The 144,179-nt window shown below is 42.3% G+C and overlaps 2 protein-coding genes across 10 annotated transcripts; one reads left to right on the top strand and one right to left on the bottom strand.

Moving 5' to 3' along the window:
- Positions 1-61,999: 61,999 nt before the first annotated feature.
- Positions 62,000-85,112, bottom strand: LOC121275850 (chromobox protein homolog 3-like). 5 transcript variants are annotated; one of them, XM_041183566.1, is made up of 6 exons: positions 85,055-85,112; positions 83,410-83,491; positions 77,739-77,880; positions 76,273-76,438; positions 68,634-68,731; positions 62,000-63,183 (listed from the first exon to the last, which is right to left on the bottom strand). In XM_041183566.1, exons 2-6 carry the CDS (start codon positions 83,459-83,461, stop codon positions 63,054-63,056), a joined length of 588 nt encoding a protein of 195 aa, XP_041039500.1. In that variant the 5' UTR covers positions 83,462-83,491; positions 85,055-85,112; the 3' UTR covers positions 62,000-63,053. The 5 variants fall into 5 exon arrangements, with proteins under 5 accessions (XP_041039500.1, XP_041039499.1, XP_041039501.1 ...); XM_041183565.1 differs by lacking the exon at positions 85,055-85,112 and adding an exon at positions 84,862-84,974; XM_041183567.1 differs by lacking the exon at positions 85,055-85,112 and adding an exon at positions 84,534-84,552.
- A 414-nt stretch (positions 85,113-85,526) lies between these two features.
- On the top strand, positions 85,527-120,080 carry LOC121275848 (heterogeneous nuclear ribonucleoproteins A2/B1-like). 5 transcript variants are annotated; one of them, XR_005942578.1, is made up of 13 exons: positions 85,540-85,712; positions 90,025-90,138; positions 90,526-90,672; positions 91,858-92,068; positions 93,106-93,207; positions 93,476-93,553; positions 93,638-93,700; positions 96,277-96,375; positions 99,591-99,710; positions 102,277-102,352; positions 103,934-104,142; positions 109,489-109,583; positions 119,756-120,080. XR_005942578.1 is itself a non-coding variant. In XM_041183563.1 (11 exons), the coding sequence occupies exons 1-10, from the start codon at positions 85,707-85,709 to the stop codon at positions 102,327-102,329; spliced, it is 993 nt and encodes a 330-aa protein (XP_041039497.1). In that variant the 5' UTR covers positions 85,540-85,706; the 3' UTR covers positions 102,330-102,352; positions 102,740-103,235. The 5 variants fall into 5 exon arrangements, 2 of the variants coding, with proteins under 2 accessions (XP_041039497.1, XP_041039498.1); XR_005942577.1 differs by lacking the exon at positions 119,756-120,080 and having other exon boundaries at positions 85,527-85,712; positions 109,489-111,136; XR_005942579.1 differs by lacking the exons at positions 99,591-99,710; positions 119,756-120,080 and having other exon boundaries at positions 109,489-110,462.
- The last annotated feature ends 24,099 nt before the right edge of the window (positions 120,081-144,179 follow it).

Here is a 144,179-nt window from a genome sequence, read left to right as displayed (position 1 = left end):
TGATGTAGGTAAAGGTTCACAGTTTATATCAGAAGAGTTTGAAATATTCCTGAATAAGAATGGAGTCAAACACACCCTAATACCATCACCTCACCCAGCATTGAGTGGTGCTACAGAGAGAAGTGTACAGTTTGTGAAGAAGTCTTTGCAGAAGTATTTGCTAAGTGACAAGCTAAGCAGTCTTCTTCTTTCATATGGCTGGGTATAGAGCAACAACTATAGTTTTACATTAAGGTGGTCAAGCCAGGATATTACATCAGGAGTGCTGGAGTGTATTGCTCTAATACCTCCCTTGTATTTATGAGTCAGGCATTTTTTAAAATCCATTCACGGGATGTGGCCTTCACTGGCTTGGCCAGCATTTATTGTCCATCCCTAGTTGCCCTTGAGAAGGTGGTGGTGAACTGCCTTCTTGAACCGCTGCAGTCTATGTGGTGTAGGTACACACACAGCGCTGTTAGGAAGGGAGTTCCAGCATTTTGACCAGCGACAGTGAAGGAACGGCAATATATTTCCAACTCAGAATGGTGAGTGACTTGGAGGGGAAATTCCAGGTGGTGGTGTTCCCATCTATCTGCTGCCCTTGTCCTTCTAGGTGGTGGTGGCCGTGGGTTTGGAAGGTGCTGTTGAAGTAGCCTTGGTGAATTCCTGCAGTGCATCTAGTAGATTTTACACACTGCTCATACGGTGCACTGGTGGTGGAGGGAGTAAATGTTTGTGGATGTGGTGCCAGTCAAGTGGGCTGCTTTGTCCTGGGTGGTGTCAAGCTTCTTGAATGTTATGGGAGCTGCACTCATTCAGGCAAGTGGGGAGTATCCTATCACACTCCTGAAATATGCCTTGTAGATGGTAGACAGGTTTGGGGAGTCACGAGGTGAGTTATTTGTCGCATGATTCCTAGCCTCTGACCTGCTATCGAAGCCACAATATTTATATGGCTAGACTAGTTCAGTTTCTGGTCAACGGTAACCCCAAGGATTTTGATAGTGGGGGATTCAGTGATGGTAATGCCATTCAACATCAAGGGGTGATGGTTGGATTCTCTCTTGTTGAAGATGCCTGACACGTGTTTGGTACGAATGCTACTTGCCACTTGTCAGCCCAAATCTAGGTACTGTCCAGTTCTTGCTGCATTTGGACATGGACTGCTTCAGTACCTGAGGAGTTGTGAATGGTGCTGAACATTGTGCAATCATCTGCGAATATCCCCACTTCTGGCCTTATGATGGAAGGAAGGTCATTGATGAAGCAGCTGAAGATGGTTGGGCCGAGGATACTACCCTGAGGAACCCCTGCAGTGATGTCCTGGAGCTGAGATGATTGACCTCCAACAACACAACCATTTTCCTTTGTGCTAGGTATGACTTCAACCAACGGAGAGTTTTCCCCCTGATTCCCATTGACTCCAGTTTCGCTAGGGCTGCTTGATGCCACACTCGGTCAAATGCTGCCTTGATGTCAAGGGCAGTCACTCTCACCTCACCTCGGGAGTTCAGCCCTTTTATCTATGTTTGAACCAAGGTTGTAATGAGGTCAGGAACTGAGTGGCCCTGGCCGAATGCAAACTGGGCGTCATTGAGCAGATTATTACTAAGCAAGTGATGCTTGATAGCACTGTTGAAGACCCTTTCCATTCATTTCCTGAGGATCGAGAGTAGACTGATGGGTCGGTAATTGGCCGGGTTTGATTTGTCCTGTTTTTTGTGTACTGCAAATGCCTGGACAATTTTCCACCTTTCCGGGTAGATGCCAGTATTGTAGCTGTACTAGAACAGCTTGGCTAGGGGCGCAGCTCTTTCTGCAGCACAAGTCTTCAGTACTATTGCCGGAATATTGTCAGGTCCCACTGCCTTTGCAGTATCCAGTGCCTACAGCCGTTTCTTAATATCACATGGAGTGAATCAAATTGGCTGAAGACTGGCATCTGTGATTCTGGGGATGACTGAAGGTGGCCGAGATGGATCATGCACTCGGCACTTCTGGCTGAAGATTGTAGCAAATGCTTCAGCCTTATCTTTTGCACTGATGTGCTGGGCTCCTCCATCATTGAGGATGGGGATATTTGTGGAGCCTCCTCCTCCAGTGAGTTGTTTAATTTTCCACCACCATTCATGACTGGGTGTGGCAGGACTGCCGAGCTTAGATCTGATCCATTGGTGTGGGATCGTTTAGCTTTGCCTATCACTTGCTGCTAATGCTGTTTGGCATGAAAGTAATCATGTGTTACAGCTTCACCTGGTTGACACCTTATTTTTAGGTATGCCTGGTGCTGCTCCTGGCATATCCTCCTGCGCTCTTCATTGAACCAGGGTTGATCCCCTGGCTTGATGGTAATGGAATAGTTGGGGATATGCTGAGCCGTGAGGTTACAGATTGTGTTTGAGTACAATTCTGCTGCTGATGGCCCACAGCGCCTCATGGATGCCTAGAATTGAGTTACTAGATCAGTTCAAAATCTAAACCATTTAGCACGGTGGTAGTGCCACACAACACAATGGAGGGTATCCTCAATGTGAAGGTAGGACTTCGCCTCCACAACGACTGTGCAGTGGTCATTCCTACCGATACTGTCATGGACAGATGCATCTGCAGAGGCAGACTGGTGAGAATGAGGTCAAGTATGTTTTTCTCTCTTGTTTGTTCCCTCACCACCTGCTGCAGACCCAGTCTAGCAGCTATGTCCTTTAGGACTCGGCCAGCTTGGTCAGTAATGGTGCTACCAAGCTACTCTTGGTGATGGACATTGAAGTCTCCCACCCAGTGTACATTCTGCACCCTTGCCACCCTCAGTGCTTCCTCCAAATGATGTTCAACATGGAGGAGCAGTGATTCAACAGCTGAGGGAGGGCAGTACGTGGTAATCATCAGGAGGTTTCCTTGTCCATGTTTGACCTGATGCCATGAGACTTCATGGGGTCTGGAGTCAATATTGAGGACTCCCAGAGCAATTCCCTCCCCACTGTATACCACTGTGCCACCAACTCTGCTGGCCTCTCCTGCCGGTGGGTCAGGACATACCCAGGGATGGTGATAGTGGTTGTCTGGGACATGATCTGTAAGGTATGATTTTTTGAGGATGACTATGTCAGGCTGTTGCTTGACTAGTCTGTGAGACAGCACTCACAATTTTGGCATCAACCCGCAGGTGTTAGTAAGGAGGACTTTGCAGGGTCAACAGGGCTGAGATTGCCGTTGTCATTTCTGGTGCCTAGGTCAATGCCGGGTGGTCCATCTAGTTTCATTCCTTTTAGTTTGATCTGTTCTAGGTGACCGCTATCGCAGACAGGAGAGTTTTAGTTTTCCATTTATGCATCAGGTATCCACATCTGCCATGGTTTCTACGGATACAGTTTAGAAATGCCCATGAGCTTCGTGAGAAGTCGAAACCAGGAACCTTCTATGTTGGATCTTTCACAAAGTATTTGTTCGTAATTTCTTGTGAAGACCGTTCATTTTTCCAAGCTTCTTCGGGGCTGAAATTGCATTGCCTAATGTTGTGTGCATGGATCCAAAAGGGCTTACGTGACTTCAAGCGGAGGTGAAGGATATTGATAAGGTCCTGATGGATAGGGAGGCATTTGTTTTCCTCAATTTGCTGAGCATCATGTAATGTTGGTGGGTGGGGGGTAGTGATGGGGGATGTGTGTCATCATAGATAGCAAGGGTGTTGGGGTCGACTTGAGGCTTCTAGTGATGCATCTCATTGAAGTGTTTATAGCAGTGCATAGTATTCAGCTACGGAGTACTTGAGAACCATTGCTGAAGTTCGTAATACTGGTGCTGAGGATCCCCAACTGGTGTTTGCCAGTTTCTGGATCAAGTTGACTCTTGACTTCATCTTGGTGGCTACCTTATTCAAGTGGTCATGGAAGATTAGTGTGCGGTCCAGCTTCACTCCGAGGTAAATCAGAGAAGGGTCATGTTGTACGAGGTTGCCGCAGAAGGTCACACTCAGGGTACGTTTAGCGTTCTTGTTATCAAGATGGGATGTGATGACTTGTTTTGTGGGGATTTGGTTTGAGCCTCCATTTCTGGAAGTACTCAGACATATTGTTGAGGTCCCTGTTCAAAGTGGACTTGATGTCGTCAAAGGTGACTGTATGTGTTGCCAGGGCATGTTCGTCTGTATATGCAAATTTGCATGACTTTGCTGGCAGCATGTCGCTCATGTAGATGTTGAAAAGCATTGGTGCCAGAATTGATCCTTGTGGCAGTCTGTTGTTGAGGGATCGAGGTGAGCTGACTTTGTCGCCAAGTTGGACATTTTACTGTCAATTGCTCAGCATTGTCCAAAGCAGGCATGGTGTTTTGGAGCAGGGGATGATCCTTGTGACTTTTGGCATCAGGCCTTTAATCCAGGCCATGTCATAGGCCGATGACAAGTCTACGAGGGCTGCACCAGTCTTGAGTTTCCTCAGGAAACCGGCCTCAATGTGCATTGTGAGGGCAAGAGCATGGTTGCAACAACTATGTTTAGGCCGGAAGCTCGCTTGTTCTTCAGGGATCACGGACTTGACAAGAGAGCTAATTCTTCGTAGAATGGTACAGGCTAGGAGCCTGTAAGTCATTCACAGAATCAATATCAGCCTATAGCTGGCTGGGTCGCCAATTGCTTTGTCAGGTTTTAGGGATGCATCCAAATTTCATGGCTTTGCTGTACAGTTTCGCAAGCACTGGAGTCCCTTTGTGCTTAGAAATTCCAGTGGGATGTCATCTCTGCCAGCTGCTTTCCCTTTCTTCACTATAGTTAGCCCTTTCTTCACCTCATCTATGCTGATGGGGGTGGGGCTTGTGGAGGGATCAAGGTCATTGTCCAGCGTAGTTGATGATTTACTTCTCTCTTGGTGCTCTTGCTGAGAGGCCCTGTTGTACTCTCCTCTAGTTTAGAGGGTAGAGAATTGGGCTGGACCTTTGGGACCCAATATTCCATAGGAATAGAGTTCCGAGATGACGTAGGAGGGCTCAGGCACGGCGACTAGAATGCGGGAAGTCCAGGTCTTCAGCGCACTCAATCCATCACTGGCTGAATCTAGGGACTCAGGCAGGGCTTTTGCAACCCGTGGACTGCCAGATGGCTAGGCCATAATTTCCACGTTTCACTTTGGCACAGACTAGACAATTTTCTGTTTTCTTACAGAATAACCCCACAATCTGCATCAGGTTGTTCACCTTACGAGTTGGTGTTTAAACATGCTCCTAGGACAAGGTTTAGTTTGCTTAAGCCTGGTGTCATTAGCAAAGTGAGAGAAAAGTAAGGCAAAATGAAAATGACTCATGATACATTAGGCATAAAACTTAGTGGCCAGAATTTTTGGCTTGGTGAATGGGGGCAGGGCCCGCTCACCAAGACATAAAATGACAAGGGGTGACATTGGGCATGCGTCCCAAAGTCACCGTGCATGATTTAGATTTTCAGTTTGCCGACCACACAGCCAAACTGTCAAAGCCCTATTGGCCTTAAGGCCATTTAAAAACTAATTAAAGTGATAAACATAGCTGCCCGTCCAACCTTAAGGTTGGCGGGCAGGCAAAGAGCCCAGGCGGCCTTCGCATTTTTCATGGAACCTCATCCACGGTTGGGACGCGGTTTCATGAAGTGTTTAAAAACTAAATAAAAATATTTGCAAAAAATTCATTGACATGTCCCAGGTCATGTGACATTATCACATGAGGGGACATGTCTTAAAAATTTTTATTTTCTTTATTTACATTTTTAAACCTTAAACTAAACTCCCTGAGGCACCTCTGTACTCAGCGCTGGGTGGGCCTTAACTAGCACAATCCCCCTGACGGGAGGAAAATTCTCCCCAGTGTTACAGACAGGAAAGTGACAGGAAAACTGTACTTACCAACTCTCCATAAGCAGAAGGTGTTTTGAATTATTTTTCAGGAATACTGTGGCATGTTTTCCAAAGACCTTGTTATGTGAGATCCAATTTACTAATAACCCACAGCAAACTCACTTTATGATGAACTCAGGAGGTTAGTTTATTCCACATTCACACACACAGTAAGTGGGTTGGGGTGGTGGGGTGGGTGGATAGAAAAGAGAGTAATAGTACAACAACCACAGAAATGAATCTTAGTTCATGTGATTTGCAGAGTCCAGGGTCAGAATCCAATGAGGAATTCTTTCACGTAGGAGCTCGTGTTCAGGAGGCTGAAGACAGCCTAACGGTGCATGAACACTTATCTAACAGCAATCATAATACAATCACATTCAATGCTGTGTTTTAAAGAGACAAATGTGAAACGGCTACTGAGAGATTAGATTTAGAAGAGGCTGACTTGAATGGGATAAGACTCTTCACAGTAAACTAAGGGCAGGATTTTCTCCTCGTCAGGCGGGCCTGGGACCGGGTGCGAAACGATCCGCCACCCGCAATCAGGCCCTGACCACGAGTTCACGCTAGCTGGCCAATAAATAGCACTGAAATTTGCACATGCACGAGGATGCGCTCATTGAAAGCTTCCTGGAGGCACAGAGCTGCCTCAGGGAGCTGAAGGATTTAAAAGTTAAAAATAAAGATTTAAATAAGAAGGGAAACATGTCCCAACATGTGAATCTGTCACATGAACAGAGACATGTTAAAAACTAGGTTAAAAAACTTTTAAAACAAAAACAGAATTACCTGGAATAACTCAGCAGGTCTGGCAGCATTGGCGGAGAAGAAAAGAGTTGACGTTTCGAATCCTCATGACCCTTCAACAGAACTGAGTGAATCCAAGGAAGGGGTGAAATATAAGCTGATTTAAGGTGTGAGTTGGGGGGGGTGGGGGTTGGGGGGGGCGGGGGGCTGGGGGGGGGTTTGGGTTGGGGAAAGAAGTGGAGGGGGTTGGTGTGGTTGTAGGAACAAACAAGCAGTGACAGAAGCAGATCATCAAAAGATGTCACAGACAGCAGAACAAAAGAACACATAGGTGATAAAGTTGGTGATATTATCTAAACGAATGTGCTAATTAAGAATGGATGGTAGGGCACTCAAGGTATCTCAGAATGTGACGGGAACAGCAGTCCGAGAAACGTTTTATGTCCCGGAGATACCTGTAATCCTGGGTGGGTTCGAAACATGAGGGGTGGAATTTCAGTTGAAATCCACGTGGGGTAAGTCGGAGACCGAGACAGTCACTGAGAAAGGAGATATGGCTGTGAAAGCAGGTTTTAGTAAACACCTTGTCATACACCAGGAGAGAAATGGAAAGCAATGAAGGTGAGCAAGGCAAAAGAGAGATACGGAAATCTTGTCACAGAGACGAACAAAACTTCTTCAAGGTAGGCATTTCTTGAAGAGCAGTGGCAGTCAATTAAACACAGAGATAAAAACAAAAAAACTGCGGATGCTGGAAATCCAAAACAAAAACAGAATTACCTGGAAAAACTCAGCAGGTCTGGCAGCATCGGCGGAGAAGAAAAGAGTTGACGTTTCGAGTCCTCATGACCCTTCAATCGAACTGAGTGAATCCAAGGAAGGGGTGAAATATAAGCTGCTTTAAGGTGTGTTGGGGGGGGGCGGTGTTTGGGTGGGGGGAGAGAAGTGGAAGGGGTTGGTGTGGTTGTAGGGACAAACAAACAGTGATAGAAGCAGATCATCAAAAGATGTCACAGACAGCAAAACAAAAGAACACATAGGTGTTAAAGTTGGTGATATTATCTAAACGAATGTGCTAATTAAGAATGGATGGTAGGGCACTCAAGGTATCTCAGAATGTGACGGGAACAGCAGTCCGAGAAACGTCTTATGTCCTGGAGATACCTGTTATCCTGGGTGGGTTCGAAACATGAGGGGTGGAATTTCAGTTGAAATCCACGTGGGGTAAGTCGGAGACCGAGACAGTCACTGAGAAAGGAGATATGGCTGTGAAAGCGGGTTTTAGTAAACACCTTGTCAAACACCAGGAGAGAAATGGAAAGCAATGAAGGTGAGCAAGGCAAAAGAGAGATACGGAAATCTTGTCGCAGAGATGAACAAAACTTCTTCAAGGTAGGCATTCTCTCCCCCCACCCAAACACCCCCCCACACACACCTTAAACCAGCTTATATTTCACCCCTTCCTTGGATTCACTCAGTTCTGCTGAAGGGTCGTGAGGACTCGAAACGTCAACTCTTTTCTTCTCCGCCGATGCTGCCAGACCTGCTGAGTTTTTCCAGGTAATTTTGTTCTTTTGTTCTGCTGTCTGTGACATCTTTTGATGATCTGCTTCTATCACTGCTCGTTTGTCCCTACAACCACACCAACCCCTTCCACTTCTCTCCCCCCACCCAAAGGCCCCCCCCCCCCCCCCCACCACCATACACCTTAAAGCAGCTTATATTTCACCCCTTCCTTGGATTCACTCAGTTCTGTTGAAGGGCATGAGGACGCGAAACGTCAACTCTTTTCTTCTCCGCCGATGCTGCCAGACCTGCTGAGTTTTTCCAAGTAATTCTGTTTTTGTTTTGGATTTCCAGCATCCGCAATTTTTTTTTTTTATCTCTGTGTCTAATTGACTGCCAGCGCTCTTCAAGAAATGCCTACCTTGAAGAAGTTTTGTTCGTCTCTGTGACAAGATTTCCGTATCTCTCTTTTGCCTTGCTCACCTTCATTGCTTTCCATTTCTCTCCTGGTGTTTGACAAGGTGTTTACTAAAACCCACTTTCACAGCCATATCTGCTTTCTCAGTGACTGTCTCCGTCTCCGACTTACCCCATGTGGATTTCAACTGAAATTCCACCCCTCATGTTTCGAACCCACCCAGGATTACAGGTATCTCCGGGACATAAAACGTTTCTCGGACTGCTGTTCCCGTCACATTCTGAGATACCTTGAGTGCCCTACCATCCATTCTTAATTAGCACATTTGTTTAGATAATATCACCAACTTTAATACCTATGTGTTCTTTTGTTCTGCTGTCTGTGACATCTTTTGATGATCTGCTTCTATCACTGTTTGTTTGTCCCTACAACCACACCAACCCCCTCCACTTCTCTCCCCCCACCCAAACACCGCCACTCCCCCCCACCACCCCCCCCCCACCTTAAACCAGCTTACATTTCACCCCTTCCTTGGATTCACTCAGTTCTGTTGAAGGGTCATGAGGACTCGAAACGTCAACTCTTTTCTTCTCCGCCGATGCTGCCAGACCTGCTGAGTTATTCCAGGTAATTCTGTTTTTGTTTTGGATTTCCAGCATCTGCAGTTTTTTTGTTTTTATTTTTAAAAAACTTTTACCCTTCTTTATTCATTGTTGGAAACTTCACCTCGCCCGTGGATGAGGTTTCGCAAAAATTGCAAAGGCCGCATGGCCTATTCCCCTGCCCCCCAACCGTAAGGTTGGACAGGCAGCGAAAAATTCAACTTAATTACCAGTTTTTAAAGGTTGTGACAGGCCTCATAATTGTCAGTGGGCATGCTGCCAACTCTCGCTTGCGCCCGCCAACTGAATATAGCGCAAGTGCGAGATGACGTCGGAACACTCGCCTGATGTCATCGCACGCTATCTCATGCTCAGGCATGTCAACTGCATGCCAAACTGAAAATCCTGCCCTACGAAAATATGTTAATGGGAAAAATAACAGAATATCAGTGACAGGTGTTCAGTTCTGGCCACCACAGCTTAGGAATTATATAGTGGCCTTGGAGAGAGTGCAGCGTTGAGTTCAGATATACAAACACATGAACATACAAATTTGTAGTAGGAGTAGGCCACTCGGCCCCTCCAGCCTTCCCTGCCATTCAAAAGATCATGGCAGACCTGATTGCAACCTCAATTCCACATTCCCGCCTATCTCCAATAACCTTTCACCCCCTTGCTTATCAAGAAACTATCTACCTCTACCTTAAAAATATTCAAAGATTCTGCTTCCACCACCTTTTGAGGAAGAGAGCTCCAGAGACTCACTGAGAGAAAAAAATTTCTCCTTACCTCTGTGTTAAATGGGCATCCCCTTATTTTTAAACAGTAACTGCTAGTTCTAGATTCTCCCACAAGAGGAAACATCCTATCCACATCCACCCTGTCAAGATCTTGCAGGATCTTATAGGGTCATAGAGGTCTATAGCACAGAAAAGGGCTCTTTGGCCCATCAGGTCTGCGCCGGTCAAACAAATACCTAACTATTCTAATCCCATTTTCCAGCACTAGGCCCATAGGCTTGTATGCCATGGTATTGCACATGCACGTCCAAATACTTCTTAAATGTTATGAGAGTTTCTGCCTCTACCACCCTTTCAGGCAGTGAGTTCCAGATTCCCACCACCCTCTGGGTGAAAAAATTCTTCCTCACATCCCCTCTAAACCCCCTGCCCTTTATCTTAAATCTATGCCCCCTGGTTATTGATCCCTCCACCAAGGGGAAAAGTTCCTTCCTGTCTACCGTATCTATGCCCCTCATAATTTTATACACCTCAATCATGTCCCCCCTCAATCTCCTCTGTTCCAGGGAAAGTAACCTCAGTCTATCCAATCTCTCCTCATAACTAAAACTCTCCAGCCCATGCAACATCCTGATAAATCTCTTCTGCACTCTCTCTAGTGCAATCACATCCTTCCTATAATGCGGATTCCAGAACTGCACGCAATACTCTAGCTGTGGCTTAACCAGTGTTTTATACAGTTCCAGCATAACCTCCCTGCTCTTATATTCTATGCCTCAGCTGATTAAGACAAGTATCCCATACGCCTTCTTAACCACCTTATCTACCTGTCCCGCTATCTTAAGGGACTGGTGGACATGCACACCAAGATCCCTCTGATCCTCAGTACTTCCCAAGGTCCTACCATTCATCATGTATTCCCGTGCCTCGTTTGTCCTGCCCAAGCGCATCACCTCACACTTACCCGGATTAAATTCCATTTGCCACTGATCAGCCCATCTGACCAGCTTGTATATATCCTCCTGTAATCTAAGGCTATCCTCCTCACTATTTACACCCCACCAATTTTTGTGTCATCTGCGAACTTACTGATCAACCCTCCTCCATTCAAGTCTAAATCGTTTATATATACCACAAACAGCAAGGGACCCAACACCAATTCCTGTGGAACCCCACTGGACACAGGAATCCAGTCACAAAAACACCCCTCAATCATCACCCTCTGCTTCCTGCCACTCAGCCAATCTTGGATCCAATTTGCCAAATTGCCTTGGATCCCATGGGGTCTTACCTTCATTATCAGTCTTCCATGTGGGACCTTATCAAAAGCCTTGCAGAAGTCCAAGTGGACTACGTCAAATGCATTGCCCTCATCCACACACCCGGTCAACTCTTTGAAAAATTCAATCAAATTGGTCAGACATGATCTCCCCTTAAGAAAACCATGCTGACTGTACTTGATTAATCCCTGCCTCTCCAAGAGTCGATTAATTCTGTCCCTCAGAATTGCTTCCAAAAGTTTCCCCACCACTGAGGTTAGACTGACTGGCCTGTAAGTTCCCTTGTTTATTCCTTCCTTCCTTCTTGAATAACGGTGCCACATTGGCTGTCCTCCAGTCCTCTGGCACCTCTCCTGTGGCCAGAGAGGTATTGAAAATTATTGCCAGTGCCTCTGTTATCTCCTCCCTTGCCTCACTCAACAACCTGGGCTACATTTCATCCAGGCCTGGAGATTTATCTACTTTTAAGCCTGCTAGACCACTTAGAACCTCCTCCCTTTCTATGCTAATTTCTTTAATTACATCACAGTCCTTCTGCCTGATTTCCATACCCATGTCATCCCTCTCACTTGTGAACACTGACACAAAGTATTCATTTAGAACCCTACCTACGTCTTCCAGCTCCTCACACATATTACCTCTATGGTCCTTAATGGGCCCTACTCTTTCCCTAGTTATCCTCTTACTCTTAATGTACTTGTAAAATAACTTCGGATTTTCCTTTATTTTACCTGCCAATGTTTTTCATGCCCCCTTTTTGCTCTCCTAATTACCTTTTTAAGTTCCCCCCTACACATTCTATACCCCTCTAGGGCTTCTGCTGTTTTGAGCCCTCGGTATCTGCCATAAGCCTCCCTTTTTCTCTTTACCAATCCTGTCTATTCCTCAACATCCAAGGCTCCCTGGATTGTTGGTCCTACCCTTTGTCTTTATTGGAATATGTTGGCCATGTACTCTCCCGATTTCCTTCTTAAATGAGTCCCACTGCTCTGACGCAGATTTACCTAAATGTAGCTGCTCCAAGTCCACTCTGGCAAAATCATATCTGATCTTATTAAAATTGGCCTTCCCCCAATTTAGAACTCTGATTTCTGGCCCATCCTTGTCCTTTTCCATAACAACCTTGAATCTAACGGAGTTTTGAGAACTATCTGCAAAATGCTTCTACACTGATACCTCTACCACTTGCCTGGCTTCATCCCCTAAAATTAAGTCCAGGACCGCCCCCTCTCTTGTAGGACCTTATATGCACTTGCTTAAAAAGCTCTCCTGGATGCATTTTAAGAATTCCGCTTCCTCTAAACCTATCACACAATGACTAACCCAGTTAATGTTGGGGAAGTTGAAATCCCCCACTATTACTACCCTATTATTTTTACACTTCTCTGAGATTTGCCTCCATATCTGCTCTCCTATTTCTCTCTGGCTGTTTGGGGGCCTATAGTACACTCCCAACAATGTGACTGTTCCTTTTTTGTTTTTTAGTTCTACCCATATGGCTTCATTTGAGGACCCTTCCAAGATGTCATCCCTCCTTACTGCTGTAATTGATTCCTTGATCAATATTGCGATATCCCCTCCTTGTTCACTTCCTTCCCTGTCTTGCCTGAAGACCCTATATCCTGGAATATTATGCTGCCAATTCTGCCCCTCCTCTCAACCATGTCTCTGTGGCAGCAATGACATCATTCTTCCATGTGTTAATTTGTGCCCTCAATTCATCTGCCTTATTCGTCAGACTCCTTGCATTAAATTAAATACTAGCCAACCTTGCCAAACTGCCATGTGCCTTAACTGGCCTATAATTTCTATGCCTTCCAGACTCACTTGCTCTCTCTTCTAATTTTGGCTGTGCATCTCCCCCTGCTGAACCTCCTCTCAGGATTCCATCCCCCTGCCAAGTTAATTTAAACCCTCCCCAGCAACACTAGCAAATCTCCCCGCAAGGATGTTGGTCCCATTCTGGTTCAGGTGCAACGCATCCATGTTGTACAGGTTCCACCACCTCCAGAAATGGTCCCAATGTACCAGAAATCTAAAGCTCTCCCTCCTACACCATTTCTCCAGCCACACATTCATCTGGACTCACCTCCTATTTCTATACTCACTAGTGCATGGCACCGGAAGTAATCCAGAGATTACTACCTTTGAGGTCCTGTTTTTAAATCTGTTTCCTAGCTCCCTAAATTCTGCTTGCAGGACCTCAGCCCTCTTTCTACCTATGTTGTTGGTACCAATATGTACCATGATCTCTGTCTGTTTGCCCTCCCCCTGTTTCAATCAAGTTGTCTTTTACACTTCTAAACTCCAGCAGATACAATCCTAACCTGTCAACTCTTTTCTCATAAGACAACCCGCCCATTCCAGACATTAGTCTAGCAAACCTTCTCTGAACTGCTTCCAAAGCATTTACATCCTTCCTTAAATAAGGAGGCCAATGCTGTGCACAGTATTCCAGATTTGGTCTCATCAATGCCATGAATAACTATAGCATAAACTCCCTACTTTTGAATTTAATTCCCCTCATAATAAACAATAACATTCTATTAGCTTTCCTAATTACTTGCCGTAACTGCATTCTAACCTTTTGCCATTTGTGCACTAGGACACCCAGATCTCTCTGCATCTCAAAGCTCTGCAATGTTTCACCATTTAGATAATGTGCTTCTTTTTTATTCTTCCTGCCAAAATGGACAATTTCACATTTTCCCACATCATATACCACTTGTCAGATCTTTGCCCACTTGCTTAACCTATCTATATACCTTTTTAGCCTCTTCACAAGCTACCTTCCTACCTAACTTTGTGTCATCAGCAAATTTAGCAACCATATCTGCGGTCCCTTCATCCAAGTCATTTAAATAAATTGTAAAAAAGTTGAGACCCCAGCACTGATCCCTGTGGCATACCATTCAGTTACATCTTGCCAACCAGAAAATGACCCATTTATGCCAACTCTCTGTTTCCTGTTAGCTAGCCAATCTTCTATCCATGCAATACATTACCCCCTATACCATGAGCTTTTATTTTCCACAATAACTTTTGATATGGCACCTTAACAAATGCCTTCTGGAAATCTAAGTACTGTACATCCACCAGTTCCCCTTTGTCCACAGCACTTTACTTTTTCAAATAATTCCAATAAATTGGTTAAACATAATTTCCCTCTCACAAAACCATGTTGACTCTGCCTGATTAACTTGAATTTATCGAAGTGCCCTGCTATAACATCTTTAATAATAGCTGCTAACATTTTCCCTATGACAGATGTTAAGCTAACTAGCCTGTAATTCCTTGCTTTCTGTCTCCCTTTTTAAATAAAGAAGTTACATTCACTATTTTCCAATCTAAAGGAACCTTCCCTGAATCTAGGGAATTTTGGGAAATTAAAACCAACGCATCAACTATCTCACTTTTTTTAAGACCCTAGGATGAAGTCTATCAGAATCCAGGGACTTGTTACAACAATTTGCTCAATATTTTCCCTGGTGATTGAAATTTTCTTGCGTTCCTCCCTCCCTTCCATTTCCTGATTTATAACTGTTTCTGGAATGTTACTTGTATCCTGTATATTGAAGAATGATGGAAAATACTTGTTCAATTCATCTGCCATCTCCTTGTTTCCTATTGTTAATTGCGCTGATTCAATTTCTATAGGACCAACATTCACTTTGTTAACTTTTCTTTTTTAAATACCTATAGAAACTCTTATCATCTGTCTTTATATTTCTAGCTAGCTTTCTCTTGTACTCTATTTTTGCCTCCTTATTAATCTTTAAATCATTCTTTGCTGCATTTTATATTCAGCCCCAGCTTCTGATTTGCTTTCCATCTTTGCATAATTATATGCTTCTTCTTTAAGTTTGATACTATCTTTAACTAATTTTTCTTTCTCATTGGAATGTATCTATTCTGAATATTCTGAAATATCCCCTTAAATGTTTAAATGTCTACCACTGCATCTCTATTGACTTATCCCTTCACCTAATTTGCCAGCTAGCTCTGCTTTCTTACCCTCATAATTGCCCTTATTTAAGGTTAAAATACTATTCTTAGAACCACTCTTCTCTCCCTCAAACTGATTGTAGAATTCAATAATATTATGATCGTTGCTGCCAAGGGGTGCCTTCACTTTGAGGTCAGTAATTAATCCTATCTTGTTGCACAATACAAGGTCTAATATGGCTTGTTCTCTGGTTGGCTCCAGATGTGTTGTTCTAAGAAACCATCCCAAAAACATTCTATGAATTCCTCGTCTAGGCCACCTTTGCCCATCTGATTTTTCCAGCCTATATGTAGATTAAAATCCTCCATTCACTGTACCTTTCTGACATGCTCCCCTTATTTCTTCCTTTATACCCCATCCTACCATGTGGTTACTGTTAGGGTGCCTGTGCACCACTCCCACAAGTGACTTCTTGCCTTTCTCATTTCTCATCTCTACCCAAACTGCTTCTACATCCTGGTTTTCTGAGCTTAGGTCATCCCTTTCTTTGTGCCAATATCATCATTAATTAACAGAGCCACCCCTCCACCTTTTCCTAACTTCCTGCCCTTACAAAATGTCATGAACACTTCAATATTCATGTCCCAATTTATGTCATCCTGCAGCCATGTCTCTGTAATGACCGTCAGATTGGACTTATTTATTTCTATTTGCGCTATCAGTTCATCAGTTTTGTTTTGAATGCGATATACATTCAGATGCAGAGCCTTTAGTTTTGTCCTTTTATTATTTTTTTAATAACCTCGAGCCTTATCTGCTGATTTACTCTTAGATTTATACTCTCTGCCCCTTCCTATCAGGGTCTATTTATCATTTCCTACATTAGTACCTTTCTCTCTTACCTTTTCACTACTCTTTGATTTACCACATCTTCCCAAATTTGATCCCTTTCCCCCACTATTTAGTTTAAAACCCTCTCTACTTCCCTAGTTATGCGGCTTACTAAAACACTGCTCCCAGCACAGTTCAGATGTAGACTATCCCAATGGTACAGCCCCCACTTTCCCCAGTGCTGGTGCCAGTGCCCCATTAACTGGAACCCACTTCTCTCACACCAGTCTTTGAGCCACGCATTCATCTCTCTAATTTTATTTACTCTATGCCAATTTGTACCTTGCCCAAGTAATTAATATTATACTAGCAAATCAAAAGTTTAATTTACAAAGAGAGAGTAAACAAAGGTTTAATTCCCTGGACTTTAAAAGATCAATGGGTAATTTGACCAAATTTTTCCAGTTATTAAGGGGAACTGACAGGATAAAATGTAGAACTATATTACATAGGATATATGGCACAGAAACAGGCTCAACCAGTCCATACCAGTGTTTATGCTGCACTTGAGGCTCCTTCCATATTTCAGTATCTAAATCTACCATTGTAACTATTTATTCCTTCTCCCTCATATACTTGTTTAGGTTCCCATTAAATTCATCTATACTATTCGTTTCAACCACTCCCTGTGATAGCGAGTTCCACATTCTTACCACTCTGTAGGTGAAGAAATTGCTTCTGGATTCCCAATTGGGTTTCTTGGCGACTAACTTAATTTGATAGTCTGTAGTTATGCTCTTCCCCCACAGAGGAAACATTATCTCTCTATCCACTTTATCAAAACCTTTCTTCATTTTCAAGACTTCTATGAAGTCACCCCTTAGCCTTCATTTTTCAGGAGAGAAGCAGCTTGTCAATCTTTTTTTTTAAAAAATATACTTTATTCATAAAATATCTGGAAGAACATTCCAAAACATTTCAAAATCACAATCACAAAAGTACAATCAGATTCAACTTTCACACATGGATTACAAGGTGCATCAATACAATCAATGAATATTACAATCATTTCAATCTGGTCAATGCAGACAATCAGACAATGGTATTGGAGTTATCAACATTCATCATGTTGCACTCTGAGGTGCTTCAGTACAATTATAATACAATTAGTGTTCAATGCAGACATTCATATTGAGCTGTACAGCCCGAGGGGCTCTCAACAGTATCCAGCCCCTCGGTACAATGTGCCAGAAAGGTCTTAGACAGCGACCTTTCCCCATTGCGCCTTTGCGGCGGCTGCCCCAAGCTTTATTGCGTCCCTCAGCACGTAGTCCTGGACCTTAGAATGTGCCAGTCTGCAACACTCGGTCGGGGACAACTTTTTGCGCTGGAAGACCAACAAGGCAGACCAAACAGCGTCTTTCACCGAGTTGATGATCCTCCAGCTGCAGTTGATGTTTTTCTCGGTGTGTGTCCCTGGGAACAGCCCGTAGAGCACAGAGTCCTGTGTCACAGAACTGCTCAGGATGAAACTCGACAGAAACCACTGCATCTCTCTCCAGACCTTCTTTGCAAAGGCACAATCCACAAGGAGGTGAACAACAGTCTCGTCCCCACCACAGCCACCTCGAGGGCAACGTGCAGAGGGGGTGAGACTCCTGGCTTGTTGGAAGGGTCTGACAGGGAGGGCCTTTCTCACCACCAGCCAAGCTACGTCTTAGTGCTTGTTAGAAAGTTCTGGCGATGAAATTCTGCCAAATGACCTTAACAGTCTGCTCGGGGAACCATCCCACAGGATCCACCCTCTCCTGTTCCCTCAGGGCTCTAAGACGTTACGTGCCGACCACTGCCTGATGGAATTGTGGTTAAAGGTGTTTCTCTGCATAAATCTTTCCACGAGGGGCAGGTGGTGCAGCACAGTCCAACTACTGGGAGTGTTCCGTGGCAGCGTGGCCAGACCCATCCTTCACAACACCGGGGACAGGTAGAACCTCAGCACGTAGTGACACTTGGTGTTTGCGTACCGAGGGTCTACGCACAGCTTGATGCAGCCGCACACAAAGGTGGCCATCAGCATGAGGGCGATGTTGGGCACGTTTTTCCCCCCTTTATCTAGAGGCTTGTACATTGCGTCCCTGTGGACATGATCCATTTCCGACCTCCAGACAAAGCAAAAGATGGCTCGGGTGATCACCATCGCGCAGGAGTCTGGAATGGGCCAGGCCTGCGCCACGTACAACAACAGCGAGAGTGCCTCACACCTAATGACCAGGTTCTTACCCGCAATGGAGAGGGAGCGTCGCTCCCACATGCCCAGTTTTCTTTTCACCATGGACACTCGCTCCTTCCAGTTTCTAACGCATGCCCTGGTCCCTCCGAACCATATCCCCAGCACCTTCAGGCCATCAGCCCTGACAGTGAAGGGGACAAAGGATCGGTCAGCCCAGTTCCCAAAGAACATGGCCTCGCTCTTCCCATGATTTACCTTGGCTCCCGAGGCCAGTTTGAACTGGTCGCAAATGTGGATCAGTCTGCGCACCGACAGCGGATCCGAGTAGAAGACGGCGACATTGTCCATGTACAGGGAAGCTTTGACCTGAGTGCCTCCACTGCCTGGGATCGTCACTCCTCTTATGCCCGGATCTTTCCTGATGGACTCAGAAAAGGGTTATATGCAACACACGAAAAGAACAGGCGAGAGAGGACAGCCCTGCCTGACTCCAGATTTAATAGGAAAGCTATCTGATTCCCACCCATTGATTGAGACTGCACTACTGATGTTAGTGTAGAGCAGTTGGATCCAATTGTGAATTCCCTCCCCAAACCCCATTTTGGAGAGCACATCCACCATGTAGGTGTGCGATATTCTGTCAAAGGCCTTCTCCTAATCCAGGCAGATGAGGCAGATGTCCACACCCCTGTCCTGCACATAGGCAATCGTATCCCTGAGCAGTGCGAGGCTGTCAGAGATCTTCCTGCCCGACACAGCACAGGTCTGGTCAGGGTGGATCACCAATTCCAGAGAGGACTTGACCCAATTGGTGATGACCTTGGACAGAATCGTATAGTCCACATTCAACAGTGAAATGGGTCGCCAATTTCTAATTTCCTCCCTTTCCCCCTTGAACCTGTAGATGGGGGTGATGATGCCTTTCCTCATGGATTCTGACATGCTGCCGGCCAGAAGTATACTCTCTTACACTTCTAGCAGGTCTGGCCTGTCAATCCTTACTTGATATGTATATCTATGCATTTCTGGTATGATCCTTGTAAATCTTTTCAGCCTCTTCAGTGCCTCTACATCCTTTTTTAAAATATGATGACCAGAACTGCATGCATACTTACAGTGTTGTCTAACCAAGGTTCAACAGGTTTCACATAAGTTCCCTAATTTTCAACTCTATCCCTCCAGAAATAAAACCACATACTTAGTTTGCTACTTTTTATGGCCTTACTAACCTGTGCTGCAACTCTTCGTGATTGATGTATTGTACTCTGAGATTCCTTTGTTCCTCCGCCCAAACTAATCTTGCACCTAACTACCAAAATGTACTATCTCACGTTTATCTATGTTGAACTTCGTTTGCAAATTATTTTCCCATTCCGCCAGTTTATTATTGTCCTCTTGTAATTTGTTGCAGTCCTCCTCAGTATTGACCAACCTCCCTGCCCTGCAAAATTGTGTCATTTGCAAATCTTTTTATATTTGTTCATGGGATTCAGGCTTCGCTCACTAGACCAACATTTATTGAATTTATTTAGAAATTATATTTTTGATTCAAGTCCAAATCGTAAATGTGTGAATTGTGAACAGCAGTGGTCCTTGTGGAACACCACTTTCCATCTTCTGCCGCTATGCATAACTACTCTTTATTCCACTCTCTGCTTTCTGTCCTGAAGCCCAATAGCAATCCATTCAGCCACTTGTTCCGTGAGTCCACATTCTCTGACCTTAGTAATTAGTTAATTATCGGACACCTTAACAATGGCATTTTGAAAATCCAGATAAACCACATCCATTGCACTACCACTGTATATTCCCCCTGTTACCTTCTCAAAAAAATTCAATAAAGTTAGTCAAGCAAGATTTTCCCTTTTGGAATCCATGCTGGCTATTCATTATTATGTTTCTTATTTCTAGATGTTCTTCTATTCTCTCCTTTAGTAAGGATTCCATTATTTTTCCTACCACTAATGTTAAACTGACTGGTTTATAATTCCTTGGATATGTTTTGATCCCCTTCTTAAAAAATAAGTTACACTAGCTATCCACCAGTCTTCTGGAACTACACTTTTTTCTAACGAATTATTAAATATGAATGATAATGCCTCTGCAATCTCTTCCCTGGGTCCTTTTAAAATTTATGGATGAAATCCATCTGGACCAGGGGGTTTTGTTTATTTTATTCAATGCATCCCCTTTTTTATTTTAAATGCACTTGTCCAATTTCTCATCTCATCATTCAATGTCACATCTGCCTGTTCTATCTCCCTGGAAAATACCGAAGCAAAATAATTATTTAATATTTTTGCTATCCCTCTATCATTACCTGTGGTATTATCCTGTTTACCCCTTAATGGTCCTATTTCCATCACAGCCTTCCTTTTTCTATTGATGTACCTGGGAAACATTTTACTATTTTGTTTTATGTTCCTTGATAACTTAAATTTATAGTTCCTCTTTGCCTGCCTAATTAATTTTTGACTTCTCTCCTAATCTCTTTCAAGTACAAAGACGTTTCCAGCTGTTCCTATTCAGATGAAGTTACATTGTTTCATAGTTTGCCATTGTGAGATTTGAACTCCTGATACTCTTTTGAGTAAACCTGTTTCCATCTGTTTCAGATGAAGTTACATTGTTTCATAGTTTGCTATTGTGAGATTTGAACTCTTGATCTTGGGGTTACAAACCCAGTACCATAACCACTTGGCTATTTAGGCCAAGCTCTTAATCTCTTTGTATTCTCCCTTACCATTCCTCTGTTGCTTATGAGCTTAATTGGCAGCCTTTTACAGGTGGTGGGGTGTTGTTGAAAAAGTCACTGTAAAACTTGCTGCACTCTGATGGACTGCTCCTCAGCCATTTAACACTCTGAGGAGTATTAATTGGCTTGAAGTGGGCCTTCTGCCTCTTTCCGAACCTTCAATCTAAGGGAACAGCCTTTTGTTTTTATTGATCCATGAGTCCCACTAGTTTTAAGTTGTTCTTTCCTGTAAGTGTAATCTATTTTCCCAGAACTCTGTTGAATGCTGTTTTAAGTGATGTTCTACATTATTGTTAGATAATATTATTGCCATTTTATTTTCCCAAGTTCTAATCTCAGCCCCTCAAAATACAGCTTTTCTCCTATCCATTGACCAGGTTTTCATCATGCCTTACTTTCTATCATCATCTCAAAGAGTGTTATATTATGGTCACTGTTGCTTAGACTTTGCCAATTGTTACCTCTTTTATCTGCTCTAGTTATTCCCCATTACTAGATCCGATAAAGAATCTTCCCTTGTTGGCTTAGCCTAAAAATTTTAGCCAGGACATTCAGGATTGAAGTCAGGAAACACTTCAACAACAACTGCTTATATTTATATCAGGCCATTAACAAAACAAAACATCCTGAGGTGCTTCACAGGAGCATTGTAAAGTGTGATGCCAAGTCACATCCAGAGTGTCTTCAAGGAGAAAAGTGAGGTAGAGAGGTGAAGAGGTGTAGGGAAGGGATTCCAGATACCTTGGGATCTAGGCAACTGAAGGCACTGCTGCCAATAGCAGAGTGATTAAAATTGGGGATGCTTAAGAGGCCAGAATAAGTGTACAGATACCTCAGAGAGTTATGGGAATGGAGGAGATTACAGAGATAGGGAGGTTGTAAAAAATGGAGGAATTTGAAAGCAAAGATGAGAATTTTAAAATCAAGACGTTGCCTGACCAGGAGTCACTGTAGATCATTGAGCACAGGGGCAATGGGTGAACGGGACTTGGTGTGACTTAGAACATGAGCAGCAGAGCTTTGCATGATGTCAAATTTATGCAGGGTAGAATGTGGGAGACCAGCCTGGAGTGCATTTGAATAGTCGAGTCGAAAAGTAACAAAGGAATGAATGAGGGTTTCAGTAGCTGATGAGTTGAGGCAGGGGTAAAGCTGGGTGTTGTTACAGAGCTGGAAATAGGTGGTCTTAGTGATGGTGAGATGTGATTAGAAGCTCATCTCAGGGTCAAATATGACACCAATGTTGCAGTCAATCTGGTTTACTCTCAGGCAGTAGCCAAGGTGGGGTAGAGCTGGATGTCATCAGCTTACATGTGTAACCTAACACTGTGCTTTCAGATAATGTCCTTGAGGGGCAGAATGTGGTTGAGAAATACCAATCAAGTACTTTTTGAATTGTGGTCACAAGTTGAGAGAAATGTGGTTGCCAATTTGCACACAGAGAAATCCCATGAACCGCAGTGAGGTAAATGGTTTATTTAAGTTGGCTAAGGGATAATATTAAATGATAATTAAATGATAATATTAAATGTTGCCAGACAAAATTGAGCACTGAGCCATGATCTAATTGAATGTTGGAGAAGGTTCAGGAGGCTGAATGATCAACCCCTGCTCCTGATTCTTATGTCAAATAGGAGGGGGCAAGGATAGATCCTTGGGGGACACAAGGGTAATGGGGCAGGAGCAGGAAGATAAGCCATTGTAAGTGAATCTCTGGCTATGATTAGATAGATAAGATAAACAGTGAGAAGTGACAATGGACCCCCACTCAACAGCAATGAGCTCAGTAAATTTGTGAACTACCTGGGCTTCGCTCTTTGAAAAATCACACCCCATTAGCTAAGAGCTAATGGAGGGGTCAAGGAATTAATGCATAATTTGAAAAAAGTGGCAAGTACAGCTACAGTTGAGAGCAAGTCATGGAAGCAAAAGGTGTATTGCTTTCTTCGCAATTACAGTGCGATTCCTCACTTGACTACTAGATTACTCTAGCTACATTCAACTTTGCATACCCTATATGCTCACATCTTCCTGTGCTACTCTGTGGAGCTAATGATCAATAGGCACGTGAACACAATTGAGAACAGAGGGATCAAATGCAGAGTGAAAGTAGAAATTTAAAGCTACAGCACTAAAGCTGTGAGGTAAAGTGCTTTTGAAATGTGATGGTCATGTTGGAAAGCAAACAACCCCTATGAAATCCAGCCTTTTGGTGTGACCAACATAAAAGGATCAATGATCACTACTGAGCACAGTTTGCAAATCAAAACACAAAACATATCATTCTTCAAAGCACTGAAAACACTATTTGGATCCAATTCCAAAATCAACATCTCAGATGAAGAGCTGAGTTAAATGAGATGATACTTGTTGTCACCATAATTAAGTGACTATGTTACAAAGGCCAGGAGTTACCAGTTGCCAGGAGAGGAATGAAGAGGTGGGGTGGGTGTGGACGCCTAGAGGGGACAAGGGAGGTTGGGGGTGGGTGAGATATGCTGTGGGGGTCGTGGAAAGGGTGAAGTGGTATGGAGGGGGAGGGTGGGAAGGGCCATGGTGGAGTGTGGGCCGGGGGAGATATGCAGATGTGAAAGCGCATGGTGGGAGGAGGGGAAAGGGGTTCAGCGGGAGATCTGTGGTGTCAAATGATGAGTCCTGTGGGACATTCTGAGGGAATTGTTGACAGGAAGGAATGGTGAGGGTTAAAGGGGACAGTGAGAGCCACTAGGGCAGGAGGGTGAGGGTCCTGCGCTGACTGATGAAGGGATACTGAGGGTTGTTGGAGGGGACATGGAAGTAAAACTGGATTCTGGGAGTCGGCAGTTGAGGGGGACTGTCAATAGTCATGGGGGTGGGCTCCTCAGGAAAGTAGGGGGCATGGACATTCACCTGCATGGGGTGGAGGGTGATGGGGGAGGGTTGTAGAATGACTGTGTGAAGGTCTAAGGTCACACCAGGAGGGTCACTGGTTATGGAAGGGAAGGAGTGGGTCATGGGTGGAGATTGGAAGGTGTTGGACTGAAGCTGAAAAGTCACACACACCATGGTCACTTGCAACTATCCAGAGCCTCGAGGTGGAGATCTTGAGATGCTGAATGTGAGATAGGTCATCGGGGGTGGGTGGAGTAACTGGATAACTGAAGGATGTATCACAATGATACATGCATGTAGTACTTACAATGCTAGGGCGTTGGAACAGATGAGTGGTGTGGGAGACTTCTTGCACATGGCTCACAAGGGCCCTGGCAAATACCATTGCCTCTCTGCACATGCCTGATTTCGGGGGACATAGACTCAGGCTGGGGTGTCCCTCAGAAATGACGGGGTGGGGAGTGCACAGGCTTAAGGACTACATCGCTGTTAAACCACATCAGACCTCATTAAAGTGCAAGCGTACTCTATTTACAAAAGTCTAGGAACATTAGCAATCATAGTTCATCTGTGCAACCACATGTGAAATCAGACCTTCTTCTAGGTGCTGCCCCCACATCCGCAGCAGGATGGAGGCAGCCTGCTGACCAGTTTGCCCTGTTGTCTTGGATGACCTTGGCAGCCGTCCTCTGGAGACCCGAGGTCTGGAGGGCCCCAGCTTACTTTGGCTGTCCTGCTGTGGGGCAGCTGCTCCCTCTGCGGTCACAGGGGATGAAGCTCAAGGTCCCACAAGCAAGGGGGATTCCAAAGGGCCAGACATCCTCAAAGAGTCCTGAGTGGAGGTCCCAGGGGCCTCCAATGGCCGCTCCTCCTCCCTTTGGGTGCTGAAGGTCCCCTGCCTGACCACTTGAGGGGAAGGGGTAGCTGGAGGGAGGTCGAGGTGCCCTGACACACTCTTATATAGCCACTGCAAAAGCTTAGCAATGGCTACAGTGACGGAGTGCAGGTCAGAGTGCATCTCCAACAGAAACTGCTGTTCTCCTTGTATCCGCCAACCTCACCATAGAGACCTCCATGCGTGCACAAGTGAGAACCACTTCATCAGAGAGCAGACAGATTGACTCCTCCATCTCATGTGTTACTCTGTTGAGGGCCTCCATCACCTCTGTCTGATGTTCCACCTCCTTTCAAAGCATCTTCAGTGTCTCGTACAAGGCCGATCCCAGAGTTATCCAACTTGGACGTCACAGGTGTCACTTCCCCAGCAGTCCTCTGAGTGTCATGAGCTTAGCTGACCCTGCCTCTTCCTGCTGCGGACACGTGTCCGTCTGGTGACCACCAGTATGTAAGACCCTGCCTGAACTAGATATAGTACCCACTGAGGTGTGCGCCTCTGCGCTGGTGGAGGGTGCAGGTGACTGTTGTGATGCCTCTACAGTTGCACTTCCTTCCTCCTCCCCAATGTCCTGGGTCGTCTGTGGGCTGGAGGTACTGCTGGACAGGGCTTCCTCTTCAGGCCTTCCCCTCTCCTCACTGGCACCTGTAAGAGAGAGAGGAGAGAGCAAGTGACTGCATGAGCTGCCTCCAACATGGATGAACGTGTGACCCTTAGGTTTCTATGTGACTACATTATGCATGGATCCTTACTGGGTGGAGGCCGCCCGCTGACCTCTCCATCCACACAGGCTCAGTCCGGTTCCTCCCCAGCCAGCTCGGCTGCTCGATCCTCGACTCAATGAGGTTTTTGAGGTCAGGGTGGCCCCTCCCATCTCCTCTCTCTCTCTCACTCTCCTGTTGTGCTTTAACTTTTCCTGCACAAAGAGAGAAGAAGATGGAGTTGAGAGCAATTGGGTTTCATGTATCTTTCTCATGCTTCCATTCTTACAAATAACCCACTGGATTGTGTGCCATGTGATTGATGCACTGCAGGTTGTCCACAAAGTTTCTGGGGCAGCGCCCTCCAGAGCGGTGAGTCCATGCAGATAGAAGGATAAGGCTCACAGAGGCATGTCATTAGTGGTGTTTGCTGGTGCCCTCAATGCCTAACCCCTTCCCTCCCCTACCTGCCTCCCAGACAGCATCTGAGCTCCCTGTGTGGAAGGGTCAGGGACCCACAGTGGCCTCTCCACCTGCGGACCAGATGGACTGCAGTGGGACAATGAGACATCACTTTATCATGTTGAGTAGCTCTTTTATGCATGGGCCACATGGATGGTGCCTTGCCCACTCAGACCCATGTCCCCTCTACCATTCAGTGAGGTGAGTGTGAGCAGTTGAGGGTTCACTTACCCTGGCATAGAGGATGAGGTCAGTTAGGGCTGTGGTCCGGTGGAGGCCGAGGGCACTGACCACTTAGGCGACTTCCTTCCATGCAGTTATGGTCACTTGGCTCAGCCTCCTCCTTCCATACTCAGGGTACAAGACACTTCTCCTGGCCTCCACTGCATTGAGCAGCACATTGAGGGAAGTGTCGTTGAATCCGGGGGCTGGAGTTCCCTGGGATCGCCAGGCCATCTCCTCCTCCCACACTGAGTTCATGACAAAGAAGTTGATGTCCTGGCACTTTTTAAATATGGCGCCCAGTTATGACAGTAGGGCCAATGTCATCCAGCCCGACCTGCCATGCAATATGTCAGGAAACCCCCTACTGCATTATTAATTTGGCCAGCACCGTGTGATTCAGCGCAAATTTCCACCGGCCCCCATGACAGGAAACATTCCCAGTTCCTGTCCCCACCATAGGACTAGGCCTGTAATGAAAAATCCCAGCCAAAGTGAATTATTTTCTGTTGGTGAACAAGTCTTTTATCTCTTTTATCTCTAATCTTTTATCTTGTTGTATATGACTGCATATATTGTTAAATTAATACAAAAGTTAGAATACTGTGAAGTTGAATGTTCAAGTTATGTTAAGGTTTATGGTTTACACTTATGGAAATAAACCAATTAAACATGCTATGCCTTTCATTTACTAAGAAGGGGACAGATGTACTGCATTCAAAATTGCAATGTGCATTTTATCCACTTAAGGCTACCATACCTATATACCAGCAGAGTGAGTCTAGAACAGGAATAAAGGAGTCTCTCTTTTAACAGTACATGCAGTTCTGACGCTGAATGCTTCTTACTGAATCTTACCACTTCTTCCCAAGAACTTCACACAGAGGAGAGCGGCAGGTTGAACTGAGATGGAGACAACTGAAATCACCTATGATATGGAGTTAAAAACAAAAAACTGCGGATGCTGGAAATCCAAAACAAAAACAGAATTACCTGGAAAAACTCAGCAGGTCCGGCAGCATCGGTGGAGAAGAAAAAAGCTGAAGTTTCAAGTCCTCATGACCCTTCAACAGAACTGAGCAAAATTAGGAGAGGGGTGAAATATCCCTCTCTCAACGCAAATGTGAGTGCTCTCTCTCCTGCTTTTGGCTCTGCTGCCATGCACTACTTATCTCTACTTTGGTTCACAGGGAGCTCTGCCAAGCGACCAATGACCTCAGCCAGCCAAACCCTCAGCTCCATCCAGGTCCTCACCTCCAGCCAAGAGATCTCCTCCTTCAATGAATAGCTGAAAATAAGCAGCCTGGAAGACCTGTCACAGCGCTTACCCATACCCTGCACAGCGCAGAGACACACATTTCAGAGGGACATAGATCCCTCAGTCACCCATGTCCTTTCCCCCATCATGGTGGACCCCTGACATCACCTTCCACCTCCCCACCATCATCTACCAAACCAAACCCCTATCATTCCCAGATGTCCAGATGAACATGCACGTTTCCTACCTTCCTTAAAATCCCACCCCCAACCACACTGAACTCCCCAATCTCCTCTTTCCCACCCCCAGAATCTACGTCTGCCTCCGAGTCCCCACTAACCGCACTCACCACCCTTGCTACTATTACCGACACACCCTTACCTTCCCACACTACTGCCTCCCTCTGCCCCCGCTCACAGTCACCATTCCCTCCTACCACGCCCATGCTCAGTTCGCTCCTTAGGAGGCAGTCATTGAATCCACAGACCCCTCCCTTGCATATTCACCTGGGCATCCCCTCAACTTACTCCCTCCTCCACCCCTACTCCCTCCTTCACTGTTACTCCCCCCGGACGCCTTCACCTCTCCGAACTCCCTTCTCCCCCTGGCCACCTCCCCCTCTCCAAACTCACTCCCTTATACCTTCCTCCGCTCGCCTACACCTACCTACCCACTTGCAGTATTCTCCCTCATTACACCCTCCTGTCTCCGTATTCCCTCCTCCCGCCGACACTGTCACCCATTTCTCAATATTATGTGAAGTCAATCGAATTGGCTGAAGCCTGGCACCTGTGATGCTGGGGACCTCAGGAAGTGGCCAAGATGCATCACCAACTTGGCACTTCTGCCTGAAGATTGTTGCAAGTGCAACAATTCCCCTCTCAACCTCAGTGCCCTGACACCTTCGTTCCCCCCACTTCCCAACCTCACACACCCGCACCTCGCCCGGTACTACCTTCCTTTCCGACTCACACCCAGACCTCCCTCTCCGCCCCTTCGCTGATCATCTATAGCAGCCCATGGCAAAGTCCATGATGTTCTGAAGCAGACCCGAAGCATCAAGAGAGGCCTCCCACCTCCCGAGAGCTGCTTTGCGGTGGAGCTATGTGCACAAGGATCCACTCAGCATGAAATGCACCTGTTCCTCCAGGGTCCGGTATCTGTAGGGCTCCAGCGTCTTCTTCTTCTCAGATGTTTGCGAGATGAGCAAGGCCCTAAAGATAAATCCTGACTTCTGGACTTCACACTTGTCCAGATGTGCTCTAGACTGGTGTGTTTTCCCACCGGCATAACAGTCAGTTGGATGTGTGGGTCGGTTCTGGTCGGGCCTTACTTTGCATCCCTTGATGTCTGCCACCAACTGGACTGATTCTGCCCCAAGAGGGAAAAGCCTACTTGACCTCATCATCACTAATGCACCTGTCACAGATGTATCTGCCCGTGACAATATAGTTAGGAGTGACCACCGCAGAGTCCTTGTCGAGGTGAAGACATCTGGGGGGAGTAACAGTGAAGGAGGGAGTAGGGGTGGAGGAGGGAATAAGTTGAGGGGATGTCCAGGTGAATATGCCTTCACCTTGAGGATACCCTTCATCATGCTGTGTGGCACTACCACCGTGTTGACTGGGATAGACTTTGATCGGATCCAGCAGCTCAAGAATGAGCTTCCATGAGGTGCTGTGGGCCATTAGCAGCAGAAGAATTATACTCAAACACAATCTGTAACTTCATGACCCAGCATATCCCCCATTCTACCATTACCATGGGGCATCAACGCTGGTTTAATGCTACAGTGCAAGAGGGCATGCCAGGTTGAGCACCAGACATACTTAAAAGTGAGGTGTCAACCTGATGAAGCTAGGGCTACTTGCATGCCAAACAGCGAAAGCAGCATTCTATAGACAGAGCTGAGTGATTCCATAACCAACAGACCTGACCTTACCTCTGCAGTCGTGCCAAATCCAATCATGAATGGTGGTGGACAATTAAAGAACTAACTCAAGGAGGAGGATCCACAGATACCCCCATCCTCAATGATGGGAAAGCCCAGCACATCAGGGCAAAAGACAAGACTGAAGTGTTTGCAACAATCTTCACCAAAAGTGCTGAGTAGATGATCCATCTCAGCCTCCTCGGGAGGTCCCAAGCATTACAGGTGCCAGTCTTCAGCCCATTTGATTGACTCCGCGTGATATCAAGAAATGGCTGAAGACGCTGGATACTGCAAAGGCTTTGGACCCTGACAATATTCCAGCAGTAGTACTGAAGACCTATGCTCCAGAACTGGCTGTGCCCTGAGCCAAGCTGTTTAGTACGGCTATAACACTGGCATCTACCCGGCATTGTGGAAAATTGCCCAGGTATGTCCTGTCCACAAAAAGCAGGACAAATCCAACCCAACCATGTACCACCCGACAGACTACTCCTGATCATCAGCAAATTGATGGAAGCAGTCACCAACATTCCTATCAAACAGCACTTATTCAGAAAAAACCTGTTCACAAATGCACAATTTGTGTTCTGCCAGGGCGTCTCAGCTCCTGACCTCATTACAGACTTGGTTCAAACATGGACAAAAGAGCTGAATTTAAGAGGTGATGTGAGAGTGACTGCCCTTGACATCAAGTTGCCATTTGACTGAGTGTGGCATCAAGTAGCACAAGTAAAACTGGGGTCAATGGGGATCAGGGGAAAACTCTCCACTGTCATTAGGAGTCATACATAGCACAAATGAAAAATGGTTATAGTTGTTGGAGGTCAAGCATTTCAGTCCCAACCATCCCTGCAGGAGCTCCTCAGTGTTATGACCCATCCTCGGGCAAGGTCACCCAATTTGTTAACTTCCCGAATGTTATGCTGCTGGTTGAGGAGGAATGAACTGGGTCCTCTTCTTTATTCAATTCTTCGGTTGGTCACAAGAAGGTTAGTTTAAAGTTAGTCCCTTCCTCTGTGGATACGTTTTCCTATTCCAACTGTATTTATATTTTTAGGACCCAATTTAACCAGGCTTTCTTGAGTCAATTCAAAGAAAGAGTAAGTTTATTAGTTACAAAAATAATAAAAACACAGGTTAGAAATGAGAAGTTAAGAGTCCAAATAAAAGTTTAAAAAGATATACGAATCAGTCTTTGTCTTGTCTGTAAGGTGTAAATGGCATTATGTTGCGGCCGTTAAGTTGGCTGATTCCAGTAGAGCTGACTTTTGTAGTTTTGCAGTTAGTTTGGAGTCAGTTGGTTCTGCAGGGTGGCTGAAAAGCTGACCTATTTCCTTTAGATTGTGGCTTCTGCTGAGCTTTGCCTCCAGCAACAGAGAGAGTATGAGATCTTTTACCTGCAAGCTGCAAGGGGGTGACTAGCTTGTCTTTCTGCTTGCTGTCACACCCAGCACACCAGCACACACTGCTTTATAACAGATTGTTCCTTGTGTATTTTCATGAGGGGAATTAGTCATCTTGCATTCATTTGAGAACTATTTACACATTTTTAGATATAAATCAACAGGAGATGGGTTTTTGGGTGACTGCTGAGACCTGCAAATCAGTCTTTTGTCTCCGCAACCACAGGAGATTAAAGTACAGTCTTTTTCATCTTTCCTATCTCTGTTTAACTGTCTCTGCTTGAAGAAGGCCGTGATATCTTTTCAGGTGTGACATTCCATGTTCTCTCAGGACAAGTTATTCAGTATAATTCACATAGGAATTTTCCAGAAAGTGGTCACTTTTCATTATCAGCCATCTCCTATTCAGTGTCTTTTCTTGTATTTCTTTAAAAGCACACAGGTCTTACTTATAAAGTTCAGAAGTTCGTGGTTATAATCTGCTTTTCATGACACTTCCCCAACACCATGAATGAAATGAGTTTTCATTCTCATTTCATTACACACACACAAACACACACACACACATGTGCAACACACATACACACATACACACACTCTCAATCTCCTAGCTTTGATCAAAATTATCCCTTCAGTTCTTTAGGTCCAGGGCAGGGCATCTGCAATCACATTTGATTTCTTGGCAACGTGGGTGATTTTTAGGTGGTATGGTTGGAGAAACAAACTCCAGCCGTACAAAGATTAAAGTGTTGTGGTCGGTATAGACTGTGGTCTCTCTGTATCCATTTCATGACACATCTCAAAGTAATAAACCGAGTGTTTCCTTCTTCACTCTGGTGTACCATTTGAGATGCTTGTTTAGCTTTTTGGAGAAGTACCCGATTGGTCTCTCTACCCCTGATTCGTCTTCTGGAGGAGGACAGTCCCTACTCTGATGTCTGTTGCATCGATGGCTCTTTAAATGCTTGTTTAAAGTCCAGGGCTGCAAGCACAGGCTCACCTGTCAAAATGACTTTCAGCTTTTCAAAAGCTGTCTGGCATTTCTCAATCCAAATGACCTTTTCTTTTTTCTGCAGTGAGTCTGTCAGCAGGGCAGCTATTGTGCTGAAGTTTGGGACGAACTTGTGGTAGAACCCAAACATCTCCAAGAACCTCATGATTTCCCGTTTGTGTTGTGGGAATGGGGCACTGTGCTACTGCTTGTACCTTTGCAGCACCAGGCAGTATTTATCCTTGACCCACTACTTGCCCGAGATAGGTCACTTGAGACTTAGTGAACTCGCTCTTTGCTAGGTTGACCACAAGGTCAGCTGATTGTACTTTCTGGAACAGGGCTTCCAGTTGCTCTAAGTGAGTTTCCCAGGTGTCATTGTGCACTACTACGTCGTTTAGGTACATCCGCAATTGGGTAAGCCCGCCATTACCGGGATCAACAACCTTTGAAAGGTGGCTGGGGCATTTCGGTGTCCAAATGGCATGACTTGACACTGGTATAATCTCTCTGGAGTTTCGAAGGCAGCGATTTCCTTCACGTGGACAGTCAAGGGAACCTGCCAGTACTCCTTGAGTAAATCTATCTTAGGCTGCTTTACCTACCCTATCTATGCAGTCTTCCAGCTGGGGTATCGGGTAGGAGTTGGCTCTTGTCACTGCATTAACTTTTTAGTAGTCAATACAAAACCTTGTGGAGCCGTCCAGCTTGGGCACAAGCACAACTGGGGAGTTCCAGCTGCTGCTGCTAGGTTGTATTAGTCGGTGCTCCAACATGTGGTTAATCTCCTCCTGAACCTGGGCCAGATTCTCCGGCCTAGATGATGGGGTGGTGCCTTATGGGAGGGGCCTCTTCCACATCGACATCATGTAGAGTTAGTGTGGTGCAGCCTGGCTTGACTCTGCATAAGCCTTTAAATGCAGTGAGCAGCCTTGTCTAGTCTGCTCGCAGTTCTGCACTTAGGTGGGTGAATAAGGAGTGTAGGTTTGCTAGAATCTCTGTGTTGATTAGCAGGGTAGTAGGGAGTTCAATGTGAGCCTCACCCACGTCTCCCTTCAATTCATCTCCACTGCTACCCTCATCCTTTCGGTCGGTGGCAAAGGGATAGACTGTTACATGCTTGTCCCCTTCTCGGCTGTGATTTTGCTTTATCATGTTGACATGTCACAGCCTTCGCTTTTTCCCCCACTCTGGGGTCTCAATTAGATAGTTTACTTCCCTGAGCTTCTTTGATACTCTGCATGGGCCACTGAACCCGGCTTTTAAGCGTTCACCTAGTATTGGTAGGAACACTGACACATAGTCTCCTGGCTGGTAGGTTTGGGCTCTGGCATGTTTGTATGCCTGTTTCTTCATAGCTGTCTGGGAGATTTTTCTGTGATCTTGGGCCACATCACAGGCTCTCATGAGTCACTTCCAGAACACTGTTACGTAGACTAACATGGAGACTTCTTCGTTCTGTTCTAAAACCTTGGTGCCCATTAACTAACAATGGGTCCCTGGTAGCGAACAGAAGAAAACCTAGTCCTTTATCCCAGTGATGGGGATACTTGTGGCAGTATGCCCTGATCATTGTTTTTAGGCCTGGTGATACCGTTCTAGCTCCCTCTGTGACTGCAGGTGATACACTGAAGACCTCAGCAGGTCATGCCCAGGTTATCCATGACTTTCTGGAATATTTTGGACATGAAATTATAGCCTTGATCTGACAGGATCTCAGTGGGCAGACCATACCTAGTAAAGAATTGGGTTAATTCCCACACCATTGTTTTGGCAGATATGGTTCTCAGGGTGATAGCTTCCAGGAAGTGGGTAGCCACATCTGTAATGGAGACGGTATACTGTAGACCCCTTTTATTTTGGGAAATGACCCCACACAGTTCACTAACACCTTGCTGAATGGTTCCCCAAAAGCTGGCATGAGAATCATAGGGTACAAGTTTTATTGCAGGCCACGGTTTTCTCACAACCTGGCATGTGTGGCAGGTTCTGCAAAACCTTACAACATCCCTGTGGCCAGTAAAAATGCTGGCTGATGTGGGCTTGGGTCCTACTAGGGACAAAGAGGGTGTAATATGCTTAGAGGTGCAGGACAAGGCTAGAATACTTAATAGTTGTTATTAATTAAGAGGAATCTGACAAAGTATCAGTCAAAGCAGAGATAGTGGAGGCAATAGAAAGTATGAAAATTGAAAGGGAGGAGGTACTGGAAAGGCTGGCTCTGCTTATGGTAGATAGGTCATCTGGTCTAAATGGTTTCCTTCCCAGGTTACCAAAGGAAGATAATGGCAGGGCTTCCCTTAATTTTTCAAGCTTCTCTAGATATTGTGGAGGTGCCAGAGCATTGGAGAGTAGCAAATCTGGCACCCTGAAGAAAGGGTGTAAGGACAGTCCTAGCAACGACAGACCAGTTAGTCTAATATCAGTGATAGATAAAGTTTTAGAATCCTTAAACAGGGAAAAAAAATCAACAGGTACTTGGAGAGGTTTGAGTTAATTAAAGAAAGCCAGCACAGATTTGTAAAAGGCAGTTCAGGCTTGTCTAATCTAACTGATATTTTTTTTATTCATTCACCTGAGGTGGGCTTCGCTGGCTAGGTCAGCATTTATTGCCCATCCCTAGTTGCCTTTGAGAAGGTGATGGTGAGCTGCCTTCTTGAACCGCTGTAGTCCATGTGGTGTAGGTACACCCATGGTGCTGTTAGGGAGGGATTTCCAAGATTTTGACCCAGCGACAGTGAAGGAATGGTGATATATTTCCAAGTCAGGATGGTGAGTGACTTGGAGTGGAACTTCCAGGTGGTGGTGTTCCCATCTATCTGCTGCCTTTGTCCTTCTAGGTGGTAGTGGTCGTGGGTTTGGAAGGTGCTGTCGAAGTGGCCTTGGTGAATTCCTGCAGTGCATCTTGAAGATGGTACACACTGCTGATACGGTGCACTGCTGGTGGAGGGTGTGAATGTTTGTGGATGTGGTGCCAATCAATTGGGCTGCTTTGTCCTGGGTGGTGTGAAGCTTCTTGAGTGTTATGGGAGCTGCACTCATCCAGGCAAGCGGCGAGTATCCTATCATACTCCTGACTTATGCCTTGTAGATGGTGGAGAGGTCTGGGGAGTCAGGAGGTGAGTTACTCGTCGCATGATTCCTAGCCTCTTACCTGCTCTTGTAGCCACAGTATTTATATGGCTAGACCAGTTCAGTTTCTGGTCAATGGTAACCCCCAGGATGTTGATAGTGGGGGGGTTCAGTGATGGTAATGCCATTCAACATCAAGGGGCTATGTCTCTTGTTGGAGATGGTCATTTCCTGACACTTGTTTGGCACGAATGTTACTTGCCACTTGTCAGCCCAAACCTGGGTACTGTCCAGGTCTTGCTGCATTTGGACATGGACTGCTTCAGTACCTGAGGAGTTGTGAATGGTGCTGAGCATTGTGCAATCATCATTGAATTTCCCCACTTCTGACCTTATGATGGAAGGAAGGTCATTGATGAAGCAGCTGAAGATGGTTGGGCTGAGGATACTACCCTGAGAAACTCCTGCAGTGATGTCCTGGAGCTGAGTTAATTGACCTCCAACAACCACAACCATCTTCCTTTGTGCTAGGTATGACTCCAACCAATGGAGAGTTTTCCCCCTTACTCCCATTGACTCCAGTTTTTCTAGGGCTGCTTGATGCCACGCTTGATCAAATGCTGCCTTGATGTCAAGGGCAGTCACTCTCACCTCACCTCGGGAGTTCAGCCCTTTTGTCCATGTTTGAACCAAGGTTGTAATGAGGTCAGGAGCTGAGTGGCCCTGCCCGAATGCAAACTGGGCGTCATTGAGCAGATTATTACTAAGCAAGTGGCGCTTGATAGCACTGTTAAAGACCCTTTCCATTCATTTCCTGAGGATCGAGAGTAGACTGATGGATCGGTAATTGGCCGGGTTTGATTTGTCCTGTTTTTTGTGTACTGCAAATGCCTGGACAATTTTCCACCTTTCCGGGTAGATGCCAGTATTGTAGCTGTACTGGAACAGCTTGGCTAGGGTCGCAGCTTTTTCTGCAGCACAAGTCTTCAGTACTATTGCCGGAATATTGTCAGGTCCAACTGCCTTTGCAGTATCCAGTGCCTACAGCTGTTTCTTGATATCACATGGAGTGAATCAAATTGGCTGAAGACTGGCATCTGTGATTCTGGGGATGACTGAAGGTGGCCGAGATGGATCATGCACTCGGCACTTCTGGCTGAAGATTGTAGCAAATGCTTCAGCCTTATCTTTTGCACTGATGTGCTGGGCTCCTCCATCATTGAGGATGGGGATATTTGTGGAGCCTCCTCCTCCAGTGAGTTGTTTAATTTTCCACCACCATTCATAACTGGGTGTGGCAGGACTGCCGAGCTTAGATCTGATCCATTGTTGTGGGATCGCTTAGCTTTGCCTATCACTTGCTGCTAATGCTGTTTGGCATGAAAGTAAACATGTGTTGCAGCTTCACCTGGTTGACCATTTTTAGGTATGCCTGGTGCTGCTCCTGGCATGCCCTCCTGCACTCTTCATTGAACCAGGGTTGATCCCCTGGCTTCTTGGTAGTGGTAGAGTGGGGTATATGCTGAGCCAAGAGGTTACAGATTGTGTTTCAGTACAATTCGAGTGCAATTCTGCTGTTGCTGCTGATGGCCCACATCTGTTCAAAATCTATCCCCCTTAGCACGATGGTATTGCCACACAACACGATGGAGGGAATCCTCAATGTGAAGGCAGGACTTCGCCTCCTCAACGACTGTGCAGTGGTCAATCCTACCGATACTGTCATGGACAGATGCATCTGCAGAGGCAGACTGGTGAGAATGAGGTCAAGTATGTTTTTCTCTCTTGTTTGTTCCCTCACCACCTGCTGCAGACCCAGTCTAGCAGCTATGTCCTTTAGGACTCGGCCAGCTTGGTCAGTAATGGTGCTACCAAGCCACTCTTGGTGATGGACATTGAAGTCTCCCACCCAGCGTACATTCTGCACCCTTGCTACCCTCAGTGCTTCCTCCAAATGATATTCAACATGGAGGAGCAGTGATTCAACAGTTGAGGGAGGGCAGTACATGGTAATCATCAGGAGGTTTCCTTGTCCATGTTTGACCTGATGCCATGAGACTTCATGGGGTCTGGAGTCAATATTGAGGACTCCCAGAGCAATTCCCTCCCCACTGTATACCACTGTGCCACCAACTCTGCTGGCCTCTCCTGCCGGTGGGACAGGACATACCCAGGGATGGTGATAGTGGTTGTCCGGGACCATGATCTGTAAGGTATGATTTTGTGAGGATGACTATGTCAGGCTGTTGTTTGACTAGTCTGTGAGACAGCACTCACAATTTTGGCACCAGCCCCCAGGTGAATTCCTGCAGTGCGTCTTGTAGATGGTATACACTGCTGCTACTGTGCATAGGTGGTGGAGGGAGTGAATGCTTGTGAATGTGGTGCCAATCAAGTGGGCTACTTTGTCCTGGACGGTGTTAAGCGTCTTGAGTGTTGTGGCAGCTGCACTCATCCAGGCAAGTGGGGAGTATTCCATCACACTCCTGACTTGTGCCTTGTAGAAGGTGGACAGGCTTTGGGAGTCAGGAGGTGCGTTATTCGTCGCAGGATTCCCAGCCTCTGACCTACTCTTGTAGCTACAGTATTTATATGGCTAGTCCAGTTCAGTTTCAGGTCAATGGTCATCCCCAGGATGTTGATAGTGGGGGATTCAGTGCCATTGAACATAAAGGGGCTATGGTTGGATTCTCCATTGTTGGAAATGGTCATTGTATGACACTTGTGTGATGCAAATGTTATTTGCCACTTGTCAGGCCAAGCCTGGATATTGTCCAGGTCTTGCTGCATTTGGACAATGACTGCTTCAGTATCTGAGGAGTTGCGAATGGTGCTGAACATTGTGCAATCATTAGCGAATATCCCCACTTCTGATCTTATGATGGAAGGAATGTCATTGATGAAGCAGCTGAAGATGGTTGGGCCGAGGACACTACCCTGAGGAACCCCTGCAGTGATGTCCTGGAGCTGAGATGATTGACCTCCAACAACCACAACCATCTTCCTTTGTGCTAGGTATGACTCCAACCAACAGAGAATTGGCCCCTGATTCCCATCGACTCCAGTTTTGCTAGAGCTCCTTGATGTCACACTCGGTCAAATGCGGCCTTGATGTCAAGGGCAGTCACTCTCACCTCACCTTAGGAGTTCAGCTCTTTGTCTATGTTTGAACCAAGGCTGTAATGAGATCAGTGGCCTTGGCGGAGCCCAAAATGGGCATCAGTGAGCAGGTTACTGCTAAGCAAGTGCCGCTTGATAGCACTGTTGATGACCCCTTTCATTACTTTACTGATGATCAAGAGCAAACTTTTTTTTATATTCGTTTGCAGGATATGGGCGTTGCTGGCTCAGCCAGCATTTATATCCCATCCCTAGTTGCTCATGTTCAGAGGGCATTTAAGGGTCAACCACATTGCTGTGGGTCTGGAGTCCATGTGGGCCAGACCAGGTAAGGACAACAAACCTACTTCCCTAAAGGACATTAGTGAACCAGAAGGGTTTTTACGACAATCAACAATGGTTACATGGTCCTCATTAGGCTTTTAATTCCAGATTTCTATTGAATTAAAATTCCACCATCTGCTGTGGTGGGATTCAAACCCGGGTCCCAGACCATTATCCTGGGTCTCTGGAATACCAGTCCAGTGACAATGCTACTATGCCACCACCTCCCAAATTGTACCTTCTGCCGTGGTGGGATTCGAACCTTGTGACAATACCACCATGCCATCGCCTCTCCCAATTATTTGATGAAGTAACAAGGAAGGTTGATGAAGGGAATGCAGTGGATGTTGTCTATATGGACTTTAAGAAAGGCTTTGACAAATTACCTTTTGAAAGGCTGGTTAACAAAATTATGGAATAGGAGAGACAGTGTGCAATGGGATAGAAGAATTGGCTTAAGGACAGAGAGCAGCAAGTCTGGTAGATGGTTGTTTTTTGGTTGCAGGGTGGTAAAGAGTAGTCTTCCCCAAGACTTAGTTCTAAGACCACTGCTGTTTTTGCTATATATAAATGACTTGGATTTTGGATCTTGGAATACAGAGCAAAATTTCAAGATTTGCCAATGAAACCAAACTTGGAGGAGTGGCAAACAGTAAGGATGATATGAATTGCCTGTAACAGGACATAGATAGGCTAGCAGAATGAGCAGATAAGTGGCAAATGGAATTTAATGCAGTGAAGTGTGAGGTGATGCATTTTGACAGAAGGGATGGGAAAGGCAATATAGACTAATGGTGCATTTCTAAAAACTGTGCAGGCACGGAGGATCCTGTGGGTGCATATGCATCGATCTTTGAAGGTGGCAGGGCACATTGAGAGAGTGGTTAGCAAAGCATATGGGATCTTGGGCTGCATGGAAGGAGGTATTGAGTACAAAAGCAGGCAAGTTATGCTGAACCTATATAAAGCTCTGGTTAGACCCCAACTAGAGTACTGCATCCAGTTCTGGTCAGCATACTTTAGGAAAGATGTGAGGGTCCTCGAGAGAGTTCAGAGGAGATTTACCAGAATGGTTCCAGGGATTTTGAGGGGAGGTGGGGCGTGGGTGTTAGGTTGGAAACACTAGGGCTGTTCTCCTTAGAGCAAAGGACATTGAGGGGAGGTTTGTTAGAGGTATACAAGATTATGACAGCCTTAGACAAGGAAAAACTCTTCCCATTAGCTGATTAGGAAAAGAAGAGATGAAAGGTGTGAGGAAAAATGTTTTTACACAACGAGTGGTAATGACCCGGAACCCACTGTCCATGAGGGCGGTGGATGTAGAAAAAAATCAATGACTTCAGAAGGAAATTGGATGGACACTTGCTGGAAATAAACTTACAGGGCAATGTGGACTGAGCATGGGAGTGGGACTGACTGGATTGCTTCCTCACAAGTCAGCATGGACTCAATGGGCTGAATGGCCTCCTTCTGCACTGTATGTAACTCTATCTCCAGGATTTTGCAATCGACTATCCACAAGTGATCCTCCCAGGTGACCGATGCCATGATTGCCCACTTTGGCACTGATGAGTCCAGTCACTTATAGAGAGTTCTGACATTGTTGCACTGCCTGGATTCCCACAAGTACAGGGAATTATAGACTGTATGCTTGTGGTAATCAAGACACTCTCAGATTATACTGCAGTATTTATCAATCAGAAGGGATTCCACTCCATCAGTGTTAAACTGGTATGTGACCACCAGAAAGTTTTCATGCATGTCTCTGCAAGATACCCTGGAACCTGTCATGGCTCCTTCATTCTTCAACACTCACATCGGCCACAGGTCTTTACACTTCCACACAGAGTGAGCGGGTGGCTACTTAAAGACAAAGGCTATCCTCTGAGGGCCTGACTTATAACCCCAACCCTATCCCTGGTACAGTGGTGAGGTATCTCTCCTCTGGGTGATTATTGTGTAAGACATTCCAAGATGCCATTCCTGTGCCTGGACCAGTCTGGGGGCACCCTTCAGTATGCACCAGCAAGGGTCTCCAGAATGTGAGTGGTCTGCTGTGCCTTGCACAACATCGAGCTGCAGAGAGGAATGAAGCTGCAGGAAGAGGATGGTACAGACTGCTTGGCTTCCTCTGATCCAGTGGAGGAGGAAGAAGAGGAGGAATTTGATGGGGTCAGGGTGCAGCTGCACATCTGGCTGCTAGAGAAGCCGGCAAAGGGCTCATCTGGAATGGGTTCAGATAACCTGCATCTGTGAGGTCATATGGTACAAGAATGCTAAACCCTCTGTCCCAACAACCCACCGCCACCAAAAAACAAACTGTCATAAATTCATCCAGCATATTCACTCCCTTTGCTCATGCTCCACTCTGAGTATACGAATCTCATTGAGGCTAATGTTCATTTGAAATTCAGGATGCAACAATGGAGATGGCAGGACAGGGTTCAAATAAAGTGCTTGATTCATTTCCATTTCCATAGACATAACAATGTTGATATTGGTATAAACGCCCAAGTCAAGTCCCTTCTGCAACTAAAAGGACCTCATCTTCCACTCTTATTACTCCTACATGGAGCTACCCTTGTGGCTTTCACAGAACTAAAGGCAGGCTGCTTGTTCTCCTGTTCTGACAGATGAGATGCCAGTGGGGGCATCCTCTGGGTACTGGAGCTCAACAGGACCCTACCAAAGACTGCACCACCTATACTTATGCAGGGATAGGCTCAGTCACAGGGGCAGGAGTTAGCATGTGGGGCTCTGACTGACACGGGAGAGATGGTGCACGGTTAAAGGAAGAGAAGTGGAAGCACCTTGAGAAGAGTCCACACTTCTATGGGCCCCTTCTTCATCTTCCCTCTCATGGTTTACCTGCATTTCCCCACCAGCCAAGCAATGGACAGCACCTTGCTGCACTTCAGTGAGGAGCTTTCCTCCATCCTATTTAAAGTGGCAGATTGAGTGTGCAGGCCATTGATGAGGATAAGCACGCAGCTTGCCACTCTTTTCCATAGAGGTGGATATCAGAGTAAATACCTGAGACACATGGCACTCATGGTAGGGATAGACTCCTCCAATGTCTCTCTCAGGGTATGCATTGCCTCTGGCAAAGTTGACAGATCCACACACATTCCTCAGTGTTTTTCCAGAGATGTTCTTTTCATGGATAACTCCTGAGGCTCAGTATCCATGTACAGGTGAGCAGAGCTTGAAATATCGTAAGCCCAACGATGGGAGCTCTTCACTGTTATCTCTTTCTCTCTCCAGCATTTGCACCTGATCCTGTGATACGTGTCTCATCACATGGCAAATCTCTGTTAGAATCTCCACTGAGGTATGTGTTTCTACACTCATGGAGAATGTGTATGATTCCGGTGACAGTGTCCTCCTCTGAGGACTGCCATGCCTCTCCTGCTCCAGCTTCCCTCACACTCTTGAATGACCTATGGGAGATGAAAGATATGAGTTAAAAGTGACATGGGGAAAGGGTTCATTGAAAGTCTACTTTGTGTAGATCTTGGCATTTCAGTTAATGGTGATAGCAACTCAACTTGAGTAACTATTATGTGTCAAGTAGCTGGGTGACATCTAATTCTGTCGTCAGGTATGTGGTAGATTCCCCATCTCTCCATTACCTACACCAATGGACAGTGACACCCTGCGACAATCAACATCCCCTTCTCTGCAATGGTCAGGGCAACTATGACAGCAGTACCACCGGCTGGTTCTCTGCCTCTTTCTGTCGTTGCGTAGTTTCTTCTCTTGCATTGAGATAAAGCAGGGGGTGGCAATTGGTCTGTGTGGAGAATGTGGAATGACTGCAATTGTGAAGGATCACTGTGAGGGATGGGTATGAGCTGGCACCAAGATGAGTGTGAGCCTGAGTGTTTGCTGACTCAACGGGGATGTGACAAGGTGCCTTGAGTGAGGGGAATGAATGAAAGGTGTGTTGTTGAGGTATGCTGTGCAATATAATGCTGGGGAAATGGGGGAGTGGTGGTACACCTGAAAGTGGGACACCACTAAACTTTCCAGACCTTATGAGGTCAGTGAAGCTCTTGTGGCACTGAATCCAGCTGCTGGTCGCTTCCATTAAAAGTCCATCCAAGGTCTCTCGACCTTGTAGTCTAGCTTCCATGAAAACCATGCCAATTTAATTATTCACAATAAATTTGTTGGTGGCAAGGGTTTGCTCATGAACGAACAGATTAAGTGGAGGGAATGCAGAGAGGGTCAGCAATAGTTTGTCTGCTAGCAGAGTTCAAAGAGATAATACTGGATGGGCTGAGACGGATGTGATGGAAGTTAGTGAGATTAGAGTCCAACAATGTACTGGGTGGAAGGTTGACGAGTTTAGGATGGAGCATCTGGAGTTGCTACTTATGAAGAGGCAGCAACAGGTGTCTCGATGAGCCCTTTGGAGCATGCTAAGAGAGCGATGCACAAAGGGTAGCTTTGAGCTTTTGGAAGAGAATTTCAGGGCCTAGGATGGAGGCAAATCAGTAGTTTGAGTTGCAATAGCAATTCAGAAATACAAAGTACACAAGGTGGGAGAAAAAACGGTCAGAGAGAAGTGGGGTAGACAGGAAAGAACGGACAATTAGAGGGAATAAAGAGTATTACTGAACTTCAGAAGCAGCTAAAATGCACACATGAACGGATGCGGAATTTGGAGATAGCAAGGACATGTCCTGGACATAAAAACCTACTCGACTTGCTTCGTATCACATGGATCAGAGATTGTTACACTCAGTACAGTCTGTACCATAATGTCACAATATCTAATTAACCAACAGTCAACGCACAGATGTAGAATTTCACTGGATTAACAACCCCACCAAGTCCTAAAGCACCCTACAAAATAAAGCCCACAAAAACGTTTCCTTTCCTTAGTCAGTCTCCCTCTGTGGGTACAAATGCAGATTCATGGTCAGCCCTGATTCCCTAACAGTTTACTGGGTAAAGGCATCTCAGTCAATGTTCAGTTATTTGTCCAGCCCTCTTTCACTTACTTTAGCTCTCTTTTGGTCAAGTGGCTGGTTGGCTAATTAGGCTGCATTCTTGCATATCCTTCCAAAGAATGAACAGAATATGTCCCACCATTATTTTAAACAAAAGGCAAGGAAATGTATTGTCTGTACCCCCGGAGGAACATCACATCATATGGGTTACTAACCCAAAAGGGAGAAATTGCATTTATATTGCACCTTTCACAATCTCGGGACATCCCAAAGTGCTTCACAGCCAATTAAATTCTTTTGAACTGTAGTCACTGTTGTAATATAGAAAACCTGGCAGTCAGTTTGGACACAGCAAGGATCCACAAACAACAGTGAGGTAACTGATTAGATAATCTGCTTTAGTGATATTGCTTTAGGGACAAATATTAGTCTGTACAATGGGAGATCTTGCTTGATCTGTTTTGAATAATATCTGCCATTACCTGTGGTACATGAGTATACTGCTGTGATATGGTCAGGTTACTACTGTGGTGATGAGAAGCAGGAGGACAATTATGCTAGTTTCTATTGAGCAAGTGAATCTGGAAGGCTGACATTTTGTATCTAAATTTATGTCCATCAGCTCATGAATAGCAAGAAAGCAGTGGCTGAGAAGTACTGTTATGGAGCTTCTAACAAAGTAAGACATATTTAGACTTTCACCTTTTGTGAAACTGAAACTGTCACAGAAATGTGAAAGAAAGAATAGTGTGTAAATCAGCAATAACAGAATGCAAAAAGAATACGAATGGAAACAAAGGAAAAAAAACCTGCAAATGTCAAAAATCTGAAATAAAAATAGAAAACGCTGGAAATACACAACAGATCTGCCAGCACCTGAAAATAATTACATAAATATGGAAGGGTTAAAATTGCATTTTTAAAACAATGAAAACCTTTCAATTTGCACAGTGTATTATTTGTAAAATAATCTCAACCACATTGTGCACAGGACTAATTTACTCTGTTTTTACTGAATGGCTTTATGAAAATCATTTCACATGATGATGGGATTTGCCAACAAAGAAAACAGAGGTAAGTCAGGATTTATTGTCCCTGACAGCTTTACATCTAGCCTTATCAATTTGACTGAACATTTAGTGTATATTAATTACTCTATTATTTGATGCTGATAGTGTTATTGTTTTCTAGCAACAGACCTCAGCCAATTATCTTAAAATCTCCAATGAATGCTGCAAGGTTTACAAAATTATAAAAAAAATTTTTTATCATGTTACAAATATAAAATTTATAAGATTCTTATGTTTTGTGACTGTCTCTTTAATTTAGGGTAAAATGGAGGAATGAAGTGTGGTGATGTGACCTGTTCTGAATTCTGCCTGTCAACAAACTTGGGTGGCCTGGTTGTTAAAGGTTAAAGGAGGCACAGGTTGCATTGCTGGGAAGAAGGTGCAAGATGTTCACACATGTAGACAATGAGCAAGAGCATCTGTGATAGTCTATAGAGGAGGTAATTAATGAAAGTGATGGGGGTTTCACCTGCTGCCTGGAGAGCTGGCGAGAGTTCCGTGTCACCTTTTCTAGAGAAGGCCTGCCAAATTAAGTACTTCTCAGGCACTTAACTGGACAGCAGCAAGCCTTCCCCAGGATCAAGGACCACAGGGGTGGAAGTCCCACCCACAAAGAGCTGCCAGCCAATCAGAGGCCAGCAGCTTTATTGAACAGCAGCACCACCAAGGAGGCAATGGCTGTTGCTGGTACAGCACCCACCTGAGATCTAGTATCTGCATTGGATCCCAGGATACAGGTGAGTGACGGAGGGAAGGGTGTTCATGGGGTGGATGTCATGGGGCAGCAAGGACAGGAGAGTGGCTCTCAGCAGGCCCCACTTCCCAATGCTGGGTCCCTTGGTCAGGCTGAGTGCCTTTGAATGAGGGTTTCCCCTGCCCCAGGAGCCCATAATCAACCCTGCACACATTTGCTTTTTGTGCTCCCAACATGGCAAACCCCTGCCCATCACTGAGTTAATAATAGTGGCAGTGGACTGCATTCAATTTGATATCACCACCCAGCAACATTATGATAGATCCCACAAAAATGGCACTCACTTAGCATTGCATGTTCCTATAGTAAACTCCATGATCTTTCTGAATAGAATGGGTTTCCGCAATCTGAATGCGCAGATTATGCGTGACCAGAACCCATTGTCATTAGGAATTCTGCCACTCTGATCTAATGTAACAGGGTGGATAATGGGCAACAATGTTTGCCCTCTGCTACATTGATCATGATCTCTCTACGGTTTGCAGTTAAGTAATTATAAAGAGGCTCAACATCTGCAAGAACTGTAGATGAGAGCACTCTTGTGGTCTTAAACAGCTGCCTTTGCTATCTTGAGAGATTAAGAGGGACTCTAATATGCATTCAAGTGGCATTCCACAAGTGGTAGCTTATTTTGTTGAGCACAATGTTGGTCAAAAATGGCTTTGACATTTGGATTCCTGGGGAGTTGACCCAAGCTGCTTTGCTGTGCCCTGCTTCAGGGATTCTTCTCTGCCCAGGCAGCAAAATTCTTTTCCACTTCATCATCATGCTCATTATCATCATCACACGCCAGAAGAATTTTATCTCCTCGTACTTCTCCTCGTCATCTCCATCCTCCAACCTACAACCATTATTGGATCCACAGGAAAGAACACCTAAGCTACTCAAACTGTCAGCAAAGTTGGATCAAGGCTATCAGTTCAGGTTGGATTAGGAGTGATGTGACCATGATGTCTGAAATTTGTGATTACTTCTGTTCCTGCTCCATTTAAACTTGACATTTTACCCTTCTTCACACTATTACCCTAATTGGCATGACTCACAGGAAATGAATGTACTCTTTGTATTTGTCTTATACTGAGCAAAACTGCATGGTGACGATTTTAACCAAGACCTGAGTTTGTCCTTGGTTGTCATCAATGGGAATCACTCACTAACAGTCAGGAACAGGAACCACAGCCAATATTTCCTCCTTCAGGGGTATCGAGGTTAATTCAAAAGCCCTAAGATAAAAGCAAAATACTGTGGATCCTGGAAATCTGAAACAAAAACAAAAATAATGGAAATAGGTGGGAAAAAGTTTCTACCTTATCTCTACCTTATAGCCTATTTCGATCCCTTTTCCCCCACCCCACTCCCACTAGGGCTATCTGTCACTTGCTCATGCTGCTTTCTATCCTTAATGTCATCATTAGCACATTTCTTAGTTAATATCACCACCGTCAACACCCCTTTGTCCATTTGTCTGTGCCATCTTTGGCAATCTCTTCTTTGCCTCCACCTATCACTGGCCCTCTATCCAGCTCTACCTGTCCCATCCCCCTCAACCAGCTTATATTTCACCTCATTTCTTTATTTCTTAGTTCTGATGAACAGTCATACGGACTCGAAACATTAACTGTATTCCTCTCCGCGGATGCTGTCAGACCTGCTGAGTTTTTCCAGCTATTTTTGCTTTTAATTCAAAAGCCCCTCTGATTCCCTGTCTAAAATCAGTTAATTCAGCACAATGGCCTGTATTGTACTTATTCATTCAGTCATCATAAGTCCTTTACTTCCTTGTTATTCTAGACGTGGATTGCTTCAGACCAAAATTTGATATTACAAATGCAGGTGTAATGATTGTTATGATCCCTGTAATGACCGATAACTTTTAAAAAGATAGTTGAATTTCCAGTGACAGACTGGAAGAATCAAATGACAAGGTTTCATGTATAATTCTTTTACTGTCATTAACAAACTAAACACAACATTGTCTAAACCTTTTCATACTTTAAACTACAGAAAAGATTCCCCATTTAACTTTTAAACAACCAAAATCCCTCCCCACTCTGCTGCCACAGTTATATTTTACTCTGTCCCTTAACTGGACACTTCATTCTCCAGGAACCAGTCCATAGCTATTCTCAGCTCCTAATGGCTTCCTTCCTTTTTCCTTTTCCAGCTGGATAGCTCCTAATCCTTGATCTCACTTTCATGGGGAAGGTTGCCCTGGCGATTCCTTCCTCTAACTAAAGCAAGGTGAATCTTCCAGGCCTGATTAAATCCTCACAAACTTCGAACATGAGCTCCCACCTGCATTCTGTATTGTGAACAATAGAGACGGACTGCCCCTATCTCTTTGTTCTCTCTACCTCTCTCTGCTCTTCCCCATCCCTCTCTCTCTGATTCTTGCAGACTTAACTATTTCTGTCAGGTTCTGTGATATCTTAGAAAACCCTGTAAGTCGACACTACAATGGTTTGCTATGCACTCTTCCCTCTCAGAGCCCATATCCATGGTGACATGAATCACATGGGCTTTATATCCAGGTAGAAATACTGATTAGCCATCCTCTAGACCCCAACTCCATTCTATCTTGGAATTAAATGGGCATTTTAAAGAATAACCCTTGACAAAACCTGACATTCCTAACAACTCCTTATGTGACTTGGGGTGGAATTTAATGCTCTTCCCCATGACAAGGGGTGCATTTAACCAGGAGGGAAGGTGTCAGATGCAGAACCTGCCACTTTCCTGACTCTATGCTGATTAAGTCCAAGGTGGGATGCTTGTGGATGTTCCACCCCGGTGCCAACTAAAGCCCTTAAGTGTGCAATTAATTATATTACACACCCTCTGGTTGGTTGCTTGAAATTAGTGTCTGTTATAAAAGTTAAATGCCAGGATAACCATTGCTGCTACAGCCACAACTGTCTGGGCAGATAATCCTGGCTGTAGATCTTCATACTGAAGGTGATAGAGCCTTCTGTAACCTCTTTGAGCATGCACATTTTTCTCAGAAAGAGCTCCACATCTTTGGATCTTCATGGCCTGTAAACTCTTTGAGTAGGGTAATATTTTGTGATGTGTATGTATTTCAGATGCTGCTCACCCACCCTTGCCTCCATCTTCTTTTGCTGCTACATCTGCTCTAGTGAAAGAACTAACACAGGATGACCATTGAGAATCCCATATGCTCATAGTTTCACTCCAGCAGCTTCCGTGCAGAAAATTCCAAGAACCAGGAGGCAACACCCCCATGGAAAAGGGGAAACTGAAGGGTGAAAGAACCTTGATTTCACCAGTAATTCATGGCAAGAATGAAATTGCAATGTTAACTAATAGTAATACTGGTGACAGCCATTCTCCTTGCAATGAAAAGGAATACAATAACTTAGTGATGGTCTATATGTAACTGAGGTGGTAGCTCAGTGTTATTGTCACTCGACTGGTAATCAAGAGACCTAGAGTATTGCTCTGGGGACCCATGTTCAAATCTACCTCCGCAGGTGGTGGAATTTGAATTCAGTAAAAATCTGTAATTAAAAGTCTTATGATGACCATGGAATCATTGTTGATTGTCGTAAAAACCCATCTGGTTCTCTAATGCCCTTTAGGGAAGGAAATCTGTTGGCCTTATCTTGTCTGGCCTACATGTGACTCCAGATCTGCAGTAACGTGGTTGGTTCTTAAATGCCCTCTGAAATGGCCTAGCAAGCCACTCAGTTGTATCAGACCGCTAAAAAGTCTAAAAGGAATTAAACTGGACAGACCATCCGGCATCGACCTAGGCACCAGAAATGACAACAGCAAACTGAGCTGTGTTGACCCTGTAAAGTCCTCCTTACTAACATCTAGGGGCTTGTGCCAAAATTGGGAGAGCTGTCTCATAAACTAGTCAAGAAACAGCCTGACATAGTCATACTTAGAGAATTGTACTTTACAGATAATATCGGAGAAACCAGCATCATGATCCCTTGGTATGTCCTGTCCCATTGGCAGGACAGACCCAGCAGAGGTGGTGGCGCAATGGTATACACTCGGGAGGGAGTTATCCTGGGAGTACTCAACATCGACTCTGGACCCCATGAAGTCTCATGGCATCAGGTCAAACATGGGCAAGGAAACCTCCTGCTGATTACCATGTACTGCACACCCCCCTCCCCCCCTCAGCTGATGAATCAGTGCTCCTCCATGTTGAACACCATTTGGAGGAAGCACTGAGGGTGGCAAAGGTGCAGAATGTACTCTGGGTGGAGGACTTCAATGTCCAGCACCAAGAATGGCTCAGTAGCATCAACACAGGCTGAACTGGCTGAGTACAAATGACATAGCTGTTAGACTGGGTCTGCGGCAGGTGGTGAGGGAACCAACAAGAGGGAAAAACACGCTTGACCTCATCCACACCAACCTGCCTGCTGCAGATGCATCTGTCCATGACAGTATCAGTAGGAATGACCACCACACAGTCCTTGTGGAAATGGTGTCCCATCTGCACATTGAGGATACCCACCATCATGTTGTGTGGCACCATGTGTTAAATGGGATAGATTTTGAACAGATCTAGCAACTTAAGACTGGGCATCCGTAAGGTAATGTGGGCCATCTGCAGCAGAATTGTACTCAAACACAATCTGTAACCACATGGCCTGGCATATACCCCACTCTACCATTACAACCAAGCCAGGGTATCAACCGTGGTTCAATGAAGAGTGCAGGAGGGCATGCCAGGAGCAGCACCAGGCATACCTAAAATGAGGTGTCAACCTGGTGAAGCTACAGCACAGGACTACTTGTGTGCCATACAGCATAAGTAGCAAGTGATAGACAGAACTAAGCAATTCCACAATCAACGGATCAGATCTAAGCACTGCAGTCCTGCCAGAGCCAGTCGTGAATGGTGGTGGACAATTAAACAACTCATTGGAGGACGAGGCTCCACAAATATCCCCATCCTCAATGATGAGGAGTCCAGCACATCAGGGCAAAAGATAAGGCTGAAGCATTCACAACAACCTTCAGCCAGGAGTGCCGAGTGGATGATCCATCTCGGCCTCCTCTGGAGGTCCACAGCTTCACAGATGCCAGTCTTCAGCCAATTTGATTCACTCCATGTAATATCAAGGAATGGCCAAAGGAACTATATACAGCAAAGGCTATGGCCCATGACAATATTCCAGAAATAGCACTGAAGTGCTCCAGAACTTGCAGTGCCCCTATCCAAGCTATCCCAGTACAGTCTCCAACCCAGCAATGTGGAAAATTGCCAAGCTATGTCCTGTACACAAAAAAACAGGACAAATACAACCCGGCCAATTTCTGCCCCTTCAGTCAACTCTCGATCATCAGTGATGGAAGAGGTCATCAAGTGATAGCAATAACCTGCTCACTGACACTCAGTTTGGGTTTCGCCAGGGTGACTCAGCTACTGGCCTCATTATAGCCTCGGTTCAAAAATGGACGAAAGAGTTGAACTCCCGGGCTGAGGTGAAAGTGACTGCCCTGGACATCAAGGCAGCATTTGGCTTACTGTGGCATCAAAGAGCCCTAGCAAAGCTGGACTCAATGGGAATCAGGGGAAAACTCTGCTAGTTGGAGTCATACCTAGCGCAAAGGAAGATAGTTGTGGTTGTTGGAGGTTAATCATCTCAGCTCCAGGCCATCACTGTAGGAGTTTCTCAGGGTAGTGTCCTAGGCCCAACCATCTTCAGCTGCTTCATCAAAGACCTTCCTTCCATTAGAAGGTTAGAAGCGGGGATGTTCACTGATGATTGCACAATGTTCAGCACCATTCGCGACTCCTCAGATACTGAAGCAATGCATGTCCAAATGCAGCAAGACCTGGACAATATCCAGGCTTGGACCGACAAGAGGCAAGTAATATTCACACCACATGATTGCCAGGCAATTACTGCCTCCAACAAGAGATAATCTAGTCATCACCCCTTGACATTCAATGGCATTACCATTGCTAAATCCCCCACTATCAACATCTTGGGGATTACCACTGACCAGAAAAAGAACTGGACTAGCCGTATAAATACTGTGGCTACAAGACCAGATCAGAGGCTAGGCGAGTAACTCATCCCCTGACTCCCAAAAGCCTGTCCACCATCTACAAGGCACAACTCAGGAGTGTGATGGAATACTCTTCGCTTGCTTGGATGAGTGTAGCTCCAACAACACTCAAGAAGCTTGACACGGTCTAGGACAATGCACCCCTGTGGCATCCCTTCCACATGCATTCACTCCCTCCACCACCAAAGAACAGTGGCAGCAGTGTATACCATCTATAAGATGCGCTGCAAAAACTCACCAAGGCTCCTTAGGCAGCACCTTCCAAACCCATGACTGCTACCATCTAGAAGGACAAGAATTAAGATACATGGGAACACCACCATCTCCTCCAAGTCACTCACCATCCTGACTTGGAAATCCTTCACTGTTGCTGAGGCAAAATCCTGGAACTCCCTCCCTAACAGTACTGTGTGTGTACCTACACCACATGGATTGAAGCGGTTAAAGAAGGCAGCTCTCCACAACCTTCTCAAGGGCAATTAGGGACAGGCAATAAATGCTGACCTAGCCAGCAATGCCCATGAATAAATAATCCCGTATATGAATTTAAAAAAATGTAGCGCTCCAATATCCTACCAATTGTAATTCTATAAGGTGCTTGTATTCACCTAGAAACCATTGCCAAAATCTTCCTGCACTGCACAATGTGTAATCAGGCTCCCCAGTTGATTCAATTTTAACAGGCCTAAGCTCTCCCTATCTCCTTTGACTCTGGTTTGGATTCCAGTTTCATGTGAGGCTAGCAACTCTGAACTGGGAAATCTCGGCTGGAGCTGATATGTACTTAGACTTCAGATGCCAAAACAGGGTGGTACAGACTGACCTGAACCAAATGAATAGATATACACTGGACTTGGTGTCTGCAGCACTTCTTACAGGACCGTACCCACAACTCAGATCAACAGCAATGTTTCTTAACCACACTTAGGACTCAGTTTTAATAAAGATTAAGTCTCCATCTCAATAGCCACATATGGTGATGGACCCCAGTCTAATTGCCCTCAGTTCAAATGAACTTTTTCCTCCCCTCCCCCTCAGTTCTTCCAGTGGGAATCCTTGGTCTCTCCTTCCTTGTTCCCCACATGCCCATCAGTGGAAACAATCTTTTACTATTTATAGTAAGGTCCCCAGGATAGAGTCACTCCTTTACTGGATACTCTTCTCTCAGTACTTCTTGCACTCACCATGTTGCTGCTGCTCCCATATCCACAGGCAATGCTGGACCCAATGCCCGCCTCACTCCATTCTCCCCTTCCTTCCACTGACCCACTGTTTCTTTTTCTCCACAATTCCCCAGTCTTCCTTTCTCCTCCCAACCTCCCATCTTCCGATCTTTCATCCTGTGTCCTGCTCTCAAGCTCCCATTCTCTAGTTTCCCTGCCCCATGAGCTCATTCCTGTCTCCCTGTATCCCCATCTCGACCATTTCCCAAGTACCCACTCTCTCCTCCCATCCCCATTTCTCAATCACCACCCTCTTTCCTCCAAGCCCCCTTCCAGACTCCCCAGAAACTTAACCCCACCCCCAACTATCCCCCAGGCTGTTACCAACACTTCACCCATTCATGGTTTTCTGCAGTATTGCCGGGTGATTTCACCTAGCCACAGGTGTCTTGGGACAACAACAAGTGCTGTTGTGGCAAGGGCAGACTCTGCTGTGGCAGGAAATTTAATTAACTAATCTTGTGGGCTGCCTCACCTCCCCCCCATTTCCAATTTCAGGAACTCCCTCAAATATTGTGATGGCTAGGAACTCTATCCTCATGAATCTGTGATCAATGATCATTGTTTTGGCAATATTGAAGTAATTTCCAAGAAAGTGTGTGAGAAAATTTAATTTCACTGTTGAAAATTGAAAGGTAACAGGATTGAATAAAATATGTAAAGATACAGAATTCTAGATGAGATTTTAGTTTGGTTTGTGATGTGCTCTTTGTGCTGTAACATTAAGAATTTCTGCTATGTACATCATCTGCGAAGTAAATTAAGTTATTGTTTGTGATTTTCACCCTGGTAATGTGGGTATACATTTGTTCACTATCCTTAGAGACCTATATACTCAAACCTATATCTGCAATGCAGAGCAATAATATTTTTAATTATTGTTTATCCAATGCATATATGCTGGTTAAAATTCCTTCTGGAACAGTCCTGCAAAGTAAATTTTCATATCTCCAAAATTGAATGCTGTGATCCTGCATGTCTGAGAACATCAGGGTAGCCTAGCTGATGACACAGTTAACTTACTGTTGTAACTTTAAAGATTGACGAAAGCCAAATTAACAAACATTAGCTGCAAACATATCAGGAAGGACTAAATACTCAAAAGAACCTGCAGAAGTGTACCCATGAATCTTTCTCTGGGCTACCATGTTGACAATGTACTTAGTATCAAAGTGCATAACATAGATTTGATCTGATTATGTGAAAAAACTCCTATGACATCACCCCAGATGGGGAGCAAAATGAAAGGTGGAATCATAAGATGACACTCTGGGCAAACCAGCAGCAGTTGGAGTGATGTTGGTTAGAATCTGGAAATGGCTCTGTAGCAGCAGAAGACCAGCAAAGATGAAAAATTAATAAAGTACTTTGTAGAAGTAATCTTTGTCTAAAGCAGCGTGCTTATTCTCAAGTACACAAATTTAAAAGGTACCAAAACTAATCCATTGAAATGGGATGACATTTACAATTATATCAGAAGATATAAATGGCATTATCTCATTGTTGCTTTAATATAAATTTGGGGTCCTAAATACTGTGATTACTGATGCCAAAGTCATGCTGAAATCCGACTCCTGGTACAAAACTGTCTCAACCACTTTCTTGGAAATTACTTCAATATTACCAAAACAATGATCATTGATCACAGATTCATGAAGATAGAGTTCCTAGCCATCACAATATTTGAGGGAGTTCCTGAAATCGGAAATGGGGGGAGGTGAGGCAGCCCACAGGATTACTTAATTAAATTTCCTGCCACAGCAGAGTCTGCCCTTGCCACAACAGCACTTGTTGTTGTCCCAAGACACCTGTGGCTAGGTGAAATCACCCGGCAATACTGCAGAAAACCATGAATGGGTGAAGTGTTGATAACAGCCTGACACAAAATTCTCCAAAACTGATGTCTGGTAGAGTTTCTAGGGTCCCAGACAGGCATGTCACTTACAACACAGCTGGTGTTGTAGCAAAAATGACCACGAGTCTGTAAGCTTCCAGTAAGCAAAAATTTTATTAAAACATATGCTGAGGAGAGATCAGATCTATCCTGGTTGCTCTGCCAAGGATCTCTCAGTAATACAAAGTTTGTGGCACAACTTATAGTACTTGGTTCCCACATCGCAATACACTGGGCAGAATCGAACCAGATTTGCACTAAATGCAGTAGCGGGCAGGTAAAATGATGTTTTACCAGCCGGCTGCAATGGCGGGTTTTCATGCCGTATCATTCCAAGCCCGCCACATTATTTAGGCATTCCTGGGAAACACGCCGTTTCCATGGTGGGAGGGCTCTCATTCACCCGCCATCACCTCGCTGCTTCATCATGCCAGGCACCATATTTAAAGTCCAGCCATGCGCACAAATCTCAGTGCTTCCAACCCATGACTACTGCAGGGAAGATGTCCGTGAGAGGCAAAGACTCCAGCCCCCAGGTTTAATTACACTGGAATGCCATTTGGATGCCGTGGAGGCCCACTGTGATATCCTCGACCCCCGCTCTGGCTGGAGGGTGGGCAGTGGCATCACCAACCCAGCATGCCAGCAATGGTCAGTGCCAATGTTGCACAGAAGTAGTTGGCCATGCAATGCAGAGAGGATGAATGATCTCATTCGGGCAGCCAGGGTATGGCAACCATCTCATCAGTCTAACTCACACTCAAGCCCATCACACATTCACTGGCATTTCACTCACTGCCAGCTGAAGGGACATCACCGACCATTCTCAAACATATGCCCTCACATGTCCGTCTAGCCTGATCTCCCCTGGAAACTGCCCCCTCACCATCTTGAGGCCACTTGCACAGATTGACATGACTCTCCCCCCACACACCCTGGGATACTCTCCTTCCCCAGTACAGGTCTTGTCCTGCAGCCTCTTCCCTTGCCTGAGGCCACTTGTCCTCCTTCCTCAAGCAAGACCTTGCCCTGCAATCATTGAAAAGCCACCCACATATGGCTGATCTGGTAGGTAGAGACCTGCCCGTGAGCCCCCCCTAAAAATGATGTGGTGCTGTCTGTGAAGCCTGGCGCTGATGACTGAGTGCAGCCTGAAGCAAGGTAGGCAAACAAACCTTGAAGTCCCGAGCAAAGTGCAGCCCGCCAGATGCACATCGCTAACATGTGCTATTGTGAAACAGATCGGCGCGTTTTCTCGCCGATGTGGGCAGACGATCCAGTGGGGGTGGGAGCAGAGATGAGTCCAGCGGGCTGGTCTTGTAATGGTATGCTGATGTACTACAATGAAGTTTCTGATGTTCGATTTTGGGAAGAGCTGCCCGCCATCAGTATGCAGAGTGGATGATCACAAACTGGTTTCATGCCATCGTGAAGCTGATTTTTGGCCTTCTTGCCATAATGTCCGCTCATGCCACTGAGCACACTCGGCGTCGAAGGGCACGGAAAATCCCGGCCATAAGACCGTAAGACATAGGAGCAGAAATTAGGCCAATTCGCCCATCGAGTCTGCTCCGCCATTCAATCATGGCTGATAAGTTTCTCAACCCCATTCTCCAGTCTTCTCCCCGTAACCTTTGATCCCCTTACCAATCAAGAACCTATCTATCTTGGTCTTAAATACACTCAATGTCCTGGTCTCCACAGTCTTCTGTGGCATTGAATTCCATAGATTCGCCACTCTCTGGCTAAAGAAGTTTCTCATCTCTGTTCTAAAAGGTCTTCCCTTTACTCTGAGGCCGTGCCCTCAGGTCCTAGTCTCTCCTACTAATGGAAACATCTTCCCCATGTCCACTCTATCCAGGCCTTTCAGTATTCTGTAAGTTTCAATCAGACCCGCTCTTGTCCTTCTAAACTCCATCGAATATAGACCCAGAGTCCTCAAACATTCCTCATATATTAAGCCTTTCATTCCTGGGATCATTCTCGTGAACCTCCTCTGGACCCTCTCCAGGGCCAGCACATGCTTCCTAAGATACGGGACCCAAAATTGCTCACAATATTCTAAAAGTGGTCTGACCAGAGCCTTATAAAGCCTCAGCAGCACATCCCTGCTTTTATATTCTAGTCCTCTCGAAATAAATGCCAACATTGCATTTGCCTTCCTAACTACCGACTCAACCTGCAAGTTACCCTTGGGAGTCCTAGTCCAGGATTCTCTTAAGTCCCTTTGCACTCCAGATTTCTGAATTCTCTCCCCATTTAGAAAATAGTCCATGCCTTTATTCTTCCTACCAAAGTGCATGACCTCACACTTCCCCATATTGTACTCCATCTGCCACTACTTTGCCCATTCTCCTAACCTGTCCAAATCCTTCTGCAACCTCCCCACCTCAATACTACCTGTCCCTCCACCTATCTTTGTATCATCTGCAAACTTAGCCAGGATGCCCTCAGTTTCTTCATCTAGATCATTAATGTATATCTTACTGAACAGCCTCCTGTGTGGCACCTTGTCAAAGGCCTTCTGGAAGACCAAGTAGATAACATCCATTGTCTCCTTTGTCTAACCTACTTGTTGCCTCCTTAAAGAATTCTAACAGATTTGACAGGCATGACCTCCACTTGATGAAACCATGCTGACTTTGTCCGATTTTACCATGCACTTCCAAGTAGTCTGAAATCTCATCCTTAGTAATGGACTCTAAAATCGTACCAACGACAGACATCAGGCTAATCGGCCTGTAATTTCCCATCTTTTCCGTCACTCCCTTCTTAAACAGGGGGGTTACATTAGCGATTTTCCAGTCGTCTGGGACCCTCCCTGACTCCAGTGATCCCTGAAAGATCACCAGTAATGCCTCCACTATCTCCTTCAGAACTCTGGAGCGTAATCCATCTGGTCCAGGTGATTTATCCACCTTCAGACTTTTCAGTTTTCCTAGCACCTTCTCCTTGGTAATGGCCACCATACTCACCTCTGCCCCCCCGACTCTCTTGAACTTTGGGGATGTCACTCATGTCTTCCACCGTGAAGACTGACACAAAGTACCTATTCAGTTCCTCCGCCATTTCTTTGTTCCCCACTATTATTTCTCCAGTGTCATTTTCCAGCGGCCCAATGTCCACTTTTGCCTCTCTCTTACCCTTTATATATCTAAGAAAATTCTTGCAATCTTCTTTTATATTACTGGCTAGTTTACCCTCATATTTAATCTTCTCCCTCCTTATTTCTCTTTCAGTTGTCCTCTATTGGTCTTTGTAGGCTTCTCAATCCCCTGGTTTCCCACTGCTCTTCGCCGCATTGTATGCTTTCTCTTTAGTTTTTATACTGTCCCTGACTTCCCTTGTCAGCCATGGTTGCCTCGTCCTCCCTTTAGTATGTTTCTTCTTCCTAGGTTGTCTCCCAAGTTACTCCCAGAAACTCCTGCCATTGCTGTTTAACTGTCTTTCCTGCTCGGCTCATCTCCCAGTCAATTCTGGCCAGCTCCTCCCTCATGCCTCTGTAGTTGCCTTTATTCAACTGTAATACCGTTACATCTGATTCCAGCTTTTTCCTCAAATTGCAGGGTGAAATCTATCATATTATGGTCACTTCCACCTAAGGGTTCCTTCACCTTAAGCTCTCCTATCAAATCTGCCTCATTACACATCACTAAATCTAGAATTGCCTGCTCCCTAGTGGGCTCCACCACAAGTTGCTCCAAAAAGCCATCTCATAGACACTCCACAAATTCCTCTTCTTGGGATCCACTACCAGCCTGATTTTCCCAGTCTACCTGCATATTGAAATCCCCCATGATCACTGTAACCTTGCCTTTCTTACACACCTTTTCGATCTCCTGGTGTATCTTGTGTCCCACATCCTGACTACTGTTCGGAGGCCTGTACATAACTCCCATTATGTTTTTTCTTACCTTTGCAGTTCCTCAACTCTACCCACACAGATTCTACATCATTTCTTGCTATCGATTTAATTTCATTTCTTACTAACACCCCCTCTGCCAACCTGGCTATCTTTTTGATAGGATGAATATCCTTGGATATTTAGCTCCCAGTCCTGATCCCCTTGCAGCCATGTCTCTGTAATGCCCACCACATCATACCTGCCAACAATCTGCGCCACAAGCTCATTTACCTTATTTCGTATACTGCGTACATTCAGATACAATGCCTTCAGTCCTGTATTTCCCATCCCCTTTTTCATTGTCATCCCTTTATCTGATGTGCTTGAAGTTAGCTTCCTAGCCCTTTCCAAACACTCTGTCCTATTTTGTGTTCTGGAGACTAACAGCCTCTCCTGGGCTCTCCTTTCTTTTCAGTTTTTTCATAATTTTCCATGAAGTTGAATCCAACCCCCAACAAGGTAACCTGCTGCTTTGTTTCCCATTAGTCATGCTTCTTGGAGTTTTACCCTTCCCCCCAACTTTCTAGTTTAAAATCCTGTTGACCACCCGATTTACCCTTTTCCCTAGAACACTGGTCCCAGATTGGTTCAGTTGGAGACCGTCCCAACAGTACAGATCCCTCCTGTTCCAATACTGATGCCAGTGCCCCACGAAATGGAACCCCTCTTTCCCGCACCCCTCCTTTAGCCACGTGTTCACTTCCCTTATTCTCGCATCCCTATGCCAATTTGCACGTGGCTCGGGTAGTAATCCGGAGATTATAACCCTTGAGGACCTGTTCTTTAATTTAGTTCCTAGTTCCTGATAATCCCCAAACAGGTCCTCTTTCCTAGTCTTACCTATGTTATTTGTCCCGACGTGGACCACAACTGGATCCTTCCCCCTCCCTCTCCAATATCCTTAAGTCGGTCAGAGACATCCCTCAACCTGGCACCGGGCAGGCAACATACCTGCTTACAAAGCTATCAATTCCCCTAATTATAGAATCCCCTACAACTACCACTTGTCTTTTTGCTTCCCCCTCTTGAATGACCTCCTGAGCCACGGTCAGCTGGCTCAACCTCCCTACAGCCCTGTTCCTCATCGACACAGGGAGCAAGTACCTCGTACCTGTTGGACAAGGTCAAGAGCTGAGGCTCCTCTGTTCCTGAACACAGGATCCCTCTACTTGCCTCACTTGTAGTCACAACCTGCTGACCCTGACCACTGACTAGACTTGAGGTACTTAATCTACCAGGTGTGACCGCCTCCTGATACAAAGCGTCCAGGTAACTCTCCCCCTCTCGGATGTGCTGCAGCATCCGGAGCTCGGACTCCAGTTCATCAATTCCTCCAGCAACCAACAGTTGCTGCAGATGTGGTCACTGTAGCTCGCAATGGGATCTGCCAGCTCCCACATCATACAGCTACAGCACATCACCTGCCCAGCCATCTCTACTTAGATAATTAATTTATTACTTATATTTACTTTATTTACCACTGTTTTGGTACATACCAGATTGGAAAAAATCTAGGATACAAAGCAATTTCTACAAAATAGAAAACCATGTGTGGCACTTGAGTTAGATGTACATTTCTGGAACAGCTAAAGTAGGAGAATTGGATTGACCTTGTAGATAGCTGACTGCAATATTAGCTGGAGGTTTATGACGCAAATCCAAAAAGAATTTCACAATATTGTTACATTCTGAGCAAATCACATGTGGAATATAGGGAATATTTAGGACCAGAGAAGAATGCATATTATCTACTGGTCCCAATAACTAATGGCTCTTAATTGTCCACATCCATGTATTAAATTTGATGTTCAACTTTACTTTATCATTTCCATGGATCAGTGTGTTTATGTACTGCAAAGTTAAATCTAAACTATTTGCATGCCTCTCTCCTTGTCACCCAATTCTATAGATGATGGCAATTTTGAACATGGCACTGGAGTTCAAATGATCTACTTCCAAGGTTCTTGAACGATATTGTCACCAAGCTTCTTATTCTAGAGGTTGTCTATGCTTCAAATGTCTTCCATGAATAACTTTTCTCCACAATGGTTTTAACGTGGCACCAAACAAGCAAATGGATACATACCTGGAAATGTAAAATGAAGTCTCTGTCAAAAACACTGGGCAGAATTTTCACCCCAACATGAGAACACAGTGGTGGGTGTATAAATTTTGTGCTGGTGGCTGGTGTGCACATCTGCCAATGCCATCCTGTCTCCATTTTGCTGGAGCCCAGTTCAGGCAGAACAGATATTTGTCCCCAAGCAGCAAGTTGCTGAAGATAATTTAAAGGCAAGGTTAAAAGTTAATCTAAAAGATAATTATCAGAGGTCGACAGGAACTTTCCAGTTGGCCTGTAAAGTCCCCCCTGTGATACTGGGAACATGTCAATGCCTTTGAGCCCCACCCCACTGCCTCTGAGCCCACCACTCACTCCAATCTGCCTGCTGCTTAGATGTTCCCCAGCAGCTGTGGCTATTTTTATTTCAAAATTGAAGATGCTGAGAGGGTGCCTCAAGATGGAGATGCCCTCTTTCCCCCTTATCTGTAATGGCAGCATGCTGCTCGTTTCATGCTGGAGCCTCCTATTGGCACTACAGCTTTGAGAGCTGCCCATTGCCTTTAATTGGACAGCCAGTGAAAACCATTAGTCCAACTGATCAATGTTGGGGACTGTTCCCACAGTGCATGGTAGGGACCCCCATTTGACCACGATGTCTGGTCCCTGACCCAATACACAAAATCTTGTCCACTCCTTGAGATTACTTGCTTTAAAGATTATCTGCCATTTAAGACAAGAGGCTAGGCTTTTTTTTCTACCAAACTAAACTGCATGACAGTTAAGTGAGGCAAAACTATGATGAACTGACTTCCTGCCAAATTTACATTTTCTTAGCTCAGGATTTCTGGCTTTGAAGGTGGTATCAAAACTCTAGGGTCCCAGATCACAACACAAGCATCACCAATTTTTAATTACGCCAATTTAATTACGGCCAAGCTTCAAACCAGGGCCAAGACTGTTTATTTTCACTTCACACCATAATCCAAGCATCCAACAAAGTTCCTTACTTTTACTTCCAATACCTTCACCGGCTCCATCTCAACTCTTCCCCCCAAATCAGGATTCTTAACCTCAGATCTCAACTTTATGACGTGCAGAATTCAACCAGCTGACCATTTGACACATATGCTTAAAGACCATAGCAAAGTTTTTCTAACCTCTCAATTTTCAAAAGGCTTGGCCTATCTTTGCGTTTGCTTGGGGACACCTTTCTACTTGAGCATCAGCTGTAGCTCAGTTGGTAGCACACTTGCTTCTGAATCACAAGGTTCAAGGTCGAGTACAAAAATCAAAGCGCACACTCCAATTAGTACTGAGCATTGCACCATCAGGGATGATGTCTTTCAGATGAGACATTAAACAGAGGCTCCATCTGCCAGCTCAGGTGATTCTAAAAGATCCCACGACACTATTTTGAAGAGCAGCAGGGGGTTATCCCCAGTGCCCTGGCCAATATTTATCCCTCTATCAACATCACAGAACAGATTTTCTGGTCATCATCACATTGTAGTTTGCTGAGAGTATTTCACTGGCTGTAAAACAAACATCCAGTGGTCGCAGAAAGCACTATATAAATGCAAGTAGTTGTTCATGTTCTAACGTAAACCTTTCAATTTCAGAGTCCTGTGTTCTATTTGGCCAAGATTATTCAGGATCACTTTAAGCTGGTGTTCAATATAATCAAGTGGATCACCTATGAAATTTGCAGATTATCAAGTGCAACACACTGTAGGTACACAACTTTACCAATTACCTTAGTGCTAATACAAATCCAAACGCCTGCAAAGAAGGCCCAACACAAGTTAAGCTGCTCCATTAATCTACCCTGTACTAATTCTACTCTGTTTGGTCAAGATACTGGCACTATCATCTTCAACTTGAGACGCTTGAATTTGTATCATGGGATAAACAGATGAAATGTATATTCAAAAAAGACAAAAATAGTTTTATTAAACATCTTTCCTCAGCAGTTAACAAGAAATGGAAATCAACATCACGGAAGAAACTGGGCAGTACAAGTATTCAACAAAACATTGCTCATTAAGTTTAAATTTATAAATAAAAAGCTCAGCTTTTAAAACTAACTCATATCGCAAAACAGGTGACAATTCCTTAATTTGAGAACAAATTGCTGCATCAGCTCAATAGTAGAGCAGAATTTTCTTGACTGATTAGCTACTTCATGATCATCCTCGTTTATAGGCTTAAAACGGAGGGCCAACTTGGAATAGTTACAGCTGTAATATACACGAGGCCATTATTGTCAAATGGCACTTAGTAACTTAAGTACTTAAGTTTCAATTCGGCATTTGCATTACAACAACGGGCTTATTGAATCTGAAGTACTTGATCAGTTTCTTCGTTGTTAGAACCATTCGAAAAAACCTGAGTGAATTGCAAGAAAAATAATACATGGCAAATAATATTAAAACTACAAATTTTATAAACTACCAATTAAACTTTATAATAGTGACTTTAGAAATTGAATATGATTAAAATAGCCACAATTGGTTGCTGAGCCAAATATACTGCAAGTTGGAACTCGATTATCATTAGTCAAAATGCAATTTAGTTTTTAAAAAATTGACAAAGTAAGCAAACATGTTCACACAAAAGCTATTTAAAATCAGGGTGACTGTGTTCTAAACTCAGATTCTTAAGACAGCTTGTATTAGATCTATCTGCTGACGTGCACAACAACTTTTCTGGCAAACAGCTAAGGCAGCCTTATTATTGTCAATAAAAGGACCAAAAGTACATTTGATATTTATGCATTTAATCAATATATCCTAAGTAACAAATGTTCCAGTCTCAATGCATAAACTATCCAGCTGAAATTCACCTTGCAGTCAAAGGGCATTAAATAGATGGTGAACTTTATATTTCAGGCGCAGGTTTTAAACTTGACAATAACAGTACTTCTGAACATGAATACACAATTTCTCCACAACATCCTTTACTTTTACTGTATGCTGCAGTTAATTTTCCTCATCATCTGTGGAATAGGAATGCCATGTCAGTCTCTCTTCATAAAATGCAATCACAACCTGCGGACACTTAACATTGGCTTCCTTGGATGGAACCAGATCTGCATCATCAGAATCCTTCCTAGAGGGTGCAAATAGAAGGAAAAATTTGACTATGTTAAAAAAGAAACACTCTATAGACAATATTGTCGATATCACACTTGTAATGAGCCACTCATGCGGCAAAAGCAAATCTCAAACTACTGAATATCTGACACCTCTTTTGGAATCCCTGCCTCCCCACTCAGACTGAATTCATAACCGTCACTTCTTTCCTGGGTAGATGAATAACCCAGTTTGACAGAGCTCAGGTCCCAGAGTTCCAGGCATAAATTGGTAGTAGGATTGGCACAAGTTACCCAAATTATATGAGTACCTTTCTGGCCAATTCCAACCACAAAGCATTCAAAAGGTGCTCTATATATTGGAAATTAATTTGATGATCAGGAAGGGAGCAATAAACAAACACCAGCTTCATACTTCACATTTTTGGTTGTTTTACCTTAAAATCATGCGTCTGTTAAAAGTTCATTACTAAAATTATGACCTGACATTACTGGGTTATATAGATGGGACAGTTATCTTTCTTCAAATTTACTTGAAATTTGAACAGTCTCAATTTAACTCTGGGTGGGCATAGGGCCTGCAGCATAAATTGTCTATTTAATATCAAACAAGAATCAGAGTGGCCAAAGACAAAAAAATCAAAGTTTTTGTGACCAAGGAATCATGCAAGTATAGTACTGATTACTAGTGAACCCAAATGCTTCTAGGCTACTTCAAATAGGTGGATTTATTAGGCTTTAAGGTGGTAGAAACAAAGGCCCAGAACTTCTGAACTCCAGTGGGGGCTTGCCTCAGGAGGTACCTATAAAAAGTGTGCTGGGGACCTCTGCAAGAGGTCCCCACACAAGGGTTGCATGGGAATTGTATGGGAAGTTCAGCTTGCAATGGCCAATTATTCTGCACTGGGAACCATCCAATACTTCGATTTAAATTGGACACTTTGGATGGTTCTGACTCTCTTAGCAGAATTGTTAACCAGAAAAAGTTAGAAAGATTAAAGCCACTTCTAACCCTGCCAGCCAAAGACTGCCCTACTGACCTCAATGGACCACCATCCACCCCACCCCACCCCCAACCCAACCCGCCACCCACAAACCCATCCTACCTGCTCATCTTCTCCTTGGCTTCTCAAAGTGACTGGGGCCTTTAAAATTACTTGCTTTACAGCAACTAGTGCCATAAAACGGGGGTGCAGCTTCACTTCGACCAACATCGATGCCCAGCACACAAGGGATCCTGGCTAAGGTAAGCAGAGTGGAAATCTGACTGCAATTACCACTCTTCTGAAGTTCTGGCCCAGAAATTTCCCTTTGTTTACCTTCTGTTACCCTCAAGACTGTGGACCAATACATTTGTGTCAACTTACCAAAGTGACCTCAGCATTCGATGTAGTAAATATGGACTTCATCCTGTATTACATGCACTAACCAAGTTGCTGGATTATGTACATGCAAAGCAAAAAGACTATAGTAGTGCTTCACAAGCTACTTTCCAATGTGACTCCATTTAACTCACCACCACCTTCCCAAAGGCAATTAGGGATGGGCAACAAATGCTGGCCTTGCCAGTGATGCCCACATCCCATGAATGAAATGTTAAATAGAACTCTATAATTAACCCCGATGCCAGAAAAAAGACAGCTAGAGCCAGCACAGTAATTATACACAACTTTAATTATATACTGAATGTTAAAAGTACAGAACTTGAATATTGCTGAAAAGAGATATATTTTACACTCAACAGGACAAAATGTAAGAATGCCAAATTTCAAACAACCACAACAATTTAAAGGAGAAAAAAGGGCCAACTAATCAGCACCCACTTTATCAGGCCTGGAGCCAATGTCCTTGCAGGGAGGTTATTTAGTGCAGTGCTGTGGGGATGGGTTTAAATTAGACAGGAGGAGAGAGAGAGCGCACGCAAATGATCAAGATCAGGATGAAGCATTCGAGAGGAGAAACAAGTGAGAATGATAGTAACAGACTGCAGGGAGGACATCAGGCCAATGTAATGGGTTGACAACTGGCAGTCAATTTAACAAAATAGAGTGAAGTGATGCATTTTGGTAGGCTGCACAAACATTGACAATATAAATTGAAATGGTACAATTTTGAAGGTGATGGAAGAACAGAGAAACCTGGGGAGTGTGCATATAAATGTCTTTGAAGGTTGAGAAGGTTCTTTAAAAGCATATAGGACCCTTAGCTTAATAAACAGAGTACAAAAAGGAAGTGGTCACTATAACTTTAGGGGGAGGAATGTCAAGCCCTTGGATGAAGTCCAGAGGAGATTTACTGGAATGGGACTAGAGATTCAGGACTTCAGTTTTTTGTAGGGGTCAGATAAGATGTTGCTGTTGTCCTTGGAACCTTAATAAATTTAATAGAGGTGTCCAAAATCAAGGTTCTGATCAAGTAAATGAGAAACTGTTTCCAGTGCTAATCTATCAACCTTGCAGAAATTCTATCAGCTCAAAAATTTGTTTGCTGCCCCCCATTGTATTCTCCTCAGCTGATCATTTTTTTCCTTGGCAGAGTATAATTCCTCTGCACTACCTTTCAAGCGCACATTCTGTAATTGTGCTTTTGCCAATTGTTTTTGAAAGACCTCATGCTCTGTAGTGAGAATTTCTACCTTTGCTTGCCATTCCATGTTCTGGATTTTCATCTTTCAGATACCTCTTTGGAAACGTAATGTTTTTTCTAAGGTTCCTTCCAAATGTGCAACTGCTTCCTTCAGCGCTGCAGTCTCTTTGAACCCCTTGGCACACGCCCAGAATTTGTGAACATGCCCGAACCTTCTCTGAAAATGGGTTCGTCAATTCTTTCAGAGTAACCTTATAATCATTTCGTTTCACTTTGTAATGTTCCCGAAGGACAAACATGGACCTGAAGGATCCTTGTAATATGTGAAGGTCCTTCAACAGATTTTCCACTTCATTGTGAAACTCAAGTACTTCATCTTGGGTTTTCTTGTAATTTAACACAATCTGAGTTTGTTCTGCTGCTCAAGGAATCTTTACTTGGTCATGTTGCTGAAGGGTAACGGACTAGTGTTGAATCTGATCCTGAGGCTCTTTCAATGTTTATTCTTGTTCAGCTCATCTTCTAAATCTGCATATCAAAGCTTTTGCAATTGCTGGCGGCTGCGCATTCAACATCTTTGGCAACTCCCATGTTTTTCCAGGACATTATTAGTTTGTCAAAGAGTCTTTTTAAGGCGATTACATTTGAGTGCCTCTCTCGCCTGCTGTCATGCCTGGCTGTACTTCAGTTAAGTTCTTCTAACTCGGCTTTGAGAAGAACATTCTCTGGCTTTATGTGTTTTCTTGATCTGCCTGTTGCAGGGCTTTTTCCTTAACGTTCACTGCCAGTTGCTGGTACAGTTCTGGAACAAGTGTCTACGTCTTCAATAAGGAAATCATTTGGGACTTCTGCCTCAGATTCCCCATAAAGATATATCACTGAGGCTTATGGAAAGTTCTGTGCCTCTGTGTGGTTTGTTCAGGTGTTGTCTTTTGCCTTTTCATCATTTTGTTGGGGATTTTTGTGACTCTTAAGGTTCTGCACTCATCTACTTGAAGATTAAACATTCGTCAAAGGCTGTTAATATTTCATTGAAGCTGGTTGAAGACTCATCAATGCACTGCATTAAGATTACATCAGCAAGCTCAAACTAGGATAAAATGGTATTAATCTGGACCTTTGATTTCTTACTGAGGCCTGATGTCCTCCAGTAGTTTAATTTTTGTTTTTATAATCAGAGCTTTAAATGTTGTTGCCTTAAGAATGGCTGTGCAGCAACCATTTTTTAAAAAAACTTCAAAATGATTACCCATCTGCCTCTCTCTCTCTACTTCCCACACTTGTCAGTTTTGGCGGGCTCCCGTTGCTATCGTGGGCTGCTTTTAAAAAAAAAAATTGTTCTCCCAGCACGAAAATATTGTAAACAAGTTGTTTGGGCCCTCTAATTAATTTTTATAACAGACAAAAGATTCTGGGAGGGGAGTTTTGAACTCTGTCTGCCATTTTTAAAACTTTTTTCTTCTTCAGTCAAGCTTGTTGCAGTGCCCAAGATTTCAAGATGGTGCCGCTGGCCTTGGAGACAAAGTGGAGTTCCCGGTTTGCTGGGCTGTGTGAAATGGTAGTGGCGCGCTTCCGAAGAATTAACAACGGTTGTGTGGGTCAGCTGTCTGCCGACTGGCTTTATTCAGCAATGTAGTGTTGCGAGTAGTGAGGTATTTAACTTAACCACAGGCTTGCTGTTTAAGGATTCAGATGGTCATGAGGCTCCCGAGGATGAAGGTTTTCTTTTCAACTTGAAGACCACATTTGAAGCAGGGATCAGGATTGGCGATGGGCTTCGTTCAAACGGGGCTTCTGACTAAGTTAGAATCAGTAAAGGAGGTTCCTCAGGACTGGCTGCAGCTTGGAAGTTAAGAAATTTAGCTTACCCTTGCAAGCTATGGACTACGTGTGCTGAAGCTGGGCTTCGAAGGGAGATTCTATGGAGTCTTCTGCTGCAGTAAAATTTCTGCCTTTAGTTTCCAGATTCTTCTGTCTGGAGCATTTTCTGGCAAATTTTCTCTGTCTGTAGCTTCAGTTGGGAGCTTCTTTCAGTTCAGAATCCTTGCGAGATTGAGGATTTTAAAATCCTGAGATGCCACCATGCTGTAAATGGTGCTGGTTACAGAACAGGTCCATTAAAAGAAGTCTTTGTAGTCTTCTGCATGTTTACAGCAAGTCTTTAATGACTACTTGTAACCATATACATAGCTCCCTACCTGTACCCTTTACTGCATATATATCTCCATCTCTAGGCCTTAAACACATCTCTGACCAACACCACACTGACCCTAGGTCTTGGTCATGTCTTTTTATATTGTGTGGGTGGTACTCTACTCAGTCCCACATTAACCCTGTACATGCCAGACCCCTTATACAGCAGAAACCACAAATAAAACAATTTTGTCAACTTTGCTGAAATTCTAATATAAAAATAGAATGCATATAATGGCAGAGGTTGAATAAACTTAGGAATAGGGGGTAGGCTGTGTAAACCCCATGCCTGTTCCAAAGAAAAGTGAACAGCCTGGATATATCCCTCAGCCAACAAAAAAAATCTAATCATTATCACATTGCTGGGTCCACACTGTGTACTAACTGCTGGCCATGTTTCCTAGATTACAACAATGACTAAGCACCTAAAAAAGTGCTTCACTAGCTCTAAAACACTTTGGGTCAGGTAAGACGCTATATAAATGCAAATATTTTCTTTTTACTTGCCTGAACTGAGCTTGCTTTATAGGTTTTAATATTTTAGTCAGGTAGATTTCATCAAAAATGGTCTAGTGGTATGCTGCATTTATTACTATCACAAACAGAAAATTTACTACACAACTTAAAACTGGGGAACTGTATTAATCCACATCTAAGCTCCAGCATAATTTAGAATTGAAATCCTTACCATTTCATTAGAAACATCAATTCTCCGCTCGAGTCAGTAGCACCGATGATGCGTTCTGGTTCTAACCCCCTTGCAAAACCTCTTGGTTGGTTATCGTTCTTTTAAAGGAAAAGTGTTAGTTACATATTTGCATCAAGTAATTGATGTTACAGAAGCATACTACAGAAAATTATACAGTAACATACACAAGCATACAAGCATACTACAGAAAATTATACAGTAACATACAATATGTATTAAAAAAGGGTTTGAAACCAAGTGAATTTGCCAGTGCAAGAAGCTGTTTGCACAGCTGGCATGGGCCACAACAACTTTACACTAGGGAGTGATGCTCTGGATAGACTGGATATAAACAGTGAGAGTGAGCAGTAGCAGCGACTGATAAACAATTTAGTTCATGCTACAGCTGACCTGGATATGGGCTTTAGTTTTTAAAGCAATGGCTGGCTAAAGTTGATGCAGTGACCCCTCTGCAGATACCCCAGCACTTAAAATGGAAACTTTTATTTTCAAGCAATGCCTTTTCCTCCCCTTCATATTATAAAAATGTAGCAATTCTTATAATGTACCAATACTATGGTCTATGGCCAATTTCCTCACCAAAATCTCCATTAGCTTTTGTACCACATGAAACTATGGAATTAGTTGTCAATCTACTCTTTTCCAGTTAACCCCTCTCCTCAGATTTCAGAATCCTTTTATCCATGCTTAATCTTACCAGACACAAACACTCAAAATGCCCAGCCCATCAAAACTTTTCCATTCCAAAGTCTCAATCAGACCAAAGCCACAATCAGACCAAAGCCATTTTTGACCACGTGTCCCATACCACCCCCACTGTCACAATCCAACTTTGGGAGGGGGGTGGGCAACTTGGCCAGCTCATTAATGTGTTCAAATTTCTAACTTCATCTCCTCTATCCCATCCTGACACTTGAGCTGCTGTTCACCTGTTCTCCTATGCTTTTGGAGATATTCTCACCAAATTGATCATTGATTCCATAATACTTACTCCCTCTTTGCTCCCCAAGATCTGGGGGTTTCAAATTTGAACATACAACTTACCAAGTGAATGATAGTCAGATCTCCTTTCACCATCTTGAACATTAGTGCCACAATTGTCCTCTAAAATCCTTAGTACTTCAGGATCATGGAAAGAGACAGGCAGCTTTTCTTAACTGATTATTCACCCACTAAAACTTAATTTGTTGTTCACCCCACCTTCAAGTAGAAAGAGTTCATGGATTTTGCCATTGAGACCAACTGCACAGTAATTACCATCTCTCCTTCTCTCACCCACTTACTTCTAATTCCTGGTTGTACTCCCATCTCTGCTCCCTACCATGGCCAAACTTTACACTATTACCACAGCCACCATTGGCTCCTTTAATTACTTCCTATTCAGCTGCCATTCTTGCTCTTGAACACTTGAGAGAATGGATCTTTAAAAATATTTTGAGGCATATTGTTGTGTGTTATGTGTGTGTAGCTGGGCAAGAGTTTGATAGGAGTCAGGTTGCCTGGGGTTTTGGAAACATGAAAAGGGTAGAGGTGTTAAGTTGAGGCACAAGTAAATAGGTGAGATCTAACATTTGCATTTTTAGATAAGTTGAGAGATTGCATAAATTTCAAAGGGGAGTCAGAGGTATCAAGGAAAATGTTTGCATCTTGCAGGAGTCTATAGATAAATAGTAGGGACATTATCTTTTTTATTGACCCAAAAGTAAAGACAAGATGGAAACATGAAAGATCTTATATTTGGAAGTGTTTGAGTTTGAAAAGGGGTGCGAGAATAATGGGAATGAGATGAAATGGAAAAAAGATATTTTAGAGTTACTGTGGATAGCTGGATTTAGCTATTGAGAAGGATAGCTGTTGTGCTGTTAAGCTGCAGATGGCTGGAGCGAGCTGTTGAAAGTCTCGGGCTGCAGAAAGCAGTTTTATCCCCACCACAAAGGGGAAGAGGTTAAAAGGTTATATGGTACACCATTAGTGAAGCTACAGCAGTTTACCTTGTGTAATATTACTGGATTTCATAATTAAATATCTATAAGGGAGTGTTGCCTGGAAAGTGTTTACTTGTGGGTTTGACCGAGTAGTGTGTTTTGGGGGAATGTTTTTGTAAGACTAACTGTAATTGTGTAACTGTAATCTTGTGTGCTTAAGTTTTCTTTTCTTCGTTAATAAAACTTTTACTTTTAATTTTTAAAAACCCAAATGTGTTACTGGACCTCTTACTGCTGAGATCGGTACGTCGTCTTCTCCTTAACAGAATATGAAACCAAAAAGGTTGCAGCCCATAAGTCAAGTTTCTCTCTGGGTTTGGTTTGCGCAGCAATTAACACCGGCTGTGGTCATAACATTGGATATAAGGTCACATGGCACCTTTAAAACAGCAGGAGAGTATTCCTGGTTTCTTGGCCAACATTTATCACTCAACACAACAGGTTAGCTTGTCATTTACAACTCCCCCAATACACCACTAAACATAGCACATTTCTCAATCTCATTCCCCTGAACCTCTGCAGTGTTGAATGGAGTCAACCTCCTGGCATTTTCTACTGACATTCTGGGGAGAATTTTCTCCCTGTTTGGTGAGGTTGGACGGGAGCAGGCACGGGCGACACTGTCACATGAGCTGGGACATGTCAATGAATTTTGATTTAAAAATTCAATTCATAAACTTCATGAAACCTTATCCTGCCCGTGGATGAGGTTTCATAAGTGCAAAGGCCACCTGGGCTCTTCACCTGCCTGCCAACCTCAAGGTTGGACGGGCAGCTCAGTTAATTATCTTAATTGGGGTTTAAGTGGCCATAATAGGCCTTAGACAGTTTGGCAGGCACACAGCGTGCCCACCAAACCGAGAATCTGAATGGCGCATGCCCGACGTCACTGCGCGTCATTTTACATGTCGGCGAGCGCAGGTGGGCCCTGCTTGCCGAACAGAAGACTTTGGCCTATGGGTTGACAGTTTGTATTCTGTATTGTGAAGATGTTCAACTCGTCATTTTATTCACTGAACCATTTTCCTCGACTGTTAAGTCCCGTGGACTGACCTCTTTATGATGCACTTTTTATTATAGTTTCTCTTTTCACCCCAAAATCACTAAGGGTAGACTGTAAGGCTCCAGTAAATCTCCCTTTCCCCAAATGAAAATTATCCACATAAGCACATAACATTTAAAGTTAAACATCTCGAGATATTGCATTGAGACACGTGTGTTTGAGGCAAGAGGGGGAAGGATTGCAGAGGCACAGCTGAAGAGAAAATTGGCCCTCAAACCAACAAACGATCAAAATCAGTGGGTCTTAGAAGTTGGAGAAGAAACTTCAGAGTATGGGGTCCAACAAGCATTGATTAGGCAAAAGGAAGTACAAACATATGAATTAGGAGGAGTAGGCCACTCAGCCTCGAGAATGCTCTGCTATTCATTATAGCTGATCTGACTACCCTCCCACCTACCCTTGATTAAATGGGCAGCCCTTTAATTTTATTTTTTTTAAAAAACAGCGAGCCCTAGTTCTAGATTTTCCCACAAAGGGAAACATCCTCTCCACATCTATCCTGTCAAGACCGCTCAGGAATTTATATGCTTCAATCAAGCAGCCTCTTACTCTTCTAAACTCCAGCAGATACAAGTCTAGCCTGTCCAATCTTTCCTCTAAGGTAACCCATCATTCCTCATAGTAGTTTAGTGAGCCTTCTCTGAACTGCTCCGAGCGCATTTACATCCTTCCTTGAATAAAGGAGACTGATACTGTACATAGTACTCCAGGGGTGGTTTCACCAGTGTCCTGTACAACTGAAGCACAACCTCCCTACTTTTATATTCAATTCCCCTCGAAATAAACATAATACTATTAATTTTCCCAATTACTTGCTGTACATGCATACTGGCCTTTTGCGATTCATGCACAAGGACACCCAGATCCCAATGAATCTCAGAGCTCTGCAATCTCACCATTTAGATATGCTTCTTTTTTCATTCTTCCTGTCAAACGGACAACTTCACATTTGCCAACATATTACTCCATTTGCCAGATCATTGCCCGCTCGCTTAACCTATGTCCCCTTGTAACCTCACGTCCTCTTCACAACTTACTTTCCTACCTACATATCAAATTTAGCAACCATACTTCTGTTCCTTCAATCAAGTAGTTCATATAAATTGTAAAAAGGTTGCAGCCCCAGCCCTGATCCTTGTGGTACAACACTCATTGCATGCTGCCAACCAGAAAAAGGCCCATTTATGGCTACCCTCTGCTTCCTGTTGGCTAGCTAATCTATCTATGCCAATATATTACCCCATACACTATGAGCTTTTATTTTCTGCAATAACCTTTGATCTGATACTTTATCAAATGCCTTCTGGAAATCTAAGTACAGTACATCCACAGGTTCCCCTTTGTCCACAGCACATGACTCCTTCAAAGAACTCCAATAAATTGGTTAACAGGTTTTCCATTCCACAAAACCATGCTGACACAAAGATAAAAGCAAAAAACTGCAGATGCTGGAAATCCAAAACAAAAATAAAAATACCTAGAAAAACTCAGCAGGTCTGGCAGCATCTGCGAGAGGAACACAGTTAACGTTTCGAGTCCATATCGACACTGTCTGATTGCCTTGAATTTTTCTAAGTGCCCTGACATAACATCTTTAATAGTAGCTACCAACATTTTCCCCATGACAGATGTTAAGCTAATTGGCCTGTAGTTTCCTGCTGTCTCCCTCCCTTTTTGAATAAAGGAGTTGCATTTGCTATTTTCCAATCTATTGGCACCTTCCCCAAATACAGGAATTGGAAAATTAAAACCAGCGCATCAATTATCTCACTAGCCACTTCTTTCAAGACCCTAGGATGAAGTTCATCAAGAGCTGGGGATTTGTCAGCCCACAGCTCCAACAATTTGCTTAATATGGATGGTTAGATAGGTATTTAAATAGGATAGGTATTTAAACAAGAGTTAAAGAAGTGAGCTTTGGTCCTACAGAAAGTAAGTCTGCAGAATTAATAATAGACTTCCCTGATTGTGTAAGTTTCCTGAGTTCCTCCCCCCTTCCAATTCCTGCTTTACAGCTACTTCTGGGATATTACTTGTATCCTCCATAGTGAAGAACGATGCAAACTACCCATTCAATTCATTTGCTATTTATTTTACTTTCCATTATTAATTCCCCAGACTCACTTTCAACTCTATTTCTAGCTAGCTTTCTCTCATACTCTTCACTTTTTCCCTCCTTATTAATATTTTTGTCATTCTTTGTTGTTCTTTATCTTCTGTCCAATCTTCTGACCTATCATCTTTGCGCAATTATATACTTTTTCTTCAAGTTTGATACAGCCTTTAACTTATTTAGTTAACCACGGATGGTGGGTCCTCCCCTTGGAATTTCCTCTCTTGTTGTAATGTATCTATTGTATATTCTGAAATATCCCTTTAAAAAGTCTGCCACTGCATCCCTGTTAACCAATCCGTTAAAGCTCATTTGCCAGTTCACTTTAGCTAACTCTACTTTCATTCCACATAATTGCCCTTATTTAAGTTTAAAATACTCATCTTGGACCCACTCCCTCAAATGGAATGTAAAGTTCAATCAGATTATGATCATTGCGACCCAGGGGTGCCTTCACTGTGATTCAATTAATTCTATCTCGTTGCACAATAAGAAACTATCCCAAACACATTTTATGAACTCCTCACCAAGGCTACACCTTTCCCATTTGATTTTTCTAGTCTATATGTAATTAAAATTCCCCACAATTATCACCGTACCTTTCTGATAAGCTCCGGTCATCTCTTCCTTTACACTCTGTCTTTCCATGCAGTTAGTTAGGGGCCTTGTACACCACTCCCACAAGGTGACTTCCAGCCTTTATCATTTCTTATCTGAACCCACTCCACTTTAATCCTGGTTTCCTGAACTCAGGTCATCCCTCTTTAATGTGCTAATACCATCATCAGTTAGCAGAGCCATCCCTGCACCTTTTCCTAGCTTCTTAAGTCACACACCCTTCAATATTCATGTCCCAATTTATGCAGCCACATCTGTGTAATGGCTATCAGATCATAGGTACTTATTTCTATTTGTGTTATCAGTTCATTGGTTATGTTTTGAATGCTACGTGCAGATACAGGGCCTTTAGTTTTGTCCTTTTATTTTTGTAATCTCTAGCCTTGACTGCTGTTTTACTCTTCATTCTTGTCACATTCCGTTTATCATTTCCCATATTAATACCATTCGCTTGTCTCTACTCTTTGGTTTACCACACCTTCCAAAATTTGATCTCTTGCCTCCACTAATTAGTTTAGAATGCTCTCTACTTCCCTAGTTATGTGGCTCACTGGAGGTAGGTTTCACAAGAAAAAAAGGTCCTATCAACCACAGGAACAGGAATAGTTTCTAAATGTATTTCCATTTGACCAACTATACTGCTCCATCATTTCCTTCAATTCTATAATCACTTATGTCTGTCTGACATCAAGTGTGAAGTCAGTTTTCCCCCTCCCCCTTCTGAACAGAGAGTAAAGTTGTACTTTTGGCTTTCACAAACTCAAGCCCATCTTGGGTATTTGCTCAGACTGAACCAGACCTTTCAAAACACTTATGTCTTCTAGCTACAAACCAGTTATCACATCCACCATTAAGAATGTTTATTTCCACCTCTGCAACAGTAACCATCTCACTGCCACTGAAACAGTTATCCACATCAACATCTAGACCATAAAGTATTTTTTGTCACATCTACCTATAAGCTGTACCACTTGATCATTAGTATCATCAGCTATTGACAGCTGGCTCACAGCACATTGAGCGGAACGATATTTGTCCTCATCCAAGATAATTTCACAATCTTTCCCTATCCCCAACCACATCACCATTGGTGGCATAGTATTCTTTTCTTCCATAAACCCTACACCTTTCAAAACCCATTCTCAGTAGGTTTAGAACACCTCTAATTCTTTGTATCCATTCCTTTATACATCTATCACCAACTCTACTTAGTACTTTAGTTTTTTTTTATTTCAAAAAATTTCCCAATATTATATTAGAGTTTCTGTCAAACTCATGGACTAATGTGAGAAATTGAACAAAGCAAGACAATTTTAAAAAGTGTCACAGGGAGACAACTCAAAACACATTACTAAGTTCAGAATGTCAATCATATGGAATCTCAAATGCCAAATTGCTAGCAGCCCCATAACAACTTCACTCACCAAGTTGATTTCCATTTGCAAGATCTATAGGTTAAGGTGTTAGACAGGTGGCAATCTGATGTAAACTGGCAGTGAACTCATGACCTAAATTTATACCATCTGCTACATTCTTCCTAATTGATTCAGATTCCCAATGCCAGGGTGGAATGAGAATAATCAAATGCCTAAAGCCCCTAGTGCATTGATACAAGCTACTCTTAATACACCCAGCAATTAGACACAGAAGAGAACTGGTCGGGGCTAGGCAGCACAGCTCTTGCTTGTACACTTACATGAGAAATAGCACAGCATACAACAAAAATCATATTTGGCTTTGTCATCAGACGATTACTTTGCACGGCCTTGTTATAAAGTAAATAAAAGCTGTTTCAGCTGAATCAGTTCTGGAAATATAGATTTGAAGACAATGGCTTACTGGATCCTTTTTCTTCTTTGACTTGTTTTCTTCACTCTCATTTTCAGAGACAGATTTTCTTTTGAACCCATCAGTACGCTCCTTGGTGGCTTTTTGGGAATCCAGAAACTCCTGGATCAACTCTGGGCAATCTAAATTGTCCTCTGGCTCCCATGTATTGTCTGCTCTGAAACAGGTTCATATCAAAACTGGATTAAATAAGTGTTTACTCAGAATACTCCATTTAGAATATTTAGCAGGGATCCTATTAAATTAATAAAAGCTAGTGAAATAAAGTACAAAATGCAGATCCACACTTGGCATGACACAATTAATACACAAGCAATTTGTTCCACTGGTCACTTAATTTGGAGAGTTCCAGAAGTTATGCTGCCAACAACTGGATGCTATTTATAAGAAAATACTTAAAAACTTTTGATTGTTGATTTGAGAATGGGTGTAACATCCTTTTTGTATCCATTTTTTTATATTTGTATTACTGTTTCTTGGGAAGAGCTGGATAACAGGTGCACGGTTTACAGTGTGATCTTACTTTTTTAAAAAACATTTGATCTTTTAAGAGTTCAATTATGATTCCATAATGAAAGTCCATGTAACAGTGTACATACATACAAACTTACAAGCAGAACTAGGATAAATGTATTAACATACATCTGCTCAGGTACAGCCTACATCAGGGGTTAAGCTGCTAGGTGGTTCTGGATTAGTGTCCTCCAAGCTATGCTGTAAATGCAGACAGGACCCCAAACCAAGCATGAATCATACTGTACATTGGAACACTAGGAATACCAATATTCAATGCTGCAGAGTTGAGGAATATAAGCTAAAAGAGTAGGCTTAAAGAACTGTTGCCCTGACTTTGACCGCAGTGCTGCAACATAAGTGTCAAGACAATCACTAAGGGAGGGCGTTGCTCAATGCTACCAATGGGAACAGTGCCAAATACGGCAACTGTTAAATGTTGCAACTAGATTAGGTGCACAAAGCATGCCATTTTAAAAACAGATGGGAATTAAAAGTCATGATCTGCAACTTCTCAAATATTATGAGCACTTGTTTGTTGTCCTCAGCACTGTGGAATCGGTCTTGATACAAAAGATTGGATTTCACAACACCAGGTGCTACAGCATATTGCAGAACTGCTTCCACACCTTGTGGGGAACGCCAATGCATAGTGAATTTTATGCTCCTCGATTCAGACAGGGAAAACAGAAGCCACCAAATGATTTAGAAGCAATATCACTACATTTATTGATGCCATAGGAAATCATCAACTTCATGGCAGCTATTTTAAGTGTGTTACCAAACACCAAATTTGATTTTATTTCTGAGCCCAGAGGTTCGGCAGACTGGTAAATTCAACAGAAGAAAAAAAAAAACAACCATTTCACCATCTAAAATTCTAACAGAAATTGAAGAGCAAAGAAAATGTAATTAAATGTTGCCTGTGCAGTAAAACTCCTTACTCTGTAAAACCTTTCCATTTCAGAAGGTATTCAACCCTTCCTTGTACAACTCGTCTGTCTAATACTCTTTCGACAATATATTCTTCAGGCTGAACATCTTCAGACTTTTTCGTCTTGCTACCTTGTTTCTTTCCCATTTTAGCTGTTTAAAAAAAAAGACAGGATGATAAAGCACATGGCAATTCCTGAAACAATTTTTAAATATACTTGTATTTAATTATACAAAATCAAAACATGTGACACTCCCAATTTCCCACGCTCACCTTGTATGTTACAATCAAGTCCAAACTAAGGCCAGCATTTGGGTTTCAAAGCATACTGATTTTCCCTATTCTACTGAGCGGAATATGTCTCTCTCATGATGGCTACTGATACCGAGTACAGTATCAACAACAGAAGTTTGAGGTTTTCCACACAGGTGGGCCGGCCATGAACCGCATAGCTGATGTAGGGTTGAGTCAAACTGACCACCAGCAGCACCTGAATTCACGTACTGTAGTTGGTTAGCCCTTATAGGCAAGTGGTCTGTAGCCTTGTACAGCACCTCATGTACTTTTAAATGTTGAGGTTTTTTTTCCTTTCAAACACAAGTTCCAGACCCTCCTCATCCTCTAGGTTAAAAAAATTCAACTGCACACCCCCACTAATCCTTCCTCCAATTATTTTAAATATTGCAGTTGAAAACTGTATGCTCAAAACATGTTTACATATGTGTATGCACACCGTTCTCCCGAGGAACAAATTTTTATTTTAAACAAAATTGGTATCTGCTCTCTTCTCCAGTATTGAACACGATCGAGGCCAAGTGACCTACTTCTTGTACTACTGTCACACTTGAAACTGTTACACTAAGTGCAAGTTATGCACAAGCGCATCCCAAGGCTTAAGTACTACAAGCTACAAAGTCTAGGGATAGATCCACATGCTAGCATTTAATAGTGCATTCTCATTTTTGTTTAATGAAATTGCTTCCCTACCCCTCAACCCAAAGCCAAATATGCCCAACTGAAATTGAAGTAATCACAAGGTACCTGAGCAACAATTTCAAAAGGTTATCAATGCCATATACCTCTTGATATCAATAAACAAATTAAGCACTCCTTGTGAAAACTATTAATGCATGGTAACAAAAACTTTAAAGGATCAATATCAATATAGGCAGACAAAACAACTAATATCATATGGAGCATTCTAATTTGGAGGCTTTCAATAAATTAAAGCTCTATAACCAGATTAGAAAGATCAACTGCAAATCTTCAATCAGAAGTGTAAAACTCCAACCAGTTTTGTTCAACATTAAAAGACAGAGATACATAATTTGTTTGGCTTGGGTTACCAGTAATACTTCTACCTTGGGATGTACTAATTTATGACATGGCATTATGTCTACTTACCCCAAGGACACTAAGTGTCAACCAAACGTAGGTCAGTCCAAGGAGGAGGAGTGGTGGGTCAATTACATAAAGGATCGTGATTTTTTAATAATAAAATAGTGCAAGCCTACAAACAGCCAGATTTATTGAGTTTGATTTCCCTACTTGCCATGATGGGATTTGAACACTCAGCTTCTGCATCACTGGTTGAGTACCTAACCATTAGGCTATTTTACTATCACATCTTCTGCCTCCATTCGTCCACAAATGAATTACAAACTTAAGCAGAAGGCATAGAGAGGGAAGAGAAATATTTAGCATATACTTGTGTTGTAATTTTTTAAATAGTTGCTTCCCATTCCATGAGGGCAATAAAGGAACACTAATCCTCAAAAGGGACTGCTTTCTAACATTTCTTTGGGAAGAATAAAGCTCACTTTCAGATCAAGTCAATTTTGACTTGACTGTTATAATTCAGATGGAAAAATAAAAGGTTTTGAATTTCCTAAAACAACAAAGCCAGTTGTTATGCCAAAATATACATCACTTTCTATGCTAGCCAGCACCATGTCAAAACTTCAGAAAATCTCAATGAGAATGGAATGCAAGAAAACAAACATAAGTAAGTGGAAGTCAGCAAAAAAAAAAATCTGGGCCCCGAGAAGTGCAGACCATAAGCCATGTTCTTTAATTCACTCTTTATGCATGAAAATTAAAGCTTGAAGTAATCAAACCTTAATTTATTCACATTAGGCACACATTTAAGAAAATGTAATTGTAGAAGCTTTTCAATTTTTAATGTGGCTCATTTTGATATCATAAAAATGTATTCAAAGATTCAAAAAATAGAATGCAGAACATAAGTGAAAAGAAAATATAGGAATACCATAAGCAGCAGAAAAGACTGAAGCACAGCAGTAACATAAAAATTGAGGGTAAATGTACATCCAGTTAAAAATTTGCCATAAATGCAGCAAAGTCAGCTGATTTATGAATGGGGTGGAGCTATGTTAATGAGCAAGAGGGTTCCAACAGAGGTTTTACTGAAGTGGCACAAAAATTTGAAGAAACTCAGACATAAAGCAAAAGAGGTCCTCCAAATGTGAATTTCTTGACCTTCTGCACTAAAATTTAAATGCCATTCTTGTCATTATTTCAACAGAACTTGAGAAAATTATGCCCCAGTGGTAATTCTGAATTCAAGGCACTGATGATATGGAACTGAAGGGAAAAGTTTGAAAACCTCCCTACAGAAAGGCAGAACACAATTTGTAGCAGATACAGTGATGGTATCAAGACCATGGTTGTCCCTCACAGGCCATGTTTTGCTGGCTAGCCTCGCTTATAAAACTAGAATGGTCCACAAACACATTGTGGCTCAGGAAAGCAGCCAGAGCTAATCTGAACAGTTACCATTGTTAGAGATTTTAAAACAAACTAATTGATAGGGTAAAAGGAAAATGTGCAGTTATTGCGTTATGGAAAATAATTAGGATTCAGTCCAGAAAAAGATAACTAGAAATGCTCTTTGGGAGTCAGACTTTAATAATTTAAATTGTTGAGCAATTATGTTGTTTATAGATCCATTTCATCCATTCCAGATCAACTAAGTTTGTTAAAATAACTATAAAATAGATATGCAACAAAAAAAATGGGGGGTTGAAAAGTCACTGGTCCACATTTTCTGAGTGGGCCTTTGCCTCTTAAGTGCCCAAAAATTCAACCATTTTGTGTTAAAGGCTTGTGCCAGTTAGGAACTGCATAGAGACTACACATACTGGCTTTGTTTTAGGTTCCTTATAGCAAACAAAAGATTTTTATTGAGTTTTAGAACAAATCTCAAAGGCAAAAGGAGATTGTCTAACCCACTGCACTATTAAGAGTCTTACTGCAGTTTTCATTTTTATTTAAGCCAACGCATCAGCACATTTGTTTGGCAAGTATTGCACAACCAGAGAAAAAACACTATGCAAATTCAATCTCTTACTTATGCTCAGTATCACAAGTTTCCAGGTAGTGCCCCTGGGCGGGAGGAGGAAAATTTGATCATGCTGCCAAATACTAATTATTTGAAATGTCTGCTGAAAGTATGCACGTGTTCAGACATTTAGAAGGGCTGAACCGAATTCAGCTGTGATGTTTCCTTTCTCTCACGCCTCTCCCCATTACCAATAGTAATTAAATTTAACAATATTTCCTATCTCAGTATCAAGGTGACTAAGAAACAACTTGCTGCATTTTACATTACCTAGTTAAAGCTCTGTAGCTCATTCCTCTTTAACATCCTTTTCTAGAAAAGGAATGGACAAAACAATTGTATACCCTATTACTGCTTAAGGATTACACATACATGCAATAGTTAGAGTGAGCAAAAACAACCTTGGGTAAAGCAATTTTGAAAATTTATTAGTAGTTTTCCTTCACTGGCGCAGTAGCTTATGCAGTGAAGAGCTGAGCCATGCAAATCAGAGAAGTCCTAGGATTGAAACCTGGTCTACACTCAGATGGCTAATCCTAACTGGGACAGCAAGTGATATAACTGGGTTCAGTGCTTCTGGATCATGAGGGGAAAAGAACAGAAATTTTAGCTATCCTGAAGTGCACATCAATATTAAGGACCAGATTAAGTTTGACTACAAAGCTCTTTTTCCAGTCTGCAAACACTAACCAACAAGGACCACAAGTGAATGGATCTTAGAATCTGTACTCCAGCAAAGCAGGGGGAGACAGGGAAGCAGAGAGGTGAAAAAATGTAAAAATTACTTTCAGAATTTAAGCCTTCTAGGCTATCCTGAAATCAAAATATTTCGTCTGATCATTAGAGTAAACAGTCACTTGTCACTAAACCTAACAGATACACTTCCTGAAATTTGAACATTTCAGTAGGACTCAATGTTGAGCCCTTCATAAGTTTTCAAATGAGCTGAGGGTGGGTGGGGTTAAGGAAATCTAACTTCCATCCGTTTAGTGAGACAACAGTGTGAAAATGGAAAAATGTTAAGCAATGGCTTGTCAGCAGTTGATTAGTATCAGGGTATGATTATTCAATACAATCAATCATTCTCATTTTACAAAGTACAAGTAGAAGACCTTTGTTTCCACTGTTGGTCATTGTTGGGGGGGGGGGGGGGGGGGGGGGGGGTGGGATTTGAAACAAATTTCACTGTGTCTGTAAAACAAAAAAAACATTCCATTGTATAAAATGCACAGGTCTAAATTTCAGGACCTTTAGTTATAAACTATTCCTTGGACTGCAACTTGGATCTAATAGTACAAGAAAAACAGGCAAGTAAAAATGGGCAAGCAGCAGAGAAGAGTTTCACATCCAAATTCAGAGCTGGGTCTGTTTAGAATAAGTTTCAAACAATGCACACTTCAGAAAAGGTGATCTTGTAGTGCAGTGAGTAGCATTCCAGCCTCTGGGCTAAAAGCTCTGGATTGGAGTCCTACCCCAGGACCTGATGGCTAAAGAAGGTACATTCATAAATCAGCCAAACAGGTTGAGTGTCCACCTGCAAATCCCAACACACACATACCCCAATGGAAAAAAAGAGCGGGAGATATTCCTGGTCAGTCAAGTGATGGAAAGAATATTGGAGCCTCTTCAATCACTATCCATAGCTCCAGACTACAACATACATGTAAAAGTGCATGTTGCCACAGCAGCTCAGACTAGGTGAACTGTAACACCATCACATTTCAGAATTTGGTTCATCATGACGATAAGCAAGTTAGGAGAGCACATTTGTCTGAAGTTGCAAGCTCTGCATTTGTTTCAGAAGAGGTTTTTGTTAGATATATATCGCTACACCAAGCATATTTAAGCTCCAATAACAAATCTAAAAATATAATTGAGCAATTTTTCCTAGCTCCACTGAACACATCCATGATATTCCCCACTTACTAGCTCTATGCAGGATCTTGGATGGACAATTGACTATTAGAATTTGAATTTTTAAGTTTAGCAGGTCCTTAATAAACAAAATGGCAGATTTTAAAATTTGTAAGTCTTTTATCAACTCTTACATTAAAGGGGCACAATAACTTATCTTCTGAATAGTGTCAATTGCATGTTGAAAAGTCATTGTCCAAAGGCAAAGTGTCAACCTCATTCTCTACTCAGAACGGCAGACCTGGAACCACAACAGGGACTCAGGTTTTCACTGTTTAGGGCCTAGGAGTTTACAAACAAATTTTACTCAATATTCTACATATAGTTTTTAAATGGTTAGATACAGTAAATGGGATATAACATGATGCATTTGTGTTTTATTATTTGTAAACATGGATTAACTCACTAGTAGAAACAAGGCTAATAGGAGAAAAAAAGGAATCTTCAACCGTGGTCATCTTCTACTTTGTATCCGCCTACTCAAGCCCCTAGGAAAAAATAATCAGCAATTGCTCACATATATATAAAGTCAGCATTTCAAACATTTACATTTTGGTGTAAACATGATAGTAACTATTTTAAAAACTTGTTTTAAATTAGTAATTTAATAGAAAAGGGATACATAGTGCAAGATGGCAAAGGTTATAGGAACCCAATCTAGATCAGTCAACTGCACAGAAACATTCCTAAGACAAAGACATATCAAATTAATGAATTCAAAGTTATTACTCGTTCCTGTTGTGTAGTATGTGATTCAAGCACAGGTTTGTGTCAAATAATATAAACTTTAAAAAAATTAAGTCAAACGTTTGCCAAAAATTTAAAAAGACAACTGTACTAATTATAAAAAACTAAGTACACACAGAACATTAAACTCATTTTATTCATCTTCCATTGAAACCTGTCAACATGAACACACCCAACTAACTGGCCACTTAAAAAAACTCCTGTTGTGGTTTACTGCTCTTAATCTTTGAATTCCACTTATCTTGTACATCAAGATTCGCTCGTTCACCATTTTAAGTTTTTAAGTTTTTTTTCCTAGTGGTGTTCTCTTAGAACTAAACGACCCGAGATAAGAAATAAACCTATGACTTTCCTCCAGTACGACGTCCAGTTAAATTGCACTAAATGAATGTTACAGGCAGTGACTTTCCCATAATGGAAAACAAAGAATGCGCAATTGAAAATACTTCCAAGCTTTAAGCTCTGAATGTCAACATATCTCGTCATCAGGATTCAGCTAGGTCACAAAAGTACCAGTTACAGATTGAAAATTAATCTTCAGTATGTATTACACAAACGCAAGCAACCGACTTCCGCACCACAAAGGAACTGGAATCTCGTTTAAACTTCCTAGTTACACGGCAACCTTTTTTTCTCTTGTAAAAAGAAAAAAAGCACAAACGGCAACGAGAATATAAAATCCAAAGCAGTTCTTGAATGAACAAAAACTGAAGTCATTTTCCCCCAGATCCGTGAATCGAGGTAGGTGCAAATTTTGAAGTATGATCATCGACTCTCACCCACCCCCAACAGGAAACAGGAGAAATAAATAACAAGTCTTTGAAACCTTCACTCAACAACCAAAACAAATACTGAAAAACCACAGGCTCAGCTGATTTTAATGGAGAAACTTCCATAAGCTCCCACTGCGCAGGCACAAAAATCTACTGTGAGTTCGGGGCCTACGCCATCCTGGTCCCACTCGATTTAAATGTAAGTTTTATCAGTTGGGTGATTTAATCTCAAACGGCTGGAAATCTACTTGGCCCGCACTACGCGATTATGGGAGAGAAGTCACAAGACTGTAGTAAGGCTCTAATCGGCTGGTTTGCAAGCTAGCAGCCTGCCCTACCTGCCCAGTTTTAGTGTCACTCCACCAGCCAGGCTTCTCTCTCTCTCTCTCTCTCTCTCACTGGGCTTCACTTGCAGTCCCGCCAAAAACACGCGCTGATAGGACGCGCCTGCGCATGTCACTGCACAGGACCCCCCACCCAGTTTATAATTTCTACAATTTAACTTAATATTAGCTATTTATCAACCCTCACCTGCAAGTCAAAGTGGAAAATCCATCCCTTTTCGGTGGAAAAAAAAGTGTCGTAGAAAAGCTATTTATTTTTCAAGCGCTCGCTCGCGCCCGTCACGTGATCCAGATTAAATTTGGGGGAATTATTTTTCCAAATTGCATCAGTGCATTCAACTGGGTTTTGATAGAAAAAAATGGAATGCCCTTCAAAAATATTGTTCGCAAAATATTGTAAAGGTTATTTTAAATTGCGTTATACCCGAAGCGGCTTCGGCTTTTTCCGCCAAAAGCCACCGTGGCTTAATTATTGTGATCAATGAAGGTATACAGCACATGTAAAAAAAAAATATAGATTTTTCAGAACTGTGATATAAAATTATTGCCTCGCATTTCCGGCATTTTTTTCGAATCCTACCTGGCTTGGTCGCCAATTTTTCCGTTGGCGATTCGGCCTCACGTGACGGTCCGGAGGCCATTTTGTGGGGCTGAGAGAAGGTTCTAGAAAGAGTTGAGCGGTGTCGGCGGCAGCGTTGAAGAGGCTGCGGATCAGAGCTTGTCTCTTTAATCGTTTTTTTTTAAGCCATAACGCGAACTTTTATCGATGTAACGTTATTTACGAAGCGCTTGAGTTGAAGTATAGCCTTTTTATTTAAAAAAATATTTTTTCGAGCAGGATGGAGGTAAGGGATAGAAAAAACGAGGGTGGGGGTGGTGTATCTTTTCAGCGTAAAATTTTGAAAGATTTAAATTAATCCTATGGTAGTTGAAGAAAACGGGATGTCGCGCTGATAACGGTAGTTAATTGGAGTCCGTTCGTGGGCCGTACCTTTTCTACTGGGGGAGGGTGAAGATTCAAAGAACAATCTCGCCGCCTCCTCTGAAACATATTGGGTTAACATTTAGATCATCAACATCTCATCTCCACGCCACCTTCTGTTGTCAGTTTGCCCACGGTATCTAGGGAGAGACTTCTCCAACTTTTTGGAAGTGCGAACGCTCATAACATTTCAGGATTGAACCCAATCTTTTAATAAACGGTCAACAAATTTTAATCTCAAACATTCCATATTTGCGTTGTTTATTATACGGTTCAGAAGGTTTGAATCTCCTCATCACCAAAAGTTGCAATACACACTCTTCTGAGCATAGGAGTCAATAGAAGGCAAGTACATAGTGCACGAAATGTTCATTATGTAGTTATAAACAAAAATGTAGAGATCACTTTGAAGCCTTTCTCGAGCCTGTGTCATGTTCCTTTGAGGCTTCTGGATAGGGGAGAGGTGGCAGGAAAGAGTAGATAGTGACCACCTTGCAGGAGAAAGGGGTGATTTCAAACTTAATCTTTGGGGAGATGAGTAACTTGAGGTAGGGAGGACTAAAAAACATCAAAAACTACCAAAGCAAAATAGACTTAAGAGCCTAGGAGAAGAAAAAAAGTAGATCGGAGGGTTCCCACATCAACATCCTGCCATTGATTTGCTCCTCTGATTCCTGAGCAATACTGACACATTCACCTCAAATGAGCGCCAGAGGGCTGAAGTTACAGTGCCATTAAGAGACTGCATTAAGTTGCCTTGGAATGGAATGTACATTTATTCTGAGTTGCACTTAAATGTGTTAGCTGTGACTGAGTTGGAAGCATACCTGTCTCTTGAGTCACAAGGTTGTGGATTCAAGTCCCACTATAGAACTCAAGCATGACAATCTAGGCTGACTTTATAGTACAGTACTAAGGGAGTACTGCACTGAAAGGTGCTGTCTGTTGGATGAGGTGTTAAACTGCGGCCCTAATGGATGGTTGAAAAAGATTCCATTTTACTGTTTTGAAGAGCCACAGGAGTTATCCCTGGTTAAAATTCCTTAATCAACATTACAAAAACGTGATCTGGTCGTACTTGGGAGCTTGCTGTTGGCAAATTGGCTGTTGTTTCCTACAACAGTGGCTACAATTCAAATGTACTTCATTTGATGTAAAATGCTTTGTGATATCTGGTGGTCTTGAAAGGTGCTATATAAATGCAAGTGTCTTTGCAGACAGTTGTAAAATGCTTGCCTATTTTGCATCTTTATTACTGCACATTGAGCAGTAAATGTTGATATGGTAAGTTGGAGAAAGTACTCACCTGGAAGGTGTTTGGCCTTTACATTTCACAGGAGATCTCTTACAACTCCTACATTTGTATAGGAAGGAACAGATAGATGGTAGGAGTGAAAAAAAGTGAACCAGGATGTGATGGAGGGAACAGATCCATCACAAGGTGGAGAGGAGGAGCCATGTAGAATCTAGAATGTGGGAGGTAAAGATGAGGATTCTGTCTGAAGGAGTGAGCATAATTTTAGGAAGGGAAGTCAGACATGGACCATGGAAAGGTATGGGATAACTTTGTTTAAGAAATTTCACCATGCCAAGGAGGTGGTGTCTGACCTCCCACTGCAGGCTCTGTTTCAGCACCGTACTGCATCTCTGAACCAGGGTAAAAACATGATTCTTGGAGAGAGGGTGAGTGTGCACAGCTCATGGAGTGCATATTCCATGTGATTTGGCTGGATTGGGAGAAGTGTGCAATGGCACAATATTTTGCTGTACAGGGCCCTGAGAATACCTAATTTAGCTCTGACTTTCCATTGGTGGCCTTAAATTGATACAGAACTTGGATGTTACCATCTTAGATACCCTGAACGTTATATGGTTTCATGTTTGCTCTAGAGCGTTTTACTAGATTTACTAAGTACAGACACAGGAGATCGCCAGTGTTGATGCATTAAAAACATTGTCTTCAATGCCCAAAAATCACATTATGTTGCATCTAGATTATTATTTGCAAATCCTATGCACTTCTGATCTGAGTAATGCTTGCTTTACAGTTAGTTGTTGTGACATTATAGGTATATAGAAGTCTGAAATTGATGAGTGAACTTAATCTGTTAATTCCTCTGACTATTTGTCTTTAACCTACATATCTCTAAATTACTTTATGGCCTTGTGGGATACAGACCTACCTTAGCATTGTGCAATGTGGTCAATTCCACTATTTTATATATATCTGTGAGACTTACTGTGCCAATGAGACAATCTGGTTTTATTAGTTATGTGTGTTATTCTATACTTACGCCTGACAAAGAAATCACACTTTTCTGATTGACTTGAGTTCCCAGTTGGAAAAAAATTGAATGTATCTGCCAAGCCCCTAGTCATTTTCTAAAGTATAACTTATACTGAATTCATACCATGTCAACGATCCTACATTAATCACTGTTGTAGTACTCTGATTTAAAATTCAGCGCTTGCCTAATACTTCAAAATAACTTCACAAATTTTTAAATTCATCTTTCCTACTATGAAAATAGTAAATGCATAATACAAATGCATCTGTGTGGTTACTATCTCAAATTAAGATCTGACATAAATGCCTTTTTGATTTGTTTCTGTAAACAGGTCAGTTTGACTTTTGTAGCAGTTGCCTCAAGCTATCCTATGTCTACTTAAACAGTGACATAACCCAGGGACATAACAGTAACATCCCTCAAGATCTGGACTTGCATAATTTAATCTATACACCTCAATATAATATAAAGTAAAGAATATGCTATGCTGTCAACAGCAGCAGTTTGCATTTATTTAGTGCATGTGAAATAGTAAAATGTCCTGACACTTCATGGGAGTGTAAACAGACTAAAACTGACACCTTATCGAGAGATATTAGGACAGGCAACCAAAAACATGGTTGAAGCAAGATTTTATGGAGACAAGAAAGTTTGAGTAGGGAATTCCAGTGTTTAGAGCTTGGATGGCTGCCAATGATGGGGCGAAGGGAACAGGATGCACAAGAGGGCAGAGTTGGAGCAACCAGGGTTCTTGGATGATTGTGGGAAATTACAGATGTGGGGAGTGACAACGCTGTGATGGGAATTTAATGCGGATGTGAAACGAATATTTGTGACATTGGTGAACTGAGTATTAATTTAGGCCAGATGAGGATAGTGATGATGGGTAACCGGCCTCGGTGCAGTCAATGACACAGGCAGCAAAGTTTTGGATGAGATCAAGGTCATCGAGGATGGGAGATGGGAGACTGGTTAAAACAGCATTGGACTAATTGAGTCTGCAGATAACCCAAGTATTGAGGAGAGTTTCAGGAACAAATCAGCTGAAGCGGTGTTGGAGACAGTGATACAGAAGTGAAAGTAGATGGTGATAGAATGTGAGGATAGTAGTTCAACTGGGTGTCAAATAGAAAGCAAAATTTGTGAATAGTCAGGTCCAACTTGTGGCTGGAGAGGACAGGTGGTGAGGGAACAGAATTTGTGGCAGGGTTTGAAGGTAATGACTTTGATCTTTCCAGTTTTTAATTGGATAAGATTTGCAGCTCATCCAGGACTGGATATCAGACAAGCAGTGTGACCACACAGGTAGTTGAGCACTTGAGGGAGGTCTTGGTGTGGATGTGGGTCCTGACAGTTGAAAGGTAGCTTCTAGCTATCCTCCAGCATTTCTAATTAAGTCTTTGTAAGATCCCTCACAAAGATACCTGGAGCTTGGTTCACAATTAAGAGGCCAATTTGAGGTCTAATCAACAGCAGAATGGAAAGTATTTGTCGAATGGGTTTACACTGCAGGAAAGAGTCCTCCCTACCTCTGCCATCTTGAGGTCTGATCAATACTCTGCTGCAAGGGGATTTGTCTAGCAATGGGGAAACTTGTGTGTGCATCTTATCAAATAAATATACAGCTATATATCTCCACAAGTCCATTAGTTAAGAAATCAACATGGTCAAGCACTTCACTGGCCATTCACTGATGAGAAAATAGTTGTCCTTAAGTCAAAGGCATCTTGTAACACCCATAATACCTTTCTCTCCAGAACTACTATCCTCCTCCCCATCAGTACTGCAATATCTTTTCCATCTATGTACTAAGTTTACAGGTTGTCTTGGTATTAAAGGGAATGAATACTGCACCTAATTAAGCAATTAAAATCTTTCTCTCTCCAGAACAGGGATAAGGAACAGTATCGCAAGCTGTTCATAGGTGGTCTCAGCTTTAATACTACTGAAGAAAATTTGAGAGGCCACTTTGAGCAATGGGGAAAGCTTACAGACTGTGTGGTAAGTTTTGCAAACGTATGTATAAAGATTGCCCAAATCAGGTCTTAACTGGTCATTGTAAGACTAAATTATTCTCTGTAGATATACAAAAAGCCAAAATTGGTCAATTCCTGCTGTGTTTTTTCTAATCTTCAGTTGTTTTTGCCATGCGTTTGCCCCTGGCGAGAAAAGTTCATAGAGCTAGTTGTCTGAAATTGACTTTGTGATGTGCCTGTTGTTGACCCTTGCCTGCAAGGAAGCACTTGGAATTGTGAATGCAGGCTATTAACTAAACCCTGTCTGTCCATGAACACCACCTAATGTACCAGTGTTTAAAGACAAATACTAGATTCTTATACTTCTATTCAAAAGTGGTACAGCATGAAATTACAAGTTACCTCTTTGCAGGTCATGAGGGATCCTCAGACCAAGCGATCAAGAGGCTTTGGATTTGTGACATTCTCTACTCCTGAAGAAGTTGATGATGCAATGGCTGCTAGGCCTCATAAAATTGATGGTCGTGTAGTGGAGCCTAAACGAGCAGTCGCAAGAGAAGTAAGTTTTGTTTTGTGAGAGGACAGCATGGAGCAAAAATATGTTAAATTGAAAAAGCAGCGTAGGACATTTTGTGCATGTCCCTTTGTTGTGCATCAGTAGGTGAAAGGTTTTCCCAAAAGTCATCTTGGGATTGCAGCCAGAATAATTTTGTAACTCATGAAATCTGCAGTTTAAAGAAATGTGTATGATGAATTAAATGCTCCTCACTCAAAAGAACACGGAGGAGTAGACAATGCACCCCATTGAGAAGCCTCCTCTGCCATTCAGTATGATCGTGGCTGATGACTTCAACTCCACTTTCCTGACTGATCCTCTGAATCCCCTGAGAGACTACAAATCTGTCCATCTCATCTTTAAATATATTCAATAATGGAGCATCCAGAAGCCTTTGGGATAGAGAATTCTAGTTACTTGTTTCCTTTATTAATCTTTGTTGGCAGGTCAGAGATGCAAAGTTGCCGGTCTTAAGCAATATGCTTGTGTTGTGGCCTCTTATCTATGGGTGTTTTACAGAGTACTTTCTGTGGGACAGTTGCCTTCAACAGTTTTGTATGCTACAGCATTTTAATCTAATAAGCCGAATGATTCAATTGCTCTCAGTGGAGATTTAGACTTCTGCAGGAATCACACCTTTTTTGTGTCATGTTTGTATTTTCCTACATTTTGAATTGCACCATTGATTAACAAGATTGTTTGATTATCTCATGTAGGTGTGATCTTCCTCATTAATTAGTGTAACTTTGTCTATGAAACTCCAAGCTTTTCTGCTCCTTCATTCCCTTAGACTCGTAGTTCCACCTTGTTTAATTAAAACCTTAACATGCCGTCACTTAAGCAAAACTGATGCTGGTGACCACATAATCAAGGCCATTATGTGCAGCAATGGTGAAATGCCCCAAAGGTTCAAAACTTGGAGATGCTGTCCCTGTTTGTTTCTTTAAGATGATTGCAATTTTTTTTTGCTAATTTCCATTTCCGTTTTCTCCAAAGTAATACCTTAGCATCCATCACATCAGAAGCAAATCCAGTTCTCACTCATTGATCACCTGTGAACTTCCATTAGAAATTGGAAGAAGCAAAAATCCTGGCTTTTCAGGAACATGGCATATAATGATGCCCGGTATGTGTTGCTTTGGATTAATTTTGAGAATAAAATTGACAGTTTCTGTCTACAATTTTTAGGAATCTGGGAAACCAGGAGCTCACCTGACTGTGAAGAAACTATTTGTTGGTGGAATAAAAGATGACACAGATGAACACCACCTCAGGGCATACTTCAAGAACTACGGAAAAATTGAAACCATTGAAGTAATAACAGACCGCCAAAGTGGGAAAAAGAGGGGTTTTGCATTTGTATCGTTTGATGACCATGATCCTGTTGACAAAGTAGTCCGTAAGTAGCTTCCATAACTAACTGCTTTACATGATTTAGATTGTCTGATCTCTCTCTGCCCACCCCCTCCAAGCACCCAAACCCAGTGTTCTGCACTTGGGGCTCTCGCCAATTATTTAGAGGTTTCTGCAAAAATAATCTATGTCTTACCTTTTCCGTAAAGTGAGAATACACTGAAATATCTTTTCCTGTAATGAGCTTTAGATAAATTCCTTTGTCTTTGCTCAGTTTCACCTGTCAATAAAGTGATGTCTACATAATATAGTTGAAAGAGGCTAGAATGTTTGCTTTCTACAGAAAGTAATTGGAGACTGGGAAAACATTGTTTGGCCTGAAATAGCCGCACCTCGCATTTAAAGCACTTTTAACATAGAAAAAGAATCTCAAGACAAGTCACAGAAGTGTAATTAGACAAAAAATTTGATGTAAAGCCAGAGATATTCTGAGACATAATTAAAAGTTTGGTCAGTGAGTTGGGTACTAAGGAGGGTCTTAAAGAGAAGGAAGAAGTGGAGAAGTTTAAGGAGCGAATTCTAGAACTTGGGGCCTGGACAGCTGAAGGTATGGCCATGGGTAGAGCAAAGGAAATGAAATGAGGAATTCCACAACTTTGGAGGAACACGAGTTGAACACAGGGGAGTTGAGACCTTGAAAGGATTTAAATGTAAAACTTGAACTTCAAACTTGAAGCTTTGGCGATTGCCAGATTGAACACGGCAGCTATCATGTGTTCTAAGGAGATTCACTTCAAATTGTGATAAAGAACAAAGAAAAGTACAGCACAGGAACAGGCCCTTCGGCCCTCCAAGCCTGCGCTGATCATATTACCTCAGCATATCTGTTCAAATTAGAATGTACAGGAGAGCTCTGTAAATAGCAATATTTTGAAACTGACGATTTTTAAATTTAATATTCCACAATGCTTGAGGTTTTGTATAATCAGTTTTAATTTGTGAACATTTATTGGTGATCATATTTGTAGCTGTATAATTTAGTTGTTGTTCAATGTGTTACTACTGTTATAAATTTTGTTCCAGTTCAAAAGTATCATTATGTTAATGGACACAATGCGGAAGTAAGAAAAGCTTTGTCTCGTCAAGAAATACTGGAGGCACAAAGTAACAGGTCAGGACGAGGAGGTATGTAATCCGAACAAGTCACGATATTTTGGACAATTAACTTTTTATGATTCTGTGCTAAACTTGCAGAAAACATATATTTAAAATTGCAAAGGAATGTTGAAATTTCAGAGAGAATGATTTGAACCTAAATGTGGTTGCAATGTGCTTGTGTGTACTAAGTTTACAATTTAGAATGTTCTAATGAAGTATAACCTTTCCTGATGTTGTGAAGACTTCTCAGTAACATTCCTTCAGTTTGAAAGTAACACAGTATTGTTAATGACAGGTGGTGGCTTTAGAGGAGACTCTCGTGGAGGTGGCAATTTTCCTATGGGACGTGGAGGAAACTTTGGAGGTGGCCCTAGTAAGATTTGGCGATGTATTTACTGATTAAATTAAACTAAATGAATTATCTTTAAGATAGTTTAACAATCATTTTCTGTTGCAGATGGATATGGGGGTGGTCGTGGTTTTGGCGATGGCCCTGGTTTCAATGGTTATGGTGGAGGCGGTAAGTTTTTGAAATTGTTCTTTCTCAATGTTTCTCTTCCAATTGTCTCTCTTCCCACCCTCCCCCCACCTTCTCTGAAGGTGTTGACTTCTGACTGGCTAATGGTGCCATAAATTCCTCCTTACTTTGCCCACGTGCTATTCATGACAAGTTGAGTTGTATAGGCAGGCTATTTGAGGGCATGTGCAGCAGAGTTGGTCCTGCTTTTGGCTTTGTCCACCAGCCACACTTGCATTGTGTGTTGTTGGGTAGCTATCTGGTGAGAGCTTGACAGAGGAATGGCAGCAATAATAGAGAGCAGCATGAAAGAGAAAAATGGCAGAAACCAGGGATAACGTGAGAGATAAAAGCAAAATACTGCAAATGCTGGAAACCTGAAAGAAAAACAGAAAATTCTGGAAAACTCAGCAGACCTGACAGCATCTGTGGAGAGAAAAACAGAGTTGACATTTCGAGTCCGTATGACGCTTTGAAAAAGTGTCATATGGACTTGAAACGTCAACACTGTTTTTCTCTCCACAGTTGCTGTCAGACCTGCTGAGTTTTTCCAGCGTTTTCTGTTTTTTTTTCTCATAGCGTGAGAGATGATGGGTTAAGTAATAGATAATTGACACAGGGAAACACTCACTAAGTGTGACTTAAGGATGAAGGTATAAAACATTTTCAGTTTTTGCAAATGGTGTTAGTGAAAAAGATGGTGTGCTAGAAGATGTGGAATAAATGTTAGAAATGACTAGGGAAGAATGAATTGACCTCAAGTTTGTCCACAAAACTCCCATGGTATGGCACTAGAGTGAAGAAAATGGTGGCAAGCCATGACTACAATTTTTCAGTTCTTTACTGATGCAAATTTAAGGCTTTACAGTCAATTAAATACTTTTGAAGTGTTGTCATGTTGCAACGTAGGAAAAGCAATAGCCCTCTTTGCCTCTGAGTCTCAAGGTTCAGGGTTCAAATCCCACTCCGTGGCTTGAGCACAAAAATCTACAATGACACTTCAGTGTAGTACTGGGGACACTACATTATTGGAGGTGCCATTTTTTGGAAGAGATATTAAACCGAGGCCCCATCTGCTTGCTTGGGTGGATTTAAAAGATTTCGTAGCGCTATTTCCGAAGACACACAGGGGCATTTTTTTCCGCTGACCTGGCTAATATTTGGGTTGGGAAGTGTAGTATTGCAGGGGTTGATATTGGAATCACTTGTGCTTTTTGTATTTGTAGTTAATTTAGACTTGATCATAGTTTGCACAGAATCAATTTACAAAAGTTAATGGATTTACAGAAAGGCTTGAATTTCTGTGGTACTTTTCACAACCTTAGGACACTCCGAAGCCCTTTACAGCCAGTGAAGTACTTCTTGAATTGTGGTCATTGTTCTAACATAGACAAATTGTGAGGAGAATTGTAAATAATTTATGAAGACATGTGGGTTAGCCTAATGAGCAGGCAGTTGACAGATGCCACCTGATGTGGAGATGTGAGAGTATATGATTGGGGGATGAAAAATGGGAGTTTACACATGTGAGGAAGGATAGTGAAGTGATTGAACAGAGACCTTGGAGTTTAGATATATGATTCCTTGAAAGTGCAAGTGGGGGAAAAGCCAATAATGGCTAGTTGAATTTGGGGTCCTGTGCAAGGGGAATAGAGTAAAGAAGTACTAAGTTTATAAAAATCTTCAGTTAGGGCACAAGTGAAGTACTTCGTCCAATTGTGGGAACCCTTTATAAAATGTTAATGTTAGTTTCACCTGGATGATATGGAAAGGGAAACTAAGGACAGTTGAACAGGGCCAGAGAGTTTACTCTATCAGTGACAAGGGGGCATCTTGTCACTGAGGGTGGAATGATATTGGGAGAACCTGCTTTACTCTTAACAGGTTGTTGGACCATGGAATCTTTACCACAGGTAATGAGCAAGGCTGTGCAATCATTCCATTTTTTAAGGGAGAATTAAATATTAGAAAGAGGAAAAATCTTAACATGATGGGCTAAATGACTACGTCCTGTGTTGTAAACTTGTACTGTTTTTTCCATCATCTTCTCATGGTCCCTGCAAGAAGACTTGCTTCCTGGTGCCAATTGTAACAGATCAATTACTTTCAACTCAGATTGGCACAGCTTGGAGTCCTTTTTTTGTATGCAAGGCCATTAAGCTGAATGGCAGAGCAGGCTTGTGACAAATGGCCTGCTCCTATTTCTTGTGCTTTCTGTGACCTGATTTGTTGTCAAACTGGAAGACCTGTGCTTAGTTCAGATCCATATTTGTGACCTCCACAAATCATTTTCATCTTTCTTCTTGTTGAGCACTAAGTCATTCTTCCAGACTTGATCAAACTTGCAACTTTGTAAAATTTTCAGACAAATTTAAAAGCTAAATGGTCTAGGAATTACATGTAAAATAACTGCATTTTTATGTGTTTGTGCCTTTGTCTTTCAAGCACAACTTCTCCATTGAGTTCCTTCAGGAATTTATTTAATGAACAAATTTAGCTCTGAGACTGTTGCATCTTGCCTTCCTTAGATAACTGGAATGAATTGGGCGAGCTATTCAGTGTCTGTTTTCTGTTTTAAGGTGGTAACTTCGGAGGCCCAGGTTTTGGTGGAGGCCCTGGCTTTGGTGGTGGATTTGGCAACCATGGTGGTGGCTATGATGGAGGTGGAAATTATGGTGGTGAGTACTTTGCTGATACTGCAAGACATTTGAAAAATCTTTGAAGTTACTCTAATGTATGTGATATAATGGATCTACATTATGGCAATTTCTGCGGCACTTGGTGCATTGTGGTGCGCAACCTTTTGTACAGAATAGTAATGAGGGGCAGTATTTCCTGTTTGTGGTTGAATAGAATTGTCAAATATTTAATGCGGCTTCCTAAATTTTGTTGCTGAAGCTTAGCAATATCAGGAAGGCTGGGGACACAATGTAGAAAGCGAATCCAAGAGCAGGAAAGATTTGAAGCAGAAGACTTATTCCTAGATCACCTCAACTCACATGGCAGCCAATTATGAGGTGGATGAGAAAGGGTCTGGTGTGAACTTAATTGAAGGAGAAAAAATAATATTCTCAAACAAAATTTGAAGAGTTCCTATAATTGAAATACCAAATGTGCTGATCAATAAGAACTTTCATAAAGCTTGAATGTGTGAAATATGGGACCTGTTGTGAGTTATATATGTCTTCTGATGCGCATTTTCATACTGCTTAGACAAACACAAGGCTGGTTGAAATAGATCTGTTTACCTCTTGGAGTTACTGCCAGTCACTTTCTTCCTTGCATCAAATGCCTTCCGTCCATCAAAAATACGACTGATAGCTTTTCTGCAGAAATTTTAAGCAGGAGGGTGACCCAGGGACAGTTATTCTGCTGCAATTTTTTCCTAATTATTGGGTGGCACTCCAGCGACAGGGCCCATTACAGATGTTGGGGCTGGGGTCGAAAAGGAAGAAAAATAACTATTTGCAACCACCAGTCCTGAGCAGCATATCATTTTCAGTTTTTCAGTGTGAAGTAAGTTTATACATCTGAAAGTTTGGCAAATTAATCATTAATAAATATCCCACAAAAGTGCTTGTATTCTGCATTTGCTTATCTGTGTATATAATTGATCTTATATGCAATGACAAAGTAATTTAGTCGTAAATCACAAAAAGCTCTTGTATCTGTTCGTGGGATGTGGGTGTTGCTGGCATTTATTGCCAGTCCCTAATTAGTCTTGCGAAAACAAAGGTGAGCTGCTGCTTTGCAGTCTGTGTGGTGTAAGTACACCCATGGTGCTATTTAATATGGAGTTCTGAGATTTTGACCCAGCAAAGATGAAGAAACAGCAATCTGTTTCCAAATTGGGTTGGTGTGTGACTTGTAGAGGAGCTTGCAGGTGGTACCCCGGTGTGCCTGCTGTCCTTGTTCTTATGGATGGATTTGGAGGGTATGGTCAAAGAAGCCTTGCTTGTAACACTATGCATGCAGCCATAGGGTACCAGATGGCGTGCCAATCAAAGAAGGCTGCTTTTTTTTCCTGGATGGTGCAGAGTTTATCTTGCTGGAACTGCAGTCATCTAGGCAAATGGAGAGCATTCAATGACTTGTGCCTTGTAGATGGTGATGGGCTTTGGGGAGTCAGGAGGTGAGTTATTCACCGCAGAATTCCAAGCCTCTGACCTGGTCTTGTACCCACTATATTTATGTGGCTGGCCCAGTTAAGTTTCTGGTCAGTGGTGAACCCCAGGGTAATGATGGTGGTCTATTCCAAGATAACTGTGCTGTTGAATGTCAAGGGAATGGATTTTCTCTTGTTGGAGATGGTCGTTGTCTGGCACTTGTATGGTGTGAATGTTACTTGCTGCTTATCAGCCCAAGCCTAAATGTTGTGTAGGTCTTGCTCCATGAAGGCAAGGACTGCTTCATTTTCTGAGGAATTACGTATGGAGCCAAATACTTGTAAGCCAATATCCACTTCTGACCTTATGATGGAAGGAAGGTCATGGAAGCAGCTGAAGATGGTTGGGCCTAGGGTACTGCCCTGAAATAATCCTCAGTCCCAGGACATCACTGGAGTTGATTGGCCTCCAACAACCACAACCATCTTTCTTTTGTGCTAGGTATGGCTGTAGCCATATAGCGTGTGTCTCCAACCCCCCCACCCCATTTCTCATTGACTTCAATTTTACTAGGGCTCCTTGATGTCACAGTTGGTCAAATATTTCCTGTTGTCAAGGGTAGCCACTCTCACTCCAGCTCTGGAATTCAGCTCTTTTCTCCATATTTGGATCAGTGATGTAATGAGGTTTGGAGCCAAGTGGTTGTGGCAGAACTTGAACTGAACACATTGAGTAAGTCATTGTTGAGTAAGTGCCACTTGATACCATTGTTATTGAGAGCTATGCCTTTCAGGCCTTCACCAGCTTGGTCAGTAGTGTTGCTACCAAACCATGCTTAGTGAAGTCCTCCACATTCTTGCTATCATCAGTGCTTTTTCCATATGGTGTTCTACATGGAATACTGGTTCGTCAGCTGAGGGACAACGGTAGGTGGTAGTCATCAGAAGTTTCCTTTACCATGACTTCATGGGGTCCAGGGTCATTGTTGAGGACATGCAGGGCATACCGTCTCATCTGTGCTACCACCTCTCGTGGGCCTCTCTTGCTGTTAGCATAGAATATACCCAGGAGGATGATGGAGGAGCCTGGGACATTGGCTGGAAGATATTTTATGTACAACTATGTTGAGCTGTTGCTTGACTGGTTTGTGGGACAGTTCTTCCAAATCTGACACATGCCCGGATGTTAGTGAGGAGGATTTTGCAGGGTATCGACTGGCCTCATTGTACTTTTGTTGTGTCTTGTGTTTAGGTTGATGGCTGGTGATATGTCTGTTTTTATCTTTATTTGACTTTCTTGAGGTTTGATGCAACTGGGTGGCTTGTTAGGCTATTTTAGAGGGCGTTTGAATCATACACGTTTCCAGAGGTCTGGAGTCACATTTAGGCCAGACTGGATAAAGATAGCATATTTCCTTCCCAAGGATGTTAATGAACCAGATGAATTTTTAAACCATCTGGCAGTTTCATGGCCACATATATGGCTGATACTTCTTATAAAATTCCAAATGTAATTGAATTTTTAAATTCCCTCAGCTGCCGTGGTAAAATTTGAACTCCTGTGAGTGGAACATTAGTCTAGGCCTCTGGGTGACTAGTCCAGTAGCATAATTATTACATTAATATCCTCATAATGTGGGGAGAAATGAAAATAGAGCCATGGTTGTAATAATTGAATGAGGACGGTGAAGATTCATTTCTGCGTGAACAGGGAAAGTTTCTTATGGAAGTATAGAATATGTAGGAATTAAATAACTCATCTGGTGATCAGTGTATTTTATATCCTAGGAAATTTTGGAGGAGGTGGTAACTACAATGATTTTGGAAATTACCATCATCAGAACTCTAATTTTGGACCAATGAAAGGTGGAAACTATGGAGGAAGAAATATGGGTGGACCATATGGAGGTATATCTTTTGTTACTGTATGGCAGAAAGCAGTGTAGTGGAGGTTCAAAGAACTCCTAAGTTAAAAGAAAGTGATGAGTTTACTTATTTTACATTTGTTCTGCTTGATTAGGGTGAAAGGTGTTGGAAAATTAGAAACCCCCTGACCACTTTTGACTTCTAAGTATTTGGGTTGAGTGTTCCTGGGCAGATGGAGTAAAACTTTTCATTCTAGTACAGCAATATACTTTAACCCAACCTCAATAATCACTTGTGCTTTTAGCCTTGATTCAAACATTGAGCCTGTTGAAACAACCTCCACTTACTATATTTGTAGAATTTTCCTTTTGTCTCCTGTGGAGTGTCAACAGTTTTACATTGATTCCGTTCATGTTTAAATTTAATTTGTTGACATTCTTTTGTTCTCTTACCATCTTTCTGTTGTCTTAAGATAGTGATAGTTTCATGGGGGCTGGCCAAATGAGTCTTGACTGATGAGTGTAAGCAATAAATGGCAGTGGGTAATTGGTCTGCTGAGGAGCTTACAGCTAAGGCAATCTTACCCTCATCCATTATTCACCATCTAGGAGTCGCTGGACAGCTATCAAGCATGGAAACCCTGTTAATTTTCTCTTTTCAACCCTGCACTTCAACCAGCCCAAGATCATCTGATTTTCTTATCTATAGGAGTACTACAAACCTTAACCCATGAGGCATACATGAATTTTTTTCCTTGTGCAATGTAGAGGAAAATGCCCTATCCAGGGTAACAGTTCTCTAGAGTCAGCTTGATAGTTGGATTAAAAGATATTTTGGCTTGAAGTGTGATCTGCACTTACTGTCATCATAAAAGACTGTTTAGTTTTCAAATACAAAAGCTATATTGATTTGAACATTGTGCTTTACAAATAGCTGGTTGTAATCAGTAAAAGCCAGTTGTACTCCCGGGATGTCTGTTGCCATTTGCAGAATGGCACATTTATTAAGCAATTGCAATAAAATCACCACAGTTGATTTTTTTCTTGTGATTGTACTCATCAACAGCTTAGAATGTCCTGCTTTGTTTACAATAAACATCCCTTTTAGAAATTTCCCTAGGGTTGGGAGAAAACTTGTGAATTTTTTATTGGAACAAGTCTGTGCTTTAAAACTTCAGTTTAGTTATCAGAGTTAATTTGAAGTTGGTAACCACGATATAGCCATAATGCAGTAGTGTCTGAAATAGACTATATTGGCCAGCAAAGAGAGAGAAGTTGTTTCTTGTCTTTTTTTAAAGTACAAATATATCTGAACATACTTCAAGGTCACTGAAAAGTTGAAAGTTAATTCTCCAGTTGTTTATTAACATGGAACTAAAAGATTGAAGGATACTTGGCTTCTGTACTTAGTGGATTTAGTGTAATTTAGTCAGTAGGAGTTGCTTGCATTTTTGCGGATTATCTATATCTGCATTTCACCCATAAATGAAAATCCCTTCCTTAAATCCACTGGATACATCCATGTGCACCGTTGACAGTTGCCTATTTAATAAATTGGAGTGCCTCTTATACATTTTAGAATTAATCTGTTGCAGCATTTCTGAATGAATAGGTCTTTGGCATTGGACAAATGGCAACTTCCAATGGATGAGAAATTTAATTTTGAATTTTTCCCCTTGAAGCGGGGGAGGGGGAAGCTGACTGGGGAAAGTTTCCTTCTTGGATTAGGGTTTTGAGGATGCTCTACCTACCTGCAACAGTTGAGATTTGATATTTTAAATGGAGGAAAGAATTGGTTTACAATTGGTACCTCCAGTTGGCAGATTCACTGTTGAAATCCTCTTGGTGTAGTAAGCACTGTTTTACACTTCAGAACAATTGAAATTTCTGCTTGAATGTCTGTTTTACCCTGTATTATATCTTGATTATTCCACTTAAGTCATTTTACCCACTGACTCTGAATATAGCATTAATTTTGTTTACAAACTTATTTTTCTTCATGCAACCTCTCTGTAAGAGCACATTCTTGCTTCTTTGGAGTGCAGAATCATTTTTTAAACGCTGTCTGAAACTTCCTAATTATGTTTTGAAATTTTGTTCATTAAATATTTTGATGTTTTGTTTAGTAAAGTTTGAGTTAATCCCATTTAACTGTATATTCTTGAGAAATGGTTGGTGAGATTTAAAGTTTGTCAGTAGTTCCTTAACAACTAAAGCAAAAGTTTACATTGTTTGGCTATGACCAATGTAGCTTTGCTTTTAAGATCTTACTTGAAAGCAGTGCTTTTTAAGCATACTTAAACTGAAATTTAAATTGCTGTCGTTTACCTAAGGGCAAAAGCCTGTGTTGGAAATAACACAGGAATTCCAGACTACGGTTCTTGGTGTAGGATCATGGCTTTCAGATCGCATGGCTTTCATGAGATCATGGTGATCAAAATCCTATTGGATTTTCTCCATCAAATGATGTTTGAATGCTGGTGTGTGACTGAATAACGTCAAAGGAGGAACGAATGAGGAATATGGTACCAAAATTAAGCAATTTTAATGTTTTGTATTTAACTAAAATAGAATTGTCTTGATGCACTTTTATATAATCTTGACCCCAGGGAACTATGGTGGTGGAAATGGTGGTGGATTTGGTGGCCGTAACAGATATTAATTCAGTAACAACCCATTCCAAGGGTAAGTATGTGATCCATTCCTATTATTACTGAATTTATTATTATTGTGTATAGTACCAGTAGCAGAGATTTAAAGTTACTTCTAATGCTATGTTGAATGTTTGAATCCTTAAGACTCTCAGGTTTCAAGTAATAATTTGAAGTTGCATCTCCTTTGTATCCTTTAACCCAGTTAGACATGCACAACTATTCATAATTATAGCAAGTTGTCTGGGGAGGAATAATGTAGCCACTATTTATTTAAGTAACATTTTTCTTGAAAACTTAAGGTTCATTCAGCATACCACTTCTTTAAGGGTTTTGTACCATTTCAATGTTAAATGGATAGTAACATTGGATTTTTATGATTAACTGCTGCTTACTATTTACCTCTATTTTATTGTAACAGGCATCACTATATAAATAGGGGAGGATGAGAGCCCAGAGTTTACAGGACAGCTGCAGGTTATTCTCTCAGCAAAATTTTAAGGAAAAAATTTATCTCAGCGGAACATAAAAAGGCAGTGAGATGACGGAAGACTCCAGAGCACAGGCAGAGAAAACCATTTTGTCAATTCTTGGGATTGTTTAATTGAGCGGACTCTTGATGTGGAGAAAGGACTGTAAAGATGCCTTGGAGACAGATTTCTAGCTTTTTAAAAATTTTCTTTGCTGTAGTATCTTTGTAGTGTTCTACATAAGTTGCGATGTGGAATTGTTATGAGTTGAGGGGATTTTTCAACATTTAAATATTCCTAGATGCACTGAGAACTTTGAGAGCTATGAACCAGGATCATGGAGTTATAATATTCAGCCTTTCTATGTTCAATATCTGCAGTGTGTAGAGTTTGGAAAATGTTGTATGTCCACAGTAACTTTAATAAAATCCCAAAAAAAAAAGAAAAGGGGGTGTCTAATTGTTTTCTTAGGTAGATTTGTTATGGGTGGGTAAAATGTTCAGTCTTTTACACAGCCAGGGAAATGCAAGGACTACTAATCAGACAAAAGGTGCAGAAATGAATCTTCAAATCCTCAGAATTTTAAAAACTGCTAGAACTGAGTGGTTTCTGCAAGAAGGAAAGATCCTTAGATCCTGTAGATACAGCAGCTACTTCATCGGCCAGGAAAGGCATGATCCGGCGTTAAACACCAAATGGTTTACACTTTCAAGAAAACAGGTCTAGCACAAGAAGTCTGGACAAAGAAGCCTAATTTCAGCCAGCACTCTTATAAAAGTGAGCGATATTCATGCTTCAAAAGCTTTAACTGCAGTAAATTTAAAGAGGAGGCCAACGAAAACAGATGTGTCTTGTAGAGCAGAATAGAGCTAAGCATCAGTTAAACTTCTTCATGTAGGTAAGATATCATTTAATTGTCTTTTATTTTACAGAAGTGAAGAGGTGGCCAATACAATAGTAGCTCGTAGCAAACTAGCAGATAATGTTTGTTTTATGTTTTCAATTTGTTCCATAGTATCACATTCTTGGTCTGTAGGAATTTATATATATGACAGGTGTCTTTTGTGCAAAGTTAAAATGTGCACAAAATTAAAAACTTATGGTTTCTTTGTGCCTAACTGTTTACCTTTTCTGTGCTATTCAAGGTTATAGTATCTGAAGGTGGGTGTTGATTGTCCACTGGATCTTAAACTGTGAGCTGCCAGACTTCATTCCACATGTGATCAGAACCATCCTCAGCCAGCATCTGACCTCTATCAACTGGTCTGAGCTGCACTGAAACTGAAATCACAGTGGAGAGGGCAGTGATCTAGGCTATAAGCCATATGATCAGTTTTGTTCTCTACTGAAGTAGGTAAGTGTACAGAACACCAAGATATGCGTTGATTTGAATGTAACATTCGGAATGAGCACTGAATTTGTTGAATAATTGAATTGCACTGAGGGGTTTGACATGTCGGAATTGAAAGCTAGTGCTCACCAATTTAAGGAAGGCAAGTTAGTGTTGGAGAATCACTAATGTAGCATATGAAAAGAACTTCGTGTAATGAAAATATTGCTCTTGTTTTAAAACTTGTTCTTATTATCGTATAGTGAAGCCAACATAAACACACAATGGTTAATGGTAATTTTTCAGAATCCTGATTTTCCTAATTTGGGTAAATGCAGATTATTGTTCAAGCAGACAAAATATTTCACACCATTGATTAAATAGCTGAACATTTACACCCAGTTGTCTTTCAGTAATAGATTCCCACCCAGATTCTGGCTGACCCTAGTTATGTTCTGTGCAGACTCTGCATTTAAAATGTGTTCCTGTTAAAATTGGCTCTAAATGCTTGATGTGCTAGTGGTTAGTAAAATTTAAGTGAATCAGGAGATGAGGGAGGCCAGTAGTGAAGAAGCATCTACAGTACCCTAATTCAGTCAAAAGAAGCATGCATGAGATAAATGTTCAGCCAAGTTTACTTTCTGCTGGCACAAGTGCTGTATCTTTTAAGGTTCATAGTTGTATTTTTTCCACTTGCATTTTGAGTTAATATCAGGACCTGGAAACATTTCTGTAAGCAAAGGTCAAGCAATCAGATTTCAAACCTCTGCTGTTCTTGTCTAAGATAAAAGCAAAAAACTGTGGATGCTGGAAATCCAAAACAAAAATAAAAATACCTGGATAAACTCAGCAGATTTGGCAGCATCTGCGGAGAGGAACACAGTTAACGTTTCGAGTCCGTATGACTCTTCAACAGAGCTAAGTAAAAATAGAAACAAGGTGAAATATAAGCTGGTTTGGGGGGGTGGGTAGAGCTGGATAGAGGGCCAGTGATAGGTGGAGATAGCCAAACGATGTCATAGACAAAAGGACAAAGAGGTGCTGAAGGTGGTGATATTATCTAAGGAATGTGCTAATTAAGGGAAGAAAGGACAAGCAAGGTACAGATAGCCCTAGTGGGGGTGGGGTGAAGGGAATGGATTGAAATAGGCTAAAAGGTAGAGATAAAACAATGGATGGAAATACATTTAAAAATAATGGAAATAGGTGGGAAAAGGAAAATCTACATAAATTATTGGGAAAAAAGGGGGGGGGTCGGAAAGGGGGTGGGGATGGAGGAGAAAGTTCATGATCTAAAATTGTTGAACTCAATATTCAGTCCGGAAGGCTGTAAAGTGCTTAGTCGGAAGATGAGGTGCTGTTCCTCCAGTTTGCGTTGAGCTTCAGTGGAACAGTGCAGCAGGCCAAGGACGGACATGTGGGCATGGGAGTAGGATGGAGTGTTGAAATTGCAAGCAATAGGGAGGTCTGGGTCATGCTTGCGGACAGACCCAAGATGCTTTGCAAAGCGGTCACCCAGTCTGTGTTTGGTCTCTACAAAGTAGAGGAAACCTCATTGGGAGCAATGAATGCAGTCGACTAAATTGAGGGATGTGCAAGTGAAATGCTGTTTCACTTGAAAGGAGTGTTTGGGCCCTTGGACAGTGGGGAGAGGAGAAGTAAAGGGGCAGGTGTTGCACCTTCTGCGGTTGCATGGGAAGGTGCCATGGGAGTGGGTTGAGGTGTGGGGGGTGATGGAGGAGTGGACCAGGGTGTCCCGGAGGGAGTGATCCCTGTGGAATGCCACCCAGGGAGGTGCAGGGAAGTTGTGTTTGGTGGTGGCATCATGCTGGCATTGGCGGAAATGGCGGAGGATGATCCTTTGAATGCAGAGGCTGGTGGGGTGATAAGTGAGGACAAGAGGGACCCTATCATGGTTCTGGGAGGGAGAGGAAGGTGTGAGGGTGGATGCGCGGGAGATGGGCTGGACACGGTTGAGGGCCCTGTCAACCACCATGGGTGGTAAACCTCAGTTAAGGAAGAAGGAAGACATGTCAGAGGAACTGTTTTTGAAAGTGGTATTATCAGAACAGATGTGACGGAGGCGAAGGAACTGAGAGAATGGGATGGAGTCCTTAACAGGAAGCGGGATGTGAGGAGCTGTAGTTGAGGTAGCTGTGGGCGTCGGTAGACTTGTAATGAATATTGGTGGACAGTCTTATCACCAGAAATTGAGACAGAGAGGTCAAGGAAGGGAAGGGAAGTGTCAGAATGGACCATGTGAAAATGATACATTGGTACAAATGATACGCTTCTACCTCGAACAGAGGCCCGAACAATCCCCATCCACCACTACTCTCCTCCATCTGGCTGAACTTGTTCTCACACTGAACATTTTTTCCTTAAACTCTTTTCACTTCCTCCAAGTAAAAGGTGTGGCTATGGGTACCTGCATGGGCCCCAGTTATGCTTGTCTTTTTATGGGGTATGTGGAACATTCCTTGTTCCAGTCCTACTCAGGCCCCCTCCCACAGCTCTTTCTCCGGTACATCGATGATTGCTTCGGTGCTGCTACGTGCTCTCGCCTGGACCTGGAAAAATTTATTAATTTTGCTTCCAATTTCCACCCCTCCATCATTTTCACATGGTCCATCTCTGACACTTCCCTTCTTTGACCTCTCTGTCTCAATTTCTGGTGATAGACTGTCCACCAATATTCATTACAAGCCTACCGACTCCCACAGCTAACCTCGACTACAGCTCCTCACACCCCGCATCCTGTAAGGACTCCATCCCATTCTCTCAGTTCCTTCGCCTCCATCGCATCTGTTCTGAGGATGCCACTCTCCAAAACAGTTCCTCTGACATGTCTTCCTTCTTCCTTAACCGAGGTTTTCCACCCACAGTGGTTGACAGGGCCCTCAACTGTGTCCGGCCCATCTCCCGCGCATCTGCCCTCACACCTTCCTCTGCCTCCCAGAACCATGATAGGGTCCCCCTTGTCCTCATTTATCACCCCACCAGCCTTCGCATTCAAAGGATCATCCTCCGCCAACGCCAACATGCTGCCACCACCAAACACATCTTCCCTTCACCCCCCCTGGCGGCATTCCGCAGGGATTGTTCCCTCTGGGACACCCTGGTCCACTCCTCCATGACCCCCTACACCTCAACCCCCTCCTACGGCACCTTCCCATGCAACAGCAGAAGGTGCAACACCTGCCCCTTTACTTCCCATCTCCCCATCATCCAAGGGCCCAAACACTCCTTTCAAGTGAAGCAGCATTTCATTTGCACTTCCATCAATTTAGTCTACTGCATTCATCGTTCCCAATGCGGTTTCCTCTACATTGGAGAGACCAAATGCAGACTGGGTGACCGCTTTGCAGAACACCTTCGGTCTGTCTGCAAGCATGACCCAGACCTCCCTGTTGCTTGCCATTTCAACACTCCACCCTGCTCTCATGCCCACATGTCCATCCTTGGCCTGCTGCATTGTTCCAGTGAAGCTCAACGCAAACTGGAGGAACAGCACCTCATCTTCCGACTAAACACTTTACAGCCTTCCGGACTGAATATTGAGTTCAACAATTTTAGATCATGAACTCTCTCTTCCATCCCCACCCTCTTTCCGATCCCCCCTTTTTTTTCCAATAATTTATATAGATTTCTCTTTTCCCATCTATTTCCATTATTTTTAAATGTATTTCCATCCATTGTTTTATCTCTACCTTTTAGCCTATTTAGATTCCTTCCCTTCCCTCCACCCCACCCCCACTAGGGCTATCTGTACCTTGGCTTGTCCTGCTTTCAACCCTTAATTAGCACATTCCTTAGATAATATCACCACCTTCAACACCTCTTTGTCCTTTTGTCTATGACGTTTTTTGGCTATCTCCACCTATCACTGGCCCTCTATCCAGCTCTACCCACCCCCCCAAACCAGCTTATATTTCACCTCTTTTCTATTTTTACTTAGTTCTGTTGAAGAGTTATACGGACTCGAAACGTTAACTGTGTTCCTCTCCACAGATGCTGCCAGACCTGCTGAATTTTTCCGTGTTTTTGTATTTTTATTTTTGTTCTGTTCTTGTCTAATATGCCTTTTGGAGGTTGGGCGGTGGTGGTTGTGGGAGGAGGGTCGTTGTTCTTTTTTGCTTCCTTCCCTGCTATTCCTGTTAGGTTTTGCCTGGCTTCTATTTTCCCTATAAGTATCTAGCAGATGGTTGCCTAGGAATGAAATATTTGGGAGGCCATTTATATGAGGATCTACAGGTAATCTAATTAATATGTTTATTTAATTATCATTTCTAATTTCACCAGAAGGGTGCTAAATTGGCAAATATAGTGGGCACAGTTATGTGCAAGGGTGTTGTGAGCTGGCAGATGGGCTCATCTGGCAAATAGCTTATCTTCTAAATGGGTATTTTGTAACTAGGGTATTTTACAATATGTAGGGTGCTAAAAGTTTTTAGTAAAATAATGCTGCCTTGGTAAGAAGGGTTGTTAAGTAGCTATGAAACTTTGTTGACCTCATTGACTGGAATTATCATCCCTGTTTAATATAGGTTTCATTCCTTATGGTGTGCTACTAAGCTTTGTGAAACAAAAGTATGATCTTTAGGAATTCAGTTTGATAAACCTCACCTTGAACATTGGTGGTTTCAGGAAGAGCATCTTACATTTATATAATGGAATTGACATTGGAGTCGAGCTGTAAAACATATGTGTATGAATGATGGGTACAGATAGAATCAGACAAAGTTGTAACTGCTCTTTGTTGCCTACTTTCTTCTCTAATTTAGACTAGTTTTTGCTGATCATAGCTAGCTTGATTAAAGTGGGGCTGAGATTCTTGTTCGCTTGCTAACCAATGATGTGTTAGAAATGTTCTAATAGTGGACTTTGGATTAAGAGAGGGTCAGGCCTGATTGGGATAGTCTCCGATCAAATTCCCCATGTAGAACATAAACAGGAGCAGGAATAGGCCTGCCACCCCTTGAACCTGCTCTGCCTTTTATTAAGATCATGGTTGATTTTTAATATCAACTCCACTTTCCCACCTGATTTTCTCATTCTGCGATTCGCTCAGTATCCAAAAGCCGTGTGATCTCAGCCTTCAACATCCTCAATGACTCACCACCACAACCCTCGGTGGAGAATTCCAAAGATTCACAATTTTCTTGAGTGAAGAAATTTCTCCTTGTGCTTGCTATATAAGTCTTGCACATGAAGAATGATCACTTATGGGCTTTTGTTTGTGGATCTGCACTATGGAAAAATATATTTTAATCTATTGATAATTTGAAGTTGCTTTATCTCTTCACTGTTCGTTTCTGTGAAATGTGAAACTTACATTTGGATTGTGATGATTTTTTTCTCCCTTTCCAGGAGCTGATACGGAATTCAATGGATTGTGGATGTTTTTGACAAGGATGCAGAGTTCAGTAAATTGATAGTTTTCCATTCAGTGACAGGTTTTAAAGGTAGTTTTGATCAGAAGCTTTAATTTAGTAATAAGATACAGGGGATATAGCAATTCACTCACCACACTGCTCTCATTATAGTTTCTCAGTTGTTACTGCTATCTTTGGAGACTGTATGGATGAAAATGATAAGCATTAATGATAAATTGCATGGAAACAGTAACGAATGGAAATTACTTCTTAAAGTTGCAAGAGTCTAAAAACGGAGTCACAGGTACAAAAGGCAAATTTAGAACTTGGATTAGGAAGTTCTTCAGACAGCAGGTAATCAATATATTGACTAGGCTCATGGATAGAGTAGTGGAGATTAAAGCCTCAGAATCATCTAAAAACCAGTTGAATGCTATTGGTTTGCAATTTATGAATAACCTATTTATACATAGTATACATTCATAATTCTTTCAAACCTTCCTTTACTTTTCAAAGTGGGTTGTGCTGGATGTGTACCTCAATTAGTTGAGCCGTAGAAAGAAACATTCCTTATTATAAATTGATTTTAAAATTTTACTGCTGCAGTCATCCTCAATCTCGGCATCTGAAGGTCTGAAGTTGGATATGGAATTGTAAGAACTGTCTTTAATGAAAAATAAGTAAATGATGGAAATGTGATATTACTGAAGTGCTCAAAGGACAATGGTGGTTTATATAAACTCTTAACTCTACATACATATTCAGAGATTGGTGTAATAAACCACCTATTGCAGATTATTTTGTGGCTGATTTCTGTTGGATCATGTTTCTTAGTATACATATTTCCAGAAGTAAGCTGACTGTCCAAATTTTCCCTTCACTTTATGAACATTTGGCTTTTTGTTCTTTTATGAAGTGATTAGTTTTATGATTCAGTACAATACACCAATAAATTTGTAGTTTTCCTTATTTGTCATCATACCTTATTTGGAAATCTTAAAGATCCATGGGTTCATTGCTGCAGGCATTGTAAATAAAACCACTCTGACAGTGTTAGAAGGAAAACAACCCATCTGAGAATTAAGCAAGATGAACTATTAGGCATTTTATTGGAGATGGCCTTTATTGGACAGAGTAATTAGGCTTTTATGGAGTTGTTCTTGGCAAAGCTACATTACAACTTGTCAGTGCTTCTTTGCTTGAATCTAGATGTCAGGAATTTTAGTAGATTAGTGTTGTACACAAAAGTCCTTTAGGCAGTGCCAGAGTTTCTGAACTGAAATAGTGCCAAATCAATTGTTGAGCCAGAAAGACAGACAGATATGTGGTTAATACTCAGATCTCCAGAGGACCCTTCTATTTCCAGCTTTATAAGTTGGCATAAGTCTAATCAGACACAGCACTACCTGTATATTCCAGGCCGTATACAATGAAAAAATGCCATCATCTATGAAATCATGCCCCTAACTTGAATCAGAACTACCAGGTCAAAGCACAGAGGTGGACAGATAGCTTTAAAGTACTTAACTGCTGTAAGTAACCCAATCTAAGCCTTTGTTAAAATCATGGTTTGATTGAAATGTTTAACTAAATAAATGTAAAATAACTTAATTAAAGTTAACCTCGGAGTCAGAAACAGACAACCTAATTGGCTAATGGTAAGCATATTTATGTCCTACATTTCAGAAAACAAGATAGTATCTTCACAGCCTAAAGGGGTGTTAAGATATTATCATCCCTTAGAAGGAGATAAATATGGTCAGTCTCACAAATTGCTCTGAAATATTACTCTGGAGCCTTGGGTTCACCTGAATCAAACATTAAAGTTTAAGCATGCAATGGGTATTGTAGTATTCTGCTAAAATAAAGCTAATATCAAGTTGCCTGTACACTTATGGCCACTTAACTAATTGATGCAACTAGGTACAGGATGGGCTCAATTTGAAAATAAATTTGTTAAATTGGCACCTACTGTAAAATGACTTTCTTACTGTGGTTTAATAGGAAATTTTTCCATGTTCTAATTATATAAATCTCAAAATCTGCCAGCAACACAGGAGATGGAGCAGGGGCTTCTCTACTGTAAGCAGGCTGGTGCACTAAGTGAGTGCAGGTGTAATTAGCTTGCTGAATAGCAGAAGTGATCCAGGCATGGACAGCTGATGAGGCAACACTTTTTAAAAAAGAGCAAGCCGAAGGAGCATCCAGCTTCAATGGGTGGGCATTAAAGATATTAACCCACTCAGATATGTGCCCTCCTGTTACTTGAAGGAGTTCCTTGGCCCCTAATTTTAAGGTTAACACCAGAGATCTCAGGTGAGTGCATCTCAGCACTTAAGCAGAACCCATGCTATTGTTATTGCGACTCAAAACTGGAATCTGTCCAATCAAGTTTTCTGCACCCAAATTGCCCTAACCAAAATGAAAAATGCCACCCCCGTGACAGTGGTGCATCAGCCCTCTTGTTCACTCTACAGCGTTTGACATGGTCAAGTGTTTTCATCCTTCAGTGTTTTTCCTTTTCTCCAACTAAATGGGATGGTTCTCACTTGGTTCCACTCTCTTCTTTGATTGTAGCCTGAGCTTCTCCAGCAATGCTTTTCTTCCTTCCCCAGGACACTTAACCTGGAGTCAACGACCCTTATTGAATTTAGTTGAAGGCATTAGATTCAGTTTCCTATGTACACTGATAAGATCTAGCTCTGCCCTCCCTCTCCATTGGCTCCATTGCCTGATAGCTTTCCAACTTCTAGTCTTAGGTGGGACACAATTAAATGCTAGCAAAACTGAAGCCATTGTCTTCAGATCCTGCTTCAAATTGCTATGATTTTATCCCCCTTGTCCATTGTTTTTGCCTAAGCCATTCGTGCAGAAGCACAGTATTCAATTTGAGCCAAAGCTGAGCTTTCACCCTCATATTGTCCATTGCAAAGATGTCTACTTGTACTTGCAGAACATTACCTGCCTCTATCCCTATTTAAGTCTGCCTAATGCTGAAATCCTTATCTATTTCTTTGTCACCTCCTTGATTATTGCAGTCTTCCTTATTGGCTTTCTACCCTCTATAAAGTTCAGTTTATCCAAATTTCTGTCCATATTTTATCCTGCAGCAAGCTCTGTTCACTCATTGCACTGTCCTCACTGACCTGCATTACTCCTGGTTCTCCAGCACCTCAAAATTCTTACCCATGTGTTTAAATGCTTTCATGGCCATGCTCTTCTGAGTCCAACATTCATCCACGCCATTTACCTTGAAAGTGGCCTCTTGTTCATTCTTCATTCCCACCCACCCCCTCCACTGCTTACTTCACCCCGCTATTTGCAACTGTGCTTTTGTTGCTTAGAGCCTATGACCTGGAGTTCTTTCTGCTTAGCTCTCCTTTTATGTTTGAAAACCACTATTTTGATCAGGCTTTGATTACCATTATGTTATTTTAGTGTCCTCCCCGAAGAAAAGTTTCTAAAAAAGATTATACTTTATGCTAAGATTATAAGTGGGGGAATGTTACACTGAGAAAATTGTGTAACAGCAATTGTACACAGATTCTGTTATGAATTTTCTCCTGTTGCTGGCTGGTACAGAACGTGGGCCACGGTAACACGCTTTAGTTATACCCTGACTTCTGGGAAAAAGTTGTCCTTCAGACAAGTGTGCCTGATAAAACAACTTGGTTGTCAGTTATCAATTGATACTTACACAATGTAGTACTGAAGTAACTCTACATCAAAGATGCCATCTTGTAGCTGCCAAGATGTAGAACAAAACCTTGTGCAATTTCCATTGTGTTTAAAAAATCTCAAACCATTATTCAGAGAGCAGAATTTTCCCTGTAACTGGGCAGAACTCTCCCTTCAGCCAGTCACACCAGAAACTAGGTTCATTGGTTATTGCACTTGTTTGCACTTTTGGTATGTTTATCTAGGCAATGTAACTTCTGTGACATACTTGAATGTTAAGGTAAGACAATATACAAGCATATCCAGCATCACCCTTCGTTGTTGCTGTTTTCACCATAATGCCACACTATGCTTTTAAATCCAACTCAAATGATTTATATCATTTGGTATATAAACTTTCTCCAAAGTTATTTTAGTTACAGCTAATTTCCTAGCAATGTGGTTATAATGCATTGGAGTACTGGCAAGTGGTTTGATGTTGAGGGATAATGGGACAAAGTAAAATGATTTCTCTGCATTACCTAAGGGCCATCAGTCCTGAGTAGTGGCTTGTTCCTTGTGATCAAACTAGTAAGCTGGCCCTGTACAATTATAGTGTAAGTGAATCCTTAACTTAATGAAGAGGTACTATGCATGTGTCTTAAATTGCTCTACCATTGCAGTTTTTTCATCTCTGTCTCTACAGCTGATGAGCAGTTATAATGGACAGGGCCTGAGGCAATATTATTAGGGATTACATAAGTGTGGACAGGTAAGTGGTGGCTCTTATGGGGCATGATGTGAGACGATGGCAAGTATGCAGCTGATACAGGTTTGAATGCCTTGAACAAGCTTAAGGTGAGAGCTAAGGCTAGTTTATTGCTTCGATGACTGCCAGAATCTACTGTTGTATACATGATGGCTGAAGGAGGGAGAGCTTCGTTGCTGGAAGTGGAGCTGCACATCTAATCACAGCTGGAGTTCCTTTTAATACCATGATGCTTGTCAGCTGGAGGGAGAGAGTGGAGCTTTGTGGACTATATAACTTACTTTTGCCTGACATGCTTGCAAATAAAAATCTGAGAGAGGTTGCCTTTTTACCTTGCAGCCACTACTCAGAATGAGCACAATTTACAGAATATATCTTTAGTACAATAATTCATATCACTGGTTTTCGGTAGTAAGCCATGCTGCATTATGCTGTGGCTTGGCTTGTATCCACCATCCCACAGATGATATGTCCGATATTTACAAGCACAAAGTGAGATCTCATCTCTGGCCTAGAGACAAATACAGTAGTGGCCTTGAAATTATGGGCTTGATAAACAACTTGCATTTATATTGAGATTAATATAGTGAAACATCCCAGGGTACTTCACTAATGTTGGCAAACAAGTTGACACCAAGCCACATATGATACTGGGATCAGGTGATCAAAAGCTTGTTGAAAGAGGTAGGTGTTACATAGGATATATAAGCACACAAACTGGCCACTTGGCCCAACCAGTTCATGTCAGTGTTTATGCTCCACTCGAGTCTTCTACCATAGTAACCAGCTATTCCCTTCTCCATCATATACTCGTCCAGCTCCCCCACCCGCCTCAAATGCATCTATACTCTTCACCCCAACCACTCCCTCTAATAGCAAGCTCCACATACTTAGTACCCTGGGTAATGAAGTGTCTTTGAATTTCTTGGTCAGTATCGTACTGATGGCTTCTAGTTGGGCTTTTCCCCAAAAGTGGACATTATCAAAACCTTTCATAATTTTAAAGAATTTTATTAGGTCACCTCTCAAGCCTTTTTTCAGTAGCTACCCCTTACTCCAACTGTCTTTTTTTCTGCCTTAAAGCCAGCTAGTAATCCATTATGCAACTTGTCCTCTGCATTCTGTGACCTTATCCATTAGCATGTTATGCAATACCTTTTCAAAGGCCTTTTGAAATTCAGGTAAATTACATCTGCATTACTATTGTCAACTCTTGTTATTTCCTAAAAATTCAATAAAGTTGGTCAAGCAAAACTTTCCCTTTTGAAATCCATGCTGACTAGGCTTTGTTTCTTGATGTTCTTTTCTCTTTAGTGGAGATATATAATTCTCTCAACATGTTCTATCCCCTTTCAGTACTCATGTCACTACACCTTTAACAAATTATTAAAGATGGACAGTAATACTTTTGCCTTACGCTGTTACTCCCTTATGTCATCATTCATCCATGGAATCCCATTTGTGCTTAGTTCTTTTGCAGAATATATTTTTCCCTAACTTTGTTGAACTTGTACAAATGAATTCTATTTTTCTCTTATTGTGTCCCTCTTTTCTACTGCAGTTATTATCCCTAATAAATACAGCTACTCACTCCAGCTCCCTATTTGCATCTCTATCCTTCCTAAATAAATGCTGCAATGTTTAATTTCCAGTCCTGATTTTTCTATAATGTCCCAGTAATCCTTAATGTCTCTGATTCCTCCAAATGCATGATTGCCTCCAGCTCCCCTGTTCCATTATAGTTATTGCATTTGTACATACCTATTTTTTAAATAGAATTTTGTCTCATTTTGTTTATCATCTTAGACTTCTCTTTCTACACACTTGCCATCAATGGCCTTCCTTTATTCTTCCCTATGCTCTCTTCCTATTTACGTTTAAACTGCTTATGTTTCTTGTAGATCGCTCCCCTATCTCAGTTTAAACCCTTTGTAAACTTCTCTACTCTTTCTGGCAGGAGTCAAGTCCCATTTCAGTTCAAGTGGGTCCTGTCCCATCAGTACAGTTCCTTTCTGTCTCAGAGTTGATGCCAGTGGTCCTATGAAAAGGAAACTCTTATCCACACCAATACTTTAACCATGTGTTAATTATCCCAATCTGTCTGTTTCTATACCAATTTGCATGTGGCAAGGAGAGGTTTACGGAGGGAATTTGAATTTAGGGTCTGTGCAGCTGAAAGCACGGCTGTCAAAAGTGGAACAATTATAATAGAGGTTGTCCAAGAGGCTAGTATTTGGAAGAATGCAGAGATCTGAGAGATGTAAAGTTGGAATCAGACATAGGGAGGGGTGCGGTATTGGAAAACAAGGATGAAAATCTTAATTTTAAGATGTTACCAGACCAAGAGCTAAACAGGTCAGTGATCATAGCATTGGGCGTTGGACCTTGATGGAAGTTAGGATATGGGCAACAGAGTTTAAGATGAGCTAAAGTTCATAGATGGCAGCCTACTAGAAGGGTGCTGGGATAATCAAATTTTGAGGAAATAAAGGCATTGTTTATTTCAGAGGAAGAGTTGAGCAAGGTGATGGAGGTGGAAGTGGGTGGTGGTAATTGTGTTCAGTTGTATATAGGTGGACATTGGTGATTCACTTGTGCTCCTATAATTAGGAATAAACTGCAACTGGGGTTGTGGGGTTTAGGAGGTGCATATTTGTAATGTGTATCTAAATAAAAGCTTAAATGTGGAAAGATTGGCTCTAGTTCTATCTTTCACCGTTGGGCTTTCCAGAGTAAAGCATGGCAGCAGAGAATGGCTGCCTAAAGATAAAGGGAAAAAAATAGGTAAAGAACTAAAATCCTAGTGCTTACTGTGGAAAAATGGCAGAAAGCAAGTGTAAATTGGTAGGGCATGATTGCCCTCTGTTTTTGGAATCTTAACCATGGAAGAATGGCATAGATGTACAGACTTTGGTTACAGCCCTACCAAAGAAAAAACGAGGTATGGGCTTGGTGTCGCTCCCTACAAACAAGTAAGATCAGATGTAAAATATTTTGTGAAATGGATGCCCATCAATTGGATAATGGTGAAGGTTGAAGCTTCTGTAAGTTCTTGGATGAAATTTACAAGAAAGATGATCTGTTAAATTCATATGCGGCATGGGCAGTTTTGATAGATTTCAGAAGTTAGGTGGCCATTCCATGGAGGAATATATGCACTTCAATGGATTGCATAAAAGGTTGACAGAATTCAATTTGGGAATTCTTGGCATGGTATTGCATTTAAATTACTGAATTATGCTAAAATATCTATATGGATAGGTAATGGGCTGTAACTGGTGTCCAGCTCTTGAAGAAGGGGACTGTTAGATCAGATGTATGCTGCCTTAAAATAATACATTTCTGGAGAAACATTTCATTAAGTCTTCATAGAACAAATGAGACTTAGGAAATAGAGTTTAAGTAAGTTATATAATTATTTGTGGGTGTTAGGAATGAGTTTTAGCTTTAGGAATGAGTTTTAGCTTTAAAGTTTAAGTTTGATTTGCATTTCTGTATCTCGTGTTAAGGAAGGTCAAGTTGAGTTTTAGTTTCACTTTAAAAGGTGCCAGCATTTCTAATGAGAATTTTAAGGCTGTTGTAGCCAAGTTAAACAAACAAGAGTAGAGAAACTGCTGTTGCCTAGCCACAGGGATCCAGAGAGGCAGTTCCCTCCCACAGACACGCAGAGGAAACTAGAAACAGCAGTTTGATTTGGAAGCTATTTTGAGTTCAGTTGGTTTTGATGAAACTGGAGCAAAGGGGACAGAGCCAGTCCTAAGCTAATGGAAAAAAATTAAATTTCCAGGGGAGTGGAATAGGATAAAGTCCCAAACAGACCTTCTAGTCAAAGGAAGGACTGGAACCTGGAAACGATCGTGTTAATGAAGGTAAGACTGAGGGGCAGAGAGAAAGGCTCCAAGCTTCAGATTTAAAGAGAGAAAAGCTACAGAAAGCAGATTTAAAGCAAGAACAGCTTGCAAGAGGTTGGAAGGTCCAAAGGGACAACAGAATATCTGTAACTCTTTGCTGTGGGCATGTGAAGCAGTGGTGTACTGTTGACGGCTGAGTCAGAGAGAAAGTGTGCATGGAAGACAGCTTGAATGCATGTGGTGATCCTGTGGAGAGCAACATAAGAAGGAGAATTTGAAACCCTGGAGGTGTGAACCCTTGTGGAAGGAACCTGAGAGAAAGCATCAGTTTGGGAGAAGATTCCAAGGTGAGTTTTTGGAGAGTGGTGGTTCATGTGAAAGACAAGAGTTCAATGGGACTGGTTGGCTCATGGTGTGACAAGTGTCTGGGGAGAGTTGTTAAGAGATCCATAGCATCTGGTTGAAGTGGCATCTGTCATTTGGTTTCAGAGTGTGGTGTGTCTGACCATAGGTCACCTATTGGTTTTCATGGACTGTGTACTTACTGTGAACATTAGAGTATAAGATAGCTTTTGTAACTTTTGTGTTATTCTTACAAAGCTGTAGAGGAATTATGATGTGATTGATGAAATTCTGCATAAAATTCTAGCTGGCATGAGTGACTCCTACAAAGAATTCACTCAGATGATTGGCGGGTATACCCCTATCAATTAGTCCATGGACAGAATCTCAATTTACTGTCTTTTCTGTGATGAAGTTGTCTTGCTACAGTTAGTTCAATTTTTCTTGCATATTTGAATGCTTTACATGCAGGGAGCTGTGCTTTAATCAAGGCTGAGGTCTTAGAGAAAATTCGGAGAGCACTGAGGAATCGCGTGAAACCATCTGAGAAATAGTTCATTTCAGGAGATTTAATATACTATAAAAGAGAGAGTCATAGAGAATGGAAAGGCTCAAGTAAGGTAATAGGTTATGATAGTAAGACAGTACTTATCAAACATGACAAACTGCTAAGGACTTACAATTAATGGAATAAGTTGCAAAATCTCTGAATTTGAACAGCTGATAGAGGTAAATAAGGCATCTTGTACCTCAAGTGCTCATGGTTTGTGATGAGGCTGCGGAACAGAATGTGGTAGATCAGGGGATGAATAATGGTTAAATGAGTGATCATGGCACACAGAACAGAACTATCACATCCACAGGCCAGTTGCCCAGAGACAGCACTTGGGTGGCATATGTGAATGGAGGAATGCGACAATTGTGGGACATGTAAGAAAAGCTAACGGCAAGTTTAAATGTTGGTTGAAAGATTAGGAAGATCAGCCAAGGAGCAAGGTCCATTGAATGGCAGAATGGGCTGAAAGAGTGGAAAGTAACAGTGCAGTGTAAATATTGATTGTATTCTGATGCAGGAGGGCGCTTCTAACTCTCATGTACAAATAAATTGTTTGAGGCCCTAGAGGGGTGTCTTAGAATGTATGGAAGTCTTAATTTTTGAAATTTGTACATATCAAGTCAAATGTTTATTTAGAGAGAAAGCAATCTATTAATTGTATGTAATTGCATGCTGGTGGTGGGTATTAACTGGAGATTCACTTGTGCTGCTTTAAATAGAAATAGACTGAATCTAGCATTACAAAAGCAAAATCCTGCAAATACTGAAAATCAAAAATAAAAACAAAACATTGGAAATATTTCAGCAGGGCAGGCAGTGTCTGTGAAGTGAAACACAGTTAATGGCTCAGGTCAGTACTGACTACTAGTACTTCACATTTGTCGTTAATGTGAAGATTGACAACGGTAATTCCCTACATAAAATTAGTGGCTGGATTTTAAGATCCTGCTTGACCTGCTGAGTATTTCCAGCATTTACTATTATTATTTCTGAAATGGGTCATTGGGTTAAGTGCATATTTGTAGTTATCTTTGTAAATAAAAGCTTTTACAAGTATGTAAGGATCGACTTTAATTCTATCCTTCAGCGCTGAGCTTTCTGGAGCAGAACAGGTAACCTTGGTGATACTCCAGAGATATGGTCGGAAGCTCATTTTCCCGTCAACAATGACATCAAGGCTGTGAACAGTGCTTCAGCCTCAAGCAGTTACCAGGAAGAGAAATGGAGAGATGGAGATGCTGACAAGGGAACAGAGTTTGTGAGGGAGACTTATGACATATCAGTTTGTAAATGTTGAGTTATTTAAAATCCCAGAGGGAAACTTTAAACAACTGTTATAACCTATGTTTTCATTTGATAATGTTTTGAGTTGCAGCTCTTAATTCAGGAATAAGACCAAGTCTCAAAAGACTTTTATATCAAACTAAATGATACATTTATTAATTTACAACAAATTAAACACATATGCATGGCGTCAAATTACTATTATCATAACTTTTAACAAGTTCCCAAGTTAATCTCCACTAAGGCAACAATAACCAACAGACTTAAACAAACACCGGGCAAAGCATTTTTCACCTTACGAATTTAAAATAAGGTGTCTTTCAATTTGGCTCCTTTGCAGATAATTGTAGGTTTACAGCTGCTTAGATATTACATGCCTCTGCCTCTGCACACACAAACTCTGTTCTGTTATACCTAGCCTCCCTGTTGATTGTAAATTCTCATTGTATCACCAGGCCCTTTGAACACCTTTCGTTGCACCAATTTTATTAGTAATATAAACATTGCTTGGTGTCTCCTAGCTAGTTGATTCTAGCTAGGTACAAGATTTCACTCCCACTCTTGAATGTTCTATTCAACAAAATGCAAATGTACTCTTTACCTTAATGTTTGCATCTCAATTACTATACATCAAAGCACCCAGACTAGTTGGTTTTAATCTAATTAAGACACAGACTAAATCTATTTATAAACAAATAATTTCCAATAACATACATCAATATCTCTTTCTGACATTCCCCTTCCTGTTGAAAAATGAACAATCATAATTCTCAAAGTTTCATTTTTTAATAACCCATCTCGCACTATCTCCTATACTTATTACCCTATTACATTACCACATGCATACATTAACATAATACCTAAACACACTGACGAGAGACCTTTCAGATGTTCTCACTGTGGGGCTGGGTTCAGGCGTTCATCTCATCTCACTGAACACCAAGTCCACACTGAGGAGTGGCCATTCACCTGCATGTGTGGGAAGGGATTCACCCAATCTTTCAGCCTGAAGACACGCTAAAGAGTTCACATTGCGAGAGACCTTTTAAATGCCCAGAGTGCAGGCAGTTCTTTAAAAGTTCTGGGGAACTGATGTCCCATCAGTTGGCATCAACAGAAATCCATCCGGTTCAACGTCCAGGTTTTTAAAAATGTCCAATTTTCTTTTAAGCTTCAAACTCTTGATAACGCATCTGCGAACAGATTTTCTCCTCCAGCAACATGTATCTGTAGATTAAATGGTTGAAATCATAAACTCCACCTAAAAAGCCTTGCACTTTTGTCTTGAAATTTGTCCAACAACTTTAAAAGATTATGGTCTGTATAAACAATTGTTTCTGATGAATTGGTTGCAACATAAATTTTCAAATGCTGCAATGCTAGCACCAAACCCAAAGTCTCTTAAGATGGTTGAATATCTTCTCTGTTGTACATTCAGCTTCTGTGAAAAATACCCAATTGGTTTTTCAATTCCAGGGTTGTGATCTTGTAACTGTCCAGCCCCAATGCCTATATTGCTTGCATGAATGACCAACTTAAATTACTTGACGTAATTGGGTATTGCCAAAACAAGTGTCATAGATAATAGTTTTCAAACTATCAAATGGCCTCTGACATTCCAGTGTCCATTGAAACTCCTTATTCTTTTATAATATTTCAGTCAGTGGAGCAACCACTCAGCTAAAATTTGGTACAAATTTCCAGTAAAACCCACTCATGCCCAGAAATCTCAAAACTCCTTGTTTCATTTAGGCACTGGGAAATCCACGATAGCCTTGACTTTCTCATCTCTCGGCGCCACCTTCCCATGTCTAATACGTAACTTACGCTTTTGCAAATTCATTTTTAGCCAAGTTCATCACTAAATTAGCTTCTTGTAGTCAAGTAAATAATTCTTGCAGATGCTGTAAATGCTCCTCCCACGTCTGATTGAAAACTATTAGATCATCAATATAAACAGCTCAATTGCTTAGACCTGCAATTACTTTGTCAGCCTTTGAAATGTCGCAGGTGCATTCTTCATGCCAAATGGCATAACTTTAAACTAATATAGTCTACTTGGTGTTACAAAAGCTGATATCTCCTTTGTTCTCTCTGACAATGGTACCTGCCAATATCCTTTTAGCAAGTCAATCTTTGTGATAAATTTGGACTGTCCCACTTCCTCAATGCAACCTTCCAACCATGGTATAGGATGTGAATTTGCTTTTGTCACTGCATTCACCTTTCGATAGTCCACACACTCCCTGTGTTCCATCCGGTTTCGTCACCAGTACAAGAGGCAAACTGTTACTGCAACTAGATTCAGTTATATCATTTTGAAGCATGAAATCAATTTCCTTTTCTACTTGTGATAACTTTGCCAGATTTAATCTATAAGGATGTTGCCTTATTGAAGATGAAACTTGTACAGAGACATAATGTATAGTTAAATCTGTCTTCCCCAACTTCTTTCCATAAATAGGTTTGTCTGACTGCAACAGCTTTTCCAAGTCACTTTGACACTTATTTGGAAGGTAACTTGATATTTCATTTAAAATTTCAAGCACCCCTTCATTATGCAATTTGATTAGAGGAAAATCAATTTGAGTCCTGCACATCTACCTCTTTCTCATCATCCACCATCGCTAATACCTCATTTTGTTCCTCTTCCCTGTCAAAGTACTTTTTAAGCATGTTTACATGACACACCCTCTGCTTCTTTCTTTTACCTGGAGTATTTATTAAATAATTTACTTCACTCAATTTCATTTCAATCCTATCAGGCCCACTAAATCTTGCATCTAATGAATCACCTAATACTGGGAACAAAACTAATATTTTCTCTCCAGAAACAAAACCGAGCTTTAGCTTTCTTATCTGCCTTCACTTTCATCACTTCCTGTGATATCTTTAAATGTTCCCTAGCTATCTCACATGCTCTGTTCAATTTTTCCCTAAAATTTAATATGTAATCCAGGGGAATAGTTTCTGAATTTTGACCCACCAATTTCTTATGAATCAATTTCAGTGGTCCCCTTACCTCAATGACCATAAACTAGTTCACAAGGGCTAAAATCAGTCGAAGCATTAGGTGCGTCTGTAATAGCAAATAACAAGAATGGAATTCCTCTATTCCAACCCTATGGATAATCCCGATAGTACACTCTCATCATAGTTTTTAAAGTTTGATGCCCTCTTTCCAAAGCTGCTTGTGCCTCCAGATGATAAGCTGTTGATTTAAACTTTTATCCCCAATCTATTCATTACTTCCTTAGACAGCTGTGACATGAAATTTGACCCCCTGATCTGATTGTATTTCCTGAGGTAAACCATATCTTGTAAAGAAAATTTAGCGAACTCCTCCACGATCCTCTTAGTTGAAATATTTCTTAAAGGTAGTGCTTCAGCAAACCTGGTAGACACATCCATTATTGCCAATAAATACTAATTTCCGGTTTTAGTCTTAGGGAGGGGTCCTACACAATCAATGATGATCCTGGTAAAATGTTCTTCAAATGCTGGTGTAGGGATTAAAGCTGACTTAATAACTGCTTGTGGTTTTCCTGTTACTTGACATGTATGGCAGGTTCTACACAATTTGACTACATTCATATGCAATCCTGGCCAAAAAAACCCTCTGTATCTTTTCCTGTGTTTTCCTAATTTCTAAATGTCCCCCCATTGGAATTTCATGTGCAATCCTCAGAATCTCATTCCTATACCCAACTGGGATAACCATCTGTTACCATTCATTTGCTGAGACATGATCCAGCCTCCATTTTCTCATTGAAATATCTCCCTGAAGGTAATAACATAATGGAATACATTTTGCTTCTGTTTCTGAGTAAGCTTTTTGATATAACTTTTAATTGCAGATCATTTTTCTGTAACTCCACTTGAGTTAAACACAGCTTAATTGTCCTGTATTCTTTCTTCCTCTCTATCTTCATAATTTCTAATTCCCTTTTCTGTTTTCTTTCTCTCTCCTCCCTTTCTACCTGTTCCCTTTAAAAACCATTTCTTTGTCCTTTGCTTCTAATTCAAGTTTTTCCGGTTCCTTTGCTTGTTCAAATTCAAGCAGCTTCATTTGTAACTGAAGTCTCACTACATCCAGCTGTAACTCACTAGTTTCAGGTATCACTTACAACTGTAGATGCTGTGCTACATTTTTAACTATATCTGATTTCCCAACTCCTGCAGGTAACCCCAATTTTAACTTATCTGCCAACTCTGTTAACTTATTTTTTCCAACTCAGAGTTACCTCGTCTACTCCCAGTCAAGTCTTAGCAATTGCCACAGCCACCTTGCAGTCTCACCACTTCCAAAATACCTCACCAACCCCTGAATTCAAAGTGCTTCTCGTACTCGTAACCTTAAGATTCACCAATTCCAAACCAATGAAGGAATTATAAATATCCTGGATGAGCCCCCAATTGTTATGACACAGCAGTTTGTAAAGGTTGAGTTATTTAAAATCCCAGAGGGAAACTTTAAACAACTGTCATAACCTATATTTTTATTAGGTATGTTTTGAGTTGCAGCTCTAAATTCAGGAATAAGATTGCCAAAGTCTTTAGCAGTTTCCATATCAAACTAAATGAACCATTTATTAATTTACAACAAATTAAACACATACACATGACTACAAATTACTATTATCATAACTTTGAACAAATTCCTAAATTAATCTCCACTAAAGCAACAATAATCAATAGACTTAAACAGACATCAGGCAAAGCATTTTTCACCTTACAAATTCAAAATGAGGTTCCTTTCAATTTGGCTCCTTTGCAGACAATTATAGGCTTACAGCTGCTTAGATATTTCATGTCTATGCCCTGCATACACTAACTCCTTTCTGTTATACCTAGTGGGGTGGGGGGGAATTAAATATATATTAAAAGAGAACACAGTAAGAATTTGCTCAACATACTTAAAATCTCTAGGCAGCCATTGATGCTAAATATAGTAACAGTTGAGGATAACCAGATGGACATTGCACAGCCTTGAGAACTAGACTGGAGATAAAACATGGCATAAAATTAGATTAAGTGTACTCCTCTCAGATAGGAAAGGGCAAATGGTTTTAGCTTAGATATGGGAAGATGAACAATGGACAAAGAAGGGTCTTTGATGAAACACAGTCTTGACTTGTAAAAAAAACAAGGCCTTTGTGTACCTGCGTTAACTCTGATTGGATAGTATAATTATGTATACATGCTTTAGAATAATTGGATAACAAAATCACATGTTTATGTACTCAATAAGATAGAGATAGTATGGAACCAGGGTGTCAGTTACTAATTGGATGTATTCAAATGTACTTAAATGTATTATGATGAGAAAAAGTACAAAAGTGATGAAATGTAATCAATCTGGGAGATGGGTCTTCATTCTTAGGAATGATTGTGGCTCCCTTGCATATGCTTGAATAAAACCAGTTAAAAGGAAGCCTGAGTCTCATGTGGTCATTGCGGGATCGGAGAATGTACTATCTCCTCTTCACCTAGCCTCCCTTTGAATGTAAATTCTCGTTGTATCATTTTTATCATTGTACCAATTTTATTATTTATATAAACATTGTTTGGTGTCTCCTAGCTAGGTGCAAGATTTTGCTCCCACTCTTGAATGCTCTATTCAACAAAATGCAAATGTACCCCTTACTTTACTGTTTACATCTCAATTACTATACATCAAAGCACCCAGAATAGCTGGCTTTAATCCAGTTAACACACAAACACAGACTAAACCTCTATTTAAAAAAAAATTGCAAGAACATTATATACATCAATATCTCTCCCTGACAGAGACCAAAGACAATGACGTTGGTCTTCCCAATATTTAGTTGAAGGAAATTTCTGCTATTCATTATGGGAAGCGGACAAGCAGTCTGACAATTTGTAAACAGTGGAGGGGTCAAGTGATGGTGATGATGGCGGAATTGGGTGCCATCAGTGTTAATGTAGAACCTGATGATGTCACTGAGGGGCAGCATGTTGGAGAGAAATAGGAAGGGGCAGGGAATTCCAAAGACAATGGTGCAGGAGCATGAAGAGAAGCAACTGAAGGTGATTCTCTGGTGTCAGCTGGATACTTAAGAATGGAACTGGGTAAGTGCAGTGCCACCCAGCTAGATGATTGATGCAATGCTTTGGAGGAGGATGGGGTGGTCAAGCATGTTGAAGGTTGCCGACAGATCAAGAAGGATGAAGAGGGATATCAACTTTGACTTTGAGAGTTGTTTAAGTAGTGAGATGGTGAGAAAACCTAATTGGTTGGACTAAAACATGGGACTTCCAAGAAAGATGTGTATAGATTTGGGAGGTAACTTGGGATAAGAATTGGAGATGTAGAGGTAGTTTGCAAGGACAAGAGAGGGGTCAAGACAAAAGAGAGGGAGCATTACCTGAATAGAGGGATTTGTTAACTTGGGGCCGGGAAGGGAAGTTAAATGGTCAGCAGTTTGTTGGGAATAGGGTCAAGGTGGCAGAAATTAGGTCTCATAACAAGATGAGCTTGTAGAGGGCATGAGAAAGATGGGACAGGAACTAGAGAAAGATTAAAGCTCAGGAGTCTGGGCTGGGGGTAAACTTTTAAGGAAGTTTGGCCTAGTTGGTGAAGGGACAGGGTAAGGAAAGCACAGAGTGAGACAAGGCCTAAGTGCAACAAAGAACTAGTGCTAAAGTTGGCAACTTGATGCAAGTGAGAGTTTGGTGCAGAGGGGGAACAAGGTACTTTTTATTCCTTTTTTTCAGCCTTCCCTGGTTGGTGAGCGTTCTTCTTTAGTCCTCAAGCTGGAAGACTTATTAATTTACACAGTTAAAGTAATAATAACTCATAGAAAATTAAATAAGATAGGTTAGACAGACAAGGCAGTGGTGATGGTGTGCTGTGAGAACAACATGTGGGAACCTGTGGAATGCACTGCAGTCCCAGACACCCATATCTGCAGTAAGTGCCTGCAGCTTGAGCAACTTCAGCTCACAGTTACTGAGTTAGGGTCTGAGTTGCAGACAGACTTTCCTGTCTCTGACCATTGTCAACTGTAGTTGTTATTGTGAGTCAGGCAGGTATGGGGATCCAGCAGGTAGTAGTTGGAGAAACCTCGGTCCTTGACTTCGATCAGCAGGTGCTTGCCAGTGTGGAGAGTAGGACTGCAGGATTGATGAGTAAATTGATTATGACATTATGGTGCAGGATGCCGGTCAAATGGGGGGAGCAAGAATGTGGTCATAATGGGGGACAGTATATTCAGGGGTAAAGATACTGTTCTCTGCAGCCATGACTGGGATCTCAGAAGGTTGTGTTGCCTGACCAGTGCCAGGGTTAAGAACATATCCTCGTAGCTGGAGATGAACTGGGAGTGGGAGGGGGAGGGGGAGGATCAAGTGGTTGTGGACCACATAAGAACCAAAGACAAGGGAGAACTAGGAATGATGTTCTGCTTGCAGTGCTTAAAGAGTTAAGGCCCAAATTAAAATGCAGAACATCAAAGGTAATTGTTCTCTGACAACAGAGAGGCAGGGGAGGGTTTGAAACAGGTGGTGGAAATGGATATCTGCTACAATCAATGTCTTGAAGGTGGCAGATCTCTGCTCCTGCATCCCCTTTGGAATTGCACCTTTTATTTTGTATTGCTTTTCTTTGTTCTTCTTACTGAAATGAATGACTTCACACTTACCTGCATTAAATTTCATCTGACAGTTGTCCAGTCATTCCACTGGCCTAAGTCCTCTTGTAGTTTATCACTATCCTCCTCACAATTCACAATACTTCTAATTGTGTCATCTAGAAATTTTGAAATTGTGCCCTGTTCACCAAAGTCTATGTCATTAATATAGATCAAGAAAAGAAGTGATTCTATTATCAACCCTGGGGAACCCCATTACGTATCTGCTTCTGGACTGAAAGCCAATCATTCACCACTAGCCTTAGTTTCCTGTCACTCAGCTAACTATGAACCCATGTTGGTTGACCATACTTGACTCTTAAGTGCCCCCTAAAATGGCTTAGCAAGCCATTTAGTTGTTTCAAAACCACTACAAAGCCTACAAAGAGGAATGAAATTGACAAAATACGCAGCATCGACCCAGGCACTGGAAACGACAATGGGAAACCCAGCCCTGTCAATCCTGCAAAGTCCTCCTTACTAACATCAGGGCTGAACTCTTTTGTGCTAAAACTGGGAGAGCTATTCCACAGAATAGTCAAGAAATAGCCTGACATAGTCATACTCACAGAATCATACCTTACAGACATTGTATCAGACACCACCATCACCATTTCACTGACAGGACACAACCAAAAGAGATGGCAGCACAGTTGGGAAGGAGTTGCCCTGGGAGTTCTCAACATCAACTCTAGACCCATGGCATCAGGTCAAACATGGGCAAAGAAACCTCCTGCTGATTTTCCCCCCACCCCAACCCCTCAGCTAATGCATCAGGAGTCCTCCATGTTGAACACCATTTGAAGGAACCATTGAGGGTGGCAAGGGCACAGAATATACTCTCAGTGGGGGACTTCAATGTCCATCATCAAGAGTAGCTCGGTAGCACGACTACTGACCGAGCTGACCGAGTATAAAAGGACACAGCTACTAGACTGCATCTGTGCCAGGTGGCGAGGGAACCAACAAGAGGAAAAATCCTACTTGACCTTGACCTCACCAATCTACTTGTCGCAGATGCATCTGTCCATGACAACATTGGTAGGAGTGATCACTACACAGTCCTAATGGAGATGAAGTCCCATCTTCCACTGAGGATACTGCCCATCACGTGTGATACTACTACTGTGCTAAATGAGATAGATTCCAAACAGATCTAGCATCTCAAGACTGGGCATCCATGAGGGGGCCATCACACAGCAGCATTGTATTCAAACACAATCTGTAACCTCATGGCCCAACATATTCCCCATTCTACCATTACCATCAAGCTGGGGGATCAACCCTGGTTTAATGAAGAGTGCAGGATGGCATTCCAGGAGCAGCACCAGGCATACCTAAAAATGAGGTGTCAACTTGGTGACGCTACAACACAGGACTATTTGAATGCCAAACAGCGAAAGCGGATGTGATGGACAGAGCTAAGCGATCCCACAACCAACGGATCAGATCTATGCACTGCAGTCCTTCGACGTCCAGTCATGAATGGCAGTGGACAAACAACTAACAGAGGGGGAGGGTACACAAATATTCATGTCCTTTATAATGGGGGAGCCCAACACATCAGTGCAAAAGGCAAGGCCGAAACATTTGCCACAATCCTTAGCCAGAAGTGCCGAGTGGATGATCCATCTCGGCCTGCTCTGAGGTCCCCAGTATCACAGGTACCAGTTTTTATCCAATGTGGTTCACTGTAAGTGATATCAAGAAATAGCTGAAGGCACTGGACACTGCAAAGGCAATAGATCCTGACAACATTCCAGCAATAGTACTGAAGAGTTGGGCTCCAGATCTAAATGCGCCTTAACCAAGCTGTTCCAGGACAGCTACAACACTGGGGTAGTGGTATTGTCACTGGACTAGTAATTCAGAGACCCAGGGTAATGCTCTGGGAATCCAGATTTGAATCCTGCCATGGCAGATGGTGTAAAAATCTGAAATTAAAAGTCTGATGATGACCATGAAACCATTGTCGATTGTTGTAAAAACCCATCTGGTTCACTAATGTCCTTTAGGGAAGGAAATCTGCCATTCTTACCTAGTCTGGCTTACGTGTCTCGCCAGAACCAATGTGCCCCCTTGACTATTCTGTGGAATAGCCCTCCCAGTTTTAGCACAAAACAGTTCAGCCCTGATGTTTGTAAGGAGGACTTTGCAGGGTTGACAGGGCTGGGTTTCCCATTGTCATTTCCAGTGCCTGGGTCGATGCTGTGTATTCTGTCAATTTCATTCCTCTTTGTAGGCTTTGTAGCGGTTTTGAAACAACTAAATGGCTTGCTAAGTCATTTTAGAGGGCACTTAAGAGTCAAGTATGGTCAACCAACATGGGTTCATAGTTAGCTGAGTGACAGGAAACTAAGGCTAGTGGTGAATGATTGGCTTTCAGTCCAGAAGCAGATACATAGTGGGGTTCCCCAGGGTTGATAATAGAATAAGGACAATGAAGGATGGGTAATAAATGCTGGCCTACCCATGCTGGATAGGCTCTGGGGAGGTTGAATGAATAATGAACAAATAATTTTTAAAAAATTACCTGGCAATGTGGAAAATGTCCATCGTGGACAAATCCAACCTGGCTAATTACCATCCCATCAGTTTACTCTTAATCATCTGCAAAGTGATGGAAAGTCTCGTCGACAGTGCCATCAGGCAGCACTTACTTAGCAATAACCTGATTATTGATGTTCATTTTGGGTTCTGCCAGGACCACTCAGCTCCTGACCTCATTACAACCTTAGTCCAAACATGGACAAAAGAGCTGGACTCAAGAGGTGAGGTGAGAGTGACTGCATCAAGTCCACTTTGACTGAGTGTGGCATTGAGGACCCCTAGAAAAACTGGAATCGATGGGAATCGGGGGAAATCTCTCATTTGGTTGGAGTCATACCTAGCACAAAGGAAGATGGTTGTGATTGTTGGAGCTCAATCACCTCAGCTCCAGGACATCACTGCAGGAGTTCCTCAGGGTAGTGTCCTCGGCCCAACCATCTTCAGCTGCTTCATCAACGACCTTCCCTCCATCATAAGGTCAGAAATGGAGATGTTTGCTGATGATTGCACAACCTTCAGCATCAATTGCGACTGCTCAGATACTGAAGCAGTCTGTCTTCATATGCAGCAAGACCTGGACAACATTCAGGCTTGGGCTGATAAGTGGCAAGTAACATTTGTGCCACACAAGTGCCAGGCAATGACCATATCCGACAAGAGAGAATCTAACCATCTCCCCTTGACATTCAATGGCAATAGCATCACTCAATCCCCCACTATCAACATCTTGGGTGTTACCATTGACCAGAAACTATACTGGACTAGCCATATAAATACTGTGGCTACAAGAGCAGGTTAGAGGCTGGGAACCCTGCAGTGAGTAACTTACCTCCCAACCCCCCTAGAGCCTGTTCACCATCTACAAGGCAGAAGTCACAATCCATTTGAATACCTTCCACTTGCTTGGATGAGTGCAGCTCCAACAATGCTGAGGAAGCTTGACACCATCCGGGACAAAGCAGCCCGCTTGGTAGCACCCCATCCACCACCTTCAACATCAACTCCCTGCACCACCAAGGTGTAGTTGCAGCAGTGTGTACCATCTACAAGATGCACTGTAGAAACTCATCAAGGCTCCTTCGACAGCACCTTCCAAACCCACGACCACTACCACCTAGAAGGACAAGGATGCCAGATGCATGAGAGCACCACCAACTGCAAGTTCCCCTCCAAGTCACACACCATCCTGACTTGGAATTATACCATTTGTCCTTTAATGTCATTTGGGTCAAAATCCTGGAACTCTCACCTTAACAACACTGAGGGTGTACCTACATCACATGTACTGCAACAGTTCAAGCAGGTAGTTCATCATCAGCTTCTTAAGGGCAATTAGGTATTGGCAATAAATGCTGACCAAGCCAGCAATGCCTCCATCCCACTGTCCCTTTTATTCCATCGGCTTCAACTTTGCTGACAATGTGGCACTTTATCAAATACTCTTCGGAAGTCCATGTACTCCACTTCAACCACATGACCCTCATCAACCTTCTCTGTTATCTCATCAAAAATCTTGATTCAGTTAGTTAAACACTATTTTGCCTTAACAAATCCATGCTGGCTTTCCTTAATTAATGCACATCTGTCCAAGTGACTGTTAATTATGTCCGAATTATCATTTCTAAAAGTTTTCCCACTACTGAGGTCTTGATTTGCAGGGCTTATCCTTGCAATCTTTTGTGAACAAAGGTGTAACACCTTTGTTGAAAGGTCAGTCACGAGGGGACACAAGTTCAAGGTGAGGGGCAGGAGGTTTAGGGGGGATGTGAGGAAAAATGTTTTTACCCAGAGGGTGGTGACAGCATGGAATGCACTGCCTGGGAGGGTGGTGGAGGTGGGTTGCCTCACATTCTTTAAAAAGTACCTGGATGAACACTTGGCACATCATAATATTCAAGGCTAAAAGCAAAAAACTGCGGATGCTGGAAATCCAAAACAAAAACAAAAATACCTGGAAAAACTCAGCAGGTCTGGCAGCATCTGTGGAGAGGAATACAGTTAACGTTTTGAGTCTGAATGACCCTTCAACAGAACTAAGTAAAAATAGAAAAGGGGTGAAATATAAGCTGGTTTAAGGGGGGTGGGACAAGTAGAGCTAGATAAAGGGCCAGTGATAGGTGGAGATAACCAAATTATATTTCACCTCTTTTCTATTTTTACTTAGTCCTGTTGAAGGATCATTCGGACTCGAAACGTTAACTGTGCTCTTCTCCGCAGATGCTGTCAGACCAGCTGAGTTTTTCCAGGTATTTTTGTTTTTGTTTCATAATATTCAAGGCTATGGGCCAAGTGCTGGTAAATGGGTTTGAAGATGCAGAAAATTTGGATTTATTTTAAAGTACTAGCCAGGACCAGCAGCTAAGGCACCAAAGCATACACAAACAGTTGCAGCCTTACTTGAAAACTAAAACCTTGTACAAAGGACTCAGCTGTAAATTTGCAATTAAGAAATGGGAGACACAGGATAACTCAATCAAAAGATGGGGAAGGCCATTTCGCACCATCTGATAGCTATCTTCAAAAAAGACAATGCCCAGTCTCTGCACTGCAATTACTGTACAGGAACACAATTATCAGCCCACCAGGGGGTCATTGCGCTGTGGCCTTTGTCTATCGAATACCATTAAGTTGTAACTGATAGTAAAAGATATATAAACTCTGCTCATTTGAAACCTTGGTGGAGAAGCGCCTGGAGTGCCCAGTGTTTGCTCCCCACATGCATAATAAAGGAACCACTTGAATATTGCGTCTGGACTCCAAGTGTTGAAATTTTGTACCAGAGTATTCCTCGGACCAAAATATATATTAAAAAAAACCGCGGATGCTGGAAATCCAAAAAAAAACAGAATTACCTGGAAAAACTCAGCAGGTCTGGCAGCATCGGCGGAGAAGAAAAGAGTTGACATTTCGAGTCCTCATGACCCTTCAACAGAACTAGGTGAATCCAAGGAGAGGGGTGAAATATAAGCTGGTTTAAGGTGGGGGGGGGGGGGGGAGAGAAGTGGAGGGGGGTGGTGTGGTTGTAGGGACAAGCAAGCAGTGATAGGAGCAGATAATCAAAAGATGTCACAGACAAAAGAACAAAAGAACACAGAGGTGTTGAAGTTGGTGATATTATCTAAACGAATGTGCTAATTAAGAATGGATGGTAGGGCACTCAAGGTATAGCTCTAGTGGGGGTGGGGGGGCATAAAAGATTTAAAAATAATGGAAATAGGTGGGAAAAGAAAACTCTGTATGAATTATTGGAAAAAACAAAAGAAAGGGGTAAGAAATGGAAAGAGGGTGGGGATGGAGGAGGGAGTTCAAGACCTAAAGTTGTTGAATTCAATATTCAGTCCGGAAGGCTGTAAAGTGCCTAGTCGGAAGATGAGGTGCTGTTCCTCCAGTTTGCGTTGGACTTCACTGGAACAATGCAGCAAGTCAAGGACAGACATGTGGGCAAGACAGTAGGGTGTAGTGTTAAAATGGCAAGCGACAGGGAGGTTTGGGTCATTCTTGCGGACAGACCGCAGGTGTTCTGCAAAGCGGTTGCCCAGGTTACGTTTGGTCTCTCCAATGTAGAGGAGACCGCATTGGGAGCAACGAATGCAGTAGACTAAGTTGGGGGAAATGCAAGTGAAATGCTGCTTCACTTGAAAGGAGTGTTTGGGTCCTTGGACGGTGAGGAGAGAGGAAGTGAAGGGGCAGGTATTACATCTTTTGCATGGGCATGGGGAGGTGCCATAGGTGGGGGTTGAGGAGTAAGGGGTGATGGAGGAGTGGACCAGGGTGTCCCGGAGTGAACGATCCCTACGGAATGCCACCGGGGGGGTGAAGGGAAGATGTATTTGGTGGTGGCATCATGCTGGAGTTGGCGGAAATGGCGGACGATGATCCTTTGAATGCAGAGGCTGGTAGGGTGATAAGTGAGGACAAGGGGAACCCTATCATGTTTCTGGGAGGGAGGAGAAGGTGTGAGGGCGGATGCGCGGGAGATGGGCCGGACACGGTTGAGGGCTCTGTCAACGACCGTGGGTAGAAAACCTTGGTTAAGGAAGAAGGAGGACATGTCAGGGGAACTGTTTTTGAAGGTAGCATCATCAGAACAGATGTGACGGAGGCGAAGGAACTGAGAGAATGGGATGGAGTCCTTACAGGAAGCGGGGTGTGAGGAGCTGTAGTCAAGGTAGCTGTGGGAGTCGGTAGGCTTGTAATGAATATTGGTGGACAGTCTATCACCAGAGATTGAGACAGAGAGGTCAAGGAAGGGTAGGGAAATGTCAGAGATGGACCATGTGAAAATGATGGAGGGGTGGAAATTGGAAGCAAAATTAATAAATTTTTCCAAGTCCCAACGAGAGCATGAAGCAGCACCGAAGTAATCATCGATGTACCGGAGAAATGTTGTGGAAGGGGGCCGGAGTAGGACTGGAACAAGGAATGTTCCACATACCCCATAATGCTCCCAATGCGGTCTCCTCTACATTGGAGAGACCAAACGTAAACTGGGCGACCGCTTTGAAGAACACCTGCAGTCTGTCCACAAGAATGACCCAAACCTCCCTGTCGCTTGCCATTTAAACACTCCACCCTGCTCTCTTGCCCACATGTCTGTCCTTGGCTTGATGCATTGTTCCAGTGAAGTCCAACACAAACTGGAGGAACAGCACCTCATCTTCCGACTAGGCACTTTACAGCCTTCCGGACTGAATATTGAATTCAACAACTTTAGGTCTTGAACTCCCTCCTCCATCCCCACCCCCTTTCTGTTTCTTCCCCCTTCCTTTTGTTTTTTCCAATAATTCATATAGATTTTTCTTTTCCCACCTATTTCCATTATTTTTAAATATCTTAAAATCTTTTATGCTCTCCCCACCCCCACTAGAGCTATGCCTTGAGTGCCCTACCATTCATTCTTAATTAGCACATTCATTTAGATAATATCACCAACTTCAACACCTCTGTGTTCTTTTGTTCTTTTGTCTGTGACATCTTTTGATTATCTGCTCCTATCACTGCTTGCTTGTCCCTACAACCACACCACCCCCCTCCACTTCTCTCCCACCCGCCCCCCCCCCCCCCCCCCCCCCACCTTAAACCAGCTTATATTTCACCCCTCTCCTTGGATTCACCTAGTTCTGTTGAAGGGTCATGAGGACTCGAAACGTCAACACTTTTCTTCTCTGCCGTTGCTGCCAGACCTGCTGAGTTTTTCCAGGTAATTCTGTTTTTGTTTTTTTATTCCTCGGACCTTTCAGGATTAGGTAGGTAGGTCAGGTCTTTCTCACTTGTTGGTGCAGACTCACTGGGGTGTAGGGCCTCTTCTGCACTGTGTGATTCTGTGATTTGTAATTCTCCAGTCCCCTGGCACCACCCCTGTATCTAAGGATCCAATCCAGTATTGAGGACAGGACTCAGACTGTTCCATTTAGTCCAGCAATGCTAGCTGAAAAATTGTTTTGATGTTGACCAATACCACAGCTTTTGCTCCAATCAATAGCAAAAGGATATGGTTAAGTGACAAGCTGACTGAGGCCTTGTGATGCCACACTCCCAACTTTTGTAGGTTCATCTCATTAAATGAGGCTGCATGTTGGTTGAGATAATACTATCAGCTGGCACCAATACTCAGAGAAAGACAAGCAGGAAATGCTTGAAACATCCAGTCAAAAAGTAAATTAGTATCACAATTTCTCTGAATCCTGTCCTACCATCCTGGGAAGTGATTTGGACTTTTTGCAGCTTTCTGCTGAATTGTCCCTTGATATATGCTATGATTTTCAAAAGCCTCTCTTGCAGCCTCAGTGATTGGAAAAAGAGGCAAAATTCAATCCAGGTGATGGAAGCTCCGCCTGTCGGCTGGAAAGCTAGTGGGAGCCATGAGTCACCTCCCTTGGAGTAGGCCCACCATGTTAAGTGCCACACGCACTTAAGTGGCCAGCAGTGGGCCTTCCACAGGACCAAGGACGCTGAAGGGGTAGAAATTCATCCCTGCACCCACCCAAGGACTGCCAGCTTCATTGTTGTCAGTGCCATCGAGGAAGGAGTGGTAGCTGCCAGAAATGCACCCACCTGAGGCTCAGGAACAGCGAGAGACCTGGGCCACAAGTGAGTGAGGGTGGGATGGAGGTCATGGGGAGGCATTTTCTGGCTGTTGAATGGAGGTCATGAGACAGGGGTTTGCTGGCTGGGCTATGGGGCAGGGGAATCAGCCAAAAGGGCAAGGATGTGGCTTATAAATGGCCTACCCTGCTCCCGATACTGGGGCCCTTGATCAGGCACTGAGTTTCTGATGAGGGACCTCCCTGGAAGCCCGCAAGCTAACATAACAGACTTTGCTTTTCAGGCTCCCTCAGTGGTAATTACTCTACCTGCCATTGGTTGAACACTATCGGAGGAGGGATTTGGCCCTTGGTGGGCATTAATTGCCCACTTAAAAGCCTCAATTGGCATCAAGGTAGAAAGGCCATCCCACAAGCTTTCCCACCCCAGACTTGATTGGCGCAGAGGTGGGAAGGTAGCAGGGTCCCCACCCAGCACCCTCCCACCCAATTAAACATCCCCCCACTTCCAAACATGCCCTGGGGGAAGGCATTAAATTCCACCCAAGGTTTCCAATACTCAGGAACCAAGAATCCTTAAAAATAACCAGAAATGACTAATGAATTATCTACTGGATCTCTGAGACAGCTTTACATCTTACATTGGAATAAGTATTCATTTGTTGACTATTACCAAGCATGGGACGTCATGGAAATGAACCCCTCTTAGGCAAGCTTTTGTAATTTTTTAAAAGGGTTCATTACCCAAGATCTTTCTGTGTGAAAAAATGGCAGGAAACCCAGTGGCCCTGATCAAGGTCACTCTACCCTTTCCACCACTGCTTCCTGAGCACATTGTAAAGGCATCGCTAAAGATAATATTTGCAAAGTAAATCAGCTCTACTCAGTTTGGCATTCTGATGAAATAGTACCTTGGACACACCCAGGATCTTTTGACCACTCAACACCCTTTACGTTTTTTTTCTTTTGTCACTTATTTGCAGCCACAGAATTCACAGAACTCAAGACTTTTGATTCCAATACACCCAAACTGTGCAATTGTCTATATTGCTTACTATTTTCCACTGGTGCATTACAGGGTCACTGGGTGTGTTTTTATTCAAAGCTTTGTCTTTTTTCTAGCTCAGAATGTGACAGTGCCATGAGCATTTGCTTATATGCAGACTACTCACAACATCATGGGGAAGGGCTAGTTGTTAGAAAAATATAGGCTCCTCCCTCTGATGGTTCAACTGACAAACGTAACACACACCTGAGGCATATAGATGAGAAGATCGTTAGCCTTATCAAACTTCCTTTTAAAATCTTGACTGTTTTCTCTGAATCCACAATCCACACCCCACTTGGCATCCTTAAATTTTATTAGTGAGCTTTGGGAGTCTGAGTACAGGTCATTTATGTATACCACAAACCAGAGGGACCTAGCTTGGACTCTTGGGGCATGTCAATCAATAGCTCTCCCTGTTTGAATTTAATTCTCACTATGACTTTTCTTTGCACCTGTCTTTATAGTCAATTACTAATTTGTATCCATTAATCAGGATGCCCACTGACCTTAGTTTGTAAAGGGGTCTCTTATGTGATATTTCATTAAAGGCCTTTTGGACATCAAGTTACGGAGTGACCTATGGCTGCCCCTTGTAATTTGGAACGTCGACTTCATAATCAAATACATGAGGTCAATTTTTGGTCAGTTAAATATTATCCCTTCTGATGTTATATTGACTGTCATTTTTTACCTTATTTTTCATATCAATGTTCTGCCATTCATCTTCTGAGCACTGATTTTATTGGAAATTTCACATTTATTTATATCTCTACCACTCTCATTTCTGTAGAAATAAATGTCTTAAGCCTAGAACTCTGCAGTCATACCTTACTACCAAAATGGATTTCAATTTTACACTTGATATTGAAATCAATGAAAAAAAATGGTCAGTTCCAGGACAGATTGGCGGTCTGTTCTTCTCGTTTCCCACCCAAGTAGTGAAGGTGAGAATAACCTCCATGATTTTTAAACTTGCAGTATTATACAGAGAGAAAATATACACAATCTACTGTTAAGCCAGTGCTGTAAATTGTAATAAACCGTGATACTCCATACCAAAAATTGAACATTTTCTCATAGTAGCTTTGAAGGACTTGTTTGTTGATGCCACTGTGAGGCCATAGCCTTATTTTCATAGTTTGGGCAAGCTACACTGGTGCCCTGATAAAGCCTGTCAATTAAGGCGGGTGAGATTTGGTGAACAGCCTGGGCCTCGAAAGGGGAGGTGATCCTCGGAAAAGCAGTCATTTAAGGACAGTTGTCTGGAATATTTTAATGGGGCCAAGATGGAGAATTCTTCTGGACCTACAAAAATAAAACACATTAGAGGAAGATTAAGTTGAAAGGACATGAGTGGACAAATGATTATGGAAACCAACACATCAAAAATGCCAAATTTGTTTTTGAATATCTACAGATTGGTCTTGTGGGATGCTTGCCCCTGTATGATGCCTGCAAAAAGACTTTAACCCTGGAAAGTGGGATTGGATCCAGGCTGCAACTAGCAACCAGGAAAATTCATCACATAAAGGCCTGCCAAGGAAATTTAGTGCCTTGATTTTGGTTAGATTGGGCATCTTATCCTGTGGCCTCATCATCTGACAACAAAGGGATTTTGATTTCAACATCTGGGTCATTATCCAGCAGCTTTGTTTGAGAACTGCTTAGCTGAATGAAAATCCATGCATTAATATTAATTGTATAAAGGTGAAGGGTGGGATTTTCCGCACCTGCCCGCTGCCAGGATCTTCCGGTCCCACCGCAAGTCAATGGACTTCTGGCTGGAGCGTCGCCTCGCCCACAACGGGGCTGGAAAATCCCGGCCTAAGCCATATTGATTTGATATTTAAATTCTGATGTTGCCATTAAAAGTAACTACATAAACTAATTCCATGGGCCATAACTGGGTGTGTAGATTAGAGCCTGCAGATAAGTAGGGAGGTTTAATTGGGAAGAAAAGAGTAGTAATAAACTTTGTCAAATGTGTGTGATCCGGGGTTTAAGGATGAAATCACCACACTTGAAGAATTAGCATCACGGTATAAATCCTATCTGACCTGTGGTTTTTCTAAGCACACTCTTGAATAGAAGTACTAAGTCAACAAAATCACATTTTCTTTTATTAGCATTTAGCATTAGTATTTAGTTCATTTTTTTAAACTTGTATGTATTGCATTTGGTATTTGCCCAACCACTTCTACACCTGATCCTGACTAGTTCACTTTTAACAATTAAGGCAATGACTTACTTTTATGTAGCACCTTTAACCTAGCAAAAGATCCCAAAGCTTTACAGTTGTGATTAGTGCTTGACAGAAATAGTGAGAGAGATTAATGGTGATGGGGTTTTGGGGTTTTGGATGACACATGAAGCAAAATGAAGGGATTTAAGACAAGGGTTTATGTGTTTAAGCAAGTAGGCTGGAAGCTCTGTCACTGATTCAGTAGTAGATTGAGGGTGTGATGCACAGTAACTCAGCTGGAAGAATGGAGATGTGAGCAGGGACATAGAGCTAGAGCAGGTTGCAGAAGTGGGGAGGAATTAGGCCATAGCTGAATTTGTAGATGAAAATGAGGAATTTGAAGTCAATGCACTGAGAAATCAGTGAAGGTCAGTAAGGACAAGGAGATGAAACTTTGTGAAGGACAGAGTTCAACCACTGGAGTTCAAGACAAGTTCAAATTCCTGTATGATTGAATCAAGAGGCAGTATGGACATTGAAAGGTGGAGTTTAAAGGTAAAAAGTTATAGATGAAGGTTTCAACAATGAGGTAAGTTATGGAGATAGAATATAAGAAATAGGAGCAGAGACCAGCCATTGGGCTTTCAATTCTGCTGTGGCATTGAATAAGATCATGGCCGATCTTCTGTCTCAGCTATACCTTTCTGCACTATCACTATATCCCTTGATTCCATTAGTATCCAAAAATCTAATCTTTGTCTTAAACATAGTAAACGACTTAGAATCTCTGGGGCGGAGAATTTTAAAAATTTACAATGCTTTGAGTGAAGACATTTCTTATCTCAGTCTTAAATGGCTGACACCATATTCTGAGATTGTGACCTCTAGTTTTAGGCTCCTCAGCCAGTCGAAGAATCCTCCCAGTGTCAATACTGTCAAGCGCCTTAAGGAACGTATATGTTTCAAGGAGATCACTTTTCATTCTTCTAACTCTAGAGAATTTGGCCTAATCTACTCAATCTCTCCTCAGAGGACAATCCCTTCGTACCAGGAGTCAGTCTAGTGAACCTTCATCACAATCTCTCTAGGGCAAGTATATCCTTCCTTAGGCAAGGAGACCAAAGCTGCACACAATACTCCTGATGTGGGCTTATATGATTGTAGGAAGACTTTTCTTCCCGTTAAACTCTAATCTCTTTGCAATAAAGGCTAACTTAACATTTGCTTTCTTAATTGCATCATGTACCTGCATGTTAATCTTCTGAGATCTGTTTACAAGGATCACCCAGGTCCCTTTGATTGCAAATGTTTCCAGTCTCTGAGCATTTTAAGTTTGCTTTTCTGTTTATCCCAAAAAAGTGAATAACTGCACAATTCTCCATGTTAGGGTCCATCTTCAACATTCTTGCCCACCACTTAACAGGTTTGTATCCTTTTGCAGCCTTTTTATGTCCTCTTCATAGTTTACTTTCCTACCCTACTTTGCATTGTCAGCAAACTTGGATATATACCCTCCTCCACCAATTACATCATTGATATAGAGATAGAATTGAAGGAAGATCTTGGATCTATATAGAGCCTTATACAATCTCAGGGTGTGCCAAGGTACTTCACAACCAATGGAATACTTCAGATGTGTCGTCACAGGTGTAATGTAGGGAAACATGGCAATCAATTTTCATACAGCAAAATCCCACAAAGAATTATGAGATAACTCACTAATTAATCAGTGTTTTTTTTCAAGATTAACTGTGGGTCAGGACAAATGATAGCAGGGAGCAACAGGTCAGAGCCCTTTTTTTTTTTGAATGGTGGGATTCCTGAAAATACAAGTTATCCTTCATGTGCTCCTTGATAGCAGTGTCCCACAGATGAACTGTAATTTGTGTGTCACTATTTGAACTAAAAACTATAAATGAATGCCAAATCTCCAAAGAAGTCATGAAGCATTCATCTGAAGTCAGTCCACCATGTCATCATTATTTGCAGACATCCAACAAGTCTAGGGTTATATCCCAGATGACTGAGGTTACCAATTGCTGTCCTGACCCCTCTACAGCAACTCCATATACCAGTAGAACACAGATATAAGGTGTATGCCTCCACTAGATCCATTATCAAGAACATCATAGGTATGCTGAAATAATGCTAGGGATGTCCTTCAGTATGCAGACAGTTTCCATGATCATCTTGAGATGCCTAATTTTCCATAGCTGTCTATTCAAAAAAAAAACATTCACATGGAGCAGCTTGAACATTTGAAGCATAGCTGGACAATATCACTTGGGGACTAAAGTAGGTATCTAAACAATCATCTTTCACAGCTGCGAGCCATTGAGCAAATCATTAAACAATATACCTTCTCTTTATGCCCCTATGGACCTTTTCCATCACCAAACCTGCCTGTATCTTCCTCATTCTCTTAAATAACTCAAAATTGCACATGTCACTGCCATCTACTTATCAGCCAAGCAGGCCATTTTAAAGAGGACAAACTAGAGAAAGGCCTTCAGAACAGGATCCTGTCCTGATGTCTGTTTTTGCTTCCATTCTCAGCTACAAGCAGTAGGATTTCAAGTTTGTCAATGGGCAGCTTTATTTAAATTGGAGTATCCAGTCACAGTTAATGTATGAAGTATGCTCCTTACACATCAGCCAATTGGCATATGGAATAACTACATGGTAACTAAAATACTCAATCTTGGGTATTTATACAAGATTAGTTCTCTACATTACTTGCATGTCTGTTGTGCAATGCATTTTGGACCTGTTGGAACCATAATGGCATTGCATAATCAGCCCATAACTTTAAATTTAGAACTATAGGAATATTTAGGACATCATAAATAATAGTTGACACTTATTTGGACTTGGTGTGTTGAAGTTAATGAACAATATCACATTAAACTTATTAATTTAGTTGTAATTAATAGAATATGCAAAATTAAGAATGATGATGATGATGATGATGAAGTTACTATTTATTTTGTATATTGGTCTGAAGAGCTAAACAGCAAAATGAAAATTGCCCCTTTTTTGCAATCTAAAGAAGTTACTTCAAGAACTGAGAGTTCTCATGATGCCTTTGACAGAGAAACTGCAATACATATGAGAACCAATCAATACTCCCTTTATAAGCTTTATAACAGTGGCAAAAGGATCCTGATATTTTATGATCTACTTTTCCTGAGATGCAAGATTTTAAGGGTTGTTGATGCCCACAAATGGCCTCTGTGAATCCTAATAAAAATAAAAATTTGGGGATTTAAATGCACTGTGCATAATATGAAATCTTGTTTGCAGAAAAGCTCACAAAATTCCACAGGCAAGTGTGTTGTATGATGTATGTGCCTGCATGCCATTGTAATGCAAAGGTGCAAGCATAGCAAGGGTTAATGTGAGACTGGAGAATAGTACCACTCACAGTATGATGTATAGAGTCACATGGTAATAGACTCAGAGAACACTCCAGAAGCAGCCTAGCCTGTATGATGAGCAGCACCATGCATGACAATACCTGGGATGTGTAAATAGTTAAAAAGATTAACAAACAGTTCATGTTTAAATATACAACTCTGTGGGATCTCATCAATGAGCCAAAATAGAGCCATATTACAACATGGTTGACAGTGGAAGGCGCTCCTAAAAGATATCACATCAGTGGTGACATGAAAGATGACACTTTAAATGATAAACCAAGAACAGCATCCCAAGGCATGAGAAAAAGCAGCTGAAGCTGAATTAGAGAGATGTACATCTCATAAGAAAACTTAAACAAACATTGCTCAGCCCTAGCAGTTGAGGAGCCAACCAGAGTGAGTGAAAGTCTATTGCGAGACCCATCGAGTGACACAGAGTAACAAACCTGGTCAGTTTACAAAGATGGGTGAGCACAACTACTAAATTGCAAGACCCTGAGTGACAAAAACTGCTCAGATCAGAAGACAGGTGAGCAACACTGCAAAAAACTTGCAAGAACCTGAGTGATGCTGAGTTAAGACACTTAGATCACAAGATGGTGTGTAGAACTAAAAAAAATTGCAAGACTCTGAGTGATGCAGTATGAAGAATGCTGGACAGCTTATGAGACAGAGAGCAAAAATTACAAAAAAGAAGCTGTACTCACATTATAGTATAGGTGGCAGTCCCAGGACTTAGCATATCCATAAAGCAGCTGGAGGAAAGCTGCAAGTTAAAAAAAACCTGTGGGGAAAAAAACAGGCAGAGCAGAGGAAAAACTGAAGAGTATAACATAAAGTTAAAAAAAATCCCTTTAAGGCAAGCAAAGAAAGATGCGCTGCAGCTTTAAATAGCTCCAATTGGAGTACAAGCCTGCCAATTCTCCCAGAGTGAGGGACATTCCAAAAAAAATAAAGAAGGAAACCTGCAGAGGGGAATGGAAGGAATCGCAGCAGTGCATTTTTTAAAAAGAAAAATAGGCAAAAGTTTTAGAAGTTCAAAAAGATTAAAAAGAACAGAATGCTCAAGATCACTGGAGAGACTGCCAACATTGGAAAAGCATGGAAAATTAACTTTAAAAAACGACAACTGCAGAGACAGCCTGAAGTGAAAATAATGTTTACTGTACTGAGTCTTAAAGGGGAAATGATATTTAAAGCTGTAGCTACAAGAAAAAAAAACAAACACCAATGGACTGAAAATTGGAAGAGATCCCAGAGAGAGGGAAACTCCCAATATAGTGCTAAGGGCAACAAGAGACCCCAGAGAATGGGCAACTCCCAATAGAGTGC

Source organism: Carcharodon carcharias, chromosome 3 (assembly GCF_017639515.1).
Source record: "Carcharodon carcharias isolate sCarCar2 chromosome 3, sCarCar2.pri, whole genome shotgun sequence".
In the NCBI taxonomy this organism is placed as follows: Eukaryota; Metazoa; Chordata; class Chondrichthyes; order Lamniformes; family Lamnidae; genus Carcharodon; species Carcharodon carcharias.
Note: the sequence above shows the minus strand (reverse complement) of the source record. Positions and strands in the feature narration are given on the sequence as shown.

Bases quoted from the DNA above. Each gene is read 5' to 3' on its own strand.
- LOC121275850 (XM_041183566.1), bottom strand. From the start codon at position 83,461: ATGACCACGGTTGAAGATTCCTTTTTTTCTCCTATTAGCCTTGTTTCT. The intron at 77,881-83,409 runs GTGAGTTAATCC...TTTTTTAAACAG, and splicing joins TATTAGCCTTGTTTCTACTA to CTAAAATGGGAAAGAAACAA. The intron at 76,439-77,738 runs GTAAGGAGTTTT...AACCTGTTTCAG, and splicing joins AAATGGAAAGGTTTTACAGA to AGCAGACAATACATGGGAGC.
- LOC121275848 (XM_041183563.1), top strand. The intron at 92,069-93,105 runs GTAAGTAGCTTC...ATTTTGTTCCAG, and splicing joins TCCTGTTGACAAAGTAGTCC to TTCAAAAGTATCATTATGTT. The intron at 93,554-93,637 runs GTAAGATTTGGC...TTTCTGTTGCAG, and splicing joins AAACTTTGGAGGTGGCCCTA to ATGGATATGGGGGTGGTCGT.